The sequence below is a fragment of the Papio anubis genome, chromosome 5 (assembly GCF_008728515.1).
Source record: "Papio anubis isolate 15944 chromosome 5, Panubis1.0, whole genome shotgun sequence".
In the NCBI taxonomy this organism is placed as follows: Eukaryota; Metazoa; Chordata; class Mammalia; order Primates; family Cercopithecidae; genus Papio; species Papio anubis.
Window position 1 is genome coordinate 5,267,383 of NC_044980.1, and position 144,179 is coordinate 5,411,561.

At 44.4% G+C, this 144,179-nt stretch overlaps 2 long non-coding RNA genes across 6 annotated transcripts; both read right to left on the minus strand.

The window, feature by feature from the left end:
- Positions 1-23,017: 23,017 nt before the first annotated feature.
- Positions 23,018-105,067, minus strand: LOC103884926. Its single transcript, XR_004183630.1, has 2 exons — positions 100,089-105,067; positions 23,018-23,205 (listed from the first exon to the last, which is right to left on the minus strand). It is a non-coding gene; the product is annotated as an uncharacterized LOC103884926 (long non-coding RNA).
- Positions 53,701-63,236, minus strand: LOC116274867. Of its 5 annotated transcripts, XR_004183628.1 has the most exons (5): positions 62,417-63,236; positions 60,800-60,952; positions 58,786-58,946; positions 57,545-57,709; positions 53,701-54,098 (listed from the first exon to the last, which is right to left on the minus strand). It is a non-coding gene; the product is annotated as an uncharacterized LOC116274867 (long non-coding RNA). The 5 variants fall into 5 exon arrangements; XR_004183625.1 differs by lacking the exon at positions 53,701-54,098 and having other exon boundaries at positions 54,920-57,709; positions 62,417-63,234; XR_004183629.1 differs by lacking the exons at positions 53,701-54,098; positions 58,786-58,946 and adding an exon at positions 58,653-58,736 and having other exon boundaries at positions 54,920-57,709; positions 60,810-60,952; positions 62,417-63,233.
- Positions 105,068-144,179: the final 39,112 nt, after the last annotated feature.

Genomic DNA, 144,179 nt, shown 5'->3' on the forward strand with positions numbered 1-144,179 from the left:
TTGACAGATATAAATGCTGGAACATAAAATCCAATCTGTGTTTATTTCATGGCAAGGGCATGCTGGGTGAGTCTGTAGCTGCCTGCAGTGGCATCCAGCACAGCTCAGGATCCTCCCTGGGGGGCATTCACAGCCTCACCACTGAAGGCAGGCAGGGTACTGCAGCATTCTATCATTTCTAAACTCCCACCACAAACAATTTCAACAACTCTGACGCAGGAAATTTCTCACTCGGTCACAGAATAGATAAATCTAAATTTCTGAAATGGACAGGTGCAAAGAAGAGAAGATTTCCTGTGGATAAACATGTGGCAAAAGAGCCAGAGGGAAGCAATCGGCCTCGATAGCGAAAGAGGTACAGCCATTGGGAAGAAAAAACAGAAATGCCTGGGTAGGTAGGGAGGGCAATGAATTGTGTGGGAGAACAGCACAGCTATGCTGCCAAAGATGATGAATTCCCTCCCGCAGCAGGAAGAAAGGCATTTAGAATTAATGGGCAAAAATAGCCCCTTATTGGGTCTTGGCAAATCCATTTTGAAATCTTTTGTTCCCCTTTGAATTTCCTATTTTCAAAGGGAGCTTGAAATATCAGTAGGAAAGGCACAGTCACGGGAGATTATGTGATCCTTGGATCCAGCTAGAACAAAAGTCCCTAGAGAACGGCTTGATCAGGGGAGAAGACCTTGGGAAGGACGAGAACAACATCGCTCCTTCTAAGGGAAGATGATGTAATATGGCCATGGACCCTGCTCAGGTTTAATCAGCACCCGATTTTTAGCTGTGTCCACACAATGGAGTCTGGCCATTGGGGTGGTGGTCTCCTATGTCATAAAGAATATTGAGAAATGGAGTTAACAGGTTACCAGAAAAAGACAGTTTTTACAAACACCTGAGTATGTTCTGGTGGCTGGCTCTCTCCTCCGCTCTAATACACTGTCTAGGCCAGTTGTTCCCAAACCTGTCTGTACATTGGAATCACCATGGTAGCTTCAGAACACATTGGGGTCTGAGTCTCAACCTGAGATTAGAATTTTACTCATGGGAGGCATGGCTAAGCTTTGAAATTTTCACAAGATTCCCGGGAGATTCTAATGTACCCACAAGTTTGGGAGCCATTGCTGTAGACAAGTTTTGTTTAGCATGTGGGGTGTGGATAGTAGGATGGCACATGAACACACTTGCAGAAGCTGCAGTGATAGCAATGAAAGTGCAGGAGTATCAGCTGCAGGAGTGACATGAGGACCCTGCTGATGGAATGCCTCCCACCCGCCAGGCATCCTCTCAGACCTTCACATAAAGAATTCCAGCAGACATATTCCAGTAGAGTCATTACTACAAATCCCCAATTTACAGATGAGAAAACAGAGGCAGAGGGCAACTCTGACACTGACCATGATCACAAAGCAGGGCAGGGCTCCCAACCAGACCTGGACAGAGACCCACGGCACCACTGTGTCTCACCCAGCAAGACAAGCAGGAGGTGGGTGCCCCCACTTACCTGGAAGGCAGCTCCAGGCACCTGTGCCTGATTGCCCTCCGCCTGAGCCACCCTATCCCTTGCAACGGGACCCTCCCCAGCACTGTCTTCCCTATGCAATGCCTGCTCCTCTTTCCCTCCATCCTGAGGGAGGTGTGACCCTCCCTTCTTTGCCTCCTGTGGTGCCCCCTCCTCCCCTCCATCCTGAGGGAGTAGTGACGGTGTGACCCCCTCTCCTCTTCTTCAGTGCTTCCCCCTCCTCCTCTCCATTCTGACGGAGGTGTGACCCTCCTCTTCTCCTCTCCTGTGATGCTCCCCCCTCCTCCCTTCCTGCCTGAGAGAGGTGTGACTCCCTCTCCTTCTCTCCTGTGGTGCGCCCCCTCCTCCCCTCCATCCTGAGGGAGACCTGACCCTCCTCTCCTTCTCTCCTGTGGTGCTCTCCTTCCTCCCCTCCATCCTGAGGGAGACGTGCAGCTTCCTCTCTCCGACTCCCTGGTGGTTCCCCTGGCTCCTCTCCATCCTGAAGGAGGTGCAGGCAGCTCTACTGTCAGGAGGCCACAGGGCACATGGTTCTGCTGCTCCTGCAGAGACCAGGTCATTGCCATCAGACTGCCTTCATTACTGGCTCCTCCTATGAGCAGAGTCTGGAGGCGCTGAGGTCTCAGGTTTCTGATCAGCTGGGGATGCCTCCTTTTTTCACTTCTTTCAGCCACTCCTCCCTCCACCTCAGGGCTAATAATGGGCTGAGAGGCTGTTGTCCTCTGGCCTGCACCCAGCATTGTCTTTGGACAGGAGCTGATGCCTGCACTGCATCCCAAGGTTGATCGGACAGGGCGGAGTCCAACAAAAACGCCCCCCTGTGCGTGGGTGCTGCTCTCCTGCTTGAGAAGGAACAGCCCCCGACAGGAGGTTTACTCTTTGTGGTGGTTGTTATTGTTTGTCTTGTCTGGGTTCCTTGGTTTAACAAAGGAGAGAAGCTTTTAGTGTCTAAGTAATCAATATGCAAGACAGGATTATGTCATTTTGCTGTTCCCACAGCCCATTAGAAAACTGAAATCTGGCACTGATGTTTGGGGTGCTCCTCTGTCTGCTGGAAGCATTTTACATCCCTTGAAGCTCCAGCTGCGGTGACACTGCACCTTAAGACAGAGCGATTGCAGTGAATTCAGGTGCAGAACCGCCTCACTGATCTCCGCAGACAGACAGACAGAGTGAGGCTTGGAAAAGTCCAGAGGGTGACAGAAGCCGGGCTCGCTCGGGTGTGAGGGTGACCAACTTGTTTTGAGAAGCGCAGATGCTGTCCTCTGAAGACACCCGGCCTGGATGGAGATGGAGTCCAGAGCTGGCAGAGACCCTCAGCGAGGCATAACCTACCCTCCAAACAAAACGCCCCTGCTGCCCTTCACCAGGCCTTCTCCTCGGCGGCCACCCTCTGACCTCCTGAGGCTGTGGATGGTGGGGACTGATCGTGGCTGCGTGGCCTCTGCTGTGTGAGAGAGACTCAGCACGAAATCGCCCTGGATGCCCGGGAGGCTTGCCCAACTTGAGCTATAAAAGCTGACCCGAGCACCACACTCCGCACTTTCAAAGCTGCCTCCCATATCATCAACACCTGGACGCTCCTGTCCCGGCTTCTGATCATGCCGCCATTCCCTCAGGGTCCCCGAGACTCCCACCCCTCTGGGAGTCCCGCGCCATCACGAGTAGTCACAGTGGATGGGCACCAGCCCTGGTCACCTTAAGCAACCAGCTCACCAGGCTTCCCCGTGGCATCTGGAGAAATGGCTCACTACCTGCAGCCCACGCCAGGCTCGGGTGGCAGAGCGAGTAAGGACGCCCACATTCCCAAAACGCAGAAAGTGCTGCTGAGCCTGGGGCCTTGGTTTGTTTTTGTATTTTGAAAAATTGCAAGTCTCTGGCTTCAACAAATGGGCTCGGGTGAGGTCCGAATCAATGGGATAGTAACCCACTGCCCTGGGGGGACGTTGTCCCCAGGTCAGCCTGCACACCCTGTCCTCCCACTCTGACGGGAGTGAGAAGAGGTGATGAAGTCCCTGGCTGCAGGTCTGCTACTCTCCTGGTTACCCTTCTTCATCTCCAAGAGAGCTCATCCTTGAAGACTTAAAAATAAAGATAAATAGGCCGGGCATGGTGGTTCACACCTGTAATCCCAGCACTTTGGGAGGCCGAGGTGGGTGGATCACCTGAGGTCAGGAGTTTAAGACCAGCCTGGCCAACATGGTGAAACCCCGTCTCTACCGAAAATACAAAAATTAGCCAGGCGTGGTGGTGGATGCCTGTAATCCCAGCTACTTGAGAGGTTGAGGCAGGAGAACTGCTTGATCCTGGGAGGTGGAGGTTGCAGTGAGCAGAGATCTCACCATTATACTCCAGCCTGGGCAACAGAGCGAGACTCTGTCTCAAAAATAAATAAATAAAGACATATAAATGTGAATCACTATACTCTATGGCAATTGCATGGAAAAGTAAATAGAAACAAGAACTATCATGTGTCCTCCTTACCAATTACTCTATAAATACTATAAATAAAGTAAAAGCATGTGTGTATGCATAATGTGCGGGGTTTTTTTAAATTTCTAAAATATGACAGAAACAAATATTCAGCACTATGTCTTTTCCTCCCCAGTGTCTAGTTTGGGTTGAAATCTCTCAGAGTCAACGTCACATCCTGCTGGTGTCCTCTACAGCTGTGGGAGGGCGGCATTGCTGCCCGGGAGGTAAACCCTACTGGCCAGGATTTCTGAGTCGTACTGCGAGGAACCACTGCAGAAGCAAGGTTGTCACATCAGCGTCGTGCACAGGACACGCGAGGGGAAGGAGTGTGACTGCATCAGATTACCTCCTTTATGTATGGTAAATCTCAAAATGTGGCATAGAAGATTGCTGTGAAAGGAAAAAACACCCAGACACGGTCGCCAGAAACCAGTTCCCAGACCCTTTTCACATGGTTTCCTCCCAGGGCAGCACTCTTTGTGATTACAACTTGGGAATTGCCCTGAGATGTGGAGATCCCTTTTATAAAGTGACCACTCCCTGGGATGCCAACAATCACAGAGGGCCCCAAGGATAGACACTGGTGTGACAATGGTCCCCTCTTACCTGGAGAGCTAATCAAGCCCCAGTAATTGGAAACTGAAGCTTCTGACCAGACAGAGTCATGGAACCCTGCTCTTTCCAGAATGTCCCCACAAGGACATGACCCCTAGCTGGTGATTGATGGCATGGGGCTCTCCTGCAGCCAGACAGGAAACAGGAGAGGAGGCAGTCAGCCTCGTCCCTGCATACCCCTCAGGACCCCACCTGGCAGGTGTCTGAGCAGGCAGAGTGGCCTCTCATCTGCTTCCCCTGTCACCTCTCACTCAAGGATCTCCAGTAGTCAATGGGACCCAGCTCAAGGCCAGAGACTGATGTCCCTGCCGCCCAGGCTCCTAAGCGTCCTCCTCACAGTCAGAAGCTGCCCCCATAGGAGGTGGCCCTGGCAGCACATGTTCATCCTCTTCAGTGGGGTCGATCAAAAGCAATTCTGGGCATGCTTCTATGGACAACCTCCTCCCTGTGACCAGCCAGCAAAGTGCCACTCATCTCCTGCCTGGCCACAAAGGATGTCCTGATGTTGCCACCTCTCATCTCTCCTCTCACAACTGGGATTTCATGCCTTCTTCTTCCTTCTCCTGTCCCTTTCCCTCCCAACCTCAGTCCTCCTCCTGAAACCTTCGGCTCTGGCCCAAGTCAGATCAGCACGAAGAGCCTGGGAGGGGTCTCCAGAGCTGCAAGGCATCGGAGAGTGTGGCTGCAAAATGCTCAAGGCCCAGGTATTGGGGCCAGTCCCAAGAAGGGTAGGCCCAGGTATTGCAGCCAATCCAGAGGAAGGTAGGCTTCAGGTGGATTCCCTGATTCCATATTTTCCAAATAGCTGACTTCCAAATAGTACCTGCAACCAATGCTTTGTCCATTGTGGGCCTTTGGCTGAGATAGACATCCAGGTGACAGCCTGTGTACCTCTCCTGAGGAAGGCCTTAGGGATTCAGACCATTCAGGACTCACATTACCCTGAAACTTGGAGATATGTTAAGAGTGTTTGTTCACACGTGGAGTTTCTCTTCTCCCCTGAGTCCTAAGATGTCACAGGTCTTTCCGGCCAGGTGCCCAGAATGGGCATTTTCGTTCTTTTATTATTATTATTTTTATTTTTTTGACAGCATCTTGCTCTGTCACCCAAGCTGGAGTGCAGTGGTGTGCTCATAGCTCACTGCAACCTCTGGACTCAAGTGATCCTCCCACCTTAGCCTCCCCAGTAGCTGGTACTACAGGTACGAGCCACCACACCTGGCTAACTTTGATATATTTTTAGAGATGGGGTCTCACCATGTTGCCCAGGCTGGTCTTGAACTCCTGGGCTCAAGTGATTCTCTGCCTCAGCCTCCCAAAATGCTAGGATTACAAGCATCAGCCACAGTGTCTGGCCCAGAATGGGCATTTTCATTGTAATTTTAGAGAGGGAAAAGCTGGCTCCACTCTTTAAGTGAGCTGCCTAAAGTCATCTATTAATAACAGTGGGACGAACAGTACCAGGTCTCAAGTCATGTGCCGAGGTTAGTACCTCAGTGCGATGGAGCGATGACAAGGCACATGTGATTACAGTAAGCAGTGGAGAGTGGCCACCCATTTTAAAGAAAGGTTACCATTGTCATAAAAGAAAAAAGCAAAAAGACCTGAAGAGTAGGTGTGAGGTGGATTCTACCTGAAGAGAGGACATGAGGTAGATTCTACCTGAAGAGCAGGGGTGTGGTGGATTTTAGCTGAAGAGAAGGCATGAGGTAGATTCTACCTGAAGAGAAGGCATGAGGTAGAATCTACCTGAAGAGAAGGCATGAGGTAGAATCTACCTGAAGAGAAGGTGTGAGGTGGATTCTACCTGAAGAGAAGGCATGAGGTAGAATCTACCTGAAGAGAAGGCATGAGGTAGAATCTACCTGAAGAGAAGGTGTGAGGTGGATTCTACCTGAAGAGAAGGCATGAGGTGGATTATACCTGAAGAGAAGGCATGTGGTGGTTTCTACCTGAAGAGAAGACATGAGGTCCATTCTACCTGAAGAGCAGGGGTGTGGTGGATTTTAGCTGAAAAGAAGGCATGAGGTGGATTCTATCTGAAGAGAAGGCATGAGGTGGGTTCTACCTGAAGAGAAGGCATGAGGTGGATTTCACCTGAAGAGCAGGTGTGTGGTGGGTTCTACCTGGAGAAAAGGCATGAGGTAGAATCTACCTGAAGAAAAGGCATGAGGTGGTTTCTACCGGAAGAGAAGGCATGTGGCGGATTCTACTTTCCGACAACAGCCATGGTGAAGGTTCCTGCCCTATGTGCTCCTTCAAAACCTCCTTCTTCATCAAGAACTAGAGTCTTCTCTTCACCCTCCTTGTACCTGGGTGTTTATGCAGATACCTCTGAAAATAAACTGTGGCAGAAGTGGCACTGTGCAACTCTGAGGCCACATCATGAAAGGCAATGTATTTTACTGGGTGCTCCTGTCTCTCCCTGTCTCTCTGGCTCTCTGTCTGTCAGGGAAGATGCCTTTGAAGCCCTGAGCCACCTCCTCCTAGGGAATCCAGTCCCGCTGTGCTGCAGAGACCACATGGAGAGACCATTGACGGACAAAGAGCCCAGCTTGGGGATGTCCCTCACCCAGGCACCACCCATGCAAGCAAAGAAGCTTTTGAGATGACTTCCTCATAGTAATTGTCTGGCTCTAATTTCATGGAAGACTCTGAGCCATAATGTCACAACGAAACTACTCCTGAATTTCTGACCACAGAAGCAGGGAGAAACAATAAGTGGTCATTGTTATTTTAAGCTACAAAGTTTTGGGGCACTTTGTCACCCAAGAATGGGTAACAAATACAAAGCAGATGCACACACTCCTCTCTGCTTTATGATTTGTCTGACTGGGGATATGAAACAATAAAAAAATATATTTATATTTATACATAGGTTTCCAACTCTGGTTCCTGGCACTGAGCTTTTAAAACCCTTGGAATTTTCTTATGCAATAGGGGAGTTAGGAACATCTTTTGTTGTAATATTTGGTCTTTGACTCTGGTTCCTGACACAGAGTTCCTATGACCTTTGTAATTTCCTGGGTGATATGAGCATCTTTTTTTCTAGTGAGGCAACTCTTGGTGGGCTTCTGGATGGGGGCTGGTCACCAGAAATACCAGTCCATGATTAGAAGCTTAGGACTTTCAGCCCCATCTCCCATTCTCCAGTGAGGGAAAGGAGCTGGAAATTGAGTTAGTAACCCATCATGTCCTCGTGATGCAGCCTCCACTAAAATCTCAAAACTATGGAGTTTGGAGAGATTATAGGTTGACAAAGACACAGGGGTACCTGGAAGGCAGCACACTCAGAGGGGCATGGGAGCTCTGCACTCCTTTCCCACAAACCCTGCCTTGTGCCTTTCTTCCATCCGACTGTTCATCTGTATCCTTTCTTTGTCTAGTAAATTGGTTAATGTTAGCATTTCCCATGTTCTGGGAGCTGTCCTATCAAATTATCCAAGGAAGGGGTCATGGAGATCCCGATTTGTAGCTGGTTGGTCAGAATTATAGACCACAATCTGGTACTTGTTATTGGTGTCTGAAGTGGAAGCAGATTTTTAGGGCTGAGCCCTTAACCTGCGGGGTTTGAGGGAACTCTGGTTAGTGTCAGAGTTGAAGTGAATTGTAGGATGCCCAGTGGGTGTCCACTGGAGAATTACCTGGTGTGGAGGAAAAACCTCCACCCCATGAGAAGTGATCTGTGCTAATATAGCAGGAGGAAACAGCCAGTTGTTTTGTTTTTTCTTACTATTCAGGGAAACTCTATGAAGTCTTCCATCTTTCTTTCTTTTGTTTTTGAGATGGAGTCTCGCTCTGTAGCCCAGGCTGGAGTGCAGTGTTGTGATCTCAGCTCACTGCAAGGTTCACGCCATTCTCCTGCCTCAGCCTCCTGAGTGGCTGGGACTACAGGTGCCCACCACCACGCCCGGCTAAGTTTTTGTATTTTTAGTAGAGACGGGGTTTCACCGTGTTCGCCAGGATGGTCTCGATCTCCTGACCTCGTGATCCGCCCGCCTCGGCCTCCCAAAATGCTGGGATTACAGGCGTGAGTCACCACACCCAGCCAAGACTTCCATCTTTCAAGTGCCATCTTTCCCCAGCAACCATCAGATTCATGGAAGAAGATCATCTCCACAAAATAAGTGCACGACTGGACAACAAAAGCTTAAGCAACATAAATACCCTGCATGGGGGTCCAAGGACAAACATGCACCTGGACAACCCACTGCTGGCGCACGAGGGAGGGCCACTGTCCAGGGCAAACTCACCCTCACCATGGGGAGAGGTCAAAGAATCACGTCCCTGGGAGCCCACGTGAAGGCAAGGTCTCCAGGGGAGGATGAGGCACAGAGGTGGCTGGGGAGGCAGCACTGTCCTCACATGCTACCCTGGTTGTTCAGAAGCCACTGGTGTGTCTTCTTTAGTTTTAAATTATGTAGTTTATTAATTTCTTTTTGTTTTCCTTCTTGTCCTCTCATTTAGCTCCTTGTTGATGCTTAGCAGAGAAGACATTTCAAAGATTAATGAGAAAACATCAGGTTGGTTTGTCTGTTATGGACAGTTACCGTGAAGGGTTGTGGAGGAGGAAGGCTCAGTCGTGGTCAGAAATACCTGAGTTTCACTTATGTATTTTTACATCCAGCGTGGCTGTGGCACAACACTGAGCACCCTTGAAAAGAAAACTTGCTTCTCCTTCATTAAACCTCACACATATTTTGCAAACCAGTAACAAGAGTGGTTGTCCCCATTTTTTAGCTAAAAGTTGTGGAATAGGGAGTGACTCAGTGCCCCTGATTTGCCACAACACAATTCTCCACCACTGGAAAAGCACGTCCTTGACGCACACCTAAGATCACAGGGAACCCAGCAAACGATCGTCCGTTACCTGCTATTCCTTAGTACAGACACAAGGCTTGTGGAGGGTCAGTTAATATTGTAATTTACCCTTCCACTTAGTAGTGAAAAGGTCATGCCATGTGACATGCTCTGGGGTCCCCGAGAGAGATATGAAAATAAATTTCTATGATCTGCAGGCCCGGAAGAGACAGTAAATGGAAGGAGACACCTTCACAAAGCCCCGACCGACAGAGCCAGAGCACTCATGAAACAGCTGAGCCGGAAGTGAAAGGGCTCAGTGCCCATGACAAAGAAGCTGCTATTCTATCTTTTGAACAGAATGGACCCAGTCATCTTAAGTGGTTTTGAACTGTCAAAAAATAAATAGAGGAAAAGATCAAGCACTCACTTTTGTGTCTTCCCCACTAATGAGACACCAATAAAATGAAAGCAAAATGATTACTAGAGACAGAGAAAGAGACTAAGAAAAGAACAAAAGAGAAGAACAGAGGAATAAACTCAGAATGGCAAAGAGAAAAAGAAGAGTTCATTGACAAATGAGAGATTTCAACAAATCCCAGGAAGCTTAAAAAGTGATAAAAAGAGAATAAAACATTATAGCCAAAATTTCACTGAAAAGGGGTGGAGCCGAGGATAAGAAGAATAACCGCAATAATAATAACGATTGGAGGACGGTGATATCAGGTGACATGCACCGAGTGAGGATCAGGGGTCTAGCCCAGTGATCAACCCTCGACTCACATTCTCACATCGAGGCTCACAACACCCTGAGATCAGTGCCATCATCATTTCCATTTGTAGCTGAGGAGGCTGAGGCACCGAGAGGCTACGTGACTTGTCCAAGATCCTAAGGCTGGTAAGTGTGGAAGTCAGGATGGGTACCCAGGAGACCTGGCTTCGAATTTCACACCATGCCCTGGAAAGGGAAGATAAATTGTTATGCACAGAACCTAAGAGAAGCTCTATACTCATAGATGGCAGATAGTGGGTGGAGGTGGAAGAGGAGCCAAAAACAGGGTGGGAGGATGGAGGTACTGAAAGTCTATTTTGGTGAACACAGAGCTCCAACATCTCAGACTTTTCTCCAGGAAAAATACGTCGATTATGTGGGTGGAAGGAAGGAAGGATGGATGGACGGACAGGAAAATGGTTAGATGGACAAGTGGATGGATAGACAAATGTAGTAACCCTTTTCCCAAAAGCCAGCCACCTACTCATTGACACTTAGGTAAGTCCTGTCCAGCAACAGTCCTCCCCTACATACCCAAGACTCTCCAGGGGTTCCATATTCAGGAGTTAGCTCTCCAGGCACAACAGCAGAGGAAACCTACACCCAATTTCTAGACATATTAACCCACCCAGCCATTCTTAAAATGATTAGACTGCAAGATCAGGCAGCATGTGAAGAAAACCATCTGAATGAAGGAAATGGGCCAGATAAGAGAAACTGATAATTCAACAGATCTTTCAGAGAGGTGTGGGGGTTGTGGTATCTCAGGAAATATCAAAACAAGACAAAAGACCCTTGATGAGATTTAACACATTACTGCATCCATCAAACATATCATCGTGGCTGGCTCCTTCCCTTCCTTCAGATCCACATTCCAAAGTCACCATATCAGCAAGGTCTTTCCTGTCTGCACTTTATAAAATAACAACCCTTCCCCAATCTCCCCTGTCAGTCCTGCCGTTCCCAAGCCACCTCACCTGCATCTTGTCCCCATAGAAGTCAGCACTACATGGTGACATACTAAGCATTGACTTACTTGTTCATTTGCTGTGGGTCAGCCTACAGAAGACATCTCAGCTCCACGAGAACAGTGGATTTGCTCCCTATTAGAGCTCTAGGGCTTAAAACAGTGTCTGGCATATAGTAGGTTATAAGTCAGTAAGTGCAAAACTAATGATTTGTTTTTTAAAAAAGGAATAGTTTGCAAGGAAAAGAGAACAGAGACTAAGAACTCTTGGAAGTAAAACATATGCTTTCCTAAAATAAATAATTTCATAGGCCTGGCACAGTGCCTCATGCCTGTAATCCCAGCACTTTGGGAGGCCGAGGAGGGTGGATCGCCTGAGGTGAGGAGTTCAAGACCAGCCTAGCCAAGATGGTGAAACCCTGTCTCTACTAAAAATACAAAAATTAGCCGGGCATGGTGGTGCATGCCTGTAATCCCAGCTACTCCAGAGGTTGAGGCAGGAGAATCTCTTGAACCTGGGGGACAGAGGTTGCAGTGAGCCAAGATCGCACCATTTCACTCCAGCCTCAGTGAAAGAGCGAAGCTCCATCTCGTGAGGGAAAAAAAAAAAAAAAAAAGAATTTAATAGAAGGTTGGGAAATTTCCCAGAACAAGGAGCAAAAAGATAAACAGAAGAAAGTACAAGAGACATCAAGGGCATCAACATTCAACCGATTCCAGAAAAAGAAAAACATGCAAAACCAAGAGGCAATAACTCAAAGAAAAATGGCCAGCTCTGTTGCACAACTAAGAACTCATCTTACGGGCTGGCTGGCTCCTGCTCGCCCCTTCAGATCCATTCTCTACCCTTCTCCACTCCACTCAATGCCCCGGGAGGCAGGCTCACATGGACCTTGGCTCTTTGCCCTCTGGCTTCCAGCTGGGCTTAGCCAATGGGCAGCAGCTGCTACAGAAGGGGAGGGGATGGAGATCAGGGTTCTTCCCACAGTCGCTCCCCGCAGGCTTGCAGCTGGCAGGCTGAGCCCCTCTCCAAGCTTCCTCTTGTGCCTTCTCTATGGTCTGAGGATGTTACTGGAGCTGGGTTATCTAAGTACCCCAAGGTCTTGCACTGCCCTCTCTGGTCTCCCACTTCCGCCCACACTTTGCAAATTTAAAAATATCATTCAACATGAAGTTTTGAGATACATATAGATTTTTTAAAAGATTTAAATATACACAATAAAAATTATGTTAAAAATGTGAATCATACGAATGTTAAAAAAGTCAATACTCAAGGATAATCATCAAAGATTTCTTATCATACCACAACTGTGGAGTTGATCCAAATGATTACCATCAGTGTGGCGGTGTTAAGAATATGCATACAACAATATGCCATACGAATGTTAACATAAATAAATTCTTGACAAGTTATCCTATGTTGAGTGGACATCTGTTTTCTGCTGAGACCATAACTGATAAATCAAAAGCCTAAAGGAATCTACTAAGCAGCATAAAAACGTATGAATAAAAAATAGTTCATTTAAGATATCTTGTACAATTTTAGCACACCAAGAATCCAGAGAGTCTAACAGCTGCTAGAGAGAGGGAGCAGATTTCCTACAAAGCATACTAATGAGACCAGCATCAGACTTCTCAGCAACAACTCCTGATATTTTCCTTTGAGTCTAGAAGTCTAAATCCAATCAACTTACCAACTCAGCTTCAAGGAAAATAAATATAGATTCAGAAATGCAAAAACTCAAAAAGTGTCTATGCTTTTTCTTAGAAAGTTATTTGAGGATTTACTCCAGTCGAAGAAGGATAATATCAGGAAAGAGGAAGATAGCAAATTCAAGAAGAATGACTTTAATCTCATAAGGAAACTGCAGAAGAAAAGTGCTACAGTGAATCTAGAAAGCTGCCCATCTAAACTAGAAGTGCAGTGATTGTACTCACAGTAGGTCTTCAAGAAAAACAGAGTGAATGATATCAGAGACACAGTGTAAAAGTTACATTCTCTTTAGACAATAATAAAAAAGATAACTAGAAAATATATAAAAATAAAGAACCTGTGCAAGAAAATCAAGCTCATAATGGGAAGCAAATAAAAATGCAACGCAATTATGAGGAACTGAATAAGATAAAAAATAAAATTGTTTCCATTGATGCTAGAAACATTCTCTGTCTAGTAACCAGGGTCATACCAGGGTCATGACCCAGGACCTGTAAAGAAGGAAATATAAGATTAACATAATACCTGATTCCACAGGGTATGAGTTTTCAAAGTCATAATAGTGTATGTTCTGTGAAGATTTTCTACTTCTTGTATTAACTGATAAAAATAAAAAAGTAATTTCAAAGTAGACTGTAAATCTTATCAGCCTTGACAATGTGAAAATAAAGAACCAATAAAAACTGGGAGAAGAGAGAAGATTAGGCACAATATTATAGAAATTGGACATCAAGAGATGCTTTTAAAAGTTAATAAATTCGGCTTTTAAAAATTTTTTAGGGCACTGAAACTATTCTGTGTAATACTATAATGGTGCAACATGCTATTACGCATTTGAAAAATGTATAACACAAAGAGTGAACTATAAGGCAAATTTAGACTTTAATTGATAATAATATATCAATATTGGCTTACCGATTGTAACAAATGTACCAAGGCAAGATGTTCATCACAGGAAAAACAGTGGGCATGGGAAGGGAGTACATGGGAATTCAGCACTTTCTGCTCAGTTTTTCTGTGCCTAAAATTGCTCTAAAAATAATGTCTATTTAATTATCAATGTGGACTTTGAGAAATGTCACATTTTGACCAGCATTTTGAAAAGAATTTGGATGTATTCCCTAAGTAACTCATGTACAGGTCACGGGTCAAATCACACAATAAGATTTCTAATGAAAAACCAGCCTCCCGTGGACCCTTCTGACAGGCAATTCTGGTTCCTGGAGCACTCACCTTCGTTCTCCTAAGCTACCACTCTCGCTCTAAATGAAAGTCTTAACGTCGCTATTGTTTGACTTAGTAATTTCAGAAACAACTTACTGACTCCCTTCTACAAAAAATGAACTTTTGGTTCCCTCATTCCCCTTTACTCAGCTCAATTTTGAATTGTTTTATATTACTTTTTAAATCGCTATATACTACTTTTGGTTCTCAACTATCTTTTTTTGTGTGTGTGTGTTTTTTTTTAATTAAACAGACTCCAGGCTCTCCTGTTTCAGCCTCTCAGCACCTTCCTCTCCCAGATCCTCTTTCCTCCACACCCAACCCCGGCTCCCCACACAGTCATCCTTCAGGTTGGGCCAGTTTTCTAGGTTTCCCTGAACGTAGCATGCACATTGCCACTTCCTTCAGTGCCCCCAGGAGGAAACATCCTCACTCCCGTCCTTCCCCTTTCCAGGTCCCTGAACACCTGGGGCCCACACAGGTGCTGGAGCAGGTGATTCCTCAAACCTCAGGTGCCCGAGAGGCCTCTCACTCCCTGTTCAGTGAAGATGAGTTTCACCTACTGTAGCTAGTCAATGAAGACTTAACTAGTCGAGCAAACACATTAGAAAAGATTAAATCTTTCATTTTTATGTTGGTCAAGGGTGTCTTTTATGCCATATTTATGTTTAAGCTTAATCCTATGTTAATTTATTAAGTAAATGTGTGGTTTCTGTTTTACTTACTGGTTTCGCCCCTGATTTCTGTGATTTTTACAGCCATACTTTGATGTTATTTAGATGTTATTAAATAAACTAAAGTTCCTACAATTTCTTTAAGTATTTTTAGATGGCGAGCTGAGAAAGCAACCGGTATCTAAGAGGAGAAGAAATGGAAGGGAAAAGAGAGGCAAGCCAATGTGGAGAACGTGGCTTGGTTTGGGTATTGTATTGGAAGCAGACAAGTGTTGTGCAAGAAAGGTTGCATAGTGACTCTGAAGATGCCAGATGTCAGCCTCGTAATTTTCCCCATTTGTGGAAGCTGAAGGATTCTGAGGGGTCCCCAGTACTTCTTCTTCTTTTTTTTTTTTTTTTTTTTTTTTTTGAGACAGAGTCTCACTCTGTCACCCAGGCTGGAGTGCGGTGGTGCAATCTTGGCTCACTGCAGCCTCCACCTCCTGGGTTCAAGCGATTCTTGTGTCTCAGCCTCCCGAGTAGCTGGGACTACAGGTGCATGCCACCACATCCAGCTAATTTTTGTATTTTCAGTAGAGAAAAGGTTTCACCATGTTGGCCAGGCTGGTCTCAAACACCTGACCTTAAGTGATCCACCCTCATCAGCCCTCCAAAATGGTTGGATTACTGGCGTAAGCCACTGCACCCAGCCTCCAGTTGTACTGCTGACAGCAAGAATGTTGACAACTATCAGTCCCTCCGAGGTTGTCTCATGCACAGCTCCGAGAAGGTGAGGCATGGTCCCAACAGTTCACACACCATTGCCTCCAGTGCTTTTAATCAGTGCTAAGAAGCTTCCTGCAAAATTGGCACTAATTACACATCCTGAAGAAACAGGTATTTGGTTTAATGCAGGCCTGAACCAGTGCAGCTATAAGGAATTGTTGCCTCCTCCTGCTCAGAGAGAACACCTGTCTGTCTTCATGGTCAAGCAAAGCTGGGGTCATGAAGGATCCAACACAGGAGGCAGTTGATGCAGGGAGGGCTGCAGCCAACTGTGAGATGCAAAGGGGTAAACCGCCAACTGCAATGCTGCATCACGGGGCTGTTCTCACAATCCCTCACTCCTGTCCCCCTCGGCCCTTCTCCAAATAGGTCCAGCTTCTCCCCAGACACCAGAACCCAATCCAGTACATGAGAGAGCCAGCACCCCTATGGGAGTGTCTTCCTGCTGATGCAGCTCCTGTCACTGTCTCTGCTGGTTCCATCTCGCCTTGACCCTCTGTTACTGGAAAGGGGTCCAGACCGAGACCCTAAAAGAGGGTTCTTGCATCTCATGCAAGAAAGAATTCAGAGCAAGTCCACAGGGTAAAGTGAAAGCAACATTATTAGCAAGAGGAGTAAAGTGAAAGCAAGTTTATAAGCAAGAGAAGTAAAGAAACAAAAGAATGGCTACTTCATAGATAGAGCAAGTCATTCTCAAAAGCAAGAGGAGGAATGAGTCCAACTTAGGTACAATGTTTGTTTAGATGTAACATAACTGATATGGTTTGGCTCTCTGTGCCCACCCAAATCTCATGTTGCATTGTAATCTCCAATGTTTGGGGAGGGACCTGGTGGGAGGTGATTGGACAACAGGGGTTGATTTCCCCTTTACTGTTCTGGTGATAATGAGTGAGTTCTCTGAAATCTGGTTGTTTAAAAGTGTGGGCACTTCCCCCTTTACTCTCTCTCCTGCTCTGCTGTAGTAAGATATACCTGCTTCCCCTTCACCTTCCACCATGATTGTAAAGTTTCCCAAGGCCTCCCAGCCATGACTCCTGTACAGCCTGAGAAACTGTGAGTCAATTAAACCACTTTTCTTCATAAATGACTCAGTCTCAGATAGTTATTTATGGCAGTGTGAGAATGGACTGATGCAATAACAAAACAAAACAGCACGGGGAGGTGTGCTGTATGGCAAGGGCTCATGACAAACGATTGTTAATCTTTTTGTAACTAGTGTCTTCCACAAGAATCTCTATCATTATTTTTAAAGCAGAATTTATTCTTAAATTAAGAATGACTTTACCCCTAAGATATCAGAACATCAGGCCATTTCCTGAGTCTGTGAAGTCCTGGGTCTGTTCAGTAAACATTATTATCCTGTTTCTTTAACCATAAACATCTTGTGACTAGGAATGCCTAACCTCCTAGGAATGCAGCCCAGGAGGTCTCAGCCTCATTTTACCCAGCGCTTATTTAAGATGGGGGTCACTGTGGTTCAAATGCCTTTGACATCTCAGCTCCAGATGCTGTTTTACCTTTTTTTTACCCCTTCACCTCATGTCCCAGATACTTACTTCCTGGTTCTTATGTCAGTGGCCCAAACACCTGCTGACTTTGCTTCACAGATGCCCTACATCACCCTACACCATGCTCTTGGAAGCTCTTGGCTCCCCCTTTCCCTCCCTGGAGGCATCCTAGGGGCCAATAGGATAATGAGGCTCCACCTAGCGCTATTCTGCAGATGCAGCACCAGGAGCACCAAATGGGAGGCAGGGCTGCTAACTCGACTTGGAACCTTGCAAGTTATCGTTCCACATCACCAAAAGTGGGACCAGCAGAGGCATCCTTTAACCTATTTCCCATTTCAATCTCATGCCCCAGTTGATCTTATTGGCCATTGTCCGATTGATTAATTATTCAAGGGACTGAGTCTGACTGCGTGCTTACTGAGGACAGAGGACAAACTCCTCACTGGGAATTTCAATATCCCTTAAAATGCGACCCTTGTAAAAGACTGGTTACATCATGTTATGAACTGAATTAGGGCCCCTTCGCCAATGTTGATTTTAAACCCCCAACACATAGCACCTCAAAATGTAACTGTATTTGGAGATAGGGTCTTCAAAGAGGTAATTGCATTAACACGAGGCTCTTAGGGTGGGCCCTAGTCCAATGGGACTGGCGCTGTAATACGAGGACATTAAGACACACAGAAAATGCACCAGGGGTGCCCAGCAGGGGAAAGCCCGCAGGTAGAGGCAGCAAAAGGATGGCGGTCTGCAAGCCAGTGAGAAGCCCTGCAGGAAGCCAACCCTGCTGACCCCTAGATCGCGGACTCCAGCCTCCAACGCTGTTTGAGTAAATACATTTCTGTTGTCTAAGTCACCAGATGGTGGCATTTTGTTATAGCAGCCCTAGAAACCAACACACATCTTTCCACCCACACACCAGCAAACCAGGCTGCCCATCATTTCCGGGAGACGCTTAGGCTTCCCTGCTTTTCTTACCCTTTCTCAAACCATTCCTTTACTTTTGGAGTGCCCTCCTTTCCACTGCCCTAGTAACGCTGCCTGGGAGAGCCCTAGAGTCCCCAAGCCCACCATGTCCTCATGTTCTCTGATTACATTGTGGGGTACACTCACTCCCCTGCAGACTGCTCACATGACCTGGGAGAACCTCCCACAGATGCAGCCCTGGAGCAAATGTATTTTATTCATTCGTTCACATAACTGGCTTTCATGGAGCCAGAACCTCAGGCTCTGTTCTGCGTCTTGGATGACAGTCACCAGTTCACTTGGTTTATGCCCCTTACTCTATGCCACAGAGAGCCTTATCTCACACTCCTTTCTACAGTGCCCTGCAGCCTCGGGCACTGTGCTCTGCCCCTGCCAGCATGCGTGTAGGGGACAGCCGTCATTCTGATTGTCCAGGCCCCCTTCTATCCAAGAGCAGCTTCCCCCTTAGGGGCTCCTCCTCCTCCCACACTATAGGCTTTCATAGGAGTGGCCTTAGTCTAGTTCATGGGGGCCTGCACCCCTGCTCCCAGCACCAATAAGCTACCACTCTGGGCTTCCTGATTCAGGACTAGGGTGGCAACAGGCTGAATTCTCTCAGTGCCTAAAATAGTAAGATGTGCAGCCCAGGCTGGTGCCTCCATTCACCATAATAGGCAGAGGCAGCAGTCCCGAGAGAGGCAAAGGAGAAAGTGGAGATGGGATTGGGGAGGACAGGGAGCAAAAGAAGCCAGAGAGAGACAAAAGCCGAGGGGAGGGCTGGAAGAGAGTCCAGAGAGGGATCCAGTGCTCGCAGCACCATTTCCAGAGCTCATACCTCATTTCTTCTTCTCAAAATGCTCCATTTCTCCTGGGGTATCGGACAGCCCCCCTCCCTACCCCTCCCAGGGCCCTCCAGTGATTCCCTTCCTATAGGGAGCCAGACGTTTCATTCACTTTTAACCCAACAACTCCTTTTCTATTTCAAGGCACTTAACATATTCTCTAAATTGAATTTAACTTCAGTTGTTTTTGAAGAAATGGAGCGAATTTCACAATAATGACAACAATTTCATTACCTTCCCAGACACACTTCTGCTCATCAGATGTCCCAGCACATAGTGTCCACAGATGGGAGATCAAGGAAGGTCCGATGCATCAGTCGTTTATATACAAATGGCAGCACTAAATGCTTGGAAACCTGCGGATAAACATTCCATTTGATTTTTGTGAAGAAACTCATTTGATTTGTGGCACCAGATTGTCTCACAACACACCGTTATGGATGATCCAAAGGTCATTTTTCAGTTGCTGAGGCTCAGAACTCCCAGTGGAAAGAGTAGTGTCCACAAGAACACGTTTCCTTGTCAGTCAATCTGGAAGAGGCTTCCTTTCCAACTCCCCACGTTGTAAAGAGTGGGTAAGGTTAATGGGTTCACATCTGAAAAGTGGCTCCGAGCCCAGTGATGAAACGCAGTAAATAAATATATGTTGTTCTTCACGTTATGAATTGTTTAGAGGAAAGATGGATTCAGGAAACAAGCTTTCATCCCTCCCTTAATATTTTGAACGGTTTCACTAAAGCCACCCATGGGTGGGGAGACTGTAGGAACAAGGATGTGAGGAAGGCGGATTGGGGCAATCTCCACTGATGCAGTGGATGGAACAGTGGGCTGCCACTCCTGCCTCTGGCCAGATGCCAGGCCACTGAGAGCAAAGAGCAAGGATTAATTCCTATGCACGTGTTACAGCCACACATAAAATTTGGCCCGGTAACCACAGACCAGTGCCAAAATCTGTTTAGTTCATTTAAATTTTTGTATTTATTTTAATTAAGCACTAGCAGAATGCCATTTGCAGTGGCATATTGAATACCTTTGTAATTAACAATACCGAGCCAGAGAGATAGGCTTCCTCTGCATTCTTTTAATTAACTGAAACAGTTCAAGGACAGAATCAGCAATGATTTCTTTCTGGATGCAGAATATGGGGGCTAGGAAATATGTCCTTCATTAGAAAAAGGTGTAATTTTTCAAAATTCTAAAATCTATCAGAATGTATTTCCATTTTTGTAAACATTATCAGAAGGAAGAAAGCTTAACAAATGTAATGCATTCAGTATTTTGAGTTATAACAGAAACTTTATGCAGTGGAGAAGTAAGGCAGAATTTCTGATATGCTGGAATGGAATGAATAATAGTAATGATTCCACCCACTATGAGTCACACGGGTCCTGGCTGCCACTTGAAATCCAAAATTCCGGTCCCAACTTTATCCTCGAGGCTTCCTATAAGTAGACAGGATGCATTTTATAATCCCCAGCCCTCTTGCCCTCTTTCCTTTGTGTTGCCATTGTTCCTTTTTCTTTAACACCTCCTAAAACCTTCCAACATTTGAAGTGTTTAAGGGAAATACGTTTTTTTCTGTTGATCTGTTGAACTGGAATTAATCTCCCTACATATGTTAGATGCTGTTTCTGCTTCTGTTTGAAGGAGCAGGCATTCCTCTTCTGGGTGAAAATCAGCTCTCATGGAAATCGATGTGGGTGAAAATCAGCTCTCACGGACATTGATGTGACTGAAGGGGAGATTCAAGGGCAGGAAAGCAAAAGGAAGACTCAGCTCCAAGGAAGGGTCTTGCTGGGGGGCCGGTGAGGGGGCTCAACTTCAGGCCCATTCTAGGCTTATCCTGGAGTCCAGAGTGAGGATCAATCAATTTGGAGTGCTAACGCTACTTCTCCACTGGGTTGGAAACATTAGCACGTCTTCAGCACCACCGGTGGGTGTGCGGCAGTGAGGAGCACACTTGTGCAACTGTTCCTGTTGCACCAGGAACAGCAATGGCCCCTGCCTTTCCCTCAGAGAATAGAACCCACTCACCAGCCCCTATCCACCCTAGCCCACCCCAGTGCCACCGCGTCACCATTTCTCACTGAAAGATGGCAGATACAACATCATTGAATATCCTCAGCTGCTACTGCACACAAAGAAACCAACCCGTTCTTTTGCCAAATGCATCCTCCCTTTAAAAACCAGAGAAGTACACTCTTGCTCTTGCTTACTGCGAGAGGAGCCATCCCGAGCATGTAGGAGTGTGGGGTGTTGTGATTCATGCTGTCTGTGCTACATATAAACTCCTGAGATTCAGCAAAATTTCTTTTTTCATTTGCTGAGTTCAACAACCTGGTCTCTTTCTCCCTCTTCCGAGCCACGACTCCGAACAGAATTTTCACAGATGCGAACTGCCAAGTGAAATCCCTTCAATATTAAATTCCACAACCATCATAAAAAGGGGAATCATTTGCTGCTCTAAGGAAATGAGATATATTTTAAATTGAATACCCTCATGAATATGCTAACAAGGCCTGAGCAGTTTAATAATAATAACAGACCTTGTCTTCATGTAGCCTCTTTCCCCAGTGAAGACTGACAGCACTTACTGGGGGCATGGGGAGCTTGGAAGAACACAATTACTCTATTTTATAAGTGAGACCAGGAAAACCATCTCTCCCTGCAAACCAAGCTGCAGGCACCTCCAATCTGTTCATTCTTCCCTCAAAATAACAGGACCTAGGAATCCTTTCACTCTTTGGCAAGCTCTTCCATGGGGCTCTTCCTTGGACCTTGATAGTTTGACTGTGTCCCCACCCAAATCTCATCTTGAATTGTAACTCCCACAATTTCCACTTGTCATGAGAGGAACCTAGTAGGAAGTAACTGAATCATGGGGGCAGGTCTTTCTCATGCTGTTCTCATGATAGTGAATAAGTCTCATGAGATCTGATGGTTTTATAAGGGGGAGTTTCCCTGCACAAGCTCCCTCTTCGCCTGCTGCCATCCATGTAAGATGTGACTTGCTCCACCTTGCTTTTCACCATGATTGTGAGGCTTTCCCAGCCATGTGGAACAGTAAGTCCATTAAACCTCTTCCTTTTGCAAATTGCCCAGTCTTGGGTATGTCTTTATCTGCAGCATGAAAATGGACTAATGCAGACTTTATCCCAATTATAACAGCTCTGGGAGCAGCCCGTGTGCCAGGATCACCTCAGGTGTGAAGATGGCAGAGAAGAGGCACTCATCCCCTTCCCTTGCCAAAGATGGGACTGGGTCTCGTCTCAGCTCAGAAGCCAGGGAAGAGGTTCCTCTGGATGGCTCCCAGGGCAGACATCTCCGGCCACCTCCTGGTGGCCAACTGTGTTGGCTTCTGTTGGAAGGAGCAGGCATCCTTCTCCTGGGTGAAAATCAGCTCTCATGGAAATCGATGTGGCTGAAGGGGAGATACGAGGGCAGGAAAGCAAAAGGAAGACTCAACTCCAAGGAAGGGGCTTGCTGGGGGCCTGGTGAAGGGGCTCAACTTCAGGCCCATTCTAGGCTTATCCTGAGTAGCCTCCCCATGTGACCTTATAGCAGCGAGGCCCCACACTGGAGGCTGGAGACCAGAAACAGACCCCCAAGGGATGGCTCCACAGGGCCCTCAAAGTTCCCAGGAACCTCCCTTGATTGTATTCCAGGATCTGGGGTACAGTGTCTCTTAAATAGAAAGGTGTGCACAATAAATGAATGAATGAATGAATACACATCTGTCTGGATGGATTCTCTGGAAGCTTCTTTGTAGCAAATTTCCTCATTGAGGCTCAAGCAAGTCCTCAGCTTCTGTTTGCATCTTGTGGAGGCAACTCCTTTATCCAGTAAAGACTGACAGCACTCTGTCACCCCCACTGGGAAAACCCAGCTGACCCTGGCTGGCTCCGGCATGTGCAAGCTGTTGGACTTCTGCTCTGTGAACTACATCCAACCTCCTTCCAAAGGAGGGGTGCTCCCGCCTCTGTCTTGGCCTGAGAGGAAGGTCCAGTCTCTTTCCTTAGCATCTTTGGGCTGGTAGAAACCCTGCAGCTCCAAGAGAGGAGGCAGCATTCTCAAACAAGCCCCCAGTAAATTCCTGCGGTGGTAATTTGGCAGCAGATCAATTTATTTTTCATTTCAGGAAAACAAAAGAAAACCAACTGAAAAACACAACGGTGGTCTGGCCTGTAAGTTTGTTTGTCAGATCTTTCAATGGGTACAGTTTGTAAAGGATCATGGGGAGATCATGTAACATAGAGCTAGAGGGAGCAAAAGAGAGAGAGAGATGATTGCAGCCATGCTCACGGAGCCATCCAAGTCCTGCTGTCTTGCCACTGCAGAGATGATGCCGGGCCAGTCTCTGACATCTGATGGTGAAAAGACAGAGGGTGCAGAACTGAGAAACATTGTCCAAGGGGGCAGAAAGGCAGAGGGGTGTGGACCCACCTCCCACCTCCCGGACAACGCAATGGCCCTGGTGTCTTCAAGGCAGCCCACTTATCCCAGCCCTCTCAGTTCCAGGGACCAGCCTGTGAGATAAAAGCCCACAAATGCAGAGCCTGGCTCCCCGACGCCCAGAGGCACCGGCACTGGGAGTGTTTCTGACAAGGCCAGCCTCTCTGGCACTCACTCCTGGCTTGACCCTGGAAGCCATGCCACTGGCCCTTTGTGTGAGGTGAGACAGGCCCATTCCAGCACAGCCTGAGAGGGTGCATGCACCTTCTCTCTTTCCTTTCACCAGGCTCTAATTAGGAGCTGAGCCCACCGTGGCCAATAATGGACATAGATGAATGGCTTTCCCTGGGCCAGGAGATTGTGCCAGGCATCTGGTGGGCCTGGCAGATGCAGGCGCCCTCACAATGCCCCATGTCAGACCATTCAGGCCCAGAAGACAGCCTGGGTGATTAATGAGGTGTGCACCTCCCCCCTGCGCACACTGCAGCCCCATTTGGTGCACCTCATTAGGTCTGCTTTGGGGTGGCCATTAGCACACAAGCATGGGCGTGCTGGGGTCACTGGGATGACAGGCAGAAAGCAAACAAGAACCAGCACCCAGGTGCACTAAGAGGCTGACCACATGGGGGCTTTGGAGACTGGACATCTGTTTGGAATCAAGGTTAAGAGGTAACATTTGCAAAACCAAGAAGCAGGCAGCCTTTGTTTAAGTACTTAAAAAGTAAAATAAAATCATTCATACTTTACATTTCATCCAAACGTCCACTTCTAAAGTTTTGCATTTTAAGAGATAAAATCTAATTAGGAGGACCAGATAATCATTTCCAAGGGGCAGTTCCCACTGTAGCATTTTGGGGCTGTGGTGGGTTCCAACAAGGCCCCAGCTCTCAGGGACTTCGAGACTCTGGTTTCCGTCAAGCTATCTCTCAGTTCCCTCTTTCTGCTTAACCTACTTGCCTGCTCAGAGGATCTAGAAAGCATTTTGACCTTGGACAGCAGAGCACCAGGGCCACTTGCGGAGTCACCTGTGTAATGTTTCTGGGTTCTGCCTTGTCCATCTGTGAAAAGCAGATAACGATGCCTCGTACCTACTTGCCGGCAGGCATGGTGAGCAGGTTAATGAGCTGCTTGTCCAGCTCACGGGAGTGTCCGTGTAACACGCTGCTCCCAGGCTCTGGGTGCAAAAGCTTTCTTTTGTTAGAAAAACCTGCTGAGGTCTCTATACGGGGAGAGATTCCATCCAATTTGTGTTTTCTGATCTTGAAAAAAATCACAGGTTTTTAAAAAATATCTCCTGGTTTTGCAGGGGTTTTCATTCCATCACAATTTGGTGACAGACATTGCAAAGACATCTCTTATTAACTATATTTTTTAACAAACAAACCTCCCTGATTTTGTTGAACAGCCACCAGCCAAGTGTGCATTTTTCACTGTTGCTATCAATAGCCACTCATCATGTTCTCATTGTTTTACACAAAAGCAGAGTTTGCTTCAGTATTAATATTGACAAAGAAAGGATTTTTTCTTCTATTTCATCTCCTTTGCATGAAAACATTTATGTAAATGCATGACTCAACTGTAAGCAATTGGGGTTACCAACTTAAATTCCACAGCCCAGATCTGAGCTTTTTTAAACACTGTATCTTCTCAGATCCCACCGTGGCTTACGTGATCACAATCCCTGCAGGCACAAGGGGCAGTATTGGCTTCTGCTCCTCCCAAGATTCTAGGAGCCTGAGACATGCAAACGTGGACAGAGTCCCTCTGTACATCCTGCAAGCAGTTTGCTTTGTGCCAAAGGAGGCATCCAATGTACTGTTAGCAGGTAGGCTGGCTCCAGGTCAGCACATCTAAGAGACTGGGGAGACCCCACGGTGGGTTTGTAGCCTGCTCCTGGGGAGAGGCCAGCAGCGTTCAGTGCAATGAACAGGAGCTCCAGGGAGATCCTTGAGTCCTCACATCTTTCAGGAGAAGCAGAGGTTGTGTCAGAACCCGTTTGTGCTATTTGGGTTGAGTTTGGGCCATAGTAAACTCCAAGCTCATTGAGAGCAGGAGAAGGGGCCTTTTATATACAGTGATTCCAAATTGGCAAAACAATAAGGAAATTAAATTCAGGTAAAGTTTGATTGTACTTCATTTGCACTTCAGAGGAGGCTCACAAAGTTTCTCCCCATATGTCTCTCCTGTTATCTACAACGGCCTGTCAAGAGGCCATTGCTGGAAACAGATAAAAGAACAAACCCTTATATCCAGGGAGCTCTACTAACACCTCAACTCAGGAAAGGGGTAAAGTGAAAATGGACTAGTACAGACTTTATCCCAATTATCACAGCTCCAGAGCAGCACGTGTGTCTGCCAGGATCACCTCAGGTGTGAGGATGGTGGAGATGAGGCAATCATCCCCTTCCCTTGCTAAAGATGGGACTGGGTCTCATCTCAGCTCAGAAACGAGAGCAGAGGTAAGATATGCCAGAAGGTAAGATATGCCAGGAGCCACCAACTCAATAGTATAACTAGGATTTTTTTCCTTCCCAAGTCTGAACGGTGACCTGAATTTTTGTTTTGGTTTGGCTTTTTGTTTTTAACCTTTTGTGTTAAATTGCTTTCAAAAATAGCAATCATTATTTCCTTCTATGTATGTATCCCCCTTTTGCAATATGATTTTTCACCTTCTTTCCTCAAGACGTAGAATTTATTTCCCACACTTTGACTGCCCTTATGTGACTTGCTTTGGCCAGTGCAGTGTGGCAGAAGTGATGGGTGCCAATCCAAGCCTAGTACCATATTCCCTTGGGTCCCTGACCAGACACTGTATATGAGCCTGCAGTTACCTGGTAGAGTATGAGGTCGTGCAGAACAGAGCATGTCAGGCGAGGCCATCCCAGACTGGGCAGTTCCCAGCCAATCTACATGGATGATCCCAGTCAAGATCAGCCAAGCCCTGCCCAGACCAGAGGAACTGCCACGAGAGGCCAGGTGTGCTGACTGAGGTCCCCACATAGTAGGCAACATGAGCAGGTGTTTGAACTCAAGCTACCCTGATTCCACAGCCTAAGGTCTCTCCAGGCACTCCATGTTTTAGAAACCTGGACCTTGATTCTGCCAACTAGAAGGGGAACTAGAGCTTGTACTATATTCCAAAGACAGTTATGTTTCTGAGCCATCTTAGTTCCTGGAATTTCAAATAAAGATGCTGGCTAGGGAACCCTTTTTTGAATATTTTTCTTCAGATCTCCATCTTTCTGTCTCTCTCTCTGTCTTTCTCTATCTATCTATCTCCATCTCTCTCTCTCTCTTGGTCTATGAATGATATTTTGGTTTGTGAATTATTTCAGTCCTGATGAGATCACATTATCTATATTTCCACTGCCAAAGTGATTTCCCAAATTATGTGGGGACAATGCTAGCTTCAGATGGGGCAACAAAGTAGTGGCCTCCTGTGTTACAGAAAATATACTTTAGTTATTATTTCAGCAAAAGGAGAAATTTTCACCTTAGTAAATTAAAGCTAGAAGTTAGTGGATTTCTCCACAGAGAGGGTTTTTGGGACCACCAGAACCCAAGAGCTCTTGTTCCAAGATCACACGTGCAGTGTCTGTGGTGTGCTGAGAGCCTGGACCCCCTCTCTGCTCTCCAGGATTTCCCCATTCTCCTATAGGCAAGACCCTCATGGAGCTACAATGCTGGGGGTCTCCAGAGCAGGACAGCTTGCTTGTGCTGGGGTTTCCCTGCCAACTGTGACCCCCACTGGGTCTCTTCTAAGCTGAAATCATCTGAAATGGCTCCAGCACACACGGATGGGGAAGGATGTTATGACATTGGAGGGAGTCCAGAGAAGTACAAGCACGTTGGAAATACGGTCTTGCCAGAGGCTCCACAATGGAGCTTTGACTGGGATAGTAAAATTAAACATCCACCAAACTCTGAACAGTTCAGAAAACACGTTCTCAAAAAAGTTCTGTTTGGTAGGGTGCCGTGGCTCATGCCTGTAATCCCAGCACTTTGGGAGGCCAAAAAGTGTGGCTTGCTTGAGCAAAAGTTCAAGACCAGTGTGAGCAATATGACAAAACCCCATCTGTACAAAAAAAAAAAAAAAAAACACAGAAATTAGCCAGGTGTGGTGGTGCACACCCATAGTCCCAGCTACTAGGGAGGCTGAGGTGGGAGGATGGTTTGAGCCTGCAAGGTTGAGGCTGCAGTGAGCAGTGATTGACACTGCTTTCCATCCTGCATGACAGCAAGACCCTGTCTCAGAAAAAAAAAAAAAAAAAAAGGTTCTTTTTGATTCTCTAGGCAACCCTAAATATAGGTGTGATTAAAATTACTCCTCTTTTACAGAAAAGGAAGCTGCATCTTAGGTAGCTCAAACAACTTTCTCACAGCAAGAAGGGAGCAGAACCTGGGCCTACACTTCCTCTGCCTGCAAACACACCATCTGTTCTCATTTTCCATCGAGCTCATTTTCTGTTGACACGTTCTAGAATCAAACTGCCCCAAGACAAAAAGTAAAGAATGGTTAGTGTTCTGAATATGAGGAGGACAGCTCACCGGCAGAAGTTGAGGACAAAGATGTTGGCAGGGGCTGGACACACGATGATTGAGAGATGGTAGAGGGCTCCTGAATTGAAACACTGGAGGGCGGCAAGCCCCTTTTCCAGCAGCACAGTAACATGCTACATGTGACAAAGTCCCTTGGTAAGAGGGAGCTGCTTTCATTCATCAGTAGGGCCACAGGAATCTTAACAGCACTGTTCCCGCAGCAGGCTGCTTGTTACCTACACCACTCGGTATCCACTTGCCATCAGGAGTTTTAAAGCATCAGCTCTCTCTGCTCCATTCTTCACTATTTAATAAAATAGTGTCTTCTTATGGAATCAACCCAAATGCCCATCAATGATAGACTGGATAGAGAAAATGTGGTACATATACACCATGGAATACAATGTAGCCATGAAAAGGAAAGAGATCATGTCCTTTGCAGGGACATTGATGGAGCTGGAAGCCGTTATCCTCAACAAACTAATACAGGAACAGAAAACCGAACACTGAAGGCTCTCACTTATAAGAGGGAGCTGAACAATGGAACATATGGACACAGGGAGGGGAATAACACACACTGGGGCCTGTCAGGGGTGAGGGGGAGGGAGACCATCAGGATAAATAGCTAATACTTGCAGGGCTTAACATCTTGGTGATAGATTGATGGTGCAGCAAACCACCATGGCACACTTTTACTTATGTAAAAAACCTGCACATCCTGCACATGTATCCCAGAACTTAAAATAAAAATAAATAAATAAATAAAATAGCATCTTCGTAAGACCCTTCTTTCAGCTTTCAAGCTAAATAGCAGGGGAAATGTAGTCACAGAATAATTTAAAATAATAATTTTGTCATTTCTCGTGGGAATTGATCTTAGAAAGATGTAACGTATTTCTGTAAGGTCTCATCAGTGTTTGGGCCAGCAGCTGCAAGCTGGAGAAACATGCAGCCATTTCACTCTGTGGTGACTATTACTTCATTTTCTGAATGTTCCAGGCCATCACACACGCCCTTTGTACCAAGACTCTGAGAGAATTCCACCTCTGCTGGCAGTGAAGGGATGTGGATCCCTGGAATTTCCCTATTCCACCAGATTACTGTGATCCAAAAGAATTGAATATCAGGAGCCCTGACTTCCCCTCACTAGGAGACGGTTCCTGAGTCACAAAGCTCTGCAGTCCTTCCCACACACACTGCATCTAGGAAGGATACCCCCGGACCTGCACCTGTTTGCACCTGGGCCTTTGAACTCCTCCTCTGTAGAGAAAATTAACTGCCTCAAAGACTACCATGGCTACCTGACACAGCCATTTTATTACTGCAATCATGAATCTTCAGAGGGGTTTACATGTCTGTCTGAAGCATGATAGCATTTATAAGCCTAACACCTCTTTGCCCTCCCTAAAGTACAAATGAAACCTCTTACTCCCAGATGTCTTGAGTGTACACTATTTTGAGTATCGTTGTTCTAAATCCTCATACCATTCCTGAAGAAATACCTTGTGAAGTAGACCATTTGTGTTTTGGTTCTTATTGCCTGCTAATGCAGACCCACTAACGTTATGGTAGCTAGCAGAAGTTCTCTTTGGTTTCATCCCACCTCATATTCATGTTCCCTTCTCCCATGGGTCCTGAGTGCTTTTAAGACATGTGTTGCTTTCCAATAGTGTCAATGGTCCTCATCAGCTTGGAGGCTGGCTTGGACAGCATCCCAGAGTGGGATAATATGGATTCACACCCACACCACTCTCAAGTGACTTGGAGACTCACACCATCCTGCCCTCTCAGGCTCAAGTACCATAAGCATGACGACAGAGCCTGCTCACCTTCTTCTAGCCTCACGTTGCACTGTGCCTAGCTCAGAGCAGACTTTCCAAGACATTTTCTGAATTGTCAGAACATTCAGACGTTTTTGAAACCTGGAACATTTGTGGAAATATTAAGGCCTCAAGAGACCTCTACAGAGACCAGTAAGATGATCATGCAGAGGATGTGCAGAGGGGACATGGGAGGACAGGGACACAATGCTCCTCTGCACAGCAAGTCTTGCTGCTGCTGACTGACATGTCCTGGGAGCACATGGTACTGCTCTAGGGGAGGCAAGAAGCAGTGTGGGCACACACAAAGGGGGACCTCCCAGATCTGTGCCTTCAAACACGAACATCTTACCATGCTACAGTTCAGACTACCTGGACTTTGCAGGCACATGATGACTTTGGAGACTCAGCCATTGCAGGTGCATGTCAGAGAGGCAGGTAGAACCACATGACGGACAAACAAAGCTCAGAGGCAGAAGAACTCAGCAAAAGCTCAAGATCTTACATATTTTTTCCTAGAACCTGGATACTTATATTCTCCCAAAATGACTATGTTGAGACATAACCCCCAACATGATGATCTTCAGAGGCAGGGCCTTTGAGAGGCATCTGATTCCCTTCAGGCTGCAATAACAAAGTATCAAATACAAAACACCAAATGGTTTATAAATAGCACAAACTTATTTCCCGCGTTTCTGGAGGCTGAGAAGTCTGAAGTCAAAGTTCCACAAGAGAGGCTGTGTATAAAAGGTAGTGCTTACACACTGCTGGTGGGAATCTAAATTAGGTCAGCCATGTGGAAGACAATGTGGTGATTCCTCAAAGAGCTAAAAACTGAACTGTCATTCAATGCAGCAATCCCATTACGGGATATATACCCAAAGGAATAGAAATCATTCTTCCACAAAGACACACGCACCCATATGTTCATTGCAATACTATTCACAATAGCAAAGACACAAAATCAACCTAAAGACCCATCAAGGGTAGACTGAGTAAAGAAAATGCGGTACATATAGACCATGGAATACTACGCATCTATCAAAAATAGTGAGATCATGTCCCTTGCAGGAACATGGAAGGAGCTGGAGGACATTATCCTAAGTGAATTAGTACAGGAACAGAAAACCAAATGCCACATGTTCTTACTTAGAAGTGAGAGCTCAATATTAAGTACAAATGAACACAAAGAGGGGAACAACAGATACCGGGGCCTACTTGTGGGTGAAGGGTGGGAGGAAGGTGAGGATTGAAAAACTACTTATTGGCACTATGCTTATTACCTAGGTGATTAAATAATCTGCACACCAAACCCCTGTGACATGTAATTTATTTATAGGACTAATCTGCACACATGTCCCTGAAACTAAAAGTTAGAAAAAGAACAAAAAAAATTGCCAGAAGATTTGGTATCTGATGAGGTCCTGCTTTCTGATTCTAAGTTGGCTCCCTGTATCCTCACATGGTCGAAGGACTGAGGGAGTTTACTGTTTACTGGGGTCCTCTTTTATAAGGGCACTAATCCCATCCATGTGGCTCCACATTCATGAACCAATCACCTCCCAAAGGCTCCACCTCCTAATACAATCACCATGGGGGTGAGGATTTTGACACAAGAGCTTTAGTGGGTAGACACAAATATGTAATCTACAACAGCAGGTGACTAGAAAGCGGGCAGAGAGGAAAGCTGCAGAGCAAGCCTTATTTTTAGAAAATATGTAAGTCATCCCGAAGGTAGGTGGAGACATGGATGGTAAAGGCCATCCTGGTGCAGTCTCAGAACAAAATGAGAAACATGCCATTGGAAAATGGAGAACAAGCAACCACAACTCTTGCTATGAAACAGCAAAGAACTAGTCCAAACTGAATTTAAATTTTAGTGTTTTGTGCAAGCTAGGGCTTGCAAGCGATGAATTGGATATTGAATTGAAGCTACTTCCAAGCAAGGGGATGAAGGTGAAGCTTGTCTTCTCCCAACTGCCTACAGCAAACAGGAGAAGAGAGAAACAACTTAAAGACAGAATTATTCATTGAAAAGGAAGCAGAACTTAAGGATTTGGGAAATTCTCAGCCTATCCATATTGAGGAGAATGAGAAAACATGTTTAGAAGAGAATGCAAAGGATGTGGCTAAGTGACCATTTGATACAGAGATTAGTAGGATCATCCATCCCAACAGAAGCCAGGATATATTCTCCGAGAGGGTGGAAGAATGATCCTGAAGGCAACTTGGAGATCATCAGGGCTGCCCCTCCTATCACAGGCTGAGTGCAAAGGCTAGGGGTGGGGTTACAGCAGTTTCAAAATGGAGGTCACTGGCATCCGTGGAAGCACCACATCTACTGGCCCACCGTCATCTCTCACGGTGGGCTCTGCTCCCTCAGAGCATGGGAAGCCTCAGTGTGGCTCTGGCAGGAGCAACACAGGCTTCAGTGGGTGTAGGTGAAGCAGTGTCATTGTCTCAGGTAATACCCAAGGATCCTTACCTCATGCCAAGGAAATCAAGGACATGGACACATGTGGAGTGAGGTTAAAAGCGGAGGTTTAATAGGCAAAAGAACGAGAACAGTTCTGTCTCCTGCAAGAGAAAGGGGCTCCTGAGTGGGACTTCTGACCCCTGGTGGAGTGGACCGAGCTTTATAGACAGGCCTGAGGAGGTAATGTTGGATTTACATCCGGCCCAAAGACTGGTTAGACCAGGTGTGACATTTACATAGCACACGAGGAAGCTGGACACCCATCCTAATCCTATATTATGCAAATGGGGTCTCCACTTGTGCGGCACCATGCTGCCTGCTCCTTACTGTGCAAGTGGTTGACAAAGAAAGGGGAAGATGGAGCAACCATGTGAGACACGCCTAGGCCCCAGGTAGCTTTTTCCTATTGGCACAGCTGCCGGGATTCACCTGTGCCAGCTTCCAGCTTCCTTTTCTATGTCTGCAGCTCAATTTTACAGGCTGCTCTTTGTTAGGAAAAAAATGATTTGAGAGTTGCTTTATATTAAAAGGAAAACCTTACTGAGGCTTCCATACCCTCACCATCTGCCTAAATAATTTCTTCTTAACTCCTATATCACAGGCAGAAAATTTTGCTGGCATTGCATGATGCCATCTCTGCTGGCATCCAGGGCTCACATGCCTAGGAAGCATGCCTACCTCCACATGGATTTCAACAGGCAGGGCCACCACTGACAGCCCCATACTTGGCTGATGCCCAGGGAAGCCATGGAGGCAGGACCACCTGGAGTCATGGGGGCTTGACTTCTGCCTGGAAAAGCCCAGTGTCTCTCAGAGGCAGGGTTGCAGCCCCGGCGGGTGGGGGGGGTGGGTCTCAAAGGTTTATTCTCAAGCTTTAGGCTCAATATCATTGGCCCTGCTAGATTTTGCACTTACCTAGAGCCTGTAACTTCTTTTTTTCTTTTCTGTTTCTCACTTTTGGAATGGGAATGTCTGTTCCATGCCTGCCTTACCATTGTATTTTGGAAACACATAACTGGTTTGATTTCACATGTTCACAGCTGGAGAACAATTTGCCACAGAATGAATCATACCTTTAGTCAAACTCATTTGCTATTTAGATCTTATTTGGATGAGACGTTGGACTTTGAACTTTTGAGTTGGTCCTGGAGTGAATTGGGATTTGGGGGTCTATTTGGATGGAACGAATGTACTTTGAGGATTTGGGGGGCCAGTGTGTGATGTCATAGACTGAATGTTTACATTCATCCAAATTTGTATATGTTGAAACCTAATCCCCAGTGTGATGATATTTGGAGGTGGGACCTTTGGGAGATGATTAGGTTATAAGGGTGGAGCCCTATGAATGGGATTAGTGCCCTTATAAGAAGAGAAATGAGAGACAGCTTGCTTCTCTCTCCCTCTCTGTTTTCTACAAGACAGAATGAAGTGAGACAGCATTGTCTATGAACCAGGAAATGGCCTTCACCAGACACTGAATCAGCCAGGGCCTTGATGTTGGACTTCCCAGACTCCAGAGCTGTGAGAAATAAGTTTCTGTTGTTTATAAGTCACATTGTTTATGGCATTCTCTCACAGCAGCCTGAAAGAGCTAAGACAATCTGTGATTACAATCTCACACTAAATTACAGTAAGAGTGTTTATTTTCTTTTATATTATTCATGAGATAGCTTTATTGGTCATTAAAAAAATAGGATTCGAAAGAAGAAACCACACCAAATTAATCTTGCTGGTCACGTAGGCGCTCACACTGCTCATAGGCCATGAAACTCCCAAAAGTGAAGTGTCCCTCTGGTTTCAGTTTCCTTTTCAATAAACTGGGGTCCAGATCTGTGGTCATCCTACTCCACAGCACTTTGATGAGTTTCAAATGAGATAACAGGTGAATGATGCTTTGGTGACAATAAAGAGTGAAAAGATAATTTTATTACCAAGAGTAGAGAACTCCCCTTATTTAACCACAGTTGACACAAACATAACAGTTAACACTATTATGCATTTGTAGAAATTGTTAGGATGTCTCAGTGCTGCCATGTGCCCAAGACAGGATGTGATGGCTCATGACAACTATTCCTCTTCCAGTTTTTACAAGGACAGCTAGACTCAATACCAGGAAGAACTCTGCCCCAAATTAATTGAAGTTTTAACTAGTAAGCAGACAGGAAATTGATACAATGTCTATGTAATTTACTAAATACAATGTTGAGTGTAATTTAACTGGCATTCAAGTAAGGTTCAGAAACCTTATTTTATAGGGTGGTTAAGAACTAGAGCTATAAATTGGAGCCCAAGCTTCTTAGATAATAATAATACCAATAATAAATGTGCATTGAGTACCTGTTACAGACCTGGCCTTGGGCCAAATGCTTCATATTAGACCACGATTTTCACTACATAAGTGATGCACTAACGTTAGTGGCAAGCGTTTTGATTTAGAATTTTTAAGGTAGCCAAAGTCATGATAGATGTTGGTTATTATCTCTAGTTTTTTTAATTGTAATATACTGATGTAAATGTTAATATCATATCAATAAGTTGATTATGCTACACATATTAATAAAGTCATGCTTTTGAGAAAACTGTTTACATTTACCACATTCCCTGCTTTCTTTCCCAAAATGAGAGTCCAGAGCAAAGTCATGATGACCCTTTTGGTTGCCTCTACTCATGCTCCCACCAAACTCTGCTTCATACACAGGCACCTGCTGCTTCCAGGCTGGCCCAGTCTTCCCCAAACTCCCCTCTTGTAGGGATGCCCCTTCTCGTGTCCCCTCTCCATGACCTCAAGCAAAACCTAAGTCTTCTCTGTCCCATGATCACAGTAACATGATTCGAGCTTTGACATCTTTGATGTTAACAAGTCAAGTCAGCTAAGAGTAACCCCTCCTAGCAACATCTGTACTTTAATGTGGCCTTCTTGGCTTTGCGGTCCCCATGAACTCATTTGACTTAGGTATTTGTTAAGTCAATGCAATGTTCTGAAAAGTCAAACTCTGACCAGGTGAGAGAAATCAGATCTTTGACAGGAAAACAAAGTTGATCGTGGGGAGCCTTGGAGACCTGTGAGTGTCCCTCCAGTTACTCTGCGTAGGCTACTGCTCTTGTGTCCAACCAACCTGCAGTTCATGATGAGCTGGAACAAAGAGAGCTCTGCCTGCAATAGATTTAACCAGCCTTGCTAAAGTACTTTGAATAACACATTAGGAGGAACAGCACTGGCTGTCCGGACTGGCTTTTCCCATGGGCTGCTGTGGTGACCACGTGTGAAAGTTCCCTAGAATAAGTACAATCCTCCACTCACCCTCTCAACAGTAGCCGCTGCCTGGGCTGCTGCTCCCACCAGATGTGGAAATACATAGGAGAGCTGTGAGTATTTGCACGAGGTCCACAGCAAGTGAGTGGCAGGCCAGGGGTCTGAACCCAGCCCTCCTAACTCCCCATCCAGTGCGCTCACCCCTTCATTTGGTCATGACTTACTGCTGCATAGGATGAAGCGAAATTGACAATAGGGAATCTTTTTCATCCTCATCCAAAGATTCCAATTAACAAGGTCTTAGAGCAATTTCGGCATAAGTGGGTTTCCTCAGAAAATTTTACATAATAGTGATTTGAGAATAGTGTATCACTAATAATCTGAGTTTTTATTAGAGTAAAAAATCACCTTATGGTAAAAAATACGTATAAGGTAAGGGAAAAACATTTTCTTATGTGTTCGAGAAAACTATGAAATAAATGGCATGAAACTGTATATTACAAGCTTGAGAACCAACAGTCATTCTAAAAGCCCAAATCAGGGATGAAGAGAAGAAAAATTTGGAATTCAAATAAATATGGAATTGACAAAGTTAATGTGCACTTTTATGGTACATCTATTTTAGATGGCAAGATAAATGTCAACGTTATAGAAACATTGACTAGACGGTTTATTTAATTTGACAAAGCTTACGGCTTTCAGCCACAAAATGAAAACTAAATTTAGATTACTCAAAAATTTTCTAGGTTTTCAGCAAAGCTGTGGAGGTGGACACTGCAATGCCGTCTTTGAGGCCAGCATACCCCATCACCCAGTTACTGGGGCATCACCTACTGATGACTTTCAGTTGGGATCTTCTTTGGTGTTATGGGTTGAATTTTGTTCTTAGAAAAATAAGTTGAATTCCTAATCTTCAGAACCTCAGAATGACCTTCCTTGGAAATAGGATTGTTGCAGATGTAATTTGTGAAGATGAAGTCCTTAGGGGTGGGTCCCAATCCGATAAGACTGGTGTTTTTTACTTTTTTTTTTTTTTTTAGTATTTTTATGGTTTTTGTTTTTTGTTTTGTTTTGTTGTTGTTTGTTTGTTTTTGAGACAGAGTCTCGCTCTGTGGCCCAGGCTGGAGTGCAGTGGTGCGATCTTGGCTCACTGCAACATCCACTTCCCTGGTTCAAGAGACTCTCCTGCCTCAGCCTTCTGAGTTGCTGGGATTACAGGCATGCACCACCATGCCGGGCTAATTTTTGTATTTTTAGTAGAGACAGGGTTTCACCGTGTTGGTCAGGCTGGTCTGGAACTCCTGACCTGAGGTGATCTGCCCACATTGGCTTCCCAAAGTGCTGGGATTACAGGCATGAGCCACCACGCCTGCCCAGGACTGGTGTCCTTTAAAATGGACAAATTTGGACACAGAGATAGACATGCATAGAGGGAAGAGAATGTGGAGAGACACAGGGAGAGGTCTGCCACTTCTAAGCCTGGGAGAGAGGCCCGGTACAGATTTCCTCCCTACACAGCTCTCAGAAGGGGCCAGCCCTGCCAACACCTTGATCTCCAGAGCTGCAACTCCCTACATTTGTTGTGTCCATTCCCTGGTCTGTGGCAGTTCCTTACGGCAACCCTAGTTGACTAATACACTGGGCATTGCCCCGGCCACAGAGAACAGCTGCCTTGTGCAAGGGTGGCCCACAGGGGGTGGGCGATGGCAGCGACTGGCTGCAGCAAGGATGCTGCAAGGTTGCCAAGGATGCATGCATGCAAGGCCCCCTCCCTTTCAGTCTGTGACAACCCTGAGCAACCGTCCCATCAGGCTGGAGGTCCCTGGGGACTAGGCAGCACCCAACTTACCAGCCCATGTCTCCCTCCACCTGGCCCTGCCACCCTCACTTCCTTAGAGGCTCACTCCCCAAAGCAGACACAGAAACACAGAAACACAACTGCCTTGGAGCAAAACTAAACACTGGGTCTGAAGCTACAGAGGGTGAATCTCCAGGATGCCAAGAAACCCTTTGATGTTTGAACCCTGGAGGGTTTGGCCGGTGACTGGTGGCCTGAGGACAGCCATGAATCAGCAGTTCAAGAAGCTGGGAAATGAAGGACCAATATTGCTGGCTGCTAATAGGGAGGGAGGCACCCGCTGTAGTGAGATGGATGGTTTCCCATCAGCAGAGATTCTGTTAGAGAGGGATGCTTGCTCTTGCTTTAACCTCTTAGCTGGGTGCAGATGGCACATAACCTGAGCCTTGAAAGGCAGTGGAAAGGGAGGAGCCTCCTTGGAGCCCCAGAATGTGCTTCTTCCATCCTGGCTGCACCCACACTCAATGGAAGGACTCTTAGAGCCCCTTGTTTTTCTGCACGCACTCACATTCGCAGAGGAACATGGAGTCATTGTTCCTTGCGTGCACATGCTGGGAGCTGGCCAGTCTTGGAGAAAGGACAGGGTGGACAGAAGCATGCAGGAGGGACCAGCAGAGGGCAGCTGGCCTGGGCTCAAGCCCAGGGACCAGCCCCTTCACACCCATCTTTCTACACTGGATCCTCTTGAGCTGAGCGTGCTGCTCCCCAGTTCCAAGATCAACTTGGAAAGCGGGGATGGATACAGAGACACACATTCCGATAACGATGATGTTTTGGGTGGCAATATTTCAAATCGCCCTTCCTTTTTAAACAATATGTATTAAAAATATTGCTTGCCCTTTTTTCTACACTAAGTGTGAATCAATTCTTAATCTGAAATGCAAGAGAAAAATATTTTTATGTGAAAGAGAAAAAAGCATTTATGGAGTGGGACACTTCGGTGCTGTTTCCCAGTTGTGTGGGTTTTGCCCCTGACACCTGCCGCTTCCCTGTAGGGAGGGTAATGGCCCAAGGAGGAACAGGAAAAGGGTGCTGGTCTGATGCTGTGAGGTCAGTTATGGGAGCAGACTCTGCAGAAAGTGCCTCCAGGAAGGAGGGAGGCTTGGTGCCAGGCGGGAGGCAGAGCACCAAAGTTCCATGCATCCTTGTGGTTTGAAAGCAGGTCCCCATGCACCCGCTGTATGCACTGTGTACCATGTACCTCTGGGGAATACAAGTGGCTGCTGTCACCTATTATAAGAAGCACTTCTTCCCACTGCATCCTGGCATCACAGCTGCCAAGGAATACAAGCAGTTAAGCACTGGATGAAACAAGGCTGTATTCACGTGGAAAAGAAGCAGGAAAAGATCCATTTCCATGCTGGGCATTGGTCCCCCAGGACAAGTGGGTCCCTCCCAGCAGCCAACGCAAGGCCACCAGCAGGCACACACCCTTCTTCCCTCTTGTTCTGCAGCAGAAGGACCTGCCCTCTCCCCACAGGGGACAGACATAGCAGTGGGACTGGCCGGGTGCCATGTGACACACACCCTGAAGCGGAACAGAGGACACACTGACTCAGAAACAGGGAGAGATGTTCCCACACAAGGCAATGGGTCAAGCAGAGGTTGTGAGGATGCTGCCTTCTGGTAAGGATGTGTCTCAGGCCCATAGCCCATTTTTATGTGTCTGAGCAGGGGTGGAAAACCTGCGTCCCTGAGGTTGCCTTTCCCAATAGTGTTGCTGACTTTGCCCAGTGCAACCCCACCCTGCCCTCTAGAACTGCACATATGGTGGCCCTTTGCCTCTTATAGCAGAGGATGTACCATTGGTCTGGTCCCTGTGCAGAGGGCCTGGAAGATGCTGTGCTGCTGGTGAGCTGAGCCACAGGAGCAGGTCCATGGGGAGCTGTGGCACAGCCTTGCACAGAGCCGTGCTCGATGGCTTTTACAGGTGAGTGTTAGCATCCACCCAGACCTGCAGGCTGGAAGGCGAGGAAGACAGGACTGAGAAGGGGATGCCCGGGAAGAAGCTGCCTGATTCAAAGAGAACCAAACAAGTAACACTGGCAAGGAGCCTCTCAGCACCTGGGAGAAGTTGGCAGCTGTCCTGAAGAGGCACAGAAACTGGCCAAGGCCCCACCCTGTCCGTGGGGTTTTGGCTGGCTCTTAACTTAGTGGCCCACATTCACCTCCCAGCCTCTGGATGCATGGGGGCTGTGAACACCTTTCCACAGGCGGAGGGGCAGAGCCACCTGCTGAAGCCTTCCTCAAACCTACATGCCCCCATGTGAGCCTCCTAGCCTGGCAGCTCTGGCCCTGGAATCCTGGCTTTGCAACCCCAACTGGGACTACTATCTGCCTCTGCTGGCCTTTGCACACCCACTTGCTGTCCATCACCGTAGTCCATAAACCCTGCTAACTTCTTAAAGTGCTGCTATGCTGGAGTGGAGGAGGCCAGATTCATCAAGCCTTCAGCAATGGGAAACAAGAGGACATTGGATAAGTCTCAATTGAGGCCCTTGTATGATGACACTTTTCTACCACCGAGAATTTGGTGATCAGTGGCAGGAAGCTATCTCTGAAGTCCTGTGAGCCCAACTAGCTCGCCATGTGCAGAGCAGGGAGCAGGCAACCTCCACACCTCCCACTGCCACTGTGGTTGAGCCAGCCTCAGCTGTCTGATGCCTGCAAGCCATTCCTGGTAGCACAGAGGGAAATAATGCCAAGGTAAAGAACAAGTCAGCTCTGACACCAAGGAGACGGATGAGAAATTGAAATGATGAACATCTAATGGCAGTGCAAAATCAGGTAGGAGGGATCATTCGTCAAATTTCCAGCACATCATACAATGGAAAGGTTTTTGGTTGCTTGATAGGGAAATAGAAACCTTAACCAAGAGTCTAGATAAAAATCCGGTGTGAGATGTTCATTTGGTAACCTATGCTTGGGACACGATTGAACAGGCTTCTTTTATCCAAGTGGTATTCCTCTACATTTATGGTGGCTCATAAACTGTTTATCACTGTTCCTGGTGTTTGCTGATGTGCCATTTAGTACAGCACAACCTGCTCCCCAGGAAGCTGAATCACTGTAAGCTTAAAACGTGATATCTGCCTCTGCAGATTTTATTCCCACTACACACAGAATCCAAAGAGAAATCCTGCAAACTGTGGGAACTGGAGAAGTCCTTGAACATGCTGGGGGATCCCACCCACCCCACTGATGGATTCCAGCGTCTCTCCACTCAGCACCTGTCAACGCTCTGGCCATTAGCACCTGGGCTGCTGTATTTAGAGTTCTGGGGCAGTTGAGCACCACCAGTCACCTGGGTGGCCAGGAGAGTCGTCTCCGCTGCTCTGCTCACTTGATGGATGCCATGGAGCCACCATGCCCACCATGTTTGTTCATGTCTCCTCCATAGGGCAGGACTCTTAGTCTTGTTCATTACTAATTTGCATTTGAGAACACAAAGATGTGTCTCTATGTGGTGCCTAAATCCCAATCTCAGAGAAAAACAAGCATACTATAAAACTGTGAAATATTAAGACAGGATATTAAGTGATCTCATTATACTGTTGAGCAAACTAAGGCCTGGGAAGGCTGTGTCATGTAATCAAAGTTATTGGACACTCATGGGCTAAGGTTTAGGTCTCTGAGCTTTCAATCTGGTGCTTGTTCTGCAATTGGTGAAGGTCCCTATTTCTAAAAGCCTCATGACTTCATACTGTACAGCTCTCCCTTTGTGTGTGATGGTGCCCAGCGCTTCACAAAGCCCATTAAATGGAGGCGGTAACTGCCCTTATGAACTCAAAACCCTCTGTGTACAACAACTGTGCAGAGAAAAAGCAGTTTGTAATTTCTATTTTTGCAAGCCACTTCAGTCTGTCTGCTCTTGGTTTTGGAAAACCTCTGGCCCCATAAAAGGCTGCCCCCATTGCCCTGGCTCCCATTAGGTCTGGGGGTCCCCATGGGTGTTGTTTGTGTGTTTGCAAGAGGCACTCTGAGGACAGTGTTGCCCCCACCATGACCTTTCCCCGCTCCTTTGCTGAGGGCTCTGCTGTGAGGCTGTCACCCCGAGGCTGTGTCCAGGAGCCCAACCCAGCCACTCCTGCCTCTTCCCACCTCAACTGGGCCCAGGCCTTGCCACATTGAGTTGCCCACGAATGCCAAGTGGTGCCAGGGCCTCTGGAGTCAGGGGAGAGCTGACGTCACACCTCCTCCTCCCTCCTCACTCAGTGGGTGCTGCATTTTGCACTCTGAGCACCAAAGCAACCATACTTGTCAGGGCCAGGGGCTGGCGGGCCCCCTAATGCTGCCTCATGCTGGACAGCTTCAACAACACATATTTATTGTCTCATGGTTGGGAAGTCTGAGATCTGAGAGCCTGGAGTCTGAGATCGGGCTGTGGTCAGGGCTGTTTCCTCCGGAGGATCTGAGGGAGCCTCTGGCCCTGGCCCCTCTCCAACTTCCAGTGGCAGCAAGCACTCTTTGGTGTCCTTTGGCTTGGAGATGCATCTCCCCGACCTCTGCTTCACCTTCACGTGGCCTTCTCACTGCATGCAAGCCCCAGTGTCCAAACCCTCCCTTCCTCATAAGAACACCAGTCACATGGATTAGGGCTCACCCTAACAACCTCATTTTAACGCATTACCTCTGCAAAGACCCATGTCCAAATAAGGTCACATTCTGAGGTTCTGGGATTAGGACGCCAACATTTCTTTTGTGGAGGGAAATACAGTTCAACCACTGAAAGCTGATACTAGGGCGAGTTCAGTGAAGCCCCCAGGGCATGGTGGAAGGAGGCCCCACTCTCCAGGTGGTACAAGCAGAGCATCGGCCATGAGACAAAAGTTGCCTCCCTACGTTTTGTGCCCTAAGCCCCTCACTCACCTCTCCCGCACCCCAGCCCTGCTGCTTGTTTAATGAAAGAAGTGAGGTCTCACTCACACACACCTCTACCCGCTTTGGACCCAGTCTATGAGGAACCAGCCTGGAACTTGCTGGGGTGACCAAACACTGCTGCACTCAGAGCCCCTTGTGCGCCAAGAGACTGGGGTGCCCCTCTTGGGAGCTGGTAAGTGGCCAAATCTCTCCTGCTCCACCTCATGCTCTCCCTGGAAACCCTGCAGTCTCTTGAGCAATCCCTGGTGCCCACCTGACTTCCTGGGCCAGTGGTCACACAGAGGGCACTCTGAGACCAGACCCTTGGCCATTTTGTCTCTAACTGGTCCCTGCTGCCCTGGAAAGATGTAAGAACAGGCCAGGCTGAGGTCAGTGATGGGGCATCAGAATGTACCTGGGGCTCTTGATGTGGTAAATGGAGGAAGTGGCCCTAGGTACCTAAGAGGAGACCAGGCAGGCAAAAAATGTCTTTATGGCAACATTTTGTAATCTGCGTAGCAAAGAGAAGAAAGAAGACTGACAGCATAAAGCAATGGGAATATTCCAGCTGAGTTTTCCCCTTAGTTAACTATAGAGGGAATGAGTGGGATGATTGGAACAGACACGAGAAGCAAGATTATTTGGAGCATTTGACTTAGAGCCTGCTGAGTGTCTTGACTTCGACCACCATGGACACACGTAGGCATCTCTGCTGCACTGATGTTGACACTGATGTGGTCAAGAGCAGGAAAGCTGCAGCCAAGTACCCTCCCAACCCCAGCTCTGCCCGTTACTCACTACATGGTCCTGTTCACACCCCTTCACCTCTCTGTGCTTCTTTATCCATAAAATTTGTCTAATAATGGCTCCTGCCTTCCTGGTTTGTTGTGAGGTTCAAATGAGGTGGTGCATACAAGTGACTTAGAACAGCACTTGGCATGTTCAAATGCTCAGTAGCTCTTAGCCATGATCATTACAGTTGTTAAAGATAATCCGTTGGGAGGCCATTAGGCTGAAACTGTTCCAGTGACTTGAGTTCCTGCACAAGTAATTGTAACCCTACTCAGAGTAAATGGTCACAGCCTGGGAAAACGAAATTAAGCTTAGCCAGTCAGAAACTGCCAACTAACCTCTAACCAGAGACTTAACCAATCAGAAATCACCACCTAACCTCTAACCAGAGACTTTGCCAAGCTAAAACTACCAACTAAACCTCTAACTAGGGACTTTCCACTTTAACCAATATTTTCTTGATCTTGCTTCCGCAAGCCTCTTGAACCTCACACTCCCTCAGTGGAGCCCTGAACCTCTTGTGGTCTGGTTGTTGCCCAGTGCATGAATCACTGAATGCTCAAATCAACTTAGGAAAATGGTAATGTGCCCAAGCTTTTTTTTTTTTTTTTTTTTTTTTTTTTGAGATGGATTCGCACTCTGTCACCCAGGCTGGAGTGCAGTGGTGTGATTTTGGCTCACTGCAAACTCCACCTCCCGGATTCGAGCGATTCTCCTACCTCAGCCTCCCAAGTAGCTGGGATTACAGGTGCCCACCACCACACCCAGTTAATTTTGGTATTTTTAGTAGAGATGGGGGCTCATCATGTTGGCCAAGCTAATCTTGAACTCCTGACCTCAAATGATCCACCCATCTTGGCCTCCCAAAGTGCTGGGATTACAGGCTTGATCCACTGCACCCAGCCCAAGCTTATCTTTTAACACCGTTCTTTGGAACTCAAATAATTTAAAATGAATTTTTTTAAACATTCTTCATTGTCAGCTACTCTAGAGCCCACATTCAAACCCTTTTGAAAAGAGAATCCATGCAGGGCAACCCACAGTGACATAGCAGTGCAGTTGTGAGAATGTGCCTCCTATGAAGTGTGAACTGAGCAAAGCCGAGAACTTGGCTCCAGGCTCTCAGAACTTGACCGTGTCTTTGATGTTGCCCCACCGATGACCTGTTCATCTGAAGAGCCAGCCCAGAAAAGGCAGGTCTGCTTGACTCTTGGACCAGACAGCCAGTGTCACTTCCAACCCATTCAAATCCTCACTTCTCCTCCATCTTTTCACGGGGGTTGTTTTTCCTTAATGCCGATCCACAAATGCAGAGCTTCCCATGAGAATGCCATGAGAATGTATTACTTTGTTCTGAGTTTTGCAACTTCCTTTTTGCATGGAGTGTCAAGAAATGTAGTGGGACTAAGTTTCTTTTAATCGCTTCAGTTTAACTCACTCTAGTTCAATCTGTTGTGGAGTTAGAGTTATAACCCTTGATTTCATTTTTTGTTTGACCATCCTCATGGGGTAAATGGATGAGCCCTTTGTTCAAAGCATTTTGAAGAAATTTGCTTTTTCAGCTACTTTAAGGGCATCTGCACTGCTGCCAAACACAGGCTCCGCCGCATTCCTGCAGAGGGCTTCCTGGGACCCACTTAGAAATGTAAATTATACTGCAGAGAAAAGAACTACATCCAGAAAAATAAATGCAAATAGTGGAAGGCTGAGAAATTGCCCTTGAGAGATGGGCAAAAAATTTAAAAAAAAAAACGAAAAACAGATTAAGGAGAGGGAGGCTGAGTCAGGGAAGGGCTGGAAGAACCAGGCACAGCAGGCAAAGGGAATGTGGTGGGTGGGACTGAAGCCACATTCAGGAAAGCACACATTGAGACCTGCACCCACGGGCATTCCCAGCAGCAAGGACAGTTCCACGTGCCCCTGGGGCCTCCAGAACAAGAACAGAGGAGCATGCCCAGAACCGACAGAGCCCATGCTTTGAATTAGTTGGCTTGGGCTGCCAAAACAAAATACTGCAGACTGAGAACCTCAAATAACAGAAATTTTTGTTCTCACAGTTCTTGAGGCTGGAAGTGCATGGCAGGGTGTCAGCATGGTAGGTTTCCAAGGAGGGCTCTCTTCCTTGTTTGTAGATGGCCGTCTTCTCACTGTGTGCTCACATAGCCTCTTCTCAGGCAGAGAAGAGAGAAAGACAGAGAGATCCCTTCCTCACAGGCCACCAATGCTCTTGGATTTGGGCCCCACACTCATCCTTATGACCTCATTAAACCTTCGTCACTTCCTTCAGGTTATATTTCCAAATACAATCACAATGAGGATTAGAACTTCAACATATGATTTTGGGAAAACACAGTTCAGTCCATAGCTTGCTTGTCAAAGTAAAGGAGATTAACAGAGAAAAATGAATTTATTGTGTATATATAAATATATATATGAGAAATTAACAAATGCTCCATGATGATAACTGATTAGAAGTTCATTGAAATATTTCTATTTCAACTCCTTTTCTAGGAAGAAACTTAGAAACATGAGTTACATGTAAATATCCTTTCTAGGAATCCTGTGGAACTTTTTTCCTGGACATTTAAAAGAGAACTGTGATAGGATTTCTGGTAGGTTATATGTGCATAGCTTTGGCTGAGATTCTGAAATCTATTAAAAATTTTAGAACATAATTATGAAAATGAAAACATCGTGTCTGCTGCTCACATGGTTCTGGCCAAGTGTGTGCGCCTGGAATTCTGTGCCTTTGCTTTTCACACTGTTCAGCTCTGCATACTGGCGGAAGAGAGGGTAGCCCTCACTTGTTCTCCCCAAGCAGGTAAGAAATTTCTACTTTATGCCTGGAGCCAAGACTTACATGTGGGACAGGTGCGGTGGCTCACACCTGTAATCCCAGCACTTTGGCACTTAGGGAGGCCAAGGAAGGTAGATCACCTGAAGTCGGGAGTTCAAGACCAGCCTTGGCAACATGGTGAAACCCCATCTCTACTAAAAATACAAAAATTAGCTGGGTATGGTGGTAGGCGCCTGTAATCCCAGCTACTCAGGAGCCCAAGGCACGAGTATCACTTGAACCCAGGAGGGGGAGGTTGCAGTGAGGCGAGATCATGCCACTGCACTCCAGTCTGGGCAAGAGAGGGCAATTCCATCTCAAAAAAAAAAAAAAAAAAAAGACTTTCATGTGAACACCCCAGACCAATCCTGGGGCCACAATCCGTTCTTCAGGAAAATGTAGAACAAGCAATTATTGGACCATGGGAGCTTTTCCACACTCAATAAATTGCTTTTGACCAAAGCATTGAGCATCTGCTTGGTCATGTGTCTTATCACCACACAGCTCTTTCCTGCCCTCCACTGCTCCCTGCCCCTAGATCTGCTCCAATCACACCTGTTTTGGCTCCAGCCGTTCCTTATTTTAGGAAGGAGCCTGGCACTTTGCTCTGTGTTGACTGTAATTAAAGACACTGCAGAGAGTCTCCTGGGCTTTGGACACAGGCAAGAGCCCAGAGGACCTGCTGGGATCTGCTGCCACTGGGACTTCTCTCGGGAGGTGGCTCAGCACCTTCGCTCCAGTTTTGTTTATCTTAGCATCTTCCACACGGCTGCCAGCCTCATTCCATGGAAGCATGTCCTTTTCAGAAGCCTTTCTGTGAAAAAAGAGCCGAGAGTGCTTTTGCTTTACAAAATATTTGACTGTGTTTACCTCCCTTTATGCCAATTTAGATTCCTAATAGTGGTGCTGCTGGGTGGCTGTTTATCATTTCTTACTCTTAACTAGCAAAATTTTACTGAGATCAATCAAGTCTAAGTCTGGCTTTTGCATCATTATATTGATTGTCATACATAAGATAGTCATTCGTTGTTGTTGTTGAACAAACATTCACATGTTCCTTTAATTGGTGCATTTTACATTAAGCAATGGTTTGTTCTCATCCGGGCTGAATCACATTGTACCACTTGCCCCCACAATATTTTTGTTAAAAATCCACTAGTTTTTGCCCTGAAATTGACTGGGTAATCCAATAAGTATGTTTATTTAGTTTATAAAGGTCTCTGCTAACATCTGACTTACATACACTAAGAGAACACTGCCACTTTCTCTTTCTCCCACCTGCTTTTATTGGTGCCTGCTTTACTGGCATTTGTGTGCTTACCACTGTCATCCAAGACTTCTGTCCTGGGTTTTGGTCATGCATTCCTTCCAGCACCCCTCCTCAGGAACAACGACTACAGAAGTCTCATTGCAAAAATTTTGTTTGTGGAATCTTTCTCTACGAGTAGCTATTCAGGGCCCAGCACAAGCTATTCTCGGTCAGAGTTAGGTACAGTGCAGTAACATTCTACTAAATCAGTATCCTCAGGAAAGAGGGACGGAGATTATTAAATATGTACATTATCCACTTTTTTATAATTCTAACCCACACACTAAAAGTTGCATAATAACTCCAAATGAGACAGAGATGTTAGCTTTTGAAATTATTTTCTGAGTTTGCCCTCTTGGGGATTAAATTTCAAAATACTTCTAAATCATCTTTTCCAATGCAAACACAATTTCTTAGATTAATACCATTAATGCCTACACTGAAAGTTAAGTATTTTGAATAGGCAATAATTGGATTACGGTTTTGAAAAGCAAAAATGGAGAAAAGAAGCATGACTGCTAACTTTTTGTCTGTGCTTAATAGAACCAGCACTCATTCATTCCCCTTTGTTTATTCATTAGACCCTTGAAGCTACCTGCACTCATGTGCAGATGCATATTTCTAAACTAAATATTTCTGCACATTCATTTTGCATTTACATTTTTTCTATTTAGTAAAATGAGAGGACACTAAATTATATGAAAATAAATGAAGAGCCATTAATATCTGTTCTTGGCAATGGAATCTCAGGTTATTATTTTTCTTATGAGTAACTGCATTAGTCAGGATTCTCCAAAGAAACAGAACCAGGATGCATATCTAGATGTAGATATATATTATCTATCTATCCAGATGGATATACAGATACACATACATATCCTGGCTCTGTATGGTGTGTGTGTGCACTCGTGTGTGTATGTATGAGAGAGAGCGATTAATTGATGTTAAGCAATTGGTTCATGTATTTATGGGGGCTGATAAGTCCAAATTCTGCAAGGTGGGCATTCAGGCTGAAGGCTCAGGGAAGAAAGGCAGTGAAGTCCAAAGGCCATCCACTGGCAGATTGCCTCTTCTTCCTGGGCAGATCAGCCTTTTTCTAACAAAGCCTGTGACTGGATGAGGCCCACCCACATAATAGAGACTAATCTACTTTCTTCAAAGTCTAGTAATTTAAATGTAGATCTCATATAGAAAATACCTTTACAGCAACACGTAAACTGGTATTTGACCCCATGTCTGGGTGCCCCAGCCTAGCCAAGCTGTCACATAAAATTAAACATCACAGGAACCTACCAGTGGCTGCCTTCACTCAGTCATTTGTTATGAGCACTGGGCTTCTTTCTATATGGTTTCCTGAGGATGCTTTTCCATGCCAGTCTCAAGGTGTCTTATTAGGCATGACTGTGGCCTCTGCAGCCTCCTCCAGAACCCTGTGCTTGTTCATCTCAAAAACTTTTCTGACTACAAGAACAGCCATGACTCAGATGCAAGAGTAGCAACATCTGCAAATGGAGTCTGATCTCAGAGGATGAGTGACCCGGACATTCCCAAAGCACCAGTGGTGCCTGCATCCCATCATCACTGATGTTCCATGACAGTTTCCAGTCCCCCACAAAGGGTGACATCCCTGTGAGCTGCTGCCTAAGCTAACTATGAGCCCGCTCGAAGCTCACACACCCCCACGTGCCTCCCTAGCGCCCTCCTTGCAGGACCGCCAGAGCCTCATTTCTGGACCATCAGCTTCCAGCAGTAACAGTGCCAGCCCCTCACCAAGCCCCCTGCCTATTTTGTGGCCAGCAAGAGCGCAGCTGTCATCAGTGCAAGTTGATGAATGGAGGAATTAATGAATGAACACAAGTATTCTGTCATGAAAACAATGGAATTCTCTCAACCCTTATAATGATTTTCTAGAAACTCCTTTAAGGACCCAAGTTCTACACTTCCCAAATTTTAATCAGACATTCTGTCTCACTCTTGCCATTTTCGTGAAATAGCAGAGACACCAAGCAGGCCTCACAATGTATTAATAGCAAACAAAGGTGAGGTAAGAACAGACGATTAAATAGACAATTACAACGCACAAGTGTTTAGGGTAACTCAGTCACGGTGGTACTAACTCCGCATCCCCTCCCGCCACTGCACACTCCTCCTCTGCCCAGCTTTGCCCAGCTCTGTGCCCAGAGAAGTGAATACCTGCAACTGACTTATCAAGGAGGCTTTGCCCTCTGGCTTGAAACTGGTGTCAGCCACGGGAATCACTGACAATTTGGGGCTAGGAAGCAGGAGGGGAAAAGCCTTTCTTCTCCACTTTCCGCCAGCTTCAGCACCGTTGTTCTGCCAGTGAATGTGTCCAGCCAAGATCACTGTCCCCACCACCCTCTGCCACCGCGGCCCCTCCCGCAGCTCCAGCCATCACTGGAATCGAGCGACTGCTGGGAATGGCTGCTGTGTCTGCTCCTCCCTCGGGCCTCGGCAGCAGTTGCTGGTTCTCTCAATCCTGACCACACCCCTATAATCTGTTTACTAAGGGATACTCCTGGATACTGACTCCCTTCTCTCCCTTTATATCTAAATGAACTCAAGACGTAAATATAACAATTTAGACCATCTAAGCGCTAAAATGAAGCTTAGGTAACCAGTAGGGGCTCTTAGACACTGTGAAGGCTCTCAAGCCCTTGCACTAGTGCTGGAAAGGGTAAAGGAAAATAAGATAGTTATGTTTAAAAACAATTAAGTTTCTCTCTTATAAAGATACCACATATGACAAATAGAACAAACAGCTTGTAACAGACACATTTGTCTTTTAACTCAACCTCCAATTCCCATTCTCTCCCATTTTTTCCTGGCAGAAGTGGGTTTTGTTCAGGAATTCATTTAGCCAGCTGTTTCCACGGTGATCACTCACGCTCAGCCCCTGGGTCCAGATATTAATGGGTCCACACCTGGGTGATCCTCTACCCCCACCAGTCGTTTTTCTTTGACATGGTCATGGACATGGCTGCGGAACTGTTGGGAAGTTCGCCGTCTCCTCACCTGCTGTTAGGTTCCACCTTATCCCTTTGTTCAAACCAATGGTCTTTCATTCATTCACCAGCTCACTCATTTATTGGTTCCATGAGTACATAATTTAAATACTGCCAATAAAGGCTTCAGTGTATACATACAAGACAATATCTATTTGTCACTGAGAGACAGACTTCAGTTGAGACAGAGGTTTTCTCTACCAATGGAGATCAATCCTTAAAATAAAAAAAAAAAAAACCTCAGTGAAAACCCCATCGTCTCTCTTGATTGTAGTCATCCGGGCTAGAAGATGCTTGAAATTATTTAACAAGGTCAAAATATAAAGAAAAGAGAAAACAAAAACAGAGAGAAGTGGGGATTCTGGGGGTTCCAGCGTTTTCATTAGGTTCCTCAGAAACTTGACTGTCTTTGCTTTAGGTTTTCAACGACACACCTTATTTGCTTTCAACCTTTAGGTCTTTAAGTCCCAATAAAAATATACCAAGGGCAATGTGAATTTTGGACAGTGCTATCTGTTTTGTTTTGGTGACATTTACCTTTTCAGCCAGAAGGAATTCTAAGCCCATGGGATAACTCAGTAACTAACACTGGCAGTATACAGGATGAAAAGCCTGTTTCTGTGACTGAAAACTGGGAAAGGTAAAGAGAGTGTTGCAGAGAGTGGCTGTCAGGAACCTGGGTCCTAGAAACCCTAAACATGAAACTGAAGCCCCAGTTCTTCCATTTACCTGCTTGATCTGTCATGTTTCAATATGAAATAGATGAAACATTAGAAATAGGGGCACTGGGGTCAGGCATGGTGGCTCACACCTGTAATCTCAGGACTTTGGGAGGCCGAGGCAGGTGGATTACCTGAGGTCAAGAGTTTGGGACCAGCCTGGTTAACATGGCAAAACCCTCTACTAAAAATACAAAAATTAGCTGGGTGCACTGGGACACACCTGTAGTCCCAGCTGCTCGGGAGGCTAAGGAAGGAGAATAACTTGAACCTGGGAGGCAGAGGTTGCTGTGAGCGGAGATTGCACTACTGCACTCCAGCCTGGGCAACAGAGCAAGACTCTGTCAAAAAAAAAAAAAAAAAAGAAAAGAAAAGAAAAGAAAAAGAAAAAGAAAATAAATAGAGGCATCAGAGTAGAATTTTGTCATTAAGGGACTATTTCAAAGGCGTGGGTATAGGAGAACCACAAGGGAGAGCTCAGTAGCCCAGGACTTGTAGCAGAAGAGCTGTTACCAGGCGGTAGGCCTGAAAAGATGAAATGAAGGTACAGGTACCAGATGACAGAAGGAGAATTGTGTGGATCTGGTCACCTAGAGAGAAACCTGCCCAAGGGAGTACCAGAAAGGAAGCCAGGAGAATATGTGCCTTTATCTCCTGCCAGAGAAGAAGCCTGGAGAATAAATGTCTTTATCTCCTGACTAGAGCTTCCTCCTGGGTAAACCTGCATGGAAGCCAGAGATCAGGGAGGACCTTCCAGAACAGAGAACAGTGCAGAGTGCAGGAGGCTGCAGAGGGGCTACCAGAAGAGACCCCACATCCCCTGCAATATTACTTACGCTGAGCCTCTCTGCTCCTCACCTGTGAGGCAAGGAGGTGGCAATGCCCCTGCTATGGTAATAAAGTTAGAATGCAGAAAAGACACTGAAACACAGACACTGGCAGATACAGCTTCATCAATAGGCAGCTGCTGTCAATGCTGTTGCCATCCATTTACTTCAGAAAGACAACAGTATCATTTGTATGATGTAGAACAGATTTGATAAAAGCTGGGGGGAGCAAGGGAGCATGTGATTCATGTAAGCTACAGCCTGACCACATCTCAGGTTCTTTTCTGCTTTTTCTGCTGCTCAGCTTTGTAAAGGAACAGCAAGGTGAATCCCCAAGGAACTAAAACAAAGAAGGGAAAATGGGAGGCAGAAGTCAGCAGGCAGAGGAAGTGGTGTGTTGAAAGCCAGAGTAGGAGGGTGCACAGTGGCTTCCAAAGTCCAAGTCTTTCCAGAGTAGTTGCCAAAGCGGCTTGAGGAGCAGGGAAAGGTGAGCTAGCAGGAAAGACAGGGGTGAGGTCGGGGCACACCCTGGGTGACCTGCCATCCATGAAGTTGAACTTTTATAAGACAAACAATGGCAATCCATTGCATGATTTTAAGCAGGATTTTGTTGTGAAAACCTTCATCTTTTAAAAAATCAATTAATACCATTAGAAATAAAACAGGAAAGATCACCATAGATCCTCCAGTCTTTAAAAACATAACAAGGAATACTATGAACAACTTTATACCACAGATTCAACAAGGTAGATGAAACAGACTGTTATGATTTCTATGGTTACAATTTGTTCCTAATTTGATCTTAACGTCCCCCTATTCAGAGTAGCCATAGTCCAGAGAACCACACTTCAGAAGAAACCTGAACAGGGAAATTAGATTTCAGTGTGTGCTTCAGGTGAGACGTATGAGGAAGTGAAACCAAAACGTGTAACACAGAAGAAGATTTTTACTCACAAGTCCCAGAGAGGTTAGCCGTGCCAAAGGGAGGCTGATGGAAAGTTCACAGGGAGCCAGAAGCTTAATCAGTGGGTGGAAGCAAGAGAGAAAGAGAGGAACCATGGGATCAGGCCTTTATTGAAGTCTATGGATGTCACTCCTTAGGCTTTCCTGAGGAAGTTGTGAGTGGCTTCTTTAAAGAAAGCACATGCGAAGAGAGAACTTACTTGCATGACTTTGGGGTTGACCATCAGGTTCAACCATAGTCAGCAGCTGCGGGGTTTGGGAGTCAGTGGGATGAGGAACACGCAAGCTACATCACAAACAACCACATAGAGAGGGGAGACTTTAACCAGGGCAAAGGTCTCAGGGTACAACTTGCTTTCAAACCACTTATGTCAGGCCTAAAAATGGTATTTGAGGCAGCGACTGTATTAAACTAATTCATAATTAATAATTCCTAAAATAATTCCTAAATAATAATTCCTAAAATAATAATTTCTAAAAACCACACACTACTAAAATTCAAACAAGAGAAAATACTCCAAGCTTCCACCAAATGCTAGAGCCTTTTTCTCCTCTGCATTCACCTGGTGAATGCGGAAGACAGAGGGTGGAGATGGGTACACTCTCCTTCAGTAGCTTGAACTCAGTATTTCACACATCACTTTGTCTTACACCACATTAGTGAGAACCAGTCATATGGTCCCATTTAGATGCAAGAGCTGAAAAATATAGTCTTAGTTGTATACCTAGAAAGAAGAAATCATGGATACAGGTGAGGGCACAGAAAAACCTGTGAGGACTGCCTCCTTTAATGTTTGAGATTTATGTTCATACTAACCCACATCACTGTTACTGGCATCATCATCATCATCATCATCATCGTTAACATTAATTGATCATCACTATGGCAAGGCACTGTTCACTGTTGTCTTTCTTTCTTTCTTTCTTTTTTTTTTTTTTTTTCGACAGAGTTTTGCTCTGTTGCCCAGGCTGGAGTACAATGGTGCAATCTCAGCTCACTGCAACCTCCCCATCCTGGGTTCAAGCGATTCTCCTGCCTCAGCCTCCTAAGTAGCTGGGATTACAGGCATGCACCACCACGCCCAGCTAATTTTTGTATTTTTAGTACAGACGAGGTTTCACCATGTTGGTAAGGCTGGTCTTGAACTCCTGACCTGAGGTGATCCACCTTCCTCAGTCTCCCAAAGTGCTCGGATTAAAGGCATGAGCCACTGTGCCCGGCCTGGGAAGGCACCGTTCTAAGCATTAAAGAACTATTAATCCATTTAAACCTCACAGTAGTCCTATAAGGTAGATGCCATTTTAATTTCAGTTTCTAAATGAGGAAACTTAGATACAGAGGAACGGAGATATTTTCTGGGAATCACATAGCCAGGAAGCAATGAAGCTGGAGGATGAGGCCAGACAGAGCTTGTACAGTGTCATCCCAGAGACATTTTTGGTTCTTCCATAGCTCATCTCTGAAACTCTCAATAATATAACTCAATTTCCTGTTCATAAGCTGTCATCAGGAAGCAGCACCTATGTTAACTTAAGAAGATGGAAAAAAAAAGCCATGATATCTGTATCTGTCTTAAAATAGCTAGATAGATATGGATACAATTTTTCACCTCTGAAACTCTCAATAATATACATGTAACTCAATTTCCTGTTCATTGGCTATCATCAGGAACAGCAGCTATGTTAACTTAAGATGAAAAATATATATATATATGTATATATAATTATATATAGATACAGATATGGAGATATATATATATATCATGAAATAATAGTCATAAAAAAGAATGAAATCATTTCTTTTGCAGAAAAAAATGGATGAAACTGTAGGCCATAATCCTTAGTGAGATGATACAGAAACAGAAAATCAAAAGCCACATGTTCTCTTTAATAAGTAGTAGCTAAACAATGGGCACACATGGACATACAGAGTGAAATAATAGACACTGGTGATTTCAGATAGTGAGAAGGTGGGAAGGGGGTGAAAGATGAAATGTTAATACTACCTATTGGCTACCATATACACTATTCAGGTGATGGGTACACTAAAAGCCCAAACTTTATTACTATGCAATATATTCATGAAACATAACTGTACTTGTACCCTTAAATCCATACAAATAAAAAATTTAATTTCAAAAAAACAAGAAGATGGAAAAAGAAAAACAAGGACATATAAACAAACAACAAGGCTGAGAAAAACATAGATAGAAACAGAAGTATCACAGAGAACCAAATCATACAAAAGATTAACAAAATCAAAAACTGACATAATAAAACATTATTTATACAGACCATGGCAAAAACTAATCAAGATAAAAAATTAAAAGATGCAAAAAGCAAAAGATGGAACAAAAAAGAAAGTATAATTGCAGCTAGAGATTAAAATAAAAATAACATAAGAATATTATTAGTAATTATACACTAATAAACTTAAAAACCTACAAAACAGTAATAAACTTGAAACCTTAGTTGAAACAGATGCAATTCTAAAAATATATAAAATACCAAATTGGCACTAGAAGAATAGACAATATATATAAAATCTGTAAATATTAAATAAATTGGCCTTTTCTTATTAAAATTTTAAAAAAGCACAACACAACAAAACAAAATAGGCCTAACTTGCTGTCCAAGTGCATTCTACCAAAGTTTAAAGAAGTTCATTTCTTTCTTATACAAGTTCTTTCAGAAAATACAATTTGAAATACACAGCTTATTTTATGAGATTACTAGTACTCATCTTGAAACTGAGGAGACCAATATAAAAAAATAAAATCTATAGCCTCATTCACTTACAAATGTTGGTATAAAGTTCTCAAAATAAAATAGTGGCTAATCAAATCTAACAGTATATTAACGAAAATAGAACACCATGAGCAAGGAAAATTTATCCTAGGAATGCAAGGATGGTTCACTATTTTAAAACCTATTAATTTACAACATCAATATACTAAAGAAGAAAATATCATCTGAGTACTGAGTAGCCCAATTTATGCAGAAAATAATTATAACTAGGTGCTGAAATGTATCAAATAAAATAATCTAGTAGGAAACAAGAATCAATTATGAAAGCATTCAACAAAGACCTGCCAATAAAAACCAAAAGTTGATAATGTAAGCACAGGTAAAAAGACCAATGGAAGAGAACAGATTCAGACTCTTACATATATAGGAAATAGTTATGGCTCCACAGATCATGGAGAAAGATTGCTTCGTAGACATCATTGGGAAACCTGGCTCAATATGTAAGAAAAAAAATAAAACTGAATCCCTACCTCACATCATACATGGAATAAAGATCTAAGTGTAGTAGATAAAATGGAGTTTAAAAAAAAGAATAGAGGGAAGACTTTTTGATTTAGGTATGAGAAAGGCTATTTACAGCTTTCTTATTGTCTGTTTGTCCCTTTCTCTATGTTGCGGATAATTTCCTTTATTTCATTCAGTCATTCTACTGGAATTTTTATTTTAGCAGTCATATTTTAGCAGATAATCTAATTAAGTGTAAACACTCTGAAGACACTATGGACAGGTTACTTTATGTCTCTGTGGCTCAGTTTCAACTTTAAAAAATGAGAGGAGAAACAGTATCTACTTCAGAAGATTGACATGGGGATTAAATGAGGGTAGATAGATAGGCAGATAGATAGACATGCAAACACACACACACACACACACACACAGAGACAGATGAGATAGATAGATAGATAGATAGACAGACAGAGAGACAGACAGATAGATGAGAGAGAGAGAGAGAGAGAGAGAGAGATAAACATAATGCGCTTGGAACAATGCCTGGAACATAATAGCACTATATAAATTTGAGTTATTGTTATGATTACTATTATTATTATTTACTAGTCTGCCAAGTAGACTCACCAATCTCTGGCCTCAGAATTAGTGGGATTCACTTAGTTGTCATCACTGGCAGTGCTGGACCACACAGTGCTCCCCTGGCTAGGACAGAATCTGCACCCTAAGCTCAGCCCAGGAAAGAGGAGAGGACATAGGTCCTCAGAGGAGCAGGTCTGAAACAAGGGTGAGGAGGCACCTCTACCCCATAAAGTTCCCAAATTCATCAACCCAGAAGACTGCTTCTGCCCCCAAGGTGGCTTAACACAGCACAGGGTTGCTTTTTACTCATTCTCACAATGTTTGCTACAAGACCAGGAGACTACCTAAAATAACTCTCTCCTGCACAGAAGCCCAGGGAGGCTCCACCAGCATGTAATTGCCTCCTACCCATTACATGTGGCTCCACAAGGCCCAACAGGAGAAGCGGGTACCAGAGGGTCTTGCACCAACTCTTAAGGGCTTCAGCTCAGAAGTGGCCCACATTAATTCCACCACAGGCCACTGGGAAGAACTAGATGCAGGGCTTATACTTGGTTAAATAGTATCCTCCCAAGACATATGTCCTCCTGGAACTTGTGGATTTGACCTTATTTGGAAAGAGGGTCTTGGTCTATTCACAGTTTCAGTAAAAATGTACAAGATTAAGGGATCCTTTGTTGAATTTTACTTAGAATCCTACAATTTCCATTGACAACATGGGTTGCAGCATAGGGTGATGGTGGATGTGAGAACACAGACAGGGTCATTGTGATCAAGTTAAAGTGAGATCATGCTGAACTAGGGTAGGCCCATGCAATGAGTTTTCTCCTTATAAGAAGAGGAAGATTTGGACACAGATTGGAGAGATGCAGCCACAAGAATGCCAGCAACCACCAACAGTTAGAAGAGGCACAGAAGAAGCTTTTCTGGAGGCTTCAGAGGAAGCATTGTCTGCCAACACCTTGATTTTGGGCTTCTGACCTCAACAGAGAGACAAATTTCTGTTGTTTTAAGCCACTAAATTTATGCTACTTTGTTATAGCAGCCACAGGCAACCAATTCATGGCCCCACCCAGCTTCGATGCCTTAAATGGGCCACATGCCCAGATGAACTTCACCAGGTTGTCTCCAGCACTAACTCTCTGTTGTGCTCCTGAGCTGTTCTGCAATCCACCCCCTCTCCTTCCTCCGGGGCTCCATGCAGTTCACCAAAATGCCCCTTCACATTCACTGGTGTACATCTGTGCAGCTTGGATATATATCCTAGGGTTCAGACCAGTGACAGTAGCAGATGCAGCTCATTCCTACAGAGAAAGACCAGGAACATCAAGAGGGTGCCATGGAAACCACAGAGTCAAATTAAACATGAATCATGGCTTTTCATCCACAGCACCAGTACACACATGCACACACACACACACACAAACGTGCCCACCTCCACTAACTGTCGCACAGAGTTCAACTGCATATTCCTAGGACGTGTCCATCTTTTGGATGCACAGCACCCCTCAACCGGGTTCAGCAAGCATGACATGGGCTAGTGGCCTGGCTAAGGGCTACAGCCACTAATAGGTTGTCTGCCGCTTTGGGAAGGCGGGGTCCAGACCATTGCCATTCATTGATTCATATCCACGCTTTGCTGCAGCAAACGGTTTTAAATTGATGCTTGGTATAAAGGCTTTTATGACTGCAATCCATATTTCAATTCTTGCCATAAAATAATAATTTGAGAAATGCAGAGAAATACACTGTTAACAATTTAACATTTACTTTCAATAAATAGGAAACATTTTACAGAGAACTGCAGCCCATTATGGAAACCATAATTCATGCTCTGTGCCAAGAGAATGTATTCTCAATTGCATTGCACCCTGTGCCCAGCTACAAAACTCGAGACATCCTTTGCATTATAAATTCTCATTATGATAGATTAATAAATATAGTGTTAAAATGTCCTGCTGAATGCAGCATGCACCATTTTAAATGAAGAGACCGAAACATATCAGCCTTTCTTGCAGGAATGGCAGAATTAAAATTGCCCCTTATTTATACAAGGCAACTATAAATGCTAAAATGCAGATTATCATGCATTCAGAACGATCCTGCCTCTGTAATTCCCCTGCTAATTTATACATTCTGCAGTTCCCAAAGCAGCAAATCTCTCATCTTCTCCTGAACTTTTCAGAAAATACCAGTATTTGAGTCTTGAAATTACATTGCATTTAAGCAGCACTATGAATTCTTCACCTGTTAAGATCTTTTCATCCAGTGCTATTATGACTTGCTTTTATGATCCTCTGCCCTGATTGGCTTCTATTCTGTAATTTAGACCTAATAAGACATAAGGGGTCAACGGCACAAAGGCAGAAGTACTATTCACCTTATCGTGGGAGCAGTAATAAAAAGATGTCAGGTGAGAGAAACATCAGAATTTCAATGAATTAGAATTGGAAGCGAGAAATGAGTCTGCTGTTTATTTTGCTGGTTACAGAAAGCTTTTTTCTCTCTACGTCCAGGAAGAAGTGCTATTCAGATACAAGACTGTCATCAAAGGAAAAAAAAATAACTGAATTAAACTTTTAAGTGTGTCATTGTGTGTGCAAAGAAATTCCCAGATCAAGTCACAAATACTATATTAATAATGGCTCGGGATTTTCTTCCCTATCTTCCAGAGCATACTTTGAGAAACTTCTGTGTGTGTGTGTGTGTGTGTGTGTGTGTGTGTGTGTGTGTGTAGAGAGAGAGAGAGGAAAACAAAATAAATTCCCTCTAAAGTAGTTATGTTATTTTTCTTAACAGTTTTGAGATGAAAGTGGGTACAGATAAACAAAAAGGGGGAAGTTCAGTTTATTTAATTCCCCAGCTAATATGCACGTGATATTTCTGTACTTTAATATCATAATGGAAATATCACTTGATTTAAGTCTCTTTAAAACTGTGAAATTGAGCAGTGTAGGGTTTGCATATTTGTGCCTGAGAGCCACGTGGGTTAAACCAGTTGGTACACTTACTTCCACTGAGTTTGAATTTGTGAATAGCCTCCAATGGGAACATAAAGCAAGAAGCGAAACACGCATGGGAATTTGGGGCTGACCCAAGGGGACAGGCTGGCTGGGCAAGGCCAGGACAAGTTTTGTCTGCCTGCTGGTTCAAGAGTGCCGTTGAGTCTGGCTTTGCCAGACTGAGCTGCTCCCCTCCCATCGATGGCATCCACCATCTCCTTCTCCTTTGTGTCTATTGTAAAACAAAATGCAAGGACTCTGATGCATCCACCACCACCTTCCCCGCTTGTGCATATTGTAAGTTAAAATGATAGGACTCCAAGCAACATTGCACAAAGGGTACCTAATTTTCTCCTTGTTGTTCACCAAAACTGAAATCTGAATTCAAAGGTGAGTTAGGACGGGGGTTGTCTCACTACAGCATTTAAAAAAAAATCTCGAGAACACGGGGCCCGCCCGGCTCGGCCTCCCAAAGTGCTGGGATTACAGGCTTGAGCCTGTAATCCCAGCACTTTGGGAGGCCGAGACAGGCGGATCACGAGGTCAGGAGATCGAGACCATCCTGGCTAACACGGTGAAACCCCGTCTCTACTAAAAAATACAAAAAACTAGCCGGGCGAGGTGGCGGCGCCTGTAGTCCCAGCTACTCGGGAGGCTGAGGCAGGAGAATGGCGCTAACCCGGGAGGCGGAGCTTGCAGTGAGCTGAGATTGCGCCACTGCACTCCAGCCTGGGCGACAGAGCCAGACTCCTCAAAAAAAAAAAAAGAAGAAGAAAAGAAAGGGAAAAAAAAGAAAAGAAAAAAGAAGAAACAGCTGGAGAAGCCTGAGGAGTGGTCTGGAACTCTCCTCTGCCAACTGGCCCATGATGGGGAGCATTATTCTGTGTAATTATAAGCAGGACCACCATAAGAAGAGGAAGCTAGAGGCAGGCAAGTTTCAGCTGACCATAAAGAAAGAGCCCCCTTACACTCAGAGGTGCTGAAACTACGGTGGCCTGTTGTGAGGGAGGGCTTGTGCCCTCTGGTTCCAGAAGTGGGGAGCAGGCCTGCCGGGAAGTCTGGAAGTGGGGGGCAGACCTGCGAGGAAGTCCGGAAGTGCAGGGCAGGCCTGCGGGGAAGTCCAGAAGTGGGGGGCAGGCCTGCGGGGAAGTCCGGAAGTGGGGGGCAGGCCTGTGGGGGAGTCCGGAAGTGGGGGGCAGGCCTGCTGGGAAGTCCGGAAGTGGGGGGCAGGCCTGTGGGGAGGTCCGGAAGTGGGGAGCAGACCCAGACCTGTCGGGGGGTCTTTATGTTGGGGATGGATTCTGAGATTCTGGCCTTCTGTGGGGATTGTCTCTGTGTTGACAACATTGTGGGAGCCCCAGGGTGTCCTGAACTGGACTTTGGTTTACAAACCTGAATGTACCAAGAAATGGAGGTGGATTATCCATGGCCAATAGGTGGCATCTCTTAGGTGAAGGAAAGTGAGATTTGATAGGTGGATCCAGTGCCGTTTGCATCTCACACACAGACTTTCTTAGCTAAAGCAGCCTCTTCTGGAACATGGTGCTACAATAAAATAAAATGAAGGCCAGGCTTGACAGTCTCTTGAACAGACAAAACTGGCTAGTCCACAAAAGGAAATTTAGTTTGTTTCTTGTAAATGCCTCTGATCATTAAAAAACTTCAGTCACCTTACAAAAATGGAGTAAGATGATCCCTTTTAACCAACGTCTGCTCTCAGAAAACCCCATTGTGTCAGCAGTCACTGCAAAGGGTAAATGACTGCCTCATTTTTGCATTCTAACCCAGCCTGAGCTTCCTCTTACCACCTTAGGTTTGAAGTCTCCTGGTTCTCAAATTGTTCTTTTGCATACGCAATAAACTTCAAATTTTTAAAGTTTATCTGACTTTATTTTTGACAACGGTCAGTGAAATCTCCTGGGTGGTTTAAAGGTTTGGCAGTGGCTGAGCTGAAATTTCCCCTTGCTGAACCAGAACAGGATGAGAACTCTGCAGGAAGCCCAGGGAAAGGAACGCTGGCTTTGGAGTCAGCCAGAATTGGGTCGGAATCCCCACTTCATAAGCCACTTAACCTCTCTAAGTTTTACTTCCTCATTTATAAGATAATGAGAGCAATACTTTCTGACAGGGTTGTTATAAATTTTAAATATCCCTAGCACTTATGAGGCACCCAATAAATTTTAGCCATTATAAAAAAGTTAATTGAGAATGCTACAGATTGACTGCAATTGACATCTTTGCACAGAAAAGACTTCCTCAGCATTTTCTAGCTGTCTCTTGGTTTAACTTCAGATGCTCAAAACAATCACAGGGGAAACCATCCGCAATCCACAGACAGAAGATCCCCAGAGATGACATAGGAAGGTGTACACCCTTCTCATGTATTCTAAAATGTCCAATGGGCCAGCATTGCCCAGGGAAGAGGGATGATTAAAACAAATAAACAAACTTCTACTCTGCCAAAAACACTGTCAAGAGAATGAGAAGACAAGGTTTCTTTTCTGAGGTTTGAGGTTTTCACAGTAATCTTTCTGCAAAATCCTGCTGACCAACAAGAACCCCAAAACACTTAAAAACCTTGTCAAGATGTAGCCAGAGCATTCAGCCAGCAGTCTAATTTTTCCAGCAGCATCACAAAAAGATGGAAAATGCTGGCTGCCCATTCAGGCTTCATCCACGTGTGCTCCCATCTGAAGTAATTAGTCAAGACGTTGGTCAGCTCTATGCAAAAACGACAGGCACACAGCTACACATGATAAAAGTGATGATTCTCCAGTAATCTTGAGATCTCAATCTTGAGATGCAATATTGTTCAAAGTCCTGTGTATTTTTTTAAATTCATAAGCTTTATTTTTTAGAGCAGTTTTAGAATCACAGCAAAATTGTTTATAAAGTACATAGAGTTCTGGTATAGCCCCTGGGCCCGGGCACACACAGGTTTTTACATCATCAAAAGTCCCACTAGAGCTTACTACAATTTGTTACATTTGTTACAACTGATGACCCTACCTTGACACATTAGTATCACCCAGAGTCCACGGTTTACATTAGGATTCACTCTGTTGGCTTGAAGACATGGTCAATGACACTCATCCACCATTATGATGTCATACAGAGTAATTTCATTGCCCTAAAAACCCCCTATGCTCCACCCATTCATGCCATCCCTCACCCCACTACCTGGCAACCACTGACCTTTTTACTGTCTTCATAGTTTTGCTGTTCCCAGAATGTCATATAGTAGGAAATGTACAGTAGTCAGCCTCTTCGGATTGACTTCTTTCACTCAGCAATATGTATTTCAGGTTGCCCCATGTCTTTTCATGGTTTGATGACTCATTTATTTTTAGCATGGAATAATACTATATTGTCTGGATATACCACAGTTTATTTATCCACTACCTTCTGAAGACATCTTGATTGCTTCCAGTTTTGATATACCAATAAAGCTACTATAAGCATCTATATGCCTGTGTCCATGTGAACAAAAGTTTTCAACTCTTTTGAGTAAATACAAGAGAGCACAATCGCTGGATCCCTTGGTTTAGTTTTGTAAGAAACCACCACACTGACTAAGTGGCTGTAGCATTTTGCATTCCCGTCAGCACCAAATGGGGGTTCCTATTGCTTCACATTCTCGCCAGCATGTGGTGGTGTCAGTGTTCTGAAATCTGGCCATTCTAATGGGTGTGTAGCGGGATCTTATTTTTGTTTTAATCTGCAGCTCCCTAATGCCATATGATGTCAAGCATTATTTCATATAAATATTTGCTGTTTCTTTGTTTGTTTGTTTTGAGACAGAGTCTCACTCTGTCACCAGGCTGGAGTGCAATGGCGTGATCTCAGCTCACTGCAACCTCCGCCTCCCAGGTTCAAGCAATTCTCCTGCCTCAGCCTCCCAAGTAGCTGGGATTACAGGCACATCCCACCATGCCTGACTAATTTTTGTATTTTTAGTAGAGACAGGATTTCACCGTGTTGCCCAGGTGAAACTCCTGGCCTCAGGTGATCCACCTACCTCGGCCTCCCAAGGTGCTGGGATTACAGGCATGAGCCACCATGCCCGGCCATGATTTGTCCTTTGTGTGTCTTCTTGGTGAGTTGTCTGTTGAGGTCTTTTGCTCAATTTGAAACGAGATTGTTCACTTTCTTATTGTTGAGTTTTAAGAGTTCTTTGTATATTTTGTACAGCAGGATTTTTTTTTTTTAATCAGATGTGTCTTTTGCAAATATTCTAGTCTGTGGCTTGTCTTCTCGTTCTCTTGACAGTGTTTTTGGCAGAGTAGAAGTTTGTTTTGTTCATTTGTTTTAATCACCCCTCTACTCTGAGCAATGCTGGCCCATTGGAAATGTTTGAATACAATTTTGGTTTTCCACCCCACAAACACCCCGTTGACTCCTGGGGGATTCAGCTGTAGCGTTCACTATTGGAGACACTCCTGCTTTTTGTCCAGAGCCCCCAGTAGTGATGGCATAAGACTGGCAATGTCCTTGGTGTCCTGAAATACAGCCCCACTGTGGGTGCTCTGCCAATACCCAGCCCATGTTTGTCTGGATTTAGAGGATCCAGGGTGCTAATGGAAGGCGGCCTCCAACTGTGCGAACACATCCAAACGAGAGAAAGAGCAGTGGTGTGTCATTACCAGCACCGAAACTCCGTGATCGTGCCTATCCTCTAAACGACCGTGCTGATTCAATAGTAATTAATTCCTCAACAGCCTGAATTAAATAATCAAGTATGTTGCAGGTAATGCAATTACAGTAGTTATTTAACACTTAATGAAACATTCTTATGAGTATGGACATGGCAAGTCTTCCCTCTGTCTTGAAGTAACCCGTGTCCATGGAATGAGCCTCACTCCCCTGAGGACCTAAGGATTCAATTGGTAATTCATGGTCCCCCGTGGGACCACATCACTAGGTGAAATCTAGCCCGATTTCATCAGCCTCTGGCCCAGGTTGCCCTGTATGCCAGCACCATGCCAGTACTGACCACCAGCAGTCAGCCCAACCAGCACCCCAGGGCCTACCATACCAAAACAGGGATGGGGAGGCTCAGTATAGATGCCATACCAGCAGTGGACACAGGGCCCCTGATGAGGATGCACAGTGCAGGCTTGGTGGAGCTGATGAAAAACAGACAGAAATGAAGATGAGAGCCAGAAAGAGGCAGTGTCCTTCACAACCGTCCCTCAGGCTCCAGTGTGCACCATCCCAGACTCGGGGCTCTAAGATCAGACTCCTAGGACAAGTGCTCAAGGCCATGTTTTAGGTTTTGCCTGAATTTGACTATGGCCAGGCCTGTTTCTTTCCTTTCAGACAGTCTGAAGGATCAATGGCAGGATTTCAACGGCACCTCCAAAGGGTAGGGCCTTTGGCAAAGACGCCGCTTCTGCCTTGGGATCATCTCATCCTGACACATCCTCATGGGGTAGAATAAACATGTTTATACGGAGATGTTGATATGACTCGGGAGACTGGATTATGTGTGGACTGGATATCAGGGTTTTAATCGCCTTCCCTTGTGACTTGACATTACTAAACAAATGGATTGGGCTGAGCATGTATTTCCTGTTAATAAAGATTATACTGTGTTCTTCCCATCTCCATGGGAATAGTTGATGTTAGAGAAGTCAAAATGCCATACCTAAGGCGTTTTGGCCCTTCCTAGGTATTTTTCTTTAGAAAGTTTGGTATTTTTGTTTGTTTTAGCCTTGAAATGAGCAAACTTCCTGTGTCTGGCTTATTTCACTTAATATAATATCTTCCAGCTTCACCCATGTTGTGGATAATGACAGGACTTCCTTCCTTTTTAAGGCTGAATAGTATTCCACTGTGTAGATGTATCACATTGTCTTATCCACTCGTCTTTTGATGGACACCCAAGTTGATTCCATAACTTGGCTATGTGACTAGTGCTGTAATAAACATGAAAGTCCAAGTATCTTTTTTACATACTGATTTCATTTCCTTTGGCTATATACCCAGTAAAAAGTTGACCTCATAGAAGTAGAGAGTAGAACCACCCCGAGGCTGGGGTGGTTAGGACAGAGAAAGGGTTGGGGAGATGGTGGACAAAGAACACATATTTACAATGAGATAGGAGGAATAAGCTCAACTCTTCTGCTGTACAGCATGGTGACTACAGTGAATGACAATATATTGTATTCTCGAAAACTGCTAGAGACTGACTGGTAAGTGTTCTCACCCCAAAGATGAAAACTATATAGGTAATGCAATTATGTATATATACTTCAAAACATCCTGTTGCACATGATAAATACATACAGTTTCATACTCCCATTTTTAAATTAATTACTTCATCTTTTTAAAGATAAGCAAACGTCCTTTCACCACTCCCGCCCCTCCAGGGTGCCATGCTGACAGTGAATAGTGAAACTCACAGACAGCCCTGTCTGTAACCTTGAGGTCTGATCAGGCTATTGATGCTCTGGCTGGGAGCCGCACAGGGCAGCCTCCTCTGTAAATTCTCGCCTCTGCCCCAAAAATCCATTGTTAGGAGAGCGCTGCCATAGCAACAGAGGGCCACAAAAGGCAAAGAAACTGACAGTTACCCACACAAAGCGGGCTGGATCTGCGAGCTAATTAAAAGGTTCTCTGTTCAGGGTCACCTTCTAAATGAGGAGTGTCAGTCAGAAACCCTTGGGCATAAGCGGCTCCCCCCAGGGGCCCCCGGACACCCAACCACCCAGGCAGGTACTAGCTCTTCCGAGAATCTGCTCTGCCATTCCCCGGGTGAGGACCCCACAGGGCCCTGGTCACGCTTTGGCTGGGCCGTTTTGTTAAATGGACTAAGTCTACTTTCTGCCAGTAGGAGCACAAAACGGCAAACCCGAGTGATTGATTAAAAGCAGGCTGCTGTCCTCAGATCCTGATTTAGGTCTGATGTCATTTGAAATTGAAATTGCTTTCAGAAGCTTCTGCGGGTTCTTGAAGGCTAGCTCTTGGAGTCTTAGAAGATAGTAGGTTACTACCAGGTCTAAGCAAGGCTGGAAGCCAGAGCTTTGGTGGTTGTCTTCGCTACTCTGGGTTCTTGGGACAGGTTGACTCCAAGCATCTCCAATCGGCCAAGTGGCCTCTAGAACATGGAGTCAGGACCTTGCTCAACAAAGCCCTGGCTGCCCACTAGCATTCCTACCCCCATCACCTCCAGCCTGTCCCTGCAGGCATAGCTCACACTGTTGCCCATACTATATCCTCACCTCCAAACAAACAGCTTCACTGAAAACACAGAAGGGCTTGAATTTCTATCATCATGCTGAAGTCTGACCCTTTAGAAATCAGTGGAAGCAATGCAGGAACAGAAAGTGAAGTCCTGGAGACATGAATGCAGCCTCAAGGAGAGGCCAGAATGTTATACAGGATACAACACTTACAAAAGAAATCTGACAGCCCTGGAGAAGCAGCCAGATAGCTGAGACCAAAAACTTTGCAGCAACCTACGTGGGTTTCCCAACAGACTAAAGCAAGGAACTCCATAGCAGCTCAGCTCTGCCGCTGTCCTGGTGATGTGTCTGCAGCAGCCTCCTGGGACAATGCAGCCCCACATCTAAAGTTGCCTGGGGAGTATTTGTTGAGACTCAAGATCTGGAAAGACAGCCTCATTCAGTCATTCCTTTTCCCAGTGACCAGAGGTCCTTGCCAAGGGATTCAAACTACTTAGTGCTATGGGTTCTGGGGTCAGAACATTTACATCCCAGCTTCATCCCTTGTCTCTGTGTGAGACAAGTTACCCAATTTTCCTTCGCCTCTGTTTCATCAGCTTAAACTGATGACAATAGTTATCCTTCCTGAAGTCATGAAGGGAATTAAATAAGATAATCTGTATAATGCTTAGAAGGGTGCCTGGAGCATAGCAAGTCCTTAGTAAGCATTGGTGTGTACCTTTAGGTGCATGGTAACAAACTCTAACGTCAGAGCCTTCAAAATGCAGTTGCTTAAAAAAGAAGTATCTCTCACTAACCAGTTGCATTGTGTGCTGGCCCTAGGCAGGTGGGACAGCGCTACCCCAAGAGCCATTCAGGAGGCCCAGGTTCTTTCTATCTTGTTGCTCCACCACCTGCATTCTACCCCATGGGAAGGAAAGGGAAGGAACAGAATCTGAGACTAGTGATATCGGGCATCACAGCTCAGGACACAACCTGGGGGTGCAGAAATCACTTTCACCCATGTCCTGTCAGCCCAGACTTAGTCACATGACCACATCTGGTTCCATGGTGGTGGCAAACATAGTCCCCAGCAGTCTCCATCGTGACATTTATCACTCAATGCCACATTTCATGAGAAAACAATGCAGAGATTCATTCATGTCAAAACCAAGAGCATAGACACGTACTGTGTGAAAGGCAAAGGTGTGACAGACGTCCATCCAGGCCCACTTGAGGATGCTCCCTGTGGTCCCCAGACACACTGAGGCTTGCTGTTTTGGAGCTCCGTGGGTACTAAAGTACACAGGGAGGTAACTCCCCATGACCAGAGCTGCACGTCCCCAGGGCAGGGTCTGGAAGTTGACAGTGTATGGAACAGTCCTTCCCCATCCCTCCCTGGGGACCCTGAGCAGAGTTCCTGGGATCAATGTGCCTGGCAGGCGAGAAAGCTGTGAGCAGGGTGCATTCCAGGCTCCTATGCCCCGTCCCCACAGGACTGCATAAACTCACAAAAGCCAGGAGCGGAGGTGTGGATGAGAACTCCTGACCTTCACCTCCAAGGTAGCCTCCAGTCAGACTCCCAGTGCTAAGTGCTGCTGCTTTCTGTTACCTTGTGCACCTGCTGGTCCCTGGCCTTGACCTACCCTGGCGTTCATATCCTCTGGTCAGGCACTATTTGGGGACTTGTGCAGGCTTCTGACTGTACCCTGGCTTCCATGGAGCACATCACCTCCCATAGACCAGAGCCCTGTCTCATGTCCAGCTCCAGCCAGGCAATGCCTCAATCTCCTGTGAGCAGTTACACTTCGCCCTGATCCTCCTCCTCTTCAAATCCTCAAGGCACCTCTTGAGCCACCAAGAAGCAGCCTCTGTGAAATGCCCAGAGCAGCCTTCCACATGCAGCCAGGACTCATGGGCTGCCAGGGTCCTTGTCCTTTCACCCAGCAGCTAGGCAGAATCTCCCCAGAGGAACATGCCGACGATGCTCCCAGCTAAGTGGCCATAGCTGCTCTGGACTTCAGGCTCTCTGTTGGAGAATTAAGCCTCCAGCAACTGCTTTAATGCTCCCTATGGCCTCTGAGAGCCAAATTTCCATTTCTGTAGCTGCTACAAGGTTTGGCTCATCCATCTGCCTGGCTGCTTTATTAGACTCTATTTTTACTTATCACTAAGAGTTAAACAGACAAGGACTTCAAGATGGATGTAAACCTTTGTTAAACTTAGCCATTCTTTACTAACTTCCTTAGAAATGAAAGCCAAACCATGCACTTTCTGAAGTAATTTGGAGCATAAAGATGAAACTATTTATCAATTAATTTAAACTTAAGTGAGGCTTTTGCATACAGAGGAGCTTTAGGATTTGGTCTAATGGATTAAATTTAGACTACCCCACAAATGAATTCCAAGATCCTGGTCATATCTATTCACAAAGCTGTGACTTTCTGAAGTTTTCTTGGCAGAGTGAAATAATATATTAAAATCTGGACTCCTTGCATGTTTCCCAGAAGAAATCAGCAGGCAGTTTCTTCTACCATAAAATTAATCCATAAAGTAAATGAGCATAATAATGTAGGAAATAATTCTGTTGGGGCATTCCAGTCCTTTAATGCCAACAATATCCAGTGGAGATTTTTCTTTGTCATTCTAAGACCCTTTGAAAAATATGTCAAATCTTATCAAATCAAATTTGAAACAGACCATAAAAGATTTCCAGGAAACTCTTATGAGGATCAAAATGAAGATTTATAGCAATGGAAATAAATTTGATTTCTAAAAACGATTTTTGATAACATTGCATTAATGACCTAGGGAAATTCTTCTCAGGAGAAGTATTAGGCCACAGGTATTCAATCAGCAAAGCAACGTTGAAGTCGGGAACTTGCAAATTAAAGATAGCACCATTTGTCTTAAATCAATAAGTGGAAAGATTAAAGCAACAAAGTTCCCAAGATATAAAGTGGGAAATGAAGCCTGATTTGATTTGATTTATGTCATCCAGCTCTCAGAGACGTAAGTACCGTAAGTTCTGATTCCAAAGATTCTATAGAAGAATCAGCGGCCGGAGAAAAGGAGCAAATGATTCTACAGAAGGTGGAGGAAGATGAGGAAGAGAGAAGGATGAAGAGGAGGAGGAGGAGAATGCGGGGGATTAGAAGAAGGAGGAGGAGGTTTTTAGAGTGAAATGCCTGAATTTATTCCCCCCAAAATAGTTTGAAAAAATAGTACCAGTAACTTGGAAATTGGATTTACATCAGAACTGGAAAGACCTTATCTCATGCCGATTTGTACATGACAAACCTCAGCCCAGAAGCTGGTAGAGCCCTGGCCACCTGGTTCCAGGAGGGGAGCCAGTGGCCCAGTCTCCCCACTCACAGAAGCCCTGGGCTACCATATGTCCACACAGCAGACCCAGAGATCGGGAGAGGGGGCTCCACAGAGAGGCAATGGCAAACCATCAGCCCAGAGCCTCACAGCTATAGGTTCCTCAGACCGTGGACTCCCAGGCTCCAAGGCCACCCAAAAGCCCTGTACCTGCTCGCTCCTGAGGAGTTGAGGCCTCCTCCACAGGACCACACAAGGAAGATGCTCAAAGACTGTAGGTTTTGGTTGCATGTCCTGCTGTTCCATCTTTTTAAAAGGAGACATTGATGCCAGAAAATGGTCGACAATGTCCAGTCAGAAACCTGGCCAGGTAGGATGCTCCCAGATGTTTGTATAACGTAGAATAAGCTCAGCTTGGCTCCCCTGCTGGAGGGGTCAGTGCAGCTGTTCCTCCAGGGATGATGCATCAGGACATCCAGGAACTCAACCTCTGATGGTGCAGCTCACAGGCCGTGCTGGCTCTTGCTCACATCTCTGCATTGCAATTGTGTGAAGACCCAAGAGGCATTTCAGAGTAAGTATGGATCACAGTTTAACAAGTTCATGTCATTGTACCCAGCGCAGAAAACCAGTTAATCCAGAAAGGAGCAGAACACGTGTATTAAGGTGTGAAGATAGAAGAGGAATCAACTTAAGATGCATACTTGCTGTCCCTGCATTTCCCCAAGAGCTTCCCTCCTTCTCATGGGTCCTGGGGTAAAATCCAGGCATCTCTGGGAGAATCAAACAGGTTATTTTGAGATCAACATGAGCAGGTGAGTTTGAGGGCCTATGAGAGGATGGAATATTCATTGAGATAATGGCAAAGCAGGTGGCTGCGGCAGGTAACAGGCAGAATATTAAAGGCATGAGAAGAAGATAGTGTGGACTGAGCCTTAACCAGCTCCAGAATTTTCTAGAGATCAAACAGCCTCTGTAGTAGTCAAGTGTGGCCACTTAGGAGGCCAGGCCATGGCCCAGAAAGCTAGTAGGAAGTTTTCACTCTTCTTTCATGCTAAAGTTTATGACAAGGCCAGCTCTCTCCTCACCCTACACACCCTTCCCTGTCAAATGCCTTAAAAGTATGAAGAAGATGGAAAACTAAAAGAATCTACAGAAATATTTGAGTTTCCTTTGGTGATCATTCCAACCTTAATTTATATGGATAATCATGTGTGTATGGAGCTAGGAAGGAGTGGAGAGAGGGAGCTACATCTTGAGACCCGTCTCTTCCTCCTGCCGTCCTAAGGCAACATTTCAGAGTGCATGAAGGTGGCTTCAGCAACAGGGATCCCAATTCTTGGAATCTTCCCCTCCTTCCAGCATCTCTCTGTGGTCTTGGGCTGCTCACAAACTCTACCCCAATCGCCATCCCTCTCCCTGATGCCTCCACTTGGGTGTTGAAAGGTGATATGGTTTGGCTTTGTCCCTACCCAAATCTCATCAGGAATGGTAGCTCCCATAATCCCCACATGTTGTGGGAGGGACCCAGTGAAAGGTAACTGAATTATGGGAGTGGGGCTTTCCCCTACTGTTCTCATGATAGCGAATAAGTCTCAGGAGACTTGATGGTTTTATAAAGGGCAGTTCCCCTGCACATGCTCTCTTGCCTGCTGCCATGTAAGACCTGCCTTTGCTCTTCCTCTACCTTCCACCATGATTGTGAGGCCTCCCCGGCCATGTGGAACTGTGAATTCATTAAACCTTTATAAATTTCCCAGTCTCGGGTATTTCTTCATAGCAGTATGAAAATGGATGGTTACAAACGGGCATCTCAAACAGCACAGCCCTCCTCAAGAATTCTGATCCCCTCCGGCCTCCCAGCTCTGAGCACTGGCACACCATGATCCTAGTTGCTCAGATAAAACATCAAATAATTATCCTTGATTTCTAAGTTTCTCTCACATCCTACATACAACACTTCAGCAAATTCTATTAATTCCGCCTGCAAAATAGCCCAAAGCCAAGTCTGGAGCAACAGCATCTCTTACCTGGATGATCAAAGTAGATATACTCAGTCTCCCTGCTCCCACTGACACCCCCTCCAGCTCCTGTCCATTAGCCACACAGCAGTCAGAGGGATCTTGAAGATGCACACATTAGATTGTAACACTCTCCACCTCAGGTCCTCATCCACAGAAACTCTGAGTCCAGTGGTGCTAGTAGCTAAAAAAATTAATATGGTGATGATACAGCAATGCAGACTGTAGGCAGCTCTTGAATGCCACATGCCTCCCCAAAGCCCCCCAGGTGCATTTCTCAGGTGCAGACTTTGCTCCTGAGCTCTGGGTGCTCACTTCTAAGTGCATGCTCATTACCTTCACTCCAGTGTCTCAACGCAATCTAGCTCAGCATGCCAGTGGCTGAAATCACCCTCACGCACACCCCTTCCACCACAAACACAATCCCCAATGTTCCCTCCTTAGTGAATGGCACTCCCACAACCCAGCTGCACAAGTCACAGCCTGGGCATGGTCCTTCCTTCTCCTTCTCCTCTCCCAGTACCTACTCAGCAACAATGCTGGCCAATCTCCCTTCCTAAATATCTCTTGAATGAGCCTATGCCTCACCATCACCACATCAGCTGCTGGAGTACACAAGCATCCTCTCACCTAGTTAGTTTCCCTGAGTCCACTGCAGCTTCCCAGGCCCACCTACTTCCAAAGGGAGGACACCTCCACAAGAGGACCCTCCCTTCTCTCCAGGGAATCCCAGCTCTGGGACGCATGCTGTCAGTGCAGTGTCTTCTACTGCATGAAAGAACGTGTCTAATACATCCTTCAGTGCAATTATCTGTTCAATAACTGCCTTCTCGCCAAAGCGTGGGCTCCAAGTGGGCAGGGAAGGGGGCTGCCTCTGATTCGCTTGTCTGCATCCCAAAGGCACAGTGCAGTATCTGCATCCATGTCCAAGTTTTGAACTACTGTCTCCTGGTTGGCAACATATTTTCATATAGAATCCAAAGTCTGAACACAAGAACTGCTGCTATACCTGGAGGACTAGGGTACCTTGGCAGAACAGGGATCTAGGTCTGCCGGTGAAGGTAAGCCTTCTCTTTATGAGGAGGAGCTACTAACTTTGACACTTACAGCATCTGACAAAATGCTGCTGGGACAGAATCAATTAAAATAGTGGTAACAATAATTGGTACTAGTATTTATCCAGAGTGTTAGAATTACTGAAGTATTTCACATGCATTACTGAATACTGCAATGATGTCTAAGGGAACTCAAGTACACCAAACAGAGAGGACGCAGCCCTGCTCCATAATCTACTGGCAACATTGATTGGACAAGCGGTGGAAATGGTCCAAAGAGTGCACTGCACTGATACAGGCTCAGAGAAGCACAGAGTGACATGGAAGAGTTTTACGGCTCGGTGAAAGATGACACTGCTTCAAAAGATGGATTAAAACTGTCCAGAGCATGGCAATACCTTCCTCACACGTTCTCACCTGCCTTTTGAGGCTCTTGCATCCTATGTCATCCCAGATGTCACCATCAGGACTTCCTTTCTAGTTGTTCAAGCAGGGATCACTTCCCCCTTTGTAAACAGCCCCTGGGGAGAACTCATCCTGGATTGCATGTGCATCGCACATGTGGGAGGAAGAAGCACCAGTAAAGATAATTTATTGCAAAGCGATGCATATCGCGAACCATGAGCGACTCTCTCTGCATCCTAAACAGCCCTCATAAAACATCGTCAGCTGAAGAGACCGGGGCTGACAGTGGACTACGTCCCAGCAGAGTCAGACGCAGTGTCGCACTCCTCCTGCAAGGGGGTCCCTCCCCACCAGAGAACTTCCTAGCTTGCTCTTTTAAAGAAAACAGAAAATAGAAAAGGAGTCTGAAATGTATCTTGCATATTCGCCTGATTTCAGCGTAACAGCACTTCACATCGGCTTTGCAGGAAAGTCTTGTTGTTCTAAACTGCTTTTGCTGTTCTCATTGTTTTATCTGAGCTGTCTCCTTTTGTTGCATTTTGCTCCCCCAGTGAGGAGATGTTGGTTTCATGTAGCACACGCTCAAGGATTCCATAGGAAATAATCATAATCTGAGATTGGCACGAGCACACATATATGCACACACAAGTACAAGTAACACAGAGATGTGCACACAACACACACATACACCCTCACATAAAAGTAACATGGAGAGGTGCATGCTACACACACATACACATACAAATAACATAGAGATATACACTCAACACAACACACACATAAAACAACACAGAGACGTGCACACAACACACATGTGCACATACAACACACATATACAAACACAACACACACACACACACTTCCTATAGCTACTGGTGTAATAATCCAAATATAATCCTGCCTCGTAAAGTAACCAAGACATGTTCCACTTACGAAAAGGTCCAAAGCAACAAACAAAGAGCAGAGGAGAGCCGGGGGGGCAGGGGGGATGTCTTTGCCTGCAGCTTCCAAGTGACTTCCCACAGATGCCAGATCCATGATTCTGAGTCTCCAATGTGCCTCTAGATTGCTTGGAGAGCTTGTTAAAAACTTAGATTCCTGGCTCCCACCCCAGAAAGTCTGATTTATTAGGTCTCGTATGTGGCTATAAGTCTGTGTTTCTAACCAGCACCCTACTTGACTAGGAAGCTGTTGGCCCAAGGATGTGAGGCTGCACACCCTGCTCTCCTCCTCAATGCCCTTCAAGCATCCTCTGAAAGCCAAGATGAAACGCCTAGGCCAGGCCCTGGGTTCTCTGGCCCTGCTCCAGCACAGGCCCCATCTCCTCAACAACATACCCTTAGCTCTCTCTGCTGGTCCTAAAGTGTAGCCCATAGCTGAGACACCTCTAACCCCAGGAAAGCAGTCCACATCTTACGGCACTAGGCCTTCATCTGTTCAGCAGCTCACCTTACTTCCTGGACCTTCTTCTGCCCAAGTGCCCAACCCAAACCATGCATGGTCACCCCAAGCATGGCCCTTTCTTATCACCCCCTACCCTTCTGTGGCATGTCTAGGGCAACCCTGACCCAAGCTGAGCCAACCCAAGTCCCACCCCAGGGAATTCTGAAACTTAAGCTAGGCAAAGGATATGAGTTCCTCTCTAGGTGGCAAAAGCTCTACAACACACACAAAACAATGCAACACAATACACAGAACACAACACAACACAACACACACCGTCCACCATGGGAATATCAAACAGCGAGCAGAGGATGGGGAGAGAAATAAAGGAGGTGGGTGCAGTGGGCTCTTGTTCCTCCTTGGATCCCTATTCCTCCTCTCCCTGCAAGTCTTTCCTCCATGATGCTTCCTGTATGAGTCAGCTAGGGCTGCTATAACAAAATACAAAGATGCAGCAGCTTAAACAATGAAAACTGTCTTGCAACTCTAGGGGCTGGCAGTCCACAATCAAGGTGTTGGCAGGATTGGTTTCCCTCTCCTTGGCTTATAGATGGCATATTTTCCTCGCGTCCTCACATGGTCTTCCCTCTGGGTATGTCTGCGTCCTAGCATCCTCCTCTTAGAAGGACACATGTCAAACTGGATTAGGGCCCACCCAGATGAGCTCATTGTACCTTAATGACCTCTTTCAGGACCAACCTCCACATACAGTCACAGTCTGGAGTACTGGAGTTTAGGATTTCAACTTACGAATGTTGGGGGGGACACAATTCACCCACAGCACACTCTAGCATTGTTATAATAAATACCTCTTTTGGGTTTAAACACCTTTGAATTAGAAGGAATTTGTGCTACAAAACATAGCTTCTCTACATTGCTGGGCAGGTCCGGGCAGGAGAGCTTGGGAGCTGCTGATTTGGACTGGCTGCTCCCACTGGACTGGGAGTTCCTTTATGTCACAGACTGTGTTTCACTGGACGTGTCTCCACAGAAGAGGCACAGCACCAGCCCATGCTCCCACCCATCTGTGTAATACAAAAGTGGGCACCACGTGTCCATCCTCCTGTCTCATGAAATTCAGAGAAGTCAGCCCCTGAAGAAAGCTTTGCAGAGATTTGCAAACCTTCTATGTTTGTGCCTGGCCTTGTTCCTAACAGTCTTCAGCCAAAAAAAAAAGTATTGTTAAGAATTATTGCTTAGAAATTCAACGTTTTTATTGGGGTTCTAGGAAGCCAGGGATTTCTGAGTACTGTATGAATCACAGAAAAGAACCTTGGTTATTTTTTACCCAGAAATTGGCAGCATTTGATCATGGAAAAATGTAATAGCTTACGAAATGCAATTTCCTTTGATGCTATTTCAGTGTTGACTCAAGACCACCCTTACCAGAGCAGGAAATGGTTAGGAAGAAGCAGTCCTGTCCTCTCTCCTCCGTCTGGCCTTGAGGTCTGACTGGATTGTGTCCAGAATCTCCAAGTCCCTGCCTTATAAAACAGCTTCCACCCAGGTGAGTGTACAACTAAAGAACTATAAAATTAAAGAAGCCCTCTCCTTATTCTTCTCAAATCAGTAAAACTTAAACTCTGACAATGTCAAGCATTGGTGAGGAGGTAAAGAAGTGAGCATTCACACTTCTGGTGAGATGATAAAGTTGGCACAATTTGGAGAGCATACCGGTCATGCTTAGCAGAGAGGAAGATGTGCACACACTATAGTTCGGAGAAACTTATATACATGTCCAAGAAGATATCCAAGGATGGTTATTGCATTATTGTTTGCAATGGTGAAAAATGAGAAACAGCTTAAATGTTTATTGAAAGAGTAACATAAAAAAGTTAAAATATCTAAATGTATCAAATACGTGAATTTTCAAATAATAATCTTCATCAAAGAGGGCAAGTTACCATATGGATTTCATACAGGAAAGAGTTAATATCACAGGCTTGTGGCCACCCTCCCTGGAAAGGCCTGTGTGTAAGGTGGGCCCTTGGCTAGTGTCTGTGACCTTGGATGCTAAGAGGGTTCCCACTATTCCCAGGCTGCTAAGAGTGCCTCACTGAGCCAAACTGTACTGATTACATGGTTTTGCTGGACACCTGCTTTCTTTCTGAGAATTTGGAATGTGTGCCAGGCAAAGGGTGCTGATATGATCAACCCCAATAAAAACCTTGGGCACTGAGTCTCCAGTGAGCTTCTTTGGTTGACAACCTTTGCACGTGTTGTCTTAACTCATTGCTAGAGCAATTGAATGCATCCTGTGTGACACCACTAGGAGAGACCCTCAGAAGCTCGCATCTGGTTTTCCCCCAGACATCTCCCCACGTGCATTTTCCCTTTGCTGGTTTTGCTCTGTGTCCTCTCCCTGTAATCAATCATAGCATGAAGTCAACGACTACGTGCCAAGTCCTGTGAGTCCTCCTGGACCAATCACTGAATCTAAGGGCAGTGTCCAGGATCCCACTCATAGATATAAAAAAAATTATAATTTAAGTTTGAAAACATGCAAAACAAGATGATTCATTGTTTATGGAGACATGTATATGATGTGAAAATATAAAACATGCCCAGGAGTGATAAGCAAGTGAATGGGGTTAGGGAGGTGACATAGTTTGTAATCCCCATGGTAGAGCTGGGTCCAGGCGGGAGGTATTGGATCATGAGGCCAGATTTCTCAGGAATAGTTTAGCACCATCCCCTTGGTGCTGTCCTAGCAATAGTGACTGACTTCTTGCAAGATCTGATCATTTAGAAGTGTGTGGCATGGCTGGGCGCAGTGGCTCACGCCTGTAATCCTAGCACTTTGGGAGACTGAGGCAGGTGGATTGCCTGAGCTCAGGAGTTCAAGACCAGCCTGGGCAACACGGTGAAACCCCATCTCTACTAAAATACAAAAGAAATTAGCCGGGCATGGCAGCATGCACCTGTAGTTCCAGCTACTCAGGAGACTGAGGCAGGAGAATTGCTGGAACCCAGGAGGCAGTGGTTGCAGTGAACCAAGATTGCACCACTGCACTCCAGCCTGGGTGACAGTCTCAACTCTTTCTCAAAAAAAAAAAAAAAAAAACAGTGTGGCACCTCTCACACCCCTGCTCCTGCTCTCTCCATGTGATGCATCTACTTCCCCTTCCCCTTCTGCCGTGATTGGAAGCTTCCTAAGGCCTCCGCAGAGGCAGATGCCACTATGCTTGCCATACAGTTGTTATGGTTTGGCTGTGTTCCGACCCAAATCTCATCCTGAATTGTAGTTCCCATAATCCCTGCGCATCATGGGAGACCAGGTGGAGATGACTGAAACGTAGGGGACGTTTCCCCCATCCTGTTCTCATGATGGTGAGTTAGTTCTCATGAGATCTGATGGGTTTATAAGGGGCTTTTTCCACTTCGCCCCCAGCGCTTCTCCTTGCTGCCACCACGTGAAGGACATGCTACTTCCCCTTCCACCATGATTGTAAGTTGCCTGAGACCTCCCCAGCCATGCTGAACTGTCAGTCAATTAAACCTCTTTCCTTTATAAATTACCCAGTTTCGGGTATGTCTTTATTAACAGAGTGAGAATGGACTAAGACAACAGCCTACAGAACCATGAGCCAATTAAACCTCTTTTCTCATAAGTTACCCAGTCTTGGGTATTTCCTTATAGCAGTGCAAGAACCTAACACGGGAGGTTTGCGAGACTCATCTGAAATAGTTTATGCCTTTAAAGGAATAACGCAGATATGGTAAAATACAAAAATTCGATAAAACTGAGTGATAGTTCCTGATGGCCTCATATTACTCTCTGTATTATTCTGTCTGTTTTAAGTATTTTCATAATGAAAATACTGAAAGTACAAAGAAGGCACCTCCACAGCGATTCGGATGAGTGCATTTCAACTGTAGTTCGCCTTTTCCTGACCTTGTTCATGGAGATTTCCTGCAGGACAACAAACAGCCGGGAAGAGGAAGGCGTGAGACTGCAATTTCAGAAAGTAGCACAAACCTGACATTCAACGTTTCCCTAAGCACGGATTTGACTGTGGGAGAAAGGAGCAGGTGTCAGCACCCTTCCCACCTGAAGAAGGTTTGAGCCAGAGTGGCAGGAACAAAGGAAAAAGCTCATGTCTGCAAGGGAAGAAGTGCAGGGGAGGGAAAAAGATTAGTCTTTTATTTTATTACCTACTGTCTGCTGTCATCTTAAGAATTACCCTGGGCTGTGAGTGGCACTCACATATGAGAGATATACTAGAGGATGATTCTTTTTTCCTTTGAAAGAGTATGCAGGGAGAAATGGTATGGAATGAAAATTGAGTTTGCAATCCACTGTAATGGCAATGATAATACTGATGCATTATAATTTCTCAACACTCTGCTCATCTGCAACAATAACAGCACAAATCAACAAATATCTGTTCGGTATCTATGAGGTGCTACCCATGAGGAATGCAGAGAAACTGAATTATAGTTTTTATTTTCTAAGAGCTCACAATCTAGTGAAGAAGGCAAAAGAGGACAGATTCAAAGGACCTGGAGTTGTACGTGGAAGGCATGGCAATCATGGCCCTGTGTCTGTCTTGTTCACAATTCACTCATCCCCTGTACTCCCTCAGGACTGGAACATCAGGTGTCTCAGCAAGCATACACTGAATTAAATAGAAGCACTTGATTCTGTCAGTAACAATTACATGCCGTTGTACAAGTCAGTCCCAGGATTGGTCCAGTATTAGTTCCAAAAGCTGTGCATGTGCATATTACTCATGCATCTACACAGGAGCCCTGCACATGCCCCCATGGAGGATCACCACACTCTGCCTCCCAACCATGGTGTGTGTTCCTTGAAATCAGACACTGAGTCTTGTAGGTTGCCATGGCTGCCATGAAGATGCACACTCTGCTTTCCTGCTGCAGGGGGCAATGTTGACTGGCAGGGTCAGTGCTGGCCCTCTGGACCCAGTACTGCATTCATGCCACAGGCATGCTTTCCCTGGGATGCTCCAGCCAATGCCTGAGCATGGCAGGTGCCGGTACCTGCCCATTCCTACCAGGCCAGGACTCCTCTAACAAGCAGGTTTGGCATAAGGAGGCATCATCAGCCTGGCCAATTCCTTCTCAGATCTGCACTGTGACATGAGATGTTCTACTCAGCCCTTTCTTCCTCCTCTTTGTCCACAGATGTCAGACCCACATCTCAGTCTGGAGGCTCTCCCTGCCTCCTCCTGTGGCTGTTCCCTTACCCTTCATAGGTGTTTCCAAGACAGTCTCTTGCATGTCTAAACCTACTTTAGTGTCTGCATCTCAGAAGACCCAAGACAGCACACTGTATTTTCAGCCCCAGCAAAGAACAAAAAGATCATAGAAGAAAAATGCTTATTTTTAAATGAATAAATGACTCTTTGAGTAATAATAATAATTTTCAACGAATATTAGTCAGTTCTCTACAATGAAAATGTAAACTATTCTCTGATATCTATAACTAAAATACCTCTTCAGTCTAAAGTATTTTGTATGGTCAGTACGTTGTTTGCAATTACTTTAATTCTCTGATCAACACTTCTTTATTCGTGAACGGTAAGCAATCAATACAAAAATCACTAGATGGAGCTACCAAATTAAAGAAATAGTTGATAACTTAATTCTTGCCTCATTGATTAAGCCATGCTGCGGGCACTGGGATCCATCAGGACAACAGGAGCTTGAGGTATCAGTACTGAGAAGGAGTGAGCCAAATCTCCATTGACTTGCGCTCTCAGTGGCATTATATGGGAGCTAAATTTTGTCATCTTTGCAATAGTTAGCATCTGTGGGTTCCTAGGATTTAGTGTTAACCCCTTCTATGTGGGCACTTTCTATGCTGCAAACAATTGAAAAACCTAACACCTGGATCTATCCAGAGTAGATGATGTCTCCCGAGAGCAGGAATTCCACCTCATTGCCTAGGAACTCTGCAGGAAAGAACCAATGGCGGCCGCAGCCCCTGCAGTTCCAGAAATCCTATTGGTGTGGTTCTGACTTCATATTGGCCCAGTTCACCATTGTACACTGTGCAAAGAAACAACAACTCTAAACAAGTTTGTTCTGTGAGCCTCCACACCATTGTCCTTTGTCAGGTATTCTTTTTTGAATCTAAGATTGTTCTCCTTATCTACCTTACGTAAGAAATAACGATGACCATCGAAACATTTATTGATCACTTGTTGTGGGCTAATGTTATCTTGTTTAATTCTCACAACAACCCAATGCGGTGGGAGCTATTATCATTATCATTTGACTCAGAGATATTAAGTAACTTCTCCAAGGTTACACAGCAAAAATAGCCAAGACAGGTGTGAAACTGAGCACACAAACCACAAGTACCTGCTCTTAACAACTCCTCTGCATTCCAACTCTACATTTAAAGGCCAATAGCTTAAAATAAAGAGTTTTTAAAAATTTAATTTCATGACGGAAATAACAAGACTTTGTGTAAAATTCAAATCTAGATGATGTCATCATGGAAAAACAAGAGCTGCCAACACATGCCCTTTTGAGCAAGTCAGTGCCTTCATAACAATGTTCTCTTCCTCTGATAAAGAGAATTTTTTCTATAAGTAGACAGCCTGCTTATAGGAACATGTTTAGTATCTGTCCTGTTCAAATCCCTCTTCCATATCCAAATGGGAAAACATCTTTATTGTCCTAAGTGATGGCAAAATCAATGCCAAACTTGGGGTCAGGGAGAAGTCAAGGTTAACTTTCTTAGCAGCAACAGGCGACATTTGCAAAGTTTAACAAAGTGAACACTCTGTGTAATTCAAGGAAAGTCATGAAGCTGAAATAGACATGGTCATCAACAAACTCTCCCTATCACAAATTTTAATTAAAGAGTTCAAGTTGTTAAAGAACTCAAATTTTAATTAAAGAGTTCAAGTTAAACATTTAACATGTTTTTAATTTAAATCAAATTATTTGAAAATCCAGCTATCAGCAGTGACCTGTAGTTCACCGTGCCCAGGGCTCCTGAGCCCTTCCACTGGCTCTTGCCTGCCCTGGCTAGAGCGCAGCTCACAGACACATGATGGTAGGAGAGAGAGGGACGCCTCCCTCAGAAAGCCCCAGCTTTAATGCAGCTTGAATTTCGGTTTTATTCTTGACTTTAGCAATCAGACTTTTGAGGATGATGCAAAACAAGCATTACGTGGACAGAAACAACTCACACAACTGCTGCCCATGTCTTGCGGTTCTCAGCTCAGCACGATCTGCAGTCCTGTGTCTGTAAAACCCTCAGAAAGCCAGTTTCCTCTTCTATAAAATGGAACAACTGAGTGTGGGGGCTTAACATAAATAACAGCTTTGAAGTGCTTCACATAAAGCCTGGAAAGGGTTCATGTTAGAAAACATGGTTCCGCTCATTAGAAAGCTTATCGGAATGGTGATTTGCTAGGAGTGAGTGGCTCGGTTGATGGGGCTGTTTATGTCCATCTCCTATTTCTGAGCTACTTGGCATTTCACATTTTGCTTAAATGAAAGAACTAGTGTCCACTGATCATTGTTTTAGGCTCAGTATTTTCGAAGAAGAATATATTGATAAGTAAGTTTGCAGGTTTCTAAAAATTATATCTAAAGGTGAAGGTGAGAATTTGATGACAGAGAGAAATCTCCCGCAGAGCCGTGGATGCGAATGGTCCCTGGACCAGGCCTGGGAGTCTCCTCTGATGGTCCTTGGGAGACAACACACAGCATTTGCTAAGGAACATGGTGAGGATTCAGAACCTACTGTAGAGATGTGAAAGACAATCACAGAATTTTGTGCTGAGAGAATCACAAGTTACTAAACACTCTGCTTTACAGATGAAGATGCCAAAATCCAGTGGGTGAGGGAAGGGGAATATTGTTCAAGGTCATGTAATCAGTCAGAAAGGAAATTGGAATCTCTGACCCTGACCCAAGGCTTCCCCACTAAACACTATTAATGACTTCACTGGGGTTTCCCGTGCAACTTGGAGTAGAAAATCTTAAACTGGATCTTACAGCCTAGATGCATTTTTTATTAATTCTGGATACATCCAATAGACAAAGTAAAAATTATTATTTTACCCAATAAAATTAATTTGTAAAACAGAATTATTCTGCTGCTAGGCTTACTTAACTACATATGAATTCAATGTAGAAATATGTAAGCATTTTAACATTATTGGCAAACTTTATATGAAATATTAAAGCTGAGTCCAAGAGCAGCATTCAAAACATGGTGTCAGGAAAAGTACAGAAGATTTGGAAATGAGCAAAAATAATGACTAGGGCACCCTTCTAAGTGGTCTCTGCCTTTGGTTGTCTTCGAGCAATTATACCAGTGTGTAAGTTGTAGAATACTAACTAATGCAGTGAAGCTTATACAAAAGAAAATTGTGTTTTTTGGAGATGTCTTTGATTACAGCCCTGTGGATAGTGACTAACTTTGCATCTATTTGTAAATAGGTTTCCATATCCCTGAGGGTCTACACATTTGTGTATTTGTTTGTTTGTTTTCATTTCCCTTTGAACTAGTTATACCATCATACTGGCTCAATCATTAATTAAAAAGTTAAATAAATCTTTGATGTATGTTCTTATATTTATATGAGTCACTGTTTCGCTATTTCTGAAAGTTATCCAGTAGCACATACAAAAGACAATGGACAATTTTCAAGGAAAAACAAAAGACTAGAATCCAAGTCTTATCTCTAATTAATGAATGAAATACCACCCCTGCCTTCAGCCACTACAGCTTAAAGCTATTTCAGGTACAGGCGTGCTCACCACCGAAGCAAAAACCATAATGCAGGGCAGGGATGAGAGGGTGTTTCTGCAGAGCCTTGGAGGGTTAGCTCTGGTTTTCAACATTCTGATTGGGGGAATCTGGAAGTGAAAGGCACCACAATGTGAAGAGAACAAAATTTTGTATGGAATGGAGTAGCCAAGTATATTCTTAGGCCACATTAGCTAATGCCAGGGAAGCTCAAGACCCTAAACTGGTTCATTTCCTGTTCCCCCACCATCATTTCCTTCATGCACAACACAAAATGGCATCTTCATCCCTGGGAAGGGATCGTCACTTGTGAAATCCTTTATGAAACTGTTAGAATATAGCTATAAGGATGCAGGCAATTGTTTAGCCTCTCAAGTCCCTAAAATAATCTCGAATGAAATAATCTCAAAGGTATTTTGCAACTCTAACTATTCACAATTAATTCTATGGTTATATACAAATGGTTGTGGTCATGCATGTTTCTTTTGTTTAAATCTGTCAAAAAATAACAAATATTTATTTGATTTGAACAAGGATTAATTCAATTTCATTGCAACGCATGGAAGAATTCTTTGTGATGAGCAGTTAAAAATTTGCCTCGGCGTGGAAGCTACCTAAAAGTTATCAATCTGATACTAATCTTAGAGAATAGTTTTTAATGAAAATGGAAGGTTACGCTAGAGTAAGAAAATTCAGAGGATGGGAGCAATAATAATTCTGATTGGCAATTTCATGGTGCCTGGCGTCACCCTGGGAGGCACGTACAGTTCCTCCTTCATCCCCGTGTTTAAAGGTGATAAATGTCACTCATTCCGATGGAAGCAACAGGAACTTGACAGCTGGCGAGGATAATGATTGTCTCAAACTATGTTTATGTATAGCATCGGCTCTGTTTCAACAATTTGGGAGTCACTTGAATTTGACCTCCCTTGGAATCTTACTGGTAAGTTTTATCTGGAATATGAAAAGACTTCCTGGTTTCGCCTCAGTCTTTATCAATATAACTTAATGCACTCAGCAGAAGAAAGGAAGTCTGACAGCCTTAGAGCCCCAGGGGCTGTCTGAAGAAGATTCAGGTGAGTTTCTTGCAGCCCCAACTTGTTTAACCCCAGCAGCAATCTCACAAATGTGGCCCGATGCAGCACTCTACCTAGCGCAAGCCCAGCAAACAAAGGCACTTGTTTAAGATGAAAATAACTTTGCACCACAGCCCAGTTGCTTCTAATAATGGTGCCAGATGGGAGAGATCGCTCTCATCACCTGTAGCCTGGAATATTGGTACATGCCATGGTGGCTGGAAACAGGCATTCCTCTGCTCCTGACACACTCCCCACAGATGTCCCAAAGTGACAACTTAGGCAGGGGCTTTGGAAATTTGTTTCATTCTTTATTACACAAATGGAGATGTGTAGAAAAAAAAAATTAAATCTTTAATTCCCATATTAGCCAGCCACGTAAGGGAAGAAACGCATGTGAAAGATTACAACGTATAGAGGCCCTGGCTGCCAGACTGTGCTATTCCTCAAGAATGACATCAGTAAACAGAAGCCAGCAATTCCATCTCAATTGCAAAGAGCTGAGATTAGAGACACGTCCATTTTGGGAATATACAGTGAGTAAAAGTGATGTATCCTTATGTGACACATATTTGTATAGATTGGTATAGCTTCAGCCACACTTGGGAAGAAACACGTGATAAACACCGTGATATTGAATTTTTTGTGTAATTAGTTTTCCATGATGAGAAAAGTATTGTATGCCAATCAGTGTTGAGTATGTAGGAAATACAGCACAACGGATACTATTCCTACATATCATTCATATTATACAAGTCCCATAGAGGAGCTATAAAGAGCATGAAATAGACAGCATATGCTAAAGTGTCTTAGGAACTGAAAACCAGACAACAAACGTGAGTTCTGTCTGAGGGTGCTTAGGAGTGGGGAGAATCCCTAGGAAAGCACAGCACAGTCGTGATATGGTAAAGCTAGGGTAGCCCTGCCATTTGCATATATTATTCTGTTGATGCCACATATGTCCCACGTCCTATTTATTTTCAAAGTCCCCAGAGAAGGAAAGAACCTCCTATATACTTAGCAACACCCAGCATTATGAGCCCTGTGGCAACCACACGAGAAATCCAGTCCTGCAAATGCTGATTGAGAAACTGTGCAGAAAACGCCAGGCGTGCTGCCTAATGGAAGCGAGTACACAGGAAAACCCAAAGCAGGGAAGGGGGCACCTCCCCACCTCAACCAGGGACAAATGACATCTTTTCAGGAAAATCTTTATAGCTTAGTGAATAACGAAGTCTTTAGCAAGGTGCTTATAGAATAAATTCCATTTCAATGAGCAGAGACAAGAGGCGACATTTTGAGGAAAACACCCAGATTAAGCACAGCAAAGGAGAAAGCAAGCCCAGGAAAGCCGGTCTGAATGGCAGGGTGATGGCCAGGCGTGGGGACAGAACTGAACAGCTGGTCTGAAATCATATGGAAGAGGCCCGGCTCTTGCCTGCTACGGATTTTGAGGGCACAGGAGAGGTACTGAAGCGGTGTGATCAATAACCTGACGTGATGACTTGAACTGTCAGAATGGAGAATCAATTGGAGTGAGCCTAGCCTGGGACACAGAAACAACATGAACCGTAAGGACGAGTCATAAGCCGGTGTGATTAGGATAGTGCCTGACATGCGGTGTGAGGTCACAAAGGAGCTGTGGGTCAAGTAGGTTGTGAAACAGCCATGGAAAGAGGGAGACAGATTTGAGAGAGGCTGAGAAAGCAGAATCTACAAGGTTCACCCATGCACTGGATTTGGGGGTCCTCCAAAAAACGAGGGAAGCTATTTTGAATGGGGAGAGGCCAGCCTATCCAAGCACCACGTCTGCCTTCCAGGACTCAGCATTGACAGCGGCGGGTCCAGCCTTCCCCCAGCAGCCATGCAAAGACTGTTCTAGCATCATTTTCTCCTTCACAGCCTGAGCCTCAGCTCTCTGTCACTGACGAAACCTAAGGGTTTTTTTTTTTTTAATCAAGGTTCCCAGAGCCCACTCATTATCTCAAAATGTACCCATTGTACAAAGACAGACAGAAGTTTTGCTGAAAGCATGAGTTGGGGGTATTGTCCTGGAAGCAACTGGAATGGGATTATAATTCAGTAAGCAAAGCCCTAATTGACCATATAGTGTTCTCTCCTGCAAAACCACACAGGCAGAAGAAGTTGTGGTCAGGACTGTCCCTTGCATTGTGGGAGTGGTCTGCACCCTTGGCCCAAGCCACCAAATCCCAGAAGCTGCCTCAGTAGTGATGAAAACAAAAACCACCCCCCACCTTTCTGGATACCTCCTAGGAGAGCAATACATTTCCAGGGGAATCCTAGGCACATACAAAAGCGAGGGCAGTGATCCAGAAGGCAGCCAACTTTGTACATTGTTGTCCAAAAGAAAGGCCCAGAATGTAAAGGACACACTTTTTCTTGCCACTGTAGAAGAGAACAATTGATGGTCCATCAGGACTCTTTGGAATTGTGTGGGCAGAATTCTAAAATGACCAGCAATGACCCAAACGCCTCCCTGTGGAGCCCCCCACCTCCTTAGTGTGGGCAGGACCTGCAAAGATGCCGGGACATCACTCAAGTGTTGAGGTCATGTTTTGTGGCACAGTTGGCTTCAAGTAAGGGGGATGGTCCTTGCAGGTTTTACCTCATTAGGGAAGCCCCTAAAAGGGTGTGGCTCTCCCTGGAGAAAGATGTTCAGAGTTGAGGGGAATTTGATGCAAGGGAAATTCCCCACTGCTGCCTTTGAAGACAGAGAGGTCACGGAGCAAGAAAAGGGGTGGCTTCTAGCCACTGAGAATGGCCCCCACATGACAGCCTGAGACAGAAAGGAGACCACCATCCTACAACCACAAAGAATTGAATTCTGCCATCAACTTCAATGAGCTGGGAAACAGACTGCCGCCCAGAACTTCCAGATAATAAAGCAGCCAAGCCAACAGCTTGATTTCACTCTCACGAGATCCCAAGGTGAAAGATCGATTAAGCCATGCTTGGACTTCTGACCTACAGAACTATGTGATAATAGGTGGGTGCTATTTCAAACTGCCAAGTCTTTGGTGATTCGCTGTGCCGCAATAGAAAACTAAAATAAAGGTCTTGATGAATGTTCCTTAAGACAATTGAACTCCTTTTGCTGGAATTATTTTTATTATAATAACTTCTTATCAATTATTTTTATTATTATTTGGCTTCTCAAATATCCGAATCTGGATCCCCTTTGTTTAAGTATAAGCAACAAGTCAACTGAGGAAAGGTAGTGCTTACAGAGGTGTGGGCGGAGTTAAGAGAAACTGACAAAGGAGGATGCAGCTCCAGGGAGACCATGACAATGCTAGACCCAAAAGAGAAGGGGAGATGTGCTTCCCAGGACCCAGAGAGAGCAGCTGCACAGAAAGAAGCTGTGGACTTCGGTGCAGAAATTCACCATGGCACTGGGACCTCATGAGTGGGAACTGACAGGCCATCTTCCAGCACCTCTGGTCAAACGCAATAGGAAGGCAGATGGTCAGAGAACCCGGGAGAACTGGGCCACGTGAGTCAGCCTTCTCCAGCACACAGCAGGTAGAGGAGGGTGGAGAGAGGAGATGGAAAGGCAAATAAAAATCTTCAGCACCAAGGAGATGCTGATTCCAAAAATCGCCGTAAATTGGAGCAGTCAGAGCTTGTAAGATTTCTGGCCTCTGGAAGGAGAGATCGTCAATAAGGAAACTGACTGGGCCAGTCATATTTGCAATTCTTTTTGAGCTTGGACAACCTTGGGCAAGGGCAGGGAAGAGGCCTGAGCCCCAGCAACATAAGAATGCACAGCTGAAAGTCATGCTGCTGTCTCTGTGCAGCTGTCAGTGAGTGAGTCACAGGAGAGAAGTGACACTTGAAGTGAGCTTGCAGACACAGGAGGAAGAAACATATTCAATAGACAGGGGACAGTGTGCACAAAGGCATGAAGTAGGCATGTTCACTCAAAGCCAGTGTGACAAGCAAGAAACCTGCACATGTTCATGTGTGGTCCTGTGTGCACGTGTGTGCCTCAGTGGGAAGCGGACTAAATTTAGATTAGGGTGAGGCCAGATGGTGCCATGAGCTCACATTATAAAACAGAAGCAATGTAATAAAATGCCTGCAATATAAAGATGCCACGAATTTAAACATAAACCCTCTTACTTTATAGGACTTGGATCAGCAACAAGGCCGGTAGCTTTCTGTGGCTTTTCGCATCTTTGCATGGCTCTCTCATGAAGATCTTCTCTTGAATGTCCCTCTTTAATGGAATCTCCAGTAACTACTTGATCAAAATGAACCCTCTCCCATTCTCAGCCCCTTTCCATCACATGACCTCACGTTACCCCACTCTGGAATCAGTTGGATTGCTTATTCATGCTTATTTTTGTGTGCTAGAATCATCAAATTCCTGAGAGCAGTCACCTTCACTGCGATATTCAACTCCCAGCTCCTATCACAGAGCTGGCAGGGCAAGAAGAAATGTCAGCCTCGCACCACTCAGACAACACAGGGCTGCCTAGCAAGAGGCCAGGCCGTTCATTTACACCCTGATAAGAAAGGAGAGGAGCTAGGAAGCAGAGAGACAATACAGAAAGAAGACCTGCTTTCTTCCTCTAAAGAGCCCCTCACCAGCCCCCACAGAGAAGAAAGAGGAGAGCTGAGAATCTGAAGGGGAAAATGACTGCTGGAAGCTGAAGCACCGACCCCAGTCCCACTGTGAAGGTGCAGGAACCATCTGTCCTCAGGATTCCCACAGACAAAGCACCCTCCCCAGCTTTCTCCAGGCGGCAGGGAAGTGCTGAGTGCTCCGCTCTCACCACCTAGCCACACTTACCTCTTCCTCCACCCCGCCACCCAGCCTTGGCTCCAGCTTGAGCATGGCAACTCTTGCCCCCTCTACATTCCCATTCGTCCTCCACAAAGTGGCCTGAGTACGTCTCTTATCACACCACTCTTTGTTTAAGAAAACAAAAATTCTAGCTAGGGGTAGGGAAAAAATAAGACAAGCCTGCAGTATTTTGTGGTCTGTAAAGTAGGGAAGTGCTCAAAAATAAGTAATTAAATAGATGGATGGATGGACAGATGGGCAGATGGGCAAGGGCACATCAAAAACACATAGAAGCCAAACAGAAAGAGCAGCCAATGTCCAAACAGAGCAGCCAATGTCCAAAGCTAAAACCATTTGAGCCACCAAATCCATAATAATGAAGATATTGGATTATCACCCAAAGGCTCAACTAAATATCCATGAGTGAACACTGATATAAACAAATGAATGAATAAGTAAATATTTGGCAAATCTTCCCTACAAAAAAATTCCAATTAATAAATGTAGAAGAGATGAAGGAACCAGAAAATCACCATAGGAACACCACAGTAAAGATCGTTGGCCGGGCTGTGTCTCACGCCTGTAATTCCAGCACTTTGGGAGGCCAAGGCAGGCAGATCACTTGAGGTCAGGAGTTCAATATGGTGGCCAACGTGGTGAAACCATGTCTCTACTAAAAATACAAAAATTAGCCGGGTGTGGTGGTATGTACCTGTAATCCCAGCTACTTGGGAGGCTGAGCCAGGAGAATTGCTTGAAGCCAGGAGGAGGAGGTTGTAGTGAGCAAAGATTGTGCCACTGCACTCCAGCCTGGGCGACAGATATTTTCTGTCTCAAAAAAATAAAAATAAAAATAAAAAAAAGTCACCATGACCCAGTGGGATTTATTTCTGAAATGTAAGCATGGTTCAACATACAGAAACCAAAGTAACATATGACATTAATAGAATTAAAGGGGAAAACCCTCATAACATCTCAATTAAAGAGAAAAAGCATTCAGCAAAATGCACCAGTCTTTCATGATAAAAACACTCTACAAACTAGGATTAGAAGATAAACTACATCAGCATAATAAAAAGCATACATGAAAACTCCACAGCAAATCACAAAAAATTAGACAAACCCAGAAGATAGCTGCATCAGAATGATAAAAATCATACATGAAAACTCCACAGCAGACCATCACCCAGCCTGGGTGACAGAACAAGACTTCGTCTCAAAAAGAAAAAAATATATATATGTAATATATAATATATATTATATGTAATATATTACATATATATTACACATATATCATATGTAATATATTACATATATATCATATGTAATATATTACATATATATTATATGTAATATATTACATATAATATATATGTAATATATTACATATATTATATATTGTATGCAATATATCACATACACATTATATATATTACATATATTACATGTAATATGTCACATATATTATATATTATATGTAATATGTTACATATATAATATATATTATATGTAATATGTTACATATATAATATATATTATATATTACATATATATTATATATATAGTTGCAGGCTATAGCCACCAGTGAATGCTAAAACCAATGGGCAAAAGTTTAAGGAGGAAAATGACTTTACATTACCTCAAAGTATCTCCTCCAAAATTAAAAAGGGAACTGTAGTAACTTTACAGTCAAGAAATCACACACACACACACACACACACACACACACACACACACAAAAAACCTTCAACAGTGATCCAGGCTAAAATCTCCAGTGGTGAGTCCTGTGGGCATCTGGACCCATCCCCCGACTGGATGCTGAGGAAGGCATCTCGCCTCAGTGGAACTCTTCCTGAATGTGTCTAGCCTCTCTCTGCTCATGAGAAAACAGCACGCACATGCAGATTGGAGATGTTTTGCAAAGTGCCCGGCCAATAGTCTTCCAACATGTCAGGGTCATGAGAGATTGAGGAAATACTGAGGAACCGTCACAGGTTGGTAGAGATTAAGGAGGCGTGAGGACTAAATGAACGTGAGATCCTGGTTGGGTCCTGGCAATGTAAAGGTCCTTAAAGGAAAAGTTGATGAAACCTTAATAAAGTCTATAGTTTAGTTGATGGTAATGCCAGCATTAATTTCTTAGCTTTGACAAATATACCAAAGTAAGATAAGATTTGGTAGTAGAGGAGTTGGATGAAAGACACATGGAAACTCTGTGCTAACTTTAAAATTCTGATGGTCAGTAGGATAAAATCTAAGTATTTCCAGTGTCATGAAAACCCCCACCATCATATCCCCTGTTGTTGCTATCTGTCTGATTCCATCTGTCGTGATCCCAGATGAAATGTCCTCCCCTTCGACATACGCTCCCCCCACACAGACACTCACATGTCATCACTATTCAACCCCACGCTATCCACACAGGCTCCTAAAAGCAGGACGCTGCTTCGTGCCCAAGAGCCTAGCCTTTCATTGCCCCTTCATCTTGGATTCTGTTCCTCAGCCAATTCCTCTCTCAAAATTCAAACCTGATCAATTCACCTCTGCCTGACGCTCCTGAGCCCGCACTTCCACCGCAGCACAGCAAACTCCTCCCTCCCTGTGTCCCCCACTCCTGTGTGCCCTGTGCTCATATCTACTGTGGTCCCCGTCACATGGTCTTGCTGATTTGTCTGCAGAAGCCACCCCCAACTAGATTCTAGGTGCCTTCGAGCAGGAACAGTGTCCATTTATCTTCACAGTCCTCAGTCAATGCTAACTGTGTGTAGGAGTCATTGGGAAGGAGGGTCCTCCTGGAGCCCGAGAGCCTGTCGGGTGAATCAACATCGGCAGACAGAGCCTGCAGGGGAGGCTGGCTGGGTGCATCCTCAAAAGCGGCCCTCTTCACCACTGTCCTCACAGCCGCCCAGAGCATGGGGCCTGCCAGCAGCCATCCCAAAGAGCCCATTCGAAAGTCACTTCCCTGGGCTCTTCGAAACACCCATGTCTAGCCTAAAATATGTAACGATAACAAAGACAAGTTTACTCCTCAAGAAACTGAATTGCTTTTAGATATATCTGAAAAACCATTAATGTCAACAGGTTACTGAATATGAGCTAGAATAATCTCATGAAATCAAGACCCCTTCGTAGGTAGCACTCACCATGGCTAGCTTGAGTCAACTTGTGTATTTAAAAGTAATATGCCTGCATTTTTTTGTAAAAGTCTACACTCTGCATTTTTCAACATTTTGCTAGACCTGTTTTGCACGCTCCCATGAACCCAAATGCCTGCAGATGCTGGGTGCTGCTGCCCTTGCCATGCTGCACTCGGAGGCTCTGAAAGGAAAATGTTTTTCCTGTGATGTTGGCGAGTTCGTCACTCCTTTCATTTGATATCGGCAGTTCTCCCAGGCCACAAGCTAACTGATGCAAGCACTTTGGGTCTTGCTTCTAGGTCAGTGGAGACTTTTCTTTAAGTTGCTCCTGGTATATGCTTTTCCATATTGATCTCTCAAAATTCCAAAATAGAGTCCAAATAGCAGCACAACACTCGGTCCAGGATTTCAAAGCCCGCTCTTGATTTCTGGCACTTAATGTTTCATTCATGCGGCTCTTACATAACTCTGCACCTTCACCCTGCCATTGATTTTCCTACATTCGCCTTCAATATTTGATCACAGGGAGAGCAGCCAAAATGATAGCTGGAATTTTGGAGCTAGACTCAAATGCAATTCTTTTTCCTGTTAATGCAAAAAAAAAAAAAAAAAAAAGGCAGAAAAAGGAACAGCATTCATATCTCAGAAGAGAAGCTTTTTGAAAATGGTGGTTTTATTGAATTCCTTGTCACAACAAAGCAGTGAGCAGAGAGCTATGAGCAACCTTTGCAGTGTTTGCTTGCATCTCCTCCTCTGACTCAGGAACAGGTTGCAGTGTCAACAACACCCAAGCCATCCCCTCAGGTTCTCCATCGAGAAGCTGGGATGAAAAAAACCTGACATCTGCCTGCCCCCAAAATATCTACAGTGACCTGCTATGACTGGTCCTTTTCCTACTCTCCTGAGCTCCCCACTGTAAAAGCGCAGATGTGATCACAGTAATGCTTCTATTTTAGCTGCAGCTGTCCTCTCGACCTTCCATCATCACTGAAGGATCTATCCATTTTTCAGATACATCCAGAGCATACTCCAATCCACCCAGTCAGGTAAACAAAAAATGTGAAATCCTTTCTCCTCCTATTAAACCCTCCCATCCTCCTCCCACCCAACAGGTCACCAAGTCCTGTGGCCCCCTCTGAAAGATCTCTGTAACAGAGCCCCTATTTTCATCTCCAATATACTTATGAAAGATCATCTCTGATGTTTGCACCATGGAGCTACAGTTCAGAATTGCCTTTAGGTCCTTTTCCAGAAGGCTGCAAGGGAGAAAGAAGTAGGGAGAGGAAACAGATGGGCTCCAGCCCCAGAAGCAACAGCAAGCAAGTGTGAAACTCTTGAGAAATGGAAGCAGGAAGACACAGGATGATTTCATTTCCATCCCACCGAAGACCCAGAGCAAAGAGGACCCGAGTTTACGTGAAAATGTGCAACGTTTCTATTACTGGCTACGGAATTATTCTCTCTCTTTGTACTGAAAAGTAGTTGGCCCTTAAAACATCTCCAAAGATTTTGTGCTGATGTGCTTATGTTGGAATGGGGCCAGAGAGCACGGAGTAAAGGGAGAAGTGGGGGCGGGGGGTTGGGCATTCAGAAGGAAATGTTACAACCGGACCTTTCCCAACACTGTACTGGGGAGCGGAAAAACTTACAAATGGGAAGTGGCTTCAGAAGAAGTGAAGAGTATGAGAATAAAGGAGCATTTTGCAGACTCTGGCCTCCACCATCAGACTTGCCAAATACTGTCACTACTGTAGCATTCCACGTCCCCAAAAATAGGCTCTCTGCTGCTTCCTCTCCAGTCAGGAGCCAAGGTCCCCAACAGGACACAACCAACTCCAGGGAGTTCTAAGAAGTGATTGATAGCCCTCCTCATCCCTGTCCCTCCCAAGTTCTACCCAACCAGCTTAAATGCATAGTTGTGTTCATGGTCCAACACCATGAATGAGACACAAGTACCCGGAATCTCCAAGCACTTAGTGCCCCCCATGACAATTGTAACCTGACTTTACTTAGGATTATGACTCAAATTCAACTATCAATTTCAGCTCCTTTGTTTCATCTGGTAGTTACCTGAGGTTTTTTGTTTGTTTGGTTTGGTTTGGGTTTTTTTGCGCTATTTAACTCAGGTTGGCACAGAGGTGAAAAAAAAACACACAGCTCACAATTTAAAACATATGGCAGAAAATATTTTCAATTGTATGTTCCAAGGTTCTTACGTTATAGACAATTTATGCAAGCCTGTTAATATATATACTACTGTAAATTAAAGCATTTTATGGACTCCTAGTGTTAATATAATTTTTAGTATAATGATACTTGAAAATTTACAAACGTATTAATAAATCTAAGTAGGAAATCTTTATGCCTGTAGCTTTTAGGCAACTATAAAACTAAAGTAAGCTGACAAATTAAATTGTCATTTTAGCCTTAGCTTATTAGTTATTTACTTTTGTTGAATTTAATACTATGAATTGTGTCATTTTACTGAAACTACATTGGTGTTTCCAACAGGAATATAGTAGAGACTACTATGGTGCAGGTTCTACTTGGCTTGGCAAGTCCCACAGTACAACCCACCCTGTGCCCTGTGAGAACCCCATTCTCCAGCCATTACACTGGATTCCAACAGCTATGAAACTTTCATTCCTTTAGCACTTTGTGTCACTTTTAACTTTCTCAATGAATTCAAATATATCATTTACAAATTAAGTCCTCCAATATGGATGTGGGTGAGCTAATTTGGATCCTTCTTCCACTACAAAGACAAATGGAAGCTAAATTAGATGCAACAAAATAAATAAGTAATAACTAAGGTAGTCAAACTCACAATGAAAGAATGTCTTCAGGTACTAAACACATAAAGAGAACTCAAACTCAGGACAATAAAACGTGAGAGCTTGCTGTGCCCCAGGAAAACACGAAAATGTAGCAACTGGATATGAGACTAAATGGCTAGAAGCTGGATGAGAAATAGAAGAGGTAGCCATGTCCTCTTAACCATGAAAGCTGGAATCTAGAATCCTGCAAAAATCCAGCACCATGAAGGGGTTCTTCCTCAGTAGCAGACCTAGAAGAATAATGTTCATAAGCCTGTGATAGCAATGAGAAAGTTTGTATGTCACTAGGACTATACAATGGAAAAATATATCCAGCATAAGAAATTAAGCAACCAGGCACTGGTTAGGAGTTTAAAGTTAATCTTTTCATGTGTAAAGGGAATGCTAAGTCAACATGGTGACTTTTAATTTCCAAATTGGCAAAAGTCCTGGACTTTCAAGCAAAGAAAATGTAAATGTGCCATAGTAAAATTTTCAGGACCTGGAAAACGTTGACTTCCATGGGGAAAATCAGGAGAAAGGAAGAAAATGAGCTCATAAGAAAACATTAAAACACACACAGATGAGAAAATGTTCTGTGAGTCAGTGGCAAACACGCTGAACAGGATCCATAATTTACATGATAAAACTATTTGTGAAAGACTATGGAAGAAGAATGTTTAAAATTATTAGTGTTAAAAGAAGGACTAAGACTATATTATAAGAGAAAAATTAGGAGATTTCTGCCTCCAATAACAGTGGGCTAGATAATTAAGAATACTCTCTAACTGAAAACCTGTACAAAATACGGAAACAGAAGAAAGTCAACAAAATAGTAAGGAATGATCAGGTTCAGATGTGGGTAATATGGCAGATGAACCAGACATTCTCAGCTACTTCTTTTCTTCAGGGGCATTTGCCAAATTCTGAAGGGAAGTTGAGAGGCCAAGGGGCGTGTTGGCACATTTAAAAGGTTCTTTTTTTTTTTTTTAATTTATTTATTATTATTATACTTTAAGTTGTAGGGTACATGTGCATAATGTGCAGGTTTGTTACATATGTATACTTGTGCCATGTTGGCGTGCTGCACCCATCACCTCATCATTTACATCAGGTATAAATCCCAATGCAATCCCTCCCCCCTCCCCCCTCCTCATGATAGGCCCCGGTGTGTGATGTTCCCCTTCCTGAGTCCAAGTGATCTCATTGTTCAGTTCCCACCTATGAGTGAGAACATGCAGTGTTTGGTTTTCTGTTCTTGTGATAGTTTGCTAAGAATGATGGTTTCCAGCTGCATCCATGTCCCTACAAAGGACACAAACTCATCCTTTTTTATGGCTGCATAGTATTCCATGGTGTATATGTGCCACATTTTCTTAATCCAATCTGTCACTGATGGACATTTGGGTTGATTCCAAGTCTTTGCTATTGTGAATAGTGCCGCAATAAACATACGTGTGCATGTGTCTTTATAGCAGCATAATTTATAATCCTTTGGGTATATACCCAGTAATGGGATGGCTGGGTCATATGGTACATCTAGTTCTAGATCCTTGAGGAATCGCCATACTGTTTTCCATAATGGTTGAACTAGTTTACAATCCCACCAACAGTGTAAAAGTGTTCCTATTTCTCCACATCCTCTCCAGCACCTGTTGTTTCCTGACTTTTGAATGATTGCCATTCTAACTGGTGTGAGATGGTATCTCATTGTGGTTTTGATTTGCATTTCTCTGATGGCCAGTGATGATGAGCATTTTTTCATGTGTGTACCATTCAGGACATAGGCATGGGCAAAGACTTCATGTCTAAAACACCAAAAGCAACAGCAGCAAAAGCCAAAATTGACAAATGGGATCTAATTAAACTAAAGAGCTTCTGCACAGCAAAAGAAACTACCATCAGAGTGAACAGGCAACCTACAGAATGGGAGAAAATTTTTGCAATCTACTCATCTGACAAAGGGCTAATATCCAGAACCTACAAAGAACTCAAACAAATTTACAAGAAAAAAACAAACAACCCCATCAAAAAGTGGGCAAAGGATATGAACAGACATTTCGCAAAAGAAGACATTCATACAGCCAACAGACACTAAAAGGTTCTTAAAGCTAAAGAGATGGAGATTAGCATCAGGACCTGCCAGGGTCTCTGCAGGAAGTATCCTGGTGAAGTCTTTCTCTTAGATTTGAATCCCAAAGGCTGCACCCTAAGAATAAGGGTCAATATAACATAGAATCTCATAGTATTTCAGTTCCATTTAAAATGATGTGAAGCCCTGAAATTAGACAGAAGTAATCTAACATTGTTTGAGTAGCCAGGCATCTTGCAAAATAAGTGTAAATCTACACTGGAGGAAAGCAATAATATGCTTTCATGCAAATCATACAAATTGGCAATACCATATCCAGATACAATTTAAAACAGAAAAGCACTTAAAGAAATAAAAGCTCGCAAAAGAAGACCAACAGAAGCATACAATAGGAAGAAGCTCAAGGAGGCACAGTTGTTTGACACAGATTTTAAATAACTATAACTTAATATTAAAACAGAAGACAAGGTTGAAATTTTGTATTAAAATGGTTTTAAGGAAACAAACAGAAAATCACTTAACCTTTCTGAATTTCGGTTGCTAGATTTCTTAAATGGGATTAAGAATAACTGACTAGCTCACATAATAAGTTTGTGAGGGTCAAATCAACTTACATGAATGAAAGGTATAAAAGTGTTATATAAGAATTTTTCAACCCCCACTTATGAGTGAGAACATGCAGTGTTTGGTTTTCTGTTCTTGTGATAGTTTGCTGAGAATGGTGGTTTCCAGCTTCATCCATGTCCCTGCAAAGGACATGAACGCATCCTTTTTTATTGCTGCATAGTATTCCATGGTGTATATGTGCCACATTTTCTTTATCCAGTCTATTATTGATAGACATTTGGGTTGGTTCCAAGTCTTTGCTCATTCTGCATATGTACCCCTGAACTTGAAGTATAATTTAGAAAAAAAGTGTTATGTAAGAATTTTTTCATTACCATCGTAACCTTTTTCTAAACTTGTAAACATTTTATAGCAAAGATGCTGAATTTGAATTTTGCAAATATTTGGCCAAATATGTATGCTTTGCCTATGAAAGAACAATAATCCATCTGTTTGAATAGGTAGATACCTACACATGCAGAGACACAAACACATACATGCACATACACAACAGACACGTGTGTGTTTGTGTGTATATACACTGAAAAACTAAGTAAAATTTTGATTAAAAACATTTTAGAACTGACTAATAAAATAATATAATAACGGAGATAAATTCAATGGATTGTTTTATCAACACGTTAGACATTACTGATGAGAAAATCAGTAAATTGGAAAATAAATTAGAAAGAAAATAAATACCTGCCATAAAGATGGAAAGACAAAGAGGTAGAAAAAAAAAAAAACAGGGAGGATAAGAGACCCAGAGAACAGAGAGAATACATTGGTCCAGCACAGATGTTTCTGGGCTACCAGGAAAAGAGGAGGAAGAAGAAAGAGAAAACAGCAACAATATTTGAAAAGATAATGGCTCAGAACTTTATGATATTGACGAAGGACATTTTCTACAGAATCCAAAGCCTAGACCGTCTGGTGTGTCTATTCTATTAACTGCTTTATTTCTTTCCATTGCAGTTTCCCAGTTTTCCACTTCTTTCCCATTTTTCATTCCCTTGGGCTTTGGCATGAAAGTCACACCAAGTTAGACATGCTGGCTGAATGCTTCAAACTTCCCACTGAAACCCGGAAATAGCCACACAGTGGGAATACACATCACATCCTAGGACTAATAGGTTCATCCTCAAGCTAAGAGCAAAAGCTAAATGATCTGTCCCTAGACAGGAATGAACTGAATGGAAGCATTTGTCTAGTGATTACATTGCCTTCCAGAATAAATATAACATCCTATAGAGGAAGAAATCAAAATCCAGGATTTCTACAATGCAACATCCAACTAACTCACTATAAAGTTAGAAATTACTAGACATGAAGAGAAGCATTAAAAAATTGGAACTACAATGAAGAGGAAAAGTGCAATTAATAGACAGACACACACAGATGGTCCAGCCTTTGGAATAAGCAGAAAATAATTTATAGGATAAACCAATTAAGTCCCTGAAACAAAAAGAAGATATAATGGGACAGGAAAAGAAAAGTGAAGAAAGAATGGGTCATAATTTTCTAAACTGAGAAAATAAATAAATTCAAGTAAATCAGTTCACAGTTACAAATTGCTCTCAGTTACCTGTGAGTAGGATGGAGAAGAAGGAGAAAGAGAGAGAGGGAGGGAGTGAAGGAAGCAAAGAAGTAAGGAAATAAGGAAGGAAGGAAGAAAGGAAATAAAGAAGAAAGGAAAGAAATAGGAAGAAAAGAAGGAAGAAAGGCAGAAAAGGCAAGCATGCCAGAAAATTTCAAAGTCAAACTGTTGAAAACCAAAGGCAAAAAGAAAATCTCAAACATAACCCATAAGACTTCCTGATTCAGCTCTGACAAATAAAGAACTTGGAAGTCAACACTCCCATCCATTCTGAGAAGCTCAACAAACTGAAAATAAATTTTTAAAAATTAGATTCATCAGAAAAATGAGACTGAAGGTAAATCACCACCCCAAAATCTAGATAAACAGGCATAACAAGAATGATGTACCCACCACGGTCTGTGTACCTAGAGCAGGAGCTGTTGGATTCACGGACTGGAAGAAGCACATACACGGTTGTTTGAGTTACTGGAGGCTTAGTGTGGACCAGCAAGAGACTGAGAAATTTCTGGAAACCACAGCATGGCAGGAGGCGTGAGGGCGCCCACACGTTCATGGGTGTCGCTACCTGGACACACACCAGGTTTCCATGGTGAGGATCTAAGAAAGATCTCTTATGGCTATGGCATGGGGAAGGGAAGAAATATTATCAAAATCTTAAGTGAAATAACTCAGAAACAGAGAGTCAAATGCTGCATGTTCTCATGTATAAGCAGGAGCTAAATCATGTGTACAGGTGGATGTGGAGTGTGGAATAATAGACATTGGAGATTCCAAAGGGTGGAAGGTGAGCAGGGAGTGAGAGATGAGAAATTACTTAGTGGCTACAAGGTACATTATCTGGGTGATGGTTACACTACACCACTACACAGTATATCCACATAACAAAACTGCACGTGTACCTATTACATTTGTACAAAGAAAAAGGTGGGAGGTGGGGGAGAAGTGCCCAGACCTTCTCTATAGCAAAGGCTCACTCTCCAGGGAAAAATATGGGTTAAGGGCATTAATACATCTCCAGCCCTTGTTCACTTAAGGGAAAAACTAGTCACCAGGGGCCAGGCTTTAAGGAAATAAACTGGCAATGCTATAGCCAGGGAATCAAGGGGGAGCAGGGGAAACCTATCCCATGAAGAAAGACTGGTGAAGGTCACAGCCCACAGACACAGGCCCACCAAGTCACCGACATTCAATCAGAACCTTACAGACACGCCTCCTCCCCTGCCCCTTACCTCCCACGCCCAGCAGGGCTCCCATATAGCAGGGGAGCACAGCTAAAATTGCTGCAAGTCACAGACTATCAAAGGAGAGTTCTAAAAGAAGCTCAAAGACAAGAAGGAAGATAAAAAACAAGGACACTAAGGGAATTTGAAACCTCTAACACCTAGAGCCACAGCAAACATTAAAACAGCAGCCTGGCTCACAGTCAGATTCACATAAATCCTCACATAAAGGCCTATGAACCTTCGTTCTTATTATCCAACTTTCAAAAAGAAAATTACAAGACACGCAAAGAGGCGAGAAAAAAATAGTCTGAAGAGGCAAAGTAAGCATCAGAATCAGACTCAGAGATAACACAGATGTTGGAATTAGCAGACACTGAATTTAAAGTAACTATGATTAGTATGTTAAGAACACTAGTGGAAAAAGTAGACAACATGCAAAATCAGATGGGTAAAGTAAGCAGAGGGATGAAAATTCTAAGAAAGAATTAAAAGGAAATGCTAGAAATCAGGAGTGCTGTAGCCGAAATTTTAAAATGCTTTGGATGGGCTTGTAAGAGACTAGACACAGCCCAGGAAGGAATCACTGTGCTTGAAGTTATGTCCATAGGAACTTCCAGAAAGAGAAGTGTAAAAACAAAATAGAGTCAGACAACAAAATAACAACAACAAAAATGAACACCCAAAAATTTGGGGATAATTCCAAAAGTTGTAAAATAAGTGTAATTGGAATATCAGAAGGAAAAGAAAGAGAGAATTCATCAGAAGAAAGATTTAAAGTAATAATAGCCCAGATCATTCCAAAATTAAGGATAATACCAAGCCCCGCATCTAGGAAGCTCAGAGAACACCAAGGAGGATTAATGCCGAAAGACCACACACTCATTCATAGGCATAGCACATTCAAAGTGTGAGAAATCAGACAAGGAAAAAAACCTTGAAAGAAATCAGGGGTGGGGGAGAATCTTATCTGTAGAGAATCGAGGATAAACATTACACTGTTTCTCCTCATAAATTATACAAATACGAAGAGAATGCAGTGAAATATCTCAAGTGTTGGAAGGAAGTAAAACAACCAATCTCGAATTTTTATATCCCATGAAATTATCCTTCAAAAACGAAGGAAAAATAAAGACTTTCTCAGACAAGCAAAAAGTGAGATAATTCGTTGCCAGCAAATGAGCTCTGCAAGAATATTCAGAGAAGTTCTGTGTCCAGAAAGAAGGAAAATGACAGCGATCAGAAACCAGGATCTACATTTTTTAAAATTGAGTATCAGAGAAGAAATAAATGAAGGGAACGTGTTTTTATTGCTCTTATGCTTAATTTATCTGAAAGATAATTGACCTTTTAAAGTAATAACACTGACAATCCTTTGGGAGATTATAGCACACAGTGAAGCTGAATAAATGACAACAGTGTCACAAGGGATAGGAGAGAGGCATTGGGATTGCTCCAGTAGAAGTTTTCTGTACCACATGTGATAAGGTACAGTGGCACTAGAAGGTTGCTTTAGATTATGTAAAAATAAATATTGTAAATTATAAGGCAAACATATAAAAAAGCTAAAAGAAGTAAAATTGACATGCTCAGAGAAGAGATAAAATAGAATTATATAAAACGCTCAATAAAGCAAAAGATAGCAGAAAATGAGAAAAATGTTTTAAAAAATAAGAATAAATGGAGTAAACAGAGAACTGTTAAAACCAGTAGACATTCATCCAGTTTTATCTATAAGCACTTTAAAGTGTACGGCCTAAGAAATTATTTTTCAGAAATTGTCAGGTGAGTTTGCTTTTAAATATCCAACTGCATGCTGTTTACAAAAAGCACATATTATATATAAAGACTCAGACAAATTAAAATTGAAGGGATGGAGAAAGTTGTAACATGCTGACACTCATGAATAAAAAAGCAGGAATAGCTATAATAAATTCAAACATAGCATTCTTCAGAACAAGGAAGATCCGTGATGAAGAGGGACATTAACAATAAAAGAGTCAATTTTCCAAGAAGATATCATTATAAGCATGAATATATCACACAACAGAGCATCAAAATACATGAGGAAACAACTGACTGAACCGAAAGGAGAAACAAACAGCTCCACTGTTACAGTTAGACTTCACCATGCCACTGCCAGAATTGACAGTTTAAGCAGGCAGAAAATCAGTAAAGATATGGATAACCTGAACAGCGCTATCAATCAACTTGATCCAATTGACATTTTTAAAAGTCTTTCAGCCAGCAGTAACAGAACACACATTCTTCTCAAGCTCGCAGGGAGCATTTGCCAAGATAGGCTACATTCTGGGCCTTGAAAAACTCCTGAAGTTTGAAAAAATAGAAACCCATTCAAAGCATGTTCTCAGACTACAGTGGAACTAAATTAGAAATTAATAACAGAAAGATAGCTGGAAATTCCCAAATATTTGTAATTTAAATAACGTGCTCTTAAATACCCCATAAGTCAAATATAAATCTCAAGTAAATTAAAAAGGACTCTGAAAACTAAATGAAAAAGAAAATACAATGTAGCCAAATTTGTGGAAGTCAGCAAAAGTATCAAAGAACCAAAGAGTTCGTCGTTTTAAAAGATGACAAAATTGATAAATCTACAGCCAGGATTACCAAAAATGTGAGAAAGAATATAAATCATGGATATGTAAAAATGAAAGAATATTCATTCAATAATGAATCCCTTTGGCATAAGGATCATAAAGGTGTACTATGAACAACTATGTGTCCAAATTTGGTAACTTAGATGAGATGAATGAATTTCTTGAGAGACACAAACTACCAAAACTAACACGAGGAGAGAGAGGCAACTTGAATAGGCATCTATTTACTAAAGAAATTGAATAAATAACATAACCTTCCTAAAAAGAAAGTACTGTACCAGATGGTTCCACTGGTAAATTCTAACAAACTTTTCAAGAAATAGAACTAATTCTCTACAATATCTTCCAAAAATAAAAAATAAAAGCAGAGGGAACATTTCCTAACTCAGGTATGAGGCCAGATTACCTTAATATCTAAACCAGATAAAGACGTGAAATGAAAGGAAAAAACTATAGACTGATATCTCTCATAAATATAGATGAAAAACTTCAACAAAATACAAGGAAATCAAGTCCATCGAAGTACAAAAAGAATTATACATCCCAACCAAGTGGGATTTATTTCAAACATTCAAGGCTGGTTCAAGACTCGAAAATAAAACAATAAATCAATGTAACCCTCCATATCAACAAGCTAAAGAAAAGAAATAATTTGATCAAATCAATCAACGCAGAGAAAGGCATTTAACAAAGTCCAACACCCTCTATCATAAAACTCGTAGCAAACTAGAAACAGAGAGGACATCCTCAACTTGATAAAAAAAAAAAAATTATTCAAAGCTGAAAACTAACATCATATTTAAAGAAAACAGACCAGACTCTTCTCCCTCAAAATCAGGAACAAGGCAACAATGTCTTCTCTCACCATTCCTATTCAACATTGTGCTAGAAGTTTTACCTGATGCAATAAAAAAAAAAAGGGCAGAAATGTATATGGATTAGAAAGAAAGAAGTAAAACTGTCTTTAGTCACAGATACAATCTTTTATGTAGAAAAGTCCAATTAAATACACTTCTGGAACAAATAAACATGTAGAACAAGGTCTCAAAAGTCAATTGCTTTCTTTTATACCAGAAATTTAAAAATTAGCATTTGAAATTAGAAAAGAAAATACTGAGATGCTTAATTTTATATGACAACTTGACTGAACCACAGTGCCCAGATATCTGGTCAAACATTCTAGATGTTCTTGTGAAGGTATTTTCTGGATTAACATTTAAATGGACCGAATTCGAGCAAAGACAATTACTCTCCATAATGTGGATGGGCTTCATCCAATCAGATGAAGCATTTAACAGAACAAAGATTGGCCTTTCTTAAGCAAGAAAACATTCTGCCAGCAGATGGCCTTTGGAGTCCAGCTTCTACTCTTCCCTGGGTCTCCAGCCTGCTGCCTAACCTGCATATTTACAGTTGCCAAGGCTTCCCAATTATAGGAGCCAATTCCTTTAGATCTTCCTCTCTCCCCACCCCAAACACACACACTCACACTCATTCTCTCTCACACACACACTCACACACAGAGATGATGTTTCTGCTTCTCTGTTTCTCTGGAGAACCCTAATACAAATACCATTTACAATAGCACAAAAAATGAAATGATTGGGTATAACTATAACAAAAATATGTATAGGATATGAATGCAGAAAACTGAAATGCTGACGAAATAAAAAACTAAATAAATGGACAGATATTCCATGTTCATGGATAGGAAGACAATATTGTCAAGATGTCAGTTCTTTCCAACTTGATCCACAGATTCAAGACAATCCAGACTTTACTAGACTATTTTGTAGGCATCAATAAACTAATTTTAAAGTGTGTATCAAATCGCAAAATACTTAGAACAGACAGCACAACACTAAAGAAGGAGTAGGAGAAGAAGGAGGAGGAAGAACATCAAAGCTGAAGGACTCATACTGCTCTATTTCAAGACTTACTATTAAGCTACAGTAATCAAGACAACATAGTGTTGGCAAAAATAAATAATAAATAGGTCACATAACTAAATAGATAGCCTATAAATAGAGCCACACAGATATAGTTAACTGATCTTTGATAAAGGAGCAAAGGCAATTCCATATAGAAAAGACAGTTTTTTTTTAACAATTGTGCTAGAAAACTTGGATGTCAGTATGAAAATAAAACCCTAGCCCTTACACATGTCACAAAAATTAACTCAAAATTGACCATTTACCTAAATGTAAAACACAAAGCTATAAAACTTTTAGAAGAAATGATGGGAGAAAAAAACTATAACAGCTGGCTTTTTTGAGGAGGTTTTAGATATGACATAAAATAATAATCCATGAAAGTGAATTGAACTGATAACTTGGAACTTACTAAAATTTAAAACTGCTGTGTAAAAGATACTTATGAAAATAAAATTACAAACCGCAGAATGGGAGAAACCATTTGCAAAATACATATCTGTTAAAAGACTTGTATTCAAAATATACAAAGACACTTAAAACTCAACACTGAAAAGAGAAATAACCCAACTTTTCTTTTTTAGATTCATGGGGTACACATGCAGGTTTGTTACATAGGTATATTGTACGATGTTGAGGTTTGGGCTTCTAATGATCCCATTAACCAAGTAGCAAACATAATACACAATAGGTAGTTTTCCAATCCTGTCCCCCCATTTCCCCTTTTTGGAATCCCCAGTGTTTTTTGTTTTCATCTTTGTGTCTATGTGTGCCCAATGTTTAGCTCCTCTGTATTAGTGAAAACACGCAGTATTTGGTTTTCTGTTTCTGTATTAATTTGCTTGTGATAATGGCCCCAGCTGCATACATGTTGCTGCAAAAGATATGATTTTATTGTTTTTATGGCTGTGTAGTATTCCATGGTGTATATGTACCACATTTTCTTTATCCAGTCCACCATTGTTTGGTATTTGTGTTGATTCCATGTCTTTGCTATTGTGAATAATACTGTGATAAACATACAAGTGCAGGTGTCTTTGATGGGACAATTTATTTTTCTTGGGGTATATACCCAGTAATGAAATTGCTGGGTTGAATGATAATTCTAGTTTTACTTCCTTGAGAAATCTCCAAACTGCTTTCCACAGAGGCCGAACTACTTTGTATTCCCACCAACAGTGTGTAAGCGAGCTCAGAGGTGAACAACTACCTTTTGATTCTCACAATGAAACATCACATACAGTACTTCAGCTCAGAAAACTCCAAATAACTAGAAAACTTAATATAAACAAATTATACTGGAATCTTAGTAGGCTGTGATATTAGTGATTTTTTTCTTGTAATTCTCTGTATCTTTCTTGATTTCTCTATATCTTTTTACTGCATTTGGAGAACGTTTTCAAAGTCCCCTTGTAGCTAATTTAATACCTATGAATTCCCCATGGGTATTGTAGAAAGATTCTGCAGCTTGGGTGATTAAGTACTTTACATTTTATTACAAAGGGATGGGCTCAAAATATATAAAGGCCTTATTATCTGAAGAACTTTCCCTGTCTAAAACCAGAACATATAATAGGTTATTTTAGATGAGAAAATTATTATGTTAAAGTATGTCACCACCAATAAAATAATATGTTTAAATGTAATTCAAAGATTAAAAAGTCAAGAAAATGAAAAGAAAGTTCTAATTTCAATACAATATCACACAGTATTTATAGAAAACCCCTTTTAACTGAATGACTATTCGCATAATCTTGGATTTATTTCATTACTGTTCACTAATATTATCCCAATTAGAAGTGCTGTTCTAGCGCTCTTGTATTAGTTAAAACCATTTCTCGGAGGAACTCAAAGTAAATAAGTTTAATTAAAAGTAATCTTTGCAATTCCCACTGTGGTAAAAAGGAAGTAGGCATTATGTCGCGTTGACACGCAGGAAGGTTCCTCCACGAAGGAGCCCCAGGTGAAGACTGTGGTGTTAGTAAGGTGCTAGCTCACAGTATACCAGAGTGTCAAGGTGCCCCCTGGGCTCCCAGTGCTTACCAGTCCTGGGTCAGGGCCCTTCAGTTACACGTTTGCATTTCCTGTCAAACAAGCCTTAACCCCAGTAGTGACTTTCAGATCAACAGGCAGTTGAGGGGAGGCTGTTGGGCAGGGGTCTCTCAGAAGCTCACACGTCTCTACCCAGAGCCCTGAGCAACTGATCCTACTCACTGATATTCAAGGCAAAGTCCAGAGGAGGGAAGAGAAGGGAAAAAGATGGAAGAAGGAGAGAGAGAGGAAGAGGAGGGGCAGGAGGAAAAGAAAAAGGAGAGGGGAAAGGAAGGGGATGTCTTAGTCCCTTTGGGCTGCTGTAGCAAAATATCATAGACTGTGGGGCCACAAGCTACAGAAATGTATTTCTCGCAGTTCTGGAGGATGCGAGTTCAAGATCCAGACGCTGGAAGATTCTATTTCTGGCAAGGGTCTGTTTCCTAATAAGCAGCCGTCTTCTCACTGATTTCTCACATAGTGGACAAAAGGGGTGAGGAAGTTCTCTGGGGTGTCTATTATAAGGGCACTAATCCCATTCATGAGAGGCTCACCTTCATGACCTCATCGGCTCCCAAAGCCCCATCTCCCAACACCATCAACTTGGGGGTGAGGATTTCAATACATAAATTCTGGAAGGGAAGGAGGGGATGCAAACCGTCAGATCACAGCAGGAGGGGAGATGGTGAAGAGGGAGAGGAGGAGGGGAATAGAGGAGGAAGAGGATGGGGAGGGGAAAAGCCGTCATTCCATCACCCCTATTTCCAGCACGGTTCCAAAAGTCCAATCCCGGAAAACCATTTGCTTAATGGAAAATGTGTCTTGTCTCAAAGGAAATAGAGAAATTGTCAATATCTGAGCTTTTTGTTTCTTCAAATCATCATTTACTTAGGTGACAAAATAAATTAATTTTTAAAAACCAAGAGTATTTAGGGCTTTCAAAGAGAAATGTGGCTACTCTTGGTATCATATATCAGCTCTTTTAAAAATTATTTTTATGATATACCATACCTAAAGAATGCATGAAACAAAAACCCACAGCTGTAACCAGTGCAACCATCAAAACACCAATGCAACCATCATCTAGGCCAAGAAATTGCCAGCACCTCAAAAGGGCCCCTCATAGCTTATATAAGGTTAAACTTTCCAAAGAAAAAACACCCACATCATCTTCCTAATTGGCATAGCATTTCCATATGAAATTTAGAATCAGTTTGTCAAGTCAAACACACCCTGTTGGATTTTGATAGGGATTTCAGTAACCCATAGATCAATTTTAAAGAGTTGACATCGTTACAGTATTGAATCTTTCCATCCATAAATATAATAGGCCCTTTCATTTGTTGAGCTTTCAAATTTTTCTCATTAATAGTATTCTTCATGAGGTATTACATATATTTTATGTTATTTGTCTTATAATTGTGATGTTTTTCATGCTGTTTTAAATACTTTTTGAATTTTATTTCTAAAATGTATGTTGCTTACATGTAGAATTTTTATTTTATGCATTAATTTAGCAGCAAAACTATACTCATTATTAATTCCAACAATTTATTTACTGGCATTTCTTACGCCTCCAGCTCCCCAGGGGGTTGGCATGCTCATGACTGGTGGAGGTTCCCGGGGGAGATGGTGCAGAGGAGCATAGTCCCCTGTCAACCTTCACCTGAGAGTGCCCATGAGCCTCAGTGTCCAAGGCAGGTGTTCACTCTGTGCTTCTCACCCCAAGAAACTCTAATCTCCAGCCAGTCTTCTGACTAATGTGTGTGTGGGTGTGTCCCCGGTGTGGCTAGACATTACTTGCTCATAAGATTACAGGGATCTGGACTTAATTAGCAGATATCGCTGAGTGTTCAAGTATTTAATCAACCTCTAGATATTTTATCCACTGTAACGTGAATGAAGCAGGCAATTATACACGTTGCTTCACAAAGAATGCTTTGGGGAGAGGTGGGTGTGTGCGCTCCATGCAGTTCTGGAGAGGAAGACCCTGGCCACTGAGTAGCAACCAGTCACGAGCTGGTGCAGAACTCCGGAGAGAGAGATGAGCCATGAAGAGAGAGAGTCAGAGCCAGGAGCCAGAGGGATTCCTGCACCAACCCCTGGCAGCCCCCTCGCCTCGGCCCACCCAGCACAGGCTACCAGGACCATGTGTTAAACACATGCCTTCTCACATGAGCCACCAGTCCTGTACCCATAAAGGTACCCCTTATCTCAAAGATACAGGGTGAGGATCACACAGCTCCCCTCCACAAGACCCCATGGTTTATTAGGAGATGGGGAGGCCAGGCAGGCAGTTTCTCACGCTGTAGAACCTCCTTCCCCCAAATTGTATTGTGTCCTATCAGGGGCCAGGCTCTCCCACATTGGACATTGCTGCCTGTGGTGCCTCCTTAACCACCCCACTTTGACCGCTGGCCTCTCTTGCCTGGCCTGGGTCAGTTCTCATGTCACTGCTCCAGTGCAGCATGAAGCCACTAGCCCTGGCTCTAACCTCAGTTCCATCCTTCTTCTGGGTTCAGGGGTCCCAAGAACACCTTCCAGCAACTTATTCCCTTTTTTCAATCTAGGCTTCTAGGACCCCCCTTGCATACTGCTTCTGCAGAGGCAAGTTTCAGGCCCTAAATTTTCCCCAGACTCCATGAACTGGGACTGAGAGGAGGAGAGTTGAAGCCAGCAAGTTAAGAAGACAGAATAGAGAGGAAAAATTGCTGGCTTTAAGTGGAGACTCCTTGCGGCTCCTTCATCGCAACGTTGCGTTTCTGCAACATGGGTTGACTAGCTCTCACCTTGAGCTCATGCCAGCTTGGATCTTCAAGCCGCATTTACTGTAAATGCATGGCCATGGTGAATTTCACGCAGAGTGCAATTTCACTATAACTCTATCTACTGTGTTGCAGAATTGGGAATTACTCAGCTTCCCTAATTAAAGAAATTCCCACTATAAAGCCCTTATTTTTATCTTTTCTAGAGTCCTTTGGCATCAACCCAGAAGACAGTGTTAGAATCCAATTTATCAATGTCAAAATATTAGAGTAATAATGAGGTTTGAAAACCTCTGTTGACCCAAAAGCAGACTCCTTCACAGTCAGAAGCGTAATGATTTTCCCGGGAAGCGCTTCTGCCAGTGGAGGCGATGGTTCCCATGTGTTAAGATGAAGTGGTTCTCATGCTTGCACCTCAAACGCATCCCTTGGCACACAGAGTTTGTGCTTAGGAAAGTTGAAATCATCCAAACAGATCAATGGGGCTCAGAGCCAACATCCTGAATTCTCTCTGCTCCCTCAGAAGCAAACCCAATCGCCAAAAATAATGCTGACATGTGAGCCTCAGGATTAAACTGCAGGAACGCTTCCGGGCAGCCTTTCTAGCCATTGCTTCCACGCAGGGAAGTCCATCCTCTGAGGCTGGCTTTAGTCTGGCTTCTCAGCCAGCACACACATAAATCTTTCGATTTTCCCAACTGTATCTTGAGAAAGCTTTTTAAAATGTGCTTCTTTTTTACCATTACTTTTTACTCATTAAGTGTGACCAAAACGGTATGACAATCATTAGAAATTAGTGATAATGTGGTGTTGATAATCAAATAAAACATTTAAGGGAAAGGTGTTTCCCGAGTCTTCTTGAAAAGGCTGCTGCCTTTTTGAGATGAACGAGATTTGGTGCCACACATTGAAAGCGAAAGTTGAATAGAATTATATCGCTAGAAGGGAAAGTGCGCTTTAAAAGAAGGCAGTCCAGTCTGTTCACCGCAGCTTTCAAACCAGTTGTAGTTCAGTAGAACTTTTAATATTTCAATAGCTTGTGCCAGGCTCAGTTTTAGAAAGGGAAGAATGTTTAGGGAAACACATTAATGAGCTACCTAGAAGAAAAGGAAGGCTTTGAGGACATAAATTATCAGCAGATGCAGCAGATATGAAAAGAAATTGGGGGTTGGGTTGAGAGAATAAGAGGAAGAAAGAAGGAGATGACATGGCAGAAGTATGAGAAACAGATTGAAGAAATGGAGAGGGGCTGTTGTGAACAGAACTATCTAAAACTAAGTTTGCATAGCTACAATACTAACTCTACCATGTTTCTGAGAGTTCTGTAAAGTCTTCTTACATATTTAAACTCTTAGGTGAGTGATGAATCATGTCAGGATCAAAGCCATGCAGACGGAGGATCACACTTGCTCCTTGGAAAGATAATTGCTACAGCAGACTAAATCAGTAGAAGCAGGATCCTGTTGGCCCAAAGGCAACCTTGAGGATGTATGCAGTTGGAGAATTTATTAAAACTTTGGTGAAAGCACTGTTATTCCATGGGGGTGAAATAAGAACTTAAACTCAATCCAGGTTTTCAGGGGGAAAAGTCATCCTAACAGATACATGGATGAAATGATGATGATGATTGTGACAATGATGCTTATGATTTTTAACAAGAGTGATGATAATGACAGTGATGGTAATGACGGCGATGATGATGGTGAGATTTAAGATGATGGTTATGATGGTAATAGTGATAATGATGATAATGATCATGATAATGGAGATTATGGTGATGATGGTGATGGTGATAATGGAGATGATGATCATGGTGATAATGGAGACGGTGATGATGATGGTGATGATGATGATGATGACATTGATAATAGAGGTGATGATGATGGTGAGAATGAAGATTATGGTAATGGTGATGATGACAATGGAGATAATGGAGATGATGGTGATGATGGTGGTAGTGATGATGATGACAATGATACTGATGATGATGGTGATGATAATGATAATGAAATAGTGGTGGTGGTGGTGGTGGTGATGAACACGATAATGATTATAGCTAACATCTTTAAGTGCTTACTATATGCTACATCCATGATGCCTTAATTGAGTTATTGAATTGAATTCTTACAATGTGTGAGGTTAGCCTATTGCTATTGCCGTTTTGTAGGTGAGAATAACAATAGACCTAGTCACCTAGTAGCTAGAAACCTTCTCTGTACAGAAGCTAAAACCCAGATTGGCCCTAAGTGTGGAGAATTGGAAGTCACACACAAACAATGAAAGGTCAGTTCACAGTGGGAACATGGCCTTGGAAGTCGAATAGTCAATCCTGGGCATCTGATGCAAGACCAATTGCTTGCAGACAGAGATTAGAGCAGAAAACTCTACTAGTGTTAAGTCAGTAATTACATGTAAGAACTGGGTAAGTACACATTATTCACAGTGTAAGGCAGACTACTGCCTTAGAGGAAGCAAAGAAGAGGCAGAAAGAGAGACAATGGCATAAATGGAGAGGGAGAGGTGACAAGTGGAGAGGTGCCCTGGAGCTGTTTATTCCTAAACAGGAGAAACAGGATAAAAGACCAAAAAAAGCCACTGCACATCTACCTGAGTCTCTGCCCTACCCATGTCTGCTCCTCATCCTTCTACCTCCCACTTTTCAATCTCTGGAGGGATCTGCCTACAACTTTCAATAATCTAGGCCACCAATAAAGCGTCAACCACAGCAGAGTTGCCAGACAAATACAAGACGCCTCGTTACATCTGGATTCCAGATAAACAAAAAATAACTTTAATAAGCACATCTCATACAATTTTGGGAGAAATTCAAATGTAATTGGGCATCCTATATTTTTATTTATTAAATCTGGCAATGCCGCCCCTTACCAAGACCGTATTCCTTCTATTGTCCCACCTCCTTCTCCCATCCATTAATCTGAGGGAGGGAAGATAAAAGTAAATTCATTGAATGTTCCCCCAAACTCAGATTCTCAATCATGGGGACTGGAGGAGAAAGACTGGGTCTTGTGTGATGAGACCACCTCTAGCTGCCTGTGAGGAGTTCTATGGTGAAGGGTAGCACTTGTGCATGGGGCTTGGAGGAGGGATGACCTGACCTTAGATAACCGTCATTCATTCATTCACTCATTCATTCAACAGACAGCTATGAAGTACTGTTGACCCTTGAACCACATGGATTTGAACTCTGTGGATCCACATCTATGTGAATTTTCTTCTGACTCTGCCATCCCTGGGACAGCAATACTAAGCCCTCCTTTTCTTCCTCCTCTTTAGCTCACTCAACATGAAGACAATAAGGACGATGACGTTTTGATGACCCATTTCCACTTAATGAATGGTAAATATTTTTCTTTCTTACAATTTTTTATTAACAATTTCTTTTCTTTAGCTTGCCTCATTATAAAATTACAGTATATAATACATATAGCATACAGAATATGGGTTATCTTCTGTTTAAATTATCTGTAAGGCTCCTGCTCCTGGTCAACAGAGGCTATTGGTACTTAAGTTCTGGGGGAATCAAAAGTTATACTCAAATTTTCTATTGCAAGGCAGGTCTGAGCCCCTAACCTCTGCACTGTTCACAGGTCAACTGTGCTCCCTTTGTGCCAGACAGGGGATATGCTGAAAGTAACAACAAAGAAAGTCAATGACTTCATTAGGATGCCATGGAGTGTTGAAGTCTTGACCCCAGGGACTTCGGAATGTGATCTTATTTGGAAAGAATATCCCAACAGAGATCATCAAGATAAAATGAGGCCTAATGGCCTCAGAGTTTGGGCCCTAACCAATATATCTGGTGTCCTTAAAACAAGGGGAAACGTGGGCACCAACATACACGGAGAGAACATGATGTGACAATGTAGAGAGAAGATGGCCATGTGAAGATGGAAGATTGGAGCACACAATGTGGAAACAAGCCAAGGGACCTCTGTGGCCAACAGAAACTGGGAGAGGACCAGGCATGGTGGCTGATGCCTGTAATGCTAGCACTTTGGAAGGCCGAGGCAGGTGGATCATTTGAGGTCAGCAGTTTGAGACAAGCCTGGTCAACCTGGTGAAACCTGGCCTCTACTAAAAATAAAAATAATTAGCTGGGCGTGGTGGCGGGCACCTGTAGTTGCAGCTACTCAGAAGGCTGAGGCAGGAGAATCACTTGAACCCAGGAGGCGGAGGTTGCAGTGAGTCGAGATCGGGCCATTGCACTCCAGCCTGGGCAACAGAGAGAGGCACAGGACAGATCCTCCCTAGAGCCTTCAGGGAGCCTTAGGGAGAGAGATGGGACAGATCCTCCCCTGAGGGAACCTTTGTCTTGGACTTCTGGCCTCCAGAGCTGTAGGAGAATAAATTTCAGTTGTTCTAACCCACCTAATCTATATTTTGTCATGGTAGCCCTAAGATATGAATACACACAGTCATCTACTCAAACCCTAAAGGTGGGAAGAATAACGACTGCTGGGCACTATGAAGGGAGGTGTGCAGTGCTACAGGGTTCACATCAGAGGGTCTTTCCTGGCCAGGAGACTCAGAGACCTGCCCCTGAGGAAGTCACACTTGCATTGAGAGAGGAGCAAAGCCTGTGGGCAAATAGGCAGAGGAACTTGGGAGCGGGAGGCCTGGGAACCTGAGGGGAGCAGGTTATCTGTCCCCAGGCAGGCTACGGACATGGTTAGCAGCATGAAATCCAGGCCTTGACTCTAACGGTTAGATTTGCCCATCAGCAAAAATCTTCCCAGAGGCAGTCCTATGAGGATAAGATCTGTAAATACAGGGCTGATGAGATTAAGGCAACTCCTCAAAATCTCATCAGGAAGCAAGTGATGCAGATGGAACTAATAAAAGATTAAATGGAATCTTGAAACCTGTAATGCATAATGCTGTAATTGCGGAGGCCTTTGGAGAATGATAGGAATATTTTAAACAAAGGAAGGAGAGGGAGGTGTGCATTCATGCCCTTCAGCACTGTCTGGGAGGATGGATGTCCCAATTTTAGAGGTCCCCTCCCAGGTCTTTTTCTGGAAATAGCCCCAGAGTTGAAAAGAACAATGTATCTTGCTACCACAGCACATCGGAAGCATCCCTTCAGAATATCCACTTCTCTTTGCTCCAATTTTATGCTCACTAAGCAACCTTCTGAGTTGTAATTTGGTGTTCTGACTAGGTGATTTTTTTTCCAGCCCTGAGCCAGGACGATTCTCGGGGCCTGCGTTCAGGCTGTGCAGGGACAAGGCGGATGTGAGAATGCCAGGCTCTGAAATCAGGCAGGACCACATGAGCCAGAAAAAAAAAAAAGTGGGGGTTCAAGAATGGGTCAGCTCAGAAGAGCAGGGGAATGCAGTGTCCCCAGAAGACAGGTCTCACCAGCCTGCAGGCTGCACTAGGAGGTTCAGCTGAGCGGCTGGCACATCTTGGGCACGTGCACATGTTCCGTGTGTCTTGAGAGAGCAGGCAGAGGAACCCCAGGAGAAGGGAAACCTGATAGAAGTCAAGGCCAATGCCTTCAGTCAAGAAAGATGTGGCTGTTGCAGGGTCCATAGGAATGAGGTCATGCAGCATTTGTCCTTCTTGTCTCTTCTTGCACTTAGCATAACATCCTCCGGGGCCGTCTACGTTGTTGGATGAAGGATCTTCTTCCTTTTTAAAGCAAAGAGGTAGATCTAGAGTGTTCTCACCACCCCCCTGCCACACACACACACACACACACACACACGAACATACAGAGAGAGAGACACAAAAGTAATGTAATGTGATGGACATGTCAATTAGCTTAATTGTGGTGATGAATTTGCAATGTACACATATATCAAAACATCAAGTTGTACACCCTGAATATACACAATCCCTATTTGTTCATTATACCTCAGTAAAGATGAAAATAAAAGGATGTGGCCAGTGGGTGGCTGGCCCAGAAGGCAACACTGGTCTCTGCCCAGCCCTGTGATACACCTTCAAGGCTGACCCTGTGGCACCCCATTCCCCACCGCCAAAGCCTCTCCTCCTTTGGTAACTGGAATATCTGGCCCTGTCACTTGGTATAGCCATGTTTCTTACTTAAAGTTCAGTTAGTGGTGGACACCCACTGAGGATTCAATGAAGAAAGGTGAAAAGCGATTTTGGATTATGTTTCTCTGCAGGTTTTCTCGTTTTCCCTCAAGCCAAGGCCCACTGATGTTCACAGTAAGTACGCAGGTTGGAAAATATATCATAAATCAGGACAAATTGAGAACTATCTTACAAGACCCAGTCGGAAGACTATCTGATTTACTGAACTTCTTGTCCAATGTTAGAGAAGGTAGTTGTGTCAATTAGTAATGTAGTAAATTTAAAATTTGTGCTCACAAACTTGGAAACTCAAAAATGGATGGTTCTAACTCTATAATGGAATTCAGTGGAATTTACACTCTGTTCAGAGCTCTTCATGTATCTGATTCCGTGCATCTCATTCATGTCCTTCCCTCCCATGTGAGTGACATAATTAGGGAAATTACAAAGTTACATCATGGTGTCATGGAAGAGGGATGCTTTAGTATGAATATTTTGGGTCCTGGACAACATCCATGGAGGAGAAACTGATTCTACCTGTTCCCTCTTCACTAATGGCAGAAGCATCCACAAGTGCTCCCAGGACCTCTGATGCTCTTGCCTGAGGGCTCCAAAATCCTCTGATGCTCCCTCCTAGGGGCTCTCACATCATTTGTCCTCCCTCCTGGGGGTCCCACATCCTCTGATTCTCCCTCCTGGGGGCCCCACATCCTCTGATGCTCCCTCCTGGGGATTCCACATCTTCTGATACTCCCTCCCACATTCTTTGTTCCTCTCCTGTGGCTGCTGTCACACCCTCTAGTGCTCTTTTGTGGATGCTTCAGGACCTCTGGTGCTCCCTCATGGGTGTTCCCACATCCCCGGTTGCTCCCACTTCTTCTAATGCTCCTTTGTGGGTGCTCTCAGTAGCCATTCTCCATCAGCCCTTGTGTCTCTCGTGGGGCTGATGTTGTTCGAGAACCTTCAGGAGCTCCTCTGTGCTCAATTCTGAGATAATGAGAGCCAGGATGGGGGTGCGGGGAATGCTGTCCCACTCTCTGCTGAGACCCACCTTGTCCAATGGGGGTTGCCCTACATCGATGTGGGAACTGGGCAGTCATTTCCCCCTGCTTTCTGAGGAACTCTCTCAGAGGTCCCGCTCAGGGAGAGATGAAGCTACAAGCTGAGGACCACCAGGGTTGCCAGGAGCCACCAGCAGCCGGAGGAGACAAGGAAGGATCCTCCTCTGGAAACTTTGAAGGGGCACAATCCTGCTGGCACCTTGACTTCAGACCTCTGGCTTCCAGAATTGTGAGTGAATAAATTGCTGATGTTTACAGCATGCAGTTTGTAGTGATTCATTGTGACCGCCCAGGAAACTAATATAATTATATGGTAGTCACCTTTCCCATACTCCTCAGCAGACCTCTGATGTTCAGACATCTCACCCCTCCTCTTCTCTCTGAAAGTAGCAAAAGATAAAATGAATAAGAATGGAAATGGAACCTCTGTATAGAATGACCCCAGTTTCGTGAAGAAGAGCAGCCCAGGCTGAGCAAGCCAACATGAAGGAGGGGCCACCAGCCCTTGCAGACCTATGATGTGGTCAGCAAAGCCACGCATGTCAGAGGGACCACTCCTGGATGGAGGGGTGATCAGGAGCGTGGATGGCTTGTAGAGCTCCCAGAGTCCCCAGCCCTTTGTGCTGGCCTAAAGTGCAAAAGGAAGTCAGCTGAACCAGGAGACAGGCAGGGACACCCCTTTTGTTCTGGTTCTCCCGCCTTCTGGTTTCTTCTCAGAGATTATTTCCTGTTTGTATCTGGGTCCACAGACCCTGGAATACAGCCTCATGCAGAGTAGGTGCTCAGCAAAAGCCATGAAATGAAGAGATGGCCAGAAAATTCCTCAGGAATGAAGGGGCTTAATGAAAATGTCCTCTACGGAGCAAATATTTAAAATTAAGATGAAAGAAGAGCTCAAGATAACTATCATAAAACAACAGAGGGAGTTGGAAAAAATGATGAAGAAGAGCCAGATAGTAGCAGAAAAGCTGCCCCAGCTGTGGAAAAGGAGGTCCCCACAAACATATAGATGGGCTCTGCTGGAAATACACTCAGGGTCTGGGAGAGTTTTAAAAGAAAGAAAAGTGACGTGGAAAGGACCAAGTGTTAAAAGATGGCAACAGCATACCAAAGATTGAACACGAAGAAAATTAATTCCTCTTAATCGCCAAACTCAAAACAACACCTCTCTCCTTATGTGCTCAGTCCATCTTAATTGCTTCCTCTCCTGGGGAAACAAATGTAACCATGGGTGGACGCCCTAAGCTCCCAGGCCCTCCCATCGCGTGTTCTCCTCCTGTTGGGAGTGGACACCCCTCCCGGCCTCCCATCCCCACCTTCCTCCCGCTCCTGCTGAGCTGGACCTCAGCCTCTCCCACCATCGACTCCACCCCTGGGGGTGGCCAGTGCTGGCCAGCTACGGTGCACTTTGATCTCCCACAAATGTCCTGCCCCTCATGTGGCTGTGGACTGTGCCAGAGTATGAGGTCGGGGAGCAAAGGCCAGGGCTCAGGATGGGGGAGTCAAAGCCCAGGATGGAAACAGGTGGGCGAGCAGGAGTTTTTTTTTTTTTTTTTTCCACAACCAGGACACATCCCAGGGAAGGGAGTCAGGGCCAGCAGCAAGGCTGCTGTGATGTGGCCTCTGGAGATTAGGAGAGGGTGTCCCCTTATCTCTCCTGTGAAAGGGGCCATATTGGCCTCAGTGCCTGGACAAGCTCGAACCTACAGGTCAGGATTAATGGGGTTCTTGTCAGTGTATTCTATGACATTCCGGTTTGTAACTCAGTCCCCCTGCATAGGACATGTTTAACTGATGCACCACAACCTGGGTGATGGGTTAGGGAGCAGGAGGGGACATCTTCGGTGGTGACTTTCCTCCACTGTGCATTGCGAGTGGCTGTCACCTCCTCAGTGGCCTGGAGTCCCTGTCCCCATGGGCACATAGGCAAAGGGTCCTGTACCTTGGCCTGGAGCCTCCTGAGAAATAAAGGCCAAATGGAAGCCTCACCTTTTCTTCCATTCTGGGGAAGCTTTTGAGACCCCCAGGAGGGCCTTGGGTTCCAATTTCATTAACTCTGTATAGGGCCCCAGGTCCTAACCCTAATTCCTGCCTTCTGGGCCAAAGGGCCGTTCTGATGCCTTTAAGTATATGGGATCCTGACCCCAAGTACAGTATCTCCCTAAATGAAAGAGAGCTAATCTACCTTAAAAAGGTTGGCTACTCAGCCGTGCAAGCCTTGAATAAGAGATATGCCTCTCCTTCTTCTGCATGTTTGCCCATCTCCTTGGAGAGGCATTTTGGTTTTGAAAATGTTTGCACTGAGATCTGTGGGCTGCAGCAAGGCACAATGCAAGGTGCACACCACTCTCCTCTCGGAGCTCAAAATAGTCAGATACAAGTCTCTCCGTCAGGAAGACTGGCTGCCCTGCCTTCTTCGACCCAGAAAGGGACCGTGACCCAGTAGGCACCTTGGCACCACCCCGGGACTGCACTTTTCTCTAATTGCCTCTTCTGGGAAAACCTGCCACCCGCTACAGCAGTGGAGAGAGGAGATTGGTAAACCAAACCCTGGCATCCCATGCTTTCAACCCAGATCCCCAGGAAATTTGTCCTCTGATAGACAGTTCATTAGTGTCCTCTCCACTCCCACCCCCCAATCCCCTGGCCCCTCCCACTGCCCAGTGCCCTGGCACATGAAGTCCAAACACTGACCTGCTATGTAGCTAGACGAAGGAGGAGGAGGAGGAACAGGATGAGGTAGAGGAAGAGGAGGAGGAAGAGACAAGGGTGAGTACACAGCTCTCAGTTTAAAATAATGAAACCACCTAGAGCTCTTTGACTGGTCAGGACTAAGCTATCTCAACATGCAGTAGGAGATCATGCTTGAAAATGGTATGAAAAATGGCTCAGCAGCATCTGCATGGCGGAGCCCTCAGCAATTATACTTACAGGCTTGTCCAGCCCTCTGCTGACCTGGGCAGCCACTTTCTTAGATTAAAAGGTGCTGGTCTGTGGAGAGTAACATTGAAGGCTGGCTCTTTTGAATTCTCTGTCCATCCTCCCTTTCTTACTGTGACTCACATACAGAAGTGTGTAGTGAAACTGGGGAAATGCAAGGCTGGCACTTTCACATTTATCTAGAGGCTTTGCATTGGGAGCTTGGCAAATCCATCCTGTGACCCAAGCCAGAGAGCTGTCTAGCCCTGGGAAAGCCGCTGAAGGCTGCATTCTTCTCACCTACCCCAGGATCCTGTGGCATGCCTCTAAAAGCCCAAGGAGAAACAGCGTGTGCAGTGGTGAAGTCATCACTATACTATTATTGTCCTAAACTTACAACCTCTTGATTTATTCCTCCCGCATTCATAGAAAGAATAGAGCAGTTTCAATATTGCTATAAATTCTTCTGCTCTCATAGAAGGGTTTAATCAAGCCACTTCCATCTGTTCTTTCTCCCAAGATGGCAACAAAATCATTTTCTGCCTATAAGAAATAACTTTGGAGGAAAGTCCTGGATACATTCAAAATCCATTTTAATTATTTGGTATTTTACCAGAAAGTTCTCAAAGTTGGATTTGTTAGTTTCTGAGATTGTGAGCAGTTCTGAATCCTGCAGTCCTGGCAGAGCGGACCAAATGCTCACCAAGAACCTGAGACTCTCCACCCTTCGCCAAGCCCGGGAGTGCACTGAGCACCAGATTTGATAACTGGCCCCTGGAGCAGAGAGGGTGGGAAGGAGTCAGCCCAGGCACTGTAGGCATTCTGGGGCAATGTTGTTCCATCAAAGAACTGTGGGTGCATGGGGAAAAGTGCTTCCCCTAGAGCTCTCCATCACAGCCCAAGGAGATGCTCTGAGCAAGGGGTCTGCCTGTGGAGCCCCTCACACCACCCCTCCTCTCTCACCCTTGACACCCCCAGCACAGTCAGCACACAATGACTCTGACATAGGGACAGGGAGGCAGACCTTGGTAAACATGCTTCCTTTGGAATTGCATGGCTGTTCTAGACTCAAGGGAGGCCCTGTGTTTGTCTGGATCGAAGCTGCTCCATTTCTTGTCTTCCTCTAAGACTCCTGTATTTCCTTTTCTATTTAACAAACAACTGGCTGGGCACAGTGGCTCATGCCTATAATCCCAACACTTTGGGAGGCCAAGGCTGGTGGATCATTTGAGGTCAGAAGTTTGAGACCAGTCTGGCCAACATGGTGAAACCCCGTCTCTACCAAAAATACAAAAAATTAGCCAGGTATGGTGTTGCGTGCCTGTAATGCCAGCTACTCGGGAGGCTGAGGCAGGAACATCACTGGAACCCGGGAGGCAAAAGTTGCAGTGAGCCGAGATGGTGCCACTGCACTCCAGCCTGGGTGAGAGAGTGAGACTCTGTCTCACAAAAAAACAAAACAAAACAAAACAAAAACCTGCATTCCCTTTTTCCAAGAATATTTCAGCTCTGCCTTACCCCTTGCTGTGATCTGAATGTTTGTGTGCCTATGTTGGAATTCTAAGCTGCAAGGTGATGGTATTAAGACATGTGGACTTTGGAAGGTGGTTAGGTCATGAGGGTGGAGCTCTTACAAATGGGATTAATGTCCGTAAAAGAAGCCCTAGGGAGACCCTCGCTGCTTCTGCCCTTGAGAAGACAACCATCTATGAGGAAGTGGGTCCTCACCAGACACCAAGTCTGCCAGCACATTAATCTTGGACTTTCCAGCCTCCAGAACTGTGAGAAAGAAATTTCTGTTGTGTATATGCCACCCAGTCTATGGTGTATCATTATAACAGCCAAGACTAAGATACATCTAAATGTTACTTATCTAAACAACAATACTTTTCTAGCCAGTTGATGTCAGACAGGAGATGGAACCTGAGCGATTACCTTAATGCTGAAATGCCTGCTCCACCCTCAACACTCAATGCACACTGGCAGAGAACTGCAAGATGCTGGACACACGCAAAGCAAACACCTGTCGGTCTAAAGCGAAGGTTCCAGGAATGAACTGTCTTCCCGTCTCTCCCTGTGTTTCCTGCAGGCTACATCACCGGATGTCGGCGGGTATGGAATTGGGAAGGAATGGAAGCAGGGAGGGGATCAGGGCATTGGTAGCACAGGGAAGCGGTGTTCTTTCTTTACTTAGAATGTTCTTTTTTGAGCCAACCCAAAGATGAAAACTTTCTCAGCTCCTGGAGTCCCAAGAGACAAAAATAAAATATTCTAAAGCTGGTCTGTGTCTTCCTTTAGTTACCCAGAACCCACGGGGCCACCTGTGACAGATGGTGGCATTGATCCAGGGTGTAATTGATCAGGGTTGGCAAGAGCAGTAGAAGGAGCTGAGATGCTGATAGAAGAGACACTTAGATGATTTGCATACACTGCTCCTCCATCATATAGAAGACAAAAGTGAGCCCCCAGTCATGGGGCTCCAGGTTACTCTTGCTGGGACCCCACGTGGTCTGCTCCTTGCTGGATAACTGGAGTTGCATGGCAGCTCTGCTTCACAAAAATCCAGTGTAAATCGCATTCCTCCTACATATCATCACACAGAAATACAACCTAAGTAAGCACGCATTTTCTAAAACCCTAAAGAGGGCCCATACCTTCTGGATAAGCAACTAATCCTGAGACTGTCACTCACCTGCTTATAGATAGCCAGTGATTGCCAAGTTTTCTGCCTCCAGAATGGATCGATTTCAGTTGTCTCATGTGTGAGTGCTTTTGCTGACAGCGCTTTTTCTATTAACTAATACACCCCTCGAAAAGGGTCCCAAGTGGGAGAAAGAGCATCACACTGATGTGCACCCTCTTAAAATAAATAACCATCAGGAGAGGATTTCATATTAACAATCTGAAAACTCGCAGTTTTCAATAGTGTTTCTTCAGTATCTGGGGTCCCTCCTTTTTTACTTGTTTTTCTTCTTTTCTTTCCTCTTTTTTTTCTTAACTACAAAGTGTCTTACAGGTTCTCTATTGCTTAGAGGGGAAAACATAACCCATTTAACACAGTGATTTCTTTCATGGCTGTGCAATTTCCTCGCAGTTTATGAATAATTTTTGTCCACAGGGTTTGCAGCAAATATTGGTTACAATGTAATCAGATGGATAGAGCCAGGGTTAGAAAAACAAATCCTTTCAATTATTTTTACAGCTTCATCACAGACCTTGTGATTTTTCAGCAATCTGTGAGCCTGTGTCTAAAGGTCAAACTATTCTGAAGCAAAGAAATAGGAAATTCAGAAATTCAGAAACTGTTTCTGCATTATAGTTGCCTCCAAAATCTAATTGTGGGACTAGTGGACTTCTTCCCAAATGCACACAGTCCTTACTTTTTGAATGTGTGGTGTATTCCTCAGCTCAGGCTGCCATAATGAATACCGTAGACTGGACAGCTTCAACAACAGAAATGCATTTCCTCCGAGTTCTGAGGGCTGGAAGTCTGAGGTCAGGGTGCCAGCGTGGTCAGGTTCTGGGGAGGGCCCTCTTACTGGCTTGCAGAGAGCCACCTTCTCTCTACGCCCCTGCATGACTTTCCTCCAAGTCTGTGCAGGGAGAGTGCAAAAGATCTCTGTCTCTTCCTCTGCTTATAAGGCCACTAATCCCTGTGGCTTGGGACCCCATCCTTATGACCTCATTTAACTTTAATTACCCTGAAAAACATATATCCAAATATAGTCAATCTGGAGGTTAAGCCTTCAAAATATGAATTTGGGAGGACACAAGTCAGTCCATAGCAAATGGCCACTTTATGTAATGTCTAGTGTTTTGAGCTGAGTAACTTAAAGCACTGGGCGTTTATATAACATGTAAGCATGTATGTATCTGGAAGGGGTGAGAACATAACAAAATAGTCATTTGATGGGAATTCCATGGAGAAGGAGTTGGCGTATCATGTGGCATCATGGAGGCACATAGCAGAAGGCATTGAGCCTTAAGGAATCAATAGGATTGCAGCAGGCAGGATGGGGTGGGATGGGTACCCGGGGCTGTGAGGAAGTGCAGCATCACCATGAGTGAGAGAAGTTCCCAGGGAGCACAGGTGCCCTTGAGTGCTGAGCTAAGGACCTGGAAAAGAACCACTGTGAATTCTGCAGCTGTGGAAACCCTGGGGCTGCCTGTGGTCAGAGGGGCTTCAAGATCAGTGGACTGGAAGAGAGTCCCCCTGAACCGCCCCGACAGCCTGGATTAGAAGAGGGAAGGTGGAGGAAAGACAGAGAGGTAGGGTGAGCATTTTATTTCTTATATTTTTTATATTTGCATTCATAGTCCTTACATTTCATTCCAGGGCATCTAATTCAGGGGAAAAAAGAAAACAACATGTTGTTCATGTATTAACATTGCTGACACTCTCCAAAATCCTCCTGGAACCATCAGTGTAAGATAGAATAAAAAACAGAAAAATAACTTAGGTATCTCAACTTGTCCCTTGCAGTAAACATCAGAGGTGATGAAATATTTAGGTATGACCACTCCATGATATGAATTCTTGGGCCAAATAAGTTAATTGCTATGATTCTACACAAATTAAGTATCATTTGCTGAAGTAATGAAAATGGTTGGATGCGCTGGAAGCTTTCAAGACTAAGTGTAGCTAGTATGATATACTGATGTTTCTACACCAAAAACAAATGAGTAAAACAAGTTTATCCTTGTTATTACAATGCTGAAAAAAAGCCATCTTATAGCTCTTCTTAAATAATTCATGATTTACCACTACAGACATGAAAATAAAAATGGATGAGTTTTCTCAGAACTTTCGGTATACATCAAAAGCTATTATTGTTATGATACGATTTCTACTGAAATTTCAGAAGCAAAAAGACTGGCTAAGAACTAGCGCCCCTCGAAGACTGGCAGCTCCATCACTCATCCTGCTGTAGGTGGAGTAAATGAAGCAGGGCGTGGTCACCGGGTTTGGTTTTATAAGGGGGTGGGAGAGAGGATGGATGGAGAGGAAATTGATTTTTGCTAAGTTAGGAAAAAAACTATTTTATAAGAAAAGGCATGTGCTCATTAAATTATTTACAGGGTCAGTGCAAATGATTTAAAGACAGAAACACTAAACTCTTAAAAATAAATAACAAAAGCACCAAGGCACCTGGCCTTGCTAACAAGCTCCTGGGGAATTGAAGTGCGACTTCGTTTCTGTTATGAATGGCAAACGCTGCGGATGTGAAGTCACCTGTCAGATCACTGTAAGTAACAGTAATGGCGAGCAATGACGTCAGTGGAGGGCACTGTCTAGACATATCCTAGATGATACTGAATAGAGTCACCTACTTATGGCACAGACAATTCAGAAGAAGAAAATGGTATGTGTGAATCACTTCCTTTTTAAATTGAAAATGAAAACAGCTTTATGGAGGCGTCCAATGGGGATAGAAATGTATCCCCTTAAAATCAGGTTGCCTAATCCATGGAAGGGCAGAATATCACAGAGAAAATTAAAATGGGTTTTAATCATGGAAAGTAAACATCTGAACATATTTGACAAGTCTCAGCACAGAGCCAGCTTTCTCCAGGCTAAGCCTGACAGAGGATCTGGTGTCTTCCCCGGTCCCTCCTCCATCTGACCCATCCCAGACTGAGAGAAGCACCTGGAGCTGCCCCTGCCAGGGCCTCCCTGCTTCACGTGAAACCACCTGGCTCTCAGCACTGCAGGGCCTGGGTGCACTAGCTTTCTGACACAAAGGGAGTCAGCAGATGTACTACCAATGCTCACAATTATTTCCAAACAGGCCTGCAGGCAAGGACTCTCAATGACTACGGGCCATCATAGGAAAGGAAATCTGCCCATGCAAAACCAACACAGGTGCACCAATCTCACAGTGGAAGCACAGTCTCCAGTGGGAGCACAGTCTCGCAGTGGGAGCACAGTCTCCAGTGGGAGCACAGTCTCGCGGTGGGAGCACAGTCTCGCGGTGGGAGCACATTCTCACGGGGCATGCCTCACGGTGGGAGCGCCATCTCATGGGAGGGAGCGAGTCTCGCTGTGTGGGAGCAAAGAGTTCATGAGGGAGCCGCAGTCTGCTGTGTGGGAGCCAGCAGCGGAGGGAGCGCCGCAGAGTTCAAGGGTGGAGCCAGTCTCAAGCTGTGGAGAAGTCCAAGAGTAGGAACATAGTCTCGCAGTGGCAGTTTTATCTTCAGTGGAAGTACACTGAGCACATTGTGTAGCTGTTCACACTTGTTTCCTCACCATGACTCCCCATGCCAAATCCCCAGGACCGGTTCACACTCACTGGGAGATCTTTACTTTAACTTGAAGAATCTTCCATTTACTTAGAAATAGAAAGGTCCCTTCAGGGCAACACCACGAGGTCTATCATATCTGTAATGGGTGGAGCAGAGAGATTGGAATGGCCTTGAAGAGGCCAGGCTGGGTCGTGCTGGAACCTGCTCAGCGTGTCTCCAGGAGCAGCACACACAGCATGCCAGTCAGAAGGGGTGTAGGAAAGATGGCAGAGAAGAAGAGGCAGCCAGAGAGAAGCCAGCCACGTCAATGAAAGTCCTAACTGGTGGTTTGGCCCTCCATTCCCAGTGGCAAGAGGATCCCTGTTGTAAAATGGATGTGAAGCCTGGCACCATTCACCATCCTGCTCAACCAGCTTTAAATCCTAGGCCCTACAAATGAACACCAAATTTTCAGCTTCCCACAGAGGATCTTACCACCTTCAAACCACCCAGGCTCTGTGCCAGCCGTACAGGAGTTTTCACTGTAAATTAAGCAGATTGACCTTCTGGTATTATACATCAGTCTTTCTAGCTTAGCTAATGTGAATCTATCTCTAAAATATGGAGCCACTCTCAGAGTGCTAACCAAGCCAGTTGTCTGATCCTGGCATCTTGGCAAACTGAATACCTGGCCAGGAGAAAGGCCAGGTGACTGTGTCCCCACTTGGCTGCAAGGATGAGAGCAATGTGATTTCTCCTTGAGATGTCTCACATAGTTCTACTCCTGGGCTTCAAAAAAGAAGATGATATCTAGCGAATGATTCCTCCAGCCTTTGGATGGGAAACGGGCCAAGGACTCTCCTCCCTACTGAGCTCCTTCCTACCCACTGAAACATCCCCCAGCCAAAACTGCACCAGAAAGCCCAAGATTCTGGAGATGCCATCCTGGAGAAGGTATTCAAAGGAGTAGGAGACTTCTCAAAGGCTAAACAAAACTCCCAACTTATCTCTGCCAGAGTGGGGTATACCAAATGGCCAAATACACAACTTCACAGTCTCCCAGTAAGAGTCAGATCCTCTGAAACAATCATAGGCAGAGATCCTTGCATTTTTCAGAAGTCACAGAATTGAGATTTTTCTGCATCTTGATGATGCAGACACTTTAGAATTTGATATTGGCATAGAAACTAAGAATCATAAAATAAATTTTTAAAAATTTGTAATTTAATAAACACATTATGTGTTACCCAGAGTATAAAGAAACAGGCAAACAAATAGAAGTGTAAATGTTTGCATGATACATAGGGAACAATTTAGCAATAGCTATTAACTATTGAAAACATTTGCTTTTGGGCCTAACCATCCTACTTCTAGGAATTTTTCGAGATATTTCCAAGGTTCATGAAGAAAAATAGACCATTTTAGCATTGTTTATAATGATAAAAATCACAAATGTGCAATAATAAAATAAGTTTGGTGCATCCATGCAATGGAACATTATTAAGAAATGTCCTGTATACTGACATGAAAACCTGTCCAAGGGGAATTAAGTGAACAAATGCAAGTTGAGCAAAAATGTGCATCATTCGCATATGTTGATAGAAGCATGAAATGTTCTGGTTTGATTCACTATTCAAAGAGGTTGTCTCTGAGGACTGGCACTACAGGGCATTCCTTTCTGGAGGTTATGAGAACCTATTGGTATGCATGGAGGTTAGGGAAACAGACTCAGCCCCAGCAACACCACATTCTGACCTTGGGCAATGCCAGGTTCTGGGTCTACCTGAGCACAGCCCTACTTCACAGAGTGCAGCAGGGCTCACATGAACTCACATACATGAGGCACAAAAAACAATGCCTGGTACATAGTAAGATTGTATGAGTGCTCTTATCTTGACCACTGCTATTGAGTCCCCACATGAAGGTTTTTGCAATCATAACCACCTTGGTGTTCTTATGCCATTTAAAAAAAAAATAAGACTTCAGGGCCGGAGGTGGTGGCTCACGCCTGTCATCCCAACACTTTGGGAGGCCAAGGAAGGCAGATCACTTGAGGTCAGGAGTTCAAGATGAGCCTGACCGGCATGGTGAAACCCTGACTCTACTAAAAATACAAAAGTTAGCTGGGTGGTAGTGGTGTAAGCCTGTATTCCCAGCTACTCTGGAGGCTGAGACAGGAGAATCTCTTGAACTTGGGAGGCGGAGGTTGGTTGCAGTGGGTCGAGATTTTGCCACCGCACTCCAGCCTGGGTGACAGAGCAAGACTCCGTCTTAAAAAAAAAAAAAAAAAAAAAAAGACTTCAGTTAGTAATAGAATGTTTTTTAAATTAGCAAAATGATGATGTAAGTAGTGGTTGTGTAAATCAAATCTCAAAAAACTGGAATTACATCACCCTTGAAGAAGATAAAAGGAGATCTGGGGGTTCCAAGAGGAAGTGCCCCTTCACCTGCAAGTTGGTCATCTTAGAGAAATCTCAATGCCTGGGTTAGGTATGAACTGAAAACTCCCAGCCAAGAAGGATGGAAGACTTGCGTATTAGGAAGGTTTAGAGGTAATTTCCCACTTTTGAGATGACATCCAAGCATGCAAGCAAAAAAAGTCCCTTTTGCTTTTATCTAAGTCATACCACGAAGCTGACCAGGGTAATTCTCTGACTTCTGGAATGGCGGACCTGGTAAGCAACTCTATATCCCCTTTCACACCCACCACTACAAAGTTTAAGCCCAATTCTCTGTTCAACTGCAGCAAGTGTGGGGGGCACTGTATCTTGTGCGCCTTTATTTTAGTTTATCCACCAACCTTGTCTCCAGGGTCTGATTTGCATCTTGTTTGGCTATTGTATATTTTCGTTTTTATTTTATATTTCTAAATCAGCTGTTCTTCCTGCAAACTGTCTCAAATCTTTATCATGAATTTCCTGCTTACCCCCTAAAGATCGTCTGCCCTTCCCATATCTTCTTGGGTCTGTCCCCACTTTCCAGCCTGCTCAAGTGCCTTGGGGCACTGCCCTTTGGATGCAGCCAAAGCCGATCCTACCAGCCCTTGAGGGTTCTAACAACACTACTGTGCAGCCAGAGGTGGGTGCATCCTCTTGAAAGATGGAGAATGCAGCATCAGGAAAAAGACATAGTAGGCACTATGGAAGGGATGTGGAAGGAGGGTGTGAGGAATGAACTCTGAATGAGTGGAGGCTACTAAGCTGCTCTAAGGCATAAGTGTCTTCCTCCTCTCCACTTGGACACTTCAATGACCAGATTTCCTTCTCCATCCTTGGAGGAAGGCCTGTCTCCTGGGATCATAAGGCTTCACCCAGGGACAGCTACATATAAATTAGGAAGAGAAATCTGCCATGAAAAAGGTCTCCGTTGACCAACTGCTCCGCTGGTCTTTGCCTGCCCAGCAGACAAGGCATGTGAAAAAGTGTGTGCAGCCTGAAAAAGTGTGTGCAGCCTGAAACCTCATACTAGCATAGCAGTGATTAGAGTAATGAGAGGGATGGGAAAAGTAATAATAACAATAACAGGCACTCTAAATTTGAGTAGCATTTTGTAGCTTTCAGAGTGCTTTCAAATGCATTTGCTGTTTTCTCCTATGCCTCCAGCGACCCTGTACATATCCAGATAATTACTACTGTGGCCACATCTTTAAGTTTCTGTGATTTTATATCAAGATTCAATTGTGGAGGGAAAAGGAACTTTTTCATCATAGAAGGAGACATATAATTCACTTGATGACCATTCCAGGAAGGGTAGTCACCTGACTTCGTGGCAAGGATGTGGACTGATGGCGATGACTGGATGGTGATCAGGCCGCACACTCCTTATTGTCCACAACTGCAGGGGCCTTCACGGCCCACATTCCTGGTGAAAATCAATGTCGTGTGACTTTAAAGATTCATGAGTGCCAGGGAATGAGCGACCCTCTGTTGCTGTCACGATCTCATTTATTTTCCTTCTCGTTGGAATTTTAATCAGTCTGAGCATCAGTTAATGATTCTTTCTTATGCATTTGATTAAAACACAGAGTCACTGAGGCAGTAGCAAATTGGATTATTTTTTCCCTTGGACCTTAATGCACTGCAGTAATGAAATCCATGACTTCCCACCTCTGCTAGCAAAGAGTCAGCATGTGAAAGCCAGGAAGCCTCATTTGTCTCATGAGTGATTTCCTTTCCTGAGGAAGGCCCTCCAGGAGCCATGCATCTCTGGAACGGAGCACCCATGCTGGCAGAACTGAAGATTGAACCTCTAACTCACATGACTTGTGCAGGTGACAGGGAAATTGTTTATAATACAACTTCATTTCTTTAAAAGCAGCTGCAGATTTTATTACTTGGATGAAATCATATCCCACATACTAATTTAATAAACTCCTGTAAGCTTATACAGTCTCTTCTTGGAAAAGGATATGTTTGTGATCCACTGGCCAGTGCACTGAATGATTTTCTTCTACAACCCAAGGGAGAAAGAGTAGTGAAGACTGAAAACTAGGCAAAGCCATGCCAATTCATATTCTGATTAAACTTTACAGATGCTGTTTATGACAAAACCCAGTCGTAAAAACTAAAGGGTAAGGTGAACACCCAAACCCTGCCATTCAAATATACAAAGAAAGGGGCTCCCTGCTACCTTTGGTTAATCTTTTCCAGTGGAACCCTCTTGTCCTGTGTCTCATTACCTCAAGTCCCAAGATTTACCCTGGGTAAAGACTGTTTCCTCAGGGCCGGGCACAGTGGTTCACACCTGTAATACCAGCAATTTGGGAGGCCGAGGCGGGCAGATCACTTGAGGTCAGGAGTTCGAGACCAGCCTGGCCAACATGGTGAAACCCCATCTCTACTAAAAATACAAAAATTAGCTGGGCATGATGGTGCATGTCTGTAGTACCAGATACTCAGGAGGCTGAGGCACAAGAATTGCTTGAACCTGGGAGGTGGAGGTTGCAGAGAGCAGAGATCGTGCCACTGCACTCCAGCCTGGGCGACAGAGCGAGACTGTCTTGGAAAAAAAAATGACTGTCTCCTTAGAGCTTGGCACTAGTTCTGCTAGTGAAAGTGATTTAGAGCAGCTGCTCTCAAGTGGGCAGAAGAGCCGGTGGCACACCTTTGACCCTTTCTCTTTTTCAAAGAGAAAAGAAGAGAGGTGACCAAGCATTGGAGAGGAACAAACTATCAGAGTAGACTTCTTTTTAGCAACATATTTTTAAACCATTGTTATTTACTTTATAAAAGAATAATATGCGCTCACACACCTGATTTTGTATTGATTCATTCAACAAAAGTTTATTTGTTCTACTTTGTATTAGGCACTGGAGATATATCAATAAGAGAAATGACAAAAAGTTACGTCTGCACAAGACTTTTCATTGTACTCTAAAACTGTGCCCTATTACCTTAAAAATAACCCAGTAGTTGTATTACACTTGTGTACCAGGCCCTTAGGATGGATAACACGCCACATCCTCCTAGCTCAACCAACTTCAGCACTGCAGTGTTGGACAGCTCCATGCACCTCTGCAAGGCGTTCCATGTCAGGCAGGAGCCACTTGTCTCTCTGCATCCCAAAGCAGCAGAGGAAGGCTGCTGAGCTACACACAGACACAACCTGAAAAATCAACACCCTCCAGGGCAACCCACCACATGTGGGAGATGAGAACCCATGGATAAATACCCCAGCATCCCACTCTCTGACTCTTTCACTCTCTGACTCTTTCACTGGGATCACCTCCCACATAAACTGTTTGTACTTTGCCCCAAAGTTTCTGGGAAACCCAGAACGAGGTACAAATAATTTATGTGGGCTTGTTAGAACCCCAGAGAAGCCAAGACAATTTGTAATAGCACAAGGATGCAGTAAGTATGACACAAGTGAATTGTCACTGTAAAAGCAAATTTGGGGAGGTAGAACAGTATATAAACAAATGTCAGTGGTGTATTTGTGTGATAAGGGTGTGAGTGAATCATATTTAAATCATAGTTCATATGACAATACACGCTGAAGGATTAACAAAAATTGTTAGAGAAACTATATTAGTAAGTATGAAGCTGAATCAATAGCAGTTTATCATTAAATTTGAGAAGAACAGCCAATAAAAATATAGAACAGCCTAAGAAACATGGAAGAATGCAGTAATATGGTTTGGCTTTGTGCCTCCACCCAAATCTCAGGTCGAATTGTAATCCCTAATGTTGGAGGAGGGGCCTAGTGGGAAGTGATTGGATCATGGAAGCAGATCTCCCCCTTGCTGTTCTCGTGATAGTGACTGAGTTCTCACAAGATCTGGTTGCTTAAGAGTGTAGCACCTCCTTCATTCTCTTCCTCCTGTCCAGTCATGTAAGATGTAACTCCTTCCTCTTCAACTTCCACCATGATTGAAAGGTGGCAGGCAAAGAGGAAGGAGTTACATCCTGAGGCCTCCCCAGCCATGCTACCTGTACAACCTGTGGAACTGAGTCAATTAAAACTATTTTCTTTATAAATTACCCAGTCTTGGGTAGTTCTTTATAGGAATGCAAGAACAGACTAATACAGAAAATTGGTGCCAAGAAGTGGGACATTGCTATAAAGTTACCTGAAAATGTGGATGCAGCTTTGGAACTGGGTAATGGGCAGAGGTTGGAACAGCCTGTAGGGTTTATAAGAAGACAAGAAGATGAGGGAACATTTGGAACTTCCTAGAGACTTGCTGAATGGTTGTGACCAAAATGCTGATAGTGATATGGATAATAAAGTCCAAGCTGAAGTGGTCTCAGATGGAGATGAGGAACTTATTGGGAACTGGAATATAGGTCACTCTTGGTATGCTTTAACAAAGAGAATGACGACATTGTGCCCCTACTCTAGGGATCTGTGGAACTTTGAACTTGACAGAGATGATTTAGTGTACCTGGTATAAGAAGTTTCTAAACAGCAAAGAACTCAAGATGTGACCTGACTGCTTCTAACAGCATAAACTTGTATTCATGAGCAAAGAAATAATCTGAAACTGAAACTTATATTTAAAAGGGAAGCAGAGCATAAAAGTTTCCAATAATGTGGGTAAACCATGTCACTTGAATTTATTGCCAATATCTGAATATTGATTTTCAAAATCACATAGTATTACAGATTTGCAGCCTGACTACATGGTAGAAAAGAAAAACCCATTTCGGGGGAGGAATTCAAGTCATCTGCAGAAATTTGCATAAGTAAAGGGGATCCTAATGTTAACAGCCAAGACAATGGAGAAAATACCTGGAAGGCACTTCAGAGACCTTCACAGCAGCCCATTCCATCACAGGCCTGGAGGCCTAGGAGGGAAGAATGGTTTCATGGGCCAGACCCAGAGCCCTGCTGCCCTGCACAACTTCAGGACACTGCTCCTTGCATCCCAGCTGCTCCAGCTCCAGCTGTGGCTAAAAGGGCCTCAGAGGTGCTTCTCTGCTCCAGAAGGTGCAATCAAGAAGCCACAAAGGTTTCCCCATAGCATTAAGCCTCCAGGTGTGCAAAAGGCAAGAATTGAGGTTTGGGAACCTCCACCTAGATTTCAGAGGATGTATGGAAATACGTGGATGTCCAGGCAGAAGTCTGCTGCAGGGGCAGAGCCCTCATGGAGAACCCCTACTAGGGCAGTGTGAAGGGGAAATGTGGGGTTGAAGACCCCACACAGAGTCCCCACTGGGGCACTGCCTAGTGGAGCTGTGAAAAGAGGGCCAATGTCCTCTAGACCCCAGAATGGTAGAGCAACAACTTGCATGTGCCCTTGGAATAGCTGCAGGCACTCAACACCAGCCCATGAAAGCAGCCTTGGGGGCTGTACTCTGCAGAGCCACAGAAGCAGAGCTTCCCAAGGCCTTGAGAGCCCACCCCTTGTATCAGTGTGGCCTGCGTATAAGACATGGAGTCAAAGGAGATTGTTTTGGAGCTTTGAGGTTTAATGACTGCCCTGCTGGATTTCAGAATTGCATGGGGCCTGTAACCTCTTTGTTTTGGCCAATTTCTCACATTTGAAATGTGAGCATTTATCCAATGCCTGTACCCCCATTTCCCATTGTATATTGGAAATAACTAACTTGTCTTTTATTTAACAGGCTCATAGGCAGAAGGGGCTTGCTTGTCTTAAATGAGACTTTGGACTTGGATTTTTGCGTTAATGCTGGAATGAGTTAAGATGTTGAGGGACTGTTGGGAAGGCATGATTGTATTTTGAAATGTAAGAAGGACATGATATTTGGGAGGGACCAGGGAGAGAATAATGGGATTCAGTTCTGCGAACCCACCCAAATCTCATCTTGAATTGTAATCCCCAGTGTTGGAGGAGGGGACTGGTGGGAGGTGATTGGATCATGGGGACAGATGTCTCTCTTGCTGTTCTCATGATAGTAGGTTCTCATGAGAATTGTTTGTTTAAAAATATGTAGCACCTCCTGTTTTGCTCTTTTCCTCCCATTCCAGCTATGTAAGATGTGACTCCTTTCTTTTCACCTTCCACCATGATTGTAAGTTTCCTGAGGCCTCCCCAGCCATGCTTTCTGTACAGCCTGCAAAGTTATGTGCCAGTTAAACCTCTTTTCTTCATAAATTACTGTCTCAGGTAGTTCTTTATAGCAATTGGAGAACAAACTAATACAAGCAGCATCCACCTTGATTATTTATTCTGCAGTAGGATCCTGACCATGGTGCCCAGGGGGATGTCAGACTTCTCGGGATAATATATTTATTTATTTATTTATTTACTTACTTGCTTATTTACTTATTTATTTATTTAATTTATTTTTGAGATGGAGTCTCACTCTGTTGCCCAGGCTAGAGTGCAGTGGCACAATCATAGCTCACTGCAGCTGCCAACTTCTGGGCTCAATGGATCCCTCTGCCTCAGCCTCCTGAGTAGCTGGAACTATAGGAGGCATCACCCATACAGGCACCACCACACAGGCACCACCACACCTGGCTAATTTATTTTTATTTTTTTAGAGACAGAATCTCACTATGTTGCCCAGGCTGGTCTCAAACCCTGGCCTCAAGTGGTTCTTCTATCTTGGCCTCCCAGGTCATTGGGATTGCAGGTGTGAACCACCATGCTGAGCAGACATTTTAGAGAAGCTTTAATTAGTCCTGAATGAACTAGGCAGAAGCCTCAGTATTTGGGTAAAGTCTGACATTTGATTCATGTTTGGCCTTCAGACGGAAACTAGACACATACCTGTATCAGTGTCATGGCTGGATCACTAAACTTGTGAGTGTTGAGCATTCACATGGTTCAGAGACTGCCAACATATCCAATCAGCATAAAAATTCCAATAATGTGGACAAAACACATTACTTGGATTTACTGTCGATATCTAAATATTGATTTTCAAAATCGTGTAAGTATTACAGATATGGCTTGGAGTGAAAGTCTCCTAATATGTTTTATATATTAAAATTATTTTAACCCATTGAGGTCTAAATTTGCATTTATTATCACAAAATATAATGCTGGCAGCATTACCTTCAGTAGTAGGGCCACCCAACCACCTTCACCATGAGAACTGCATTAACACTGTCCCACACTGGCCATGCTCAAGCCCTACCAGTGGAAAGGGGGCAAGCATTTTGCCTTACTAGCATACACACTAGGACGATCACAGAAGCAATCAATCAGACTTACACTCCACCACCAGAAAATGCAATGATCAGGTTTTTTAACAAAATTCAGGTTTATTCTTTTATTCTAAAAATTTATCCTACGAAGGTAACATGTAGTTGATGGTTAATTTTCAGCATTTGGTATGTTGTCATTGAGTGCATCTCTGATTTAAATGACAAATTTTATTGGTCCCTAATAACCTAGTAGCATGCTAGTAAGGAGGCCTTAATCACATGAAAAAATAAGTCTACCAAGTGGCCTTCCTGTCATTGATAATGGCAAAGAAATGTCCCATGTTTGGGGATGGGCGTCCAGCTAATGTGGCTGCCTACTGTCCACCTCTGGGGCACAGACCAGAGGTCAAGCATTGTTGTGTCCAGTGCCACCCAGGGAACAGGGCACTCATCTACCTTTGTTCCAAGGAGGCCCTTTTTCCCAAGAACGTTTAAATAGTGTGCACGCTTATACATACAATAGAGCAGCAGTTCATATTGGATATAGATGTTGTGAAGACAATAACCATTGAGTAGAGGCCAAGGATGTTGCCAAACATCCTACGATGCACAGAAGAGCACCCCCTCACACACACACACTGCTGCAACAGAGAATTCTGACCCAAAATGTACATGGTGCCTAGATTGAGGAACCTTTACACAAAAATAGTGTCTTGGCCTGTCTGCCTCATGCTCATGGGACTTCAGTACAAAGACAATTGAAATGCAGCCTTTAATAAAAGCCTTTGTCTCTGAGCCATGAGTGTTGTGGAAACCAGGGCCAGCTGAGGTGTGCACTTGCAAGTAGGATAAAAACTCAGACCTGCACAGTTCCCAACAACCCTCTACAGACAGCTGCTGCCTATTGGATCTGATCTGTTGATGTCCACAACCTGGGATACCTAGATGTGCTAAAAGAGCAACTATAGCACAACAAGGCTACCAGCTGGGTGAGCAGGAGAAAAACAAGAAAAAAGCTTTGTGTCCAGGGTACATCCACCCACCCAGCCTCACATATCACATTTGCTGGGGATCTGGATGGTGGCAGGGCTCTCACAGCCGAGGAGCAGTCCACAGTGCAGGAGGGAATTCTGTTACAGCTCACTCCAAAGCTAATAAACAGCCAGACAAAACTGAAGCTGTAGCTGCCCTGTGTGACTGTATCAGCCTGTGGAAGCCATCAAAACAATTCAATAACTCAACGGCATAGTCCTAGTTCCAATTCATCTTTCTAGCAGGCATCTGTTTCTACTATGTTTGAACTGTGCAGAGGAAATTGGATAAGGCATGCTAGCATGGGACACTGCAAGCTGCAGCAACCACATGCCCAGCAGCGGGAGCGGGAGGATGGCAGACAGGAGGAGAGAAGCCAGGCACTGAATCCCAGTCAGAAGCAGCTTAAAGGTCAGATTCTGCAACTTCCTTCAGAGCCCATCAAAGCCTATCTGTAAATTCCACAACAAAGTAACCCAAAGCCATATCTTGGTGACCCCCAGTGTCAGGGTACTCACCCCTCATTCACAGACAGACAGCCCTACATGGTAGAGTAACAGCATCAATTCTTCTCCCCATCACTGGCTTTGCCCAGCCAGCCACGAGTCAAAGCCTTAGCCACTAGAGTGAGGATTCATGGTCAGGTTCCACTCCTTGGTTGAAATTAAGGGTAAGTTAAGTTCCATGGGTGGAACTGGCTGGAGGGAAGACAATAATTCAGCAAGTGGCAAGTGCTCCAAGGGAACCCATGATACATTCTATCTAGGTCAGGGGTGGGCAAACCATCACCCACGGGCCAAATGTGGCCACTCCCACTCACTGACCCATCTTCTGTGGCTGCTTTCACATTTCAATAGCAGAGCTGAGTAGCTGCAACAGGACCGCATGGCTGGCAAATATTTACTCTCTGGCCCCTTCCAGGAAAAGTGGCCAACTCCTACTCTAGAGACCAGACTTCTAAGAAAAAAATGAGTCTTCAGGATGCAGATCTTCAGTAGCATACCTGGGGAGGACTTGAGGAAGACAGGAACAGGCATGGAGATACTGAAGCCCCCTCTTCACAATGGTGAGTGACAGCTCATAGTCTCAGGGAGTAATTGGTTGATAGAGCCAGACTCTAAAGCAATGAGATAGAGGAAGAATAATTTTGATGAAGGAGCAGATAGAGGAACTTTTCCTAGTGTAGGAGAAGCCCTCAGCAGAGGAGAAGCAGCACCCATACCTGCATGGGGTGGAAAGAAAGGAGCAGGAGCCCCCAACAACAACTAGGAGAATCACAGAGAAGCCAAAGAGAAGCTAAGAACTTGATCTTGTCTTGAATTTCTGTAACATCTGAGACACTAGAGTTCAGGGCTTCCCAACTGATACTCTACGAGGTCTCAGACTTCCAAGATACTCCCAGAAATTGGTCATGGAAGTTTGGAACCATGTGAATGTGAAAAGCCTTCTGGAGAGTCACACTGGATTTTAAAGGCTCTGAGAAGTCCTGCATTAAGCTCAGCGTTTCCCAAACCCATCGGTCCACAGGGCCTTTCCACCTAGTACCTGCCATTTCCATCCAGGCCCTGGTATTCATGAGGTTACCCTTTGGAGAATGCTGCATTCAACCTACACACTCCCTTTACAGATTGCACAAACCCCCTTGACACTGTACCTCCGTGTGAACATCACATAGCAATTCACGGAAAGCGGGAGCCCATTGGCAGGATGGGAGAGGTTGGAATCCAGCCCTGGCACATTCAAGATGCCCTCCTATGGGAGGAAGAATTGCAACAGCATTTTGTGCTCTGAATGCCCAGTCTATAGGAAGATGGACAGAATGTGCACTAAATATTTAAGCATCTGAGCTGTGATAGTTCATGGCAGGAAGCCACGCTCACCTCCCAGGACCTGATTCTGCCATAATACACTGTCCCAGAACCACTATAGATCGCCTCGCCACTGGCTGAGGAAGACAAAGACAGGAGCTGAGTGTAGATGGGCAGCAGGTTCATCCTTGTCTCCTTTCTGCTGGCCGACGCACACCTTGTCCAGTTCGCTAAAGACACATGCTCCAAGACCTGTCATTATCAGGCATTAGATTCGTGGCCATGCCTGCTGTGCCCACCAGACTGCCAGCATCACATGGCTGCTGCTCATGGGCATGAGGTGTGTGCCCAGCCTGAGGGCTGGGTGAGCTCAGGACACAAACCTCTCAGAGCCAGCACACAGGAAGGCCCTGGTAGCCGGCCAGGGAGGCCTCAGCTCACTTCAGTCATCAGACGCGGCGTTCCATTCTCTAAGGCCCCCTTTACAGAACACACGAGGGAAAACAAGTGACTTCACACCTGTGCTTTCTCATGACACCTGCCCTTCTCAGGAACTCATTCAGTTTGGGGAAGTGCCTTTTCCCATTCTGCCTCTCAGCCACTTTTGGTAAAATATTTTTTACTTTTGTTCCCTTTTGTTGAAAGGTGGTACCTGGAAATTGCTTTTGAAAAATGTTAAAACCTTATGAAAGAACCCCACTTTCCTCTCATGTGAAACTATGACTCTCCCCAAGTTCTTGTGTGTTTTAGGTCACTCTTGAAGACAAAAATAAATCAACTCATCTCCTGGAAGAGGGGTTAGGGAAGGAAAAAGAACTGACTGTTGCTGAGGAGCCCCTGTGCCGGGTCCTTGTTATCCACTTTACAGGTTTAATGTCTTTCTTACAACACAGGGAACCTGAGGTTCTAGCTTCGAACTGTCTCAACTGCTTAAGGCCACACAGCCTTCACTCCCATAGCTAAACATCTGGAAATAGCGAGGGCTTACAGAGCTCTTTATCATAATACTTATTCATGCATCAGATCCAGTTGTCTGTTGCTGCATGACAGGTTACCTCAAAATATAGTGGCTTAAAACAACACTTTTTTTGTTTACTATTCTGTAGTTTGAACTGCACTCAGCAAAGACGCGGGGTTCAGCTCTGCATGGTAACACTGGGGCAGCTCAACGGTCCCACTTCCCAGATGGGCCCTGCACAGAGCTGGCGAGTGGGTGCTAGCCATTTGGTCCCCTCTGCATGGGCCTTGCCACAGGGTGGTTTAAGCTTCCTCACAGAATGGTTGCTGGGCTCCCAGAATAACTGTCCCAAGAGACAGAAAGTCAAAGCCACCAGTTTCTTAAAGCCTGGGCTGAGATATTAGTCATTCCTATTGTGTTCCATTGGCCAAGAAATATGGAGCCCAGATTCAGAGGGGCATAGACTCCGTCTCTCTATGGAAGGAGGGTCAAGGAGTTTTAGAAACCTTTTCCCCCCAAACTTCTAGAGTTGTTAACCTCAGTTATTTATTTGTCACATTGTTTATTTATTTGCTTACATATTCTTTAAAAGTTATTTTGAGCATAATTAAAAATCTCATTCATCTCAGACTATTATCACGAGCAATCCAGAGCTATGCATCAGAAGACAGATGAAAATTCTCTCGAAAGCCTGTTCCTGTAGCTTATGAGTGGTCATTGAAAGAAAATCAAATCTATAAAAAATAATTTCTTCTTTTGAAAAATAAGACAGAAAGAGAGTCCCGTTCAGCATCCCGGCGGGGGCAGAGCGCACAGCTGAGCCATGGTTCCCACTGTCCGCACTTCCGTGGTTCCCACTGTCTGCACTTCCCCGCTTCCCGCAGGGATGGATCCTTCAGGGCCAGAACTTTCATTTTCTCTTGTGACATGTGGCCCTCTTTCCCTCTCCTCCTCAATCTCTATCCTCCTAGGGCACAGGGGAGTTTCCTTTCAGCCTGCCGGCCTATCTGATCTCCCCTCCGATATTTTACTAACAGTTCTTCCGTGGTTTCTCAGCACTTCAGCACTCTTAAACAGAGCTCAGCCTTTTTATCCTTCTTTTAAATAAGCTGGAATTAGGTAGGTTGTGACAGGCCTCGGGCACCCCACTACGGAGGAGCCTGAGAAGTTGCAGACCTTCCACACTCCAAAGTTACGACCCTTGGATGACATAAATATTCAATGACTATTTGTCAGAACCATAGGCATTTTTACCTACCTGTCACCCTGCAGGGTCAACATTTACAAACACGTGGTTATTACAGGACCACAGAATAATTATGCACATCTTGGCTAGAAAGAGCTCACGGGAACTTCCTCCAGCTAAACCTTGGATATACACACCCTGGAGGTACACAGGAGCGTTTATACAGCGCTTCCCCTGGGAAAGGGATGTGTGCTCTTTCTCTCGTTCAGAACTTCCTTACTTACTTTGGACACAGCCATTTTATTCATTCACTCAATCACTCAGTCAAAAATATGTCAGTGCTTCCCATGCATTGCTATGTTTGCATGCACACATGTGTTTGTGCATATACACATAATCTTGGCTTGTTGAAGCCTTTGAAGCCAACAGCTATGGGTCCATCTGGGGCTCGTGGCCTTGCTTCTCTAGGTCAGATTTGGACACTTTGAAAATTGCAGGAGTTAGGAAGCTGCAGCATCCCACAGGGAGAAGCAGAAACTCAACAGCCGAAGCTGGGCTGAGAAGCGGGTATCTGGAAGCTTGCTGCTTAATGCCTTCTGAGGAAGTGCTGGGCACACACCTGGCACAGCCCAAATGCACGAGTTAGCACCACCCGCACACGTAGTGCCCAGCTGTTCCTTTGGCAGCACTGTTGTTAGTGATGTGTGACAGCATTGGGAGAGGGTCTGAGTACCATGGAGGTGACTGAGATGCTCTGTACCTCTGCTACTTAGCATGGTGCAGAGCAGGAAGCAGGAATCTCCACAGATGCCTACTCAGTGATTGATGGGCAGCTGCCAAGCAGCTTCCAGATAAGGGGTCCCATGATGCAGATCCCCCTCCCCGCCTACTCCATGTCGGCCTTATTTCAGGCCTCACAATATCCCACTTGAAATATTCACTGAGCTCTTAGCCTCAGTCATCGTGTTCTCCTGTCACCACTGCACCATCTCAAAGTGCCCCTTCCTACCCCACCAGGCCTCCCACGGCCCCACACACAGCCGAAGCCCTACCCTCACAGCCTGGCCCTCCAGATGTCTGCAGCCTGGGCCCCGTCTCTCTTCAGACTTCACTTCCCATAGAGTTTTCTCACCTGGCTCTTGGTTTCGTTTCACAAATAGGCCACACACACACACAAAGAGGTACATGCACACATGTGCACACAAACATCTGTGCCCACAGACACACATGCACACACGCTCATGCTTCCACACGCAAATACACATACACACAAACACACACATACCCCCACACACCCCAGCTCCGTACTTTAAACCTCTTTCCCCTGCATATGAAATGTCCTTCCCTCACACCTGGAGGTAGACCCACCCTTCAAGACAGAAAGGCTCCACCTCCTCCACGATGATATTCTTCCCAAGTTGGAATTGAGTTCTGCCTCCCCATTTCTCTATACAACGGTAACAGACTCTCCATCATGATACCATTGCCATCTTCTCTGAGTGCAGGCGCCGTCCATGCTGTGAGTCCCTGGAGAGCAGTGGGGGTACTTTTTACGGCTTTTTCGGTGCTCACTTGCGGTCCCCCAGCAGAGAGCACTTCAGCAGGTGCTCCAAGAAGGGTATTGCCTTGGAAAAGGTAGCAAGGTCTTGAAACACAGAGAATAAGGGCAAAGTCTGGGCTGCTCTCAGAGCCTCAGAGCCCTGCCACCCTGACGCCCTGGGACAGGGAGTGTGTCCTCTAACTCTTCTCTCTCCCTGTACTTTCTCTCCACCAGGAATTCTCAACCTCTTTTGTTCTAATAGAGCTCTCTTCAACCACCTGGAAAAGTTCCTAATCCTTTTATAAAATATTGTCTTAAAATGCACAAAATAGGCCGGCCATGGTGCCTCCTGCCTGTAATTCCAACATTTGGGAGGCCGAGGCGGGTGGATCACTTGAGGTCAGGAATTTGAGACCAGCCTGGCCAATATGGTGAAACCCCGTCTCTACTAAAAATACAAAAATAAGCCAGGCATGGTGGTGCATGCCTGTAATCCCAGCTACTCGGGAGGCTGAGGCAAGGAGAATCACTTGAACCAGGGAGGCGGAGGCTGCAGTGAGCAGAGATCACATCATTGAACTCCAGCCTGGGCGACAGAATGAGACTCCATCTTAAAAAAAAAAAAGAACAAATTAAATATTACAAAGGACCTGAGTGATGCTGAAATTCAGATCTGCGTTCACATTTGAGTTGGGGGGTGGCAGGTATCCCAGCACCCTGTGCTCCCAGGTCCCCAGCAAATGTGAGCTCACTCTCCCTGGAGCCCCTGCCCTGGGTCCTGATCACCAGCCCCCTCCGGCTGATCTTCCCTCAGGTGGGAAGTAGCCCTGAGGAGGGGGAGAACAGAGGGGTTGCGGGCAGGGATGCAGGAGGAGAAAATATGTTGAGGACAAGGGCATCAGAGGCAAAGGCAGGCTGTGGCTGCTGGTCTGCACAGACCACCATCTATGAGTTGCAGAACCTGGGTGGACATGTAAGGAGAGGAGGAAAAAGGGAGAAATAAAGGGAGAGCCAGAGAGAAAAAAAAACAAACTGTCACAAACAAGCACACGAAGTAGCTGCCCTCAATTAAGGCTAGTAAAGAATTGTTCCCATTGCACGTTGTTTTCCAACTGCAATCTTTGGGCTCGTGAAGCATTTTCTCTGCGTCTGTTGTTGATGCCATTAAGTAGAATGAGTCACCGTATATATTAAGCACGAAGACCAGCAGCTACGTAAGTCTATGAATGCAATGATCATGCCAGCTTGAAGTAGAAAAGGAGCTTTTTTTTTTTTTTTATTAAACCAGTGGCAAAGCAGAGCAAATCAAGTAATTTTTATATTATAAGATTTTTGCTTTTTTTCATACTGTGTCTATTTCCTTTTAATGACAGTTATCAAAAGTCACTTTTAAGAAAAGGTTTTGAAATTGAATAGAAAATCTCATGCATTTACTTTGCCTGTTTTTCTGAAATTCAAATAAGATGTGAGCGACAGGTGCTGAGTGCTCCAGCCCCCATGCTCAGCAATTGCAAGCTTTCTTCAGACCTCTCTTCGCAAACTCGGGGGGAGACCAGAGGTTCC